Raw genomic sequence first — 109,089 nt, forward strand, 5'->3', positions numbered from 1 at the left:
TCGGGCAGCGGCGGGTCCCCCTCCGCCATCGTCCCTTCCCGCCCGCCCGAGGGGAGGAAACGGGCTGGGCCCCACCACCAGCCCTGTCCTGGGCCGGGGGGCTGGGCACCCAACCCCGCCGTGGGGCCCGGCCCCGTCTCTCGTCGAGGGGCAGGAAACCGAGGGCGAGTCGAGACGAGCCCGGCGCGGGCACGAGCGGGACCCGCGGCCGCGCGCCCGCCCAACCCCAGCGCCGGCGGCAGGTGAGGTTTGGGGGGCTCGGTGGCTTTGGGGGCCCAGGGACTTGGGGCTCGGTGGCTTGGGGGGTTTGGGGATGGGGACGAGGACGGTGGCGGTGACCCCGGGGCTGTTCCCACAGGTTTGGGTGGTTTGTGGAACAGCCTCGTTGGGCTCAGAGGCTCAGTGGGGACCCCGAGGGAGCTGAGCTGGGGGGTCCTCGCACACCCCAGGAGGGGCTGGGTGCTGAGTCACCACTTCCCTGCCCCGTGTCCCGCAGGTGGAGGTGCAGGGAAGGCCATGGAGGCAGCGGTGCCGGCAGAGGAGTCGCTGGTGCTGGTGGAGTACGGCTTCGAGTACCGCGCCAAGGACGGCACCTTGGTCTCCATCAAACCCAACGACGCTACATCCTCCTCAAACGCACCAACCCCCACTGGTGGCACGTCCGGCGGAGCGGGGACGCCCGGCCCTTCTACATCCCGGCCCAGTACGTCAAGGAGCTGCCCCCCATCGCCTCCCCAGCCCCACTCGACCCCCCGCCGTCGGGACATGTCGCGACAGAGCCGGCCACGCTCGTCCCCCAGCACCCACCAACCTACGAGTATCGGTTCGTCAGTGCCACCGAGCCGGGGGAGCCATCGGGGGGGTGCCCGGTGCCCCGGGGGGACTCCGTGCCAAGGAGGGACTCAGTGCCCAGGAGGGACTCAGTGCCCAGGAGGGACTCGGTGCTCCAGAGGGATTCCCCACCGTCACTCAGCTCTTTTCGGGTCCCCTCGGGGCTGACCCCCAACCCTGCCGAGCCCGTGAGACCTTCGCATTCCCTGGATGACCTGGCACGGGTGACACGGGCACAACGCGGTGCCACCACCACGGGGTCTCGCGGGGACTCCCCAGGACACGCTCGCCCGCTCGGGAAGAGCCGCTCCGAGACGCTCTGCGCCCCCGGCAAGGACAGGGATGTGGCCAGGAGGTGGCCTGGGGCCGGCCCTGCACCTCAGGTACGGAGACATCCCCGCTGCTGTCCCCAAAAGCTGCGCGGGGGGGGGGGACTTTGAGTATGTGGGCAGGCAGGACACCTGGGTCCCTCTGCTGATTCAGTGCCCCACTGCCACCCTGTGACCCCCGGCACAGGGTGGGGTGACACCCCGGCACCACAGGCACTGCCAGGCCCCCCCGTGTCCCCCCACCGAGCTGACCCTGGGGGGCAAACCTACAGGTGAGCTCCCCATAGAGGTTTGCCAACATTAACCAACTAGGGGGAGGGATGAGCACGGGGCACCTCCCTGCACCCCCTCCCTGCACCCCCCCGCACACCTTCCTCCCTCAGCCCCCCACTCCGTGCCTCAGTTTCCCCACCCTCATGGGCCCCCGTGGGCTCTCCCAGTCCCCCTACTCTGCAGAGCTCCGTAGTCCCTGGGTGGGGTTCTCGGTGCCACTCGTGGGGGGGCGGGGTTGGGATGTCCCTCCCAGGTCCCGGCAGCGTTCCGGGGTGAGAGAAGGCAGAAAGGGGTTAACAGGGAAGCGCGGCAGCTCCTCCCTGCCGGGGCGGGGGCCTCACCTGGGCGCCTCACCTGGGCGCAGCACCTGGGCACCGAGGTGGGTACTGGGTGCACCCCGGCACAGGCCAGCGCCCGATACCCCCAAACCCACGCCCACCCCACACCAGTAAGTAACGAGGGGCCCTTCCCAGCGGCCCCCAGGCTACACCCCTGCTGGGGGGCATCCAAAGGGTGGGGGTCCCCCACTGGCTGCTCTCCCGCCACCGGCACGGGCTGGGGCACACGGCTGGGACGGTGCCAGCAGAGAGGGGGTTCCACGGCCTTGTCCCCGCCCCCACCCCAGCACCTCACTTTGGGGTAACCCCAGGAACCTGCAGCACCCCACTTGGGTGTCCCCCACGTGGAGGGGGGGATGGAGGGATTGTGCCACCTGGGAGGGGGTGTTGCTTGAGGAAAGGGGGTGTTAGTGGTGGTGGGCTGTGTTTTACACCCCATTTTTACCCCATTTTCCACGCTGTGCCCTCAGCTGTGCCCTTTGCACACCCAAAGCCACCGACCCCGCTCTGGTGGTGACCCAGTGGGGTCCCCAACCCCAGTGCCACCACCAGATCATTCCCCTTCCCTGCCCAAATCCAACTGGTGCCAAAACCATCCGGTATCAACCACGATGGGACCATGGTGGCCTTGGCTCTGCCACCATGTGCTCCCCCACCCCACCCTGACTGCTGGGATGGGGCAATCCCGGTGCGGGGGGACGCAGCAGCCCTGGATCGGCTTCTGATGGTGCAGCACGACACCACAAAGGCTAACCTAAATTTGGGGGGGATCGTCCCGGTGCAATTCCTGCTCGGGTGGCCTTGGCTTTGCCGGAGCGGGTGACGAGTGAGGGTGATGGGTGACAACAGCCCCCAAGAACAGCCAATTGCGCCCCGGGCGTCTCTTCCGCTCCCGAACCCCGGCAGGAAGCGCGGCGGGTGCAGGGCCTGGCTCAGGGTGCCCGTGGTGTTACCGGAGCCTCCCGGTGCCCCCACGGCTGCCTCCCACTCCAGTGCCCCCCACGCTGCACCTCAGCCCAGGGCCCCCCTGCGATGGGTGACCGGGAGTCAGGGGGTCCCGGCGGGCCCGGAGCAGGGTTGTCGAGGCTGCTGCACTTGGGGAAGGTAGGCAGCACCCACGGGTGCACACAGGGGGGCTGGGGGGTGTTTTGGGGTCCTGCTCCTCCAAACTCCTCTTGGGTTTCCCTGGCTGTTTACGGGCACTGGCGGGTGCCACGATGCCCTTTCCAAAGCGGTGAGGGGCACCAGCCCACCCCCCCCCCCCAGGGGACAGGGGGGAGGGGAGGGGGGGAAAACCCCACCAGGGATGCACCTATGGGCAGAGGGAGGTGCTGGGGGGCTCCGTGCCAGGGATCCACCATGGTCAACCCCCATGTCCCCTGTCCCCAAGAGGGGGGTTGCCCCCTGTGCTGGATGGATTCCAGCCTGCTCACCGTGCAGGGGAGGTCGTGGGGGTGGGGGACGGGCGGGAGGGCGAGGGGGTGTCATCGAGTCGCTGTTCCCTCAGATCCAGGGTGTCCCCAGGGGACACTGCGCCCCTGTCCCCCCACCCGTATGAGGGCAGGGCCAGGTTGGGACCTTTGTCCCCCGTGGCCTAGTGAGAGGCTCCGGCTGTAAAATGGGGTAGTTCAAAGGGTTTTGCCAGGGGGGTTTCCCCACTGGCAGCACCCACCTGGTCCCAGGGGACACATCCCCCCACCCTAAGCAGCCCTGTGTGTGGGGGTCAGCCAGGCCAGGCCAGTGCTGGGGCCTTATTTTGGATGTGGTGGGACTGTCAGCAGCATTCGGCCCTGGGGGGGACAGAGGCTGTGGGTGCTGGTGATGGGGGTGCTGGAAATGTCCGGGGTTGCAGGGGAGTGGTACTGGAAATGTCCAGGGGTGCAGGGGATGTGGGTGCTGGTGGTTTTGGGTGTGCTGGTGTGTCAGTGATGTGGTCCGGAGGTGTCCTGGGGTGCTGGTTTGAGGTGCAGATGCTGTGAGTGCTGGTTGCTCTGAGTGCTGCTGGTGGTGATGTGAGTGCTGGTGCTCTGGGTGCTGGTGTTGAGGGCGCTGGAGTGTGGGTGAGGGTGGGGGGTGCTGTGTAGTGTTGGGGTGCTGGTGTCGGGGAGGTGGGTGCAGAGGCTGAGGGTGCAGAGGATGAGCACGTCGGTGGGTGTTGGGTGGCAGATGTTGGTGCAGATGTGCGGGTGTTCGTGGTTTGGGTGCCAGTGATGTGGGCTGATGTGGGTGCTGGATGCAGTGGGTGATGCAGGTGCCAGTGACGTGGGTGCTGACGCAGGGCTGTGTGTGCAGCAGGTGACACAGGTGCCGGTGTGATGTGGTGCAGGTTGATGCAGGTGTTGTTGGTGGCAGGTGATGTGGGTACCAGTGATGCAGGTGGGTGCTGATTGGAGTGCTCACATAGTGGGTGATGAAGGTGCTGGCTATGAGGGTCCTGCCTGCAGCAGGTGACACGGGTACTGCTGACGTGGGTGCTGGCACCGGGGACCACGATGTCTCCCCACGTGCTCAGTCTGGACTCCCATCCCCTCTGCCAGCGAGATGCTCCTCCCGCTGTGGGTGCTGTGGGTGCCCCTCACCTCCACAATCCACACCCCATCGCTGGCACCTCATGCCGCACTCAGTGGGGTGCCCAGGAGGGCGCCCCAGCAGCAAGAGCAGGATCAGTCTCCTTAACTCCCCCACCTGAGCACACTGTGGGGACATCCCAGGAATGCCATCCCCTGCAGCACCCGGTGACCCCCTCGTGTCCCCCCAGGCGCACAAGGAGCCGGAGGAGCCGCCCGATCCCATCTACCTCAACATCCAGGAGCTGCGGGAGGAAGAAGCCGCCGCTGCCAGCTCGGTGCCGGAGGAGCCCGGCGGCTCCGTGTCGGACTGGGGAGACACACACGGACACGGAGAGTGGACATTTGTTTTATTTAACCCCACGACGGGAGAGACCACGTGGGATTGTCCCTTTGGGCAGGCGGCCGACGGAGTGAGTCCCGCCGCCTCTCCCGCCTCTCGCTCGCACACAGCCCGGAGTTTCCGAGTGGGAGCAGCACCTGGGAAGGAAGCGGACAGACTTTTTTCTATAATTCGGTAACAGGTGAGACGTCGTGGGACCCCCCCACTGCGGGAGACGCAGGCAGCCAGGATATGTACATGGGGGACGCGGGGGGGTACACCCCACGGAGCAGAGGGTGAGCACCCGGCGGGGCACAGGGTGGGATTGGGACTGGGGGGAGACAGGGATGGGGATGGAGATGGAGATAGATGGAGATGGAGATTTAGAAAGGATGGGAGATGTGATGGAGATGGAGACAGAGGTGGAGATGGAGACAGAGATGGGAGTGAAGATACAGATATGAAGATGGGAATGAGACAGGGATGAGAATGGAGAGAGAAACATGGATGGGGTGGAGATGGAGACAAAGATGAAGATGAGTGAAGTTGGAGATGGAGACAGAGATGGCATAGCGATGGAGATGGAAATGGGGATGGAGATGGGAATGGATATTGGGATTGATATGGAGATGGAGAAAAGGATGGCAGTAGAGATAGAAACAGGAATGGGAATGGAAATGGAGACAGAGATGGAAATGGAGATGAAGACAGAGATGAAGATAGAGATGGGATGGAGACAGGGATAGGGATGGTGGTTAAGATGGATATGTAGGTGGAGACAGGGATGGAAATGGGGATGGAGATGGAGATGGTTGGAGGTGGGGCAGCCCCACCTGGGTCAGCCACACGGGGATACAGATGCTCTTGGTGGGGCACAAGATCCTGACCTGTCTCTTCTTTCCAGCCGCCCACTCCAGAAACAGACTATCCGACCTGTCTCCAGATGAGCTGGAGGTTATCCGAGGAGGATTACTCGCCCATGGGCTCTATGACCAGGGGTCTGCTCTCTGCTGTCCCCGAGGCGCCTGAAGAGCTGGGCTCAGCCCGGGCTGGTAGGGCACGGCCACCACGAGGGAGTAGTGTTCTACCCTGAGCACTTCTCTGACACGGTACGGGGACAGGGATGGGATGGGATGGGAGGGGATAGGGATGGGGATAGGGATGGGGATAGGGGTAGGGATAGGGTTGAGGATGGAGATGGGGGCAGAGAAAGGGACAGGGAATGGAACAGGGATGGGGACAGGGATAGGAACTGGAATGGGGACAGGGATGGTATATAGACAGGGACGGGCAGGGACAAATATGGGTAAAAGGGGTGTCTATCCAGGGATGAGCATCCTCACAGGGCCTCAACCAGTGTGTAGGGTGAAGACCAGCACCCACCTGGCAGGAGCACCTCAGGCATCACCTGATCCCTCCCTCCCTCCCTGCCCAGGTGCCATCAGGTGGCCGCCACCACCGTGCCAGCAGCGGCTCCAGCCAGGACAGCGGCTCTTCGCCTGGCACGGCACCGTGTCACCGGCACTGGGCATCAAGGAGGAGAAGGTGGTGAGAGCCCAGGGAGGGGCACCCAGCCCTCCCCCACCCCAGAGCGGGCAGGGCAAGGGGCAAACCTGACACCCACCCACCATCCCCCTTTACCTTCCAGTTCAAGAGCCTCGAAAAAGCCGGGGTGCTCAACCGGACCAGGACGGTGGACAGAGGGAAGCGGCTCCGGTGAGACGTCCCCGGTGTCCCCAGCACCCAGGGAGGGAGTCCAGGGGACAGAGGGGACAGGGGCTGTGCTGTCTCCTGTGTGACCTCCCCTCTCTGCTCTCCAGGAAGAACTGGAGCTCCTCCTGGACAGTGCTGGAGGGGGGGATCCTCACCTTCTTCAAGGACTCCAAGCACTCGGCTGCCGGTGGCTTGGTAAGAGCCCTACGGCCTTGGGAGGGGGGCAGCTCCCACAGGATGGGACCAGCACCCATGGGAATGGGGTCAGCACCCATGGGATGGGGTCAGCACCTGCAGGATGAGGGGCAGTATCCATGGGACAGGCCAAGGATGATGGGATAAAGACAGCACCTGTAGGAGAGAGGCAGGAACCCAGGGATGGGACCAGCACTCCTAGGACAGGGCCAGCACCCACGGGATTGGGCCACCATCCATGGGACAGGGGAAACATCCCACAGGATGGGGCTAGAACCTGCAGGATAGAACCAGGCCCCAGGCCAAGCCAATGCCCTGCACAAGGACCCCCAGCATGGGTCCCCACACTGGGGGGTGTGTGCTCACACCCCCAGCACACACACTCCCCACACGGGATCTGGGGGGAGCCAGTGTTGGAGCACCTAAAACAACACCAGATCTGGTCTGAGAGAGCAGCAGGAAAGCAGTGCCAGACCAGCCCCCCGTGCCCAGCCCCCTCTCTGGTGCCCACGGATGCAGAAGCTGCCGTGGCTCTTGCAAACACCCTGTGGTGACGGTGCCAGGGAAGGACAGGGGACACCACAGCCAGGGGGGACACAGTGCTGGCCCTACCTCTGGGGTGGGGCTTCAGTGCTCCGTCTGGGGGGTGCAAGGGGTCTGGGCGAGGGGAAATATGGCCAAAGCACCCCAAAAAACCAGTGTGTGGGGGAAAGCCAGTGAGTCTGATGCTGTGAAAGAAAACTCAGGGGACTGTCCCTCCCTGCAGACAGTCACCCACTCTCTTCCTGCTGTGTCACCAAGAGGGACCCCAAAGGACAAGCCCTCCCCTCCTGGCTCCCCTGGCAGGACTGGGGATGTCCCCCAGGTGATGGCAGCTGTAGGTGACAGCCACAACCCCCACACCACCATGGCAGCTCTGAACCCTGGTCCTGAAGAGACCATGGGAGGGGACAGAGGGGACACCTGCCACCCCTGCCTTTCTGGAGGAGGGCAGCCCACACCCCCCCAGCAGGACCCTGGTGTCCCCCTCCCCTCTGGGCAGGTGCCACCCTCAACCTCTTGTCCCCACAGCGGCAGCCCAGCACCCTGACCACCCCCGAGCACACAGTGGAGCTGCGCGGGGCCACCCTGGCTTGGGCTGGCAGGGACAAGTCCAGCAGAAGAACGTCTGGAGGTGAGTGGGTGACAGTGGGGGACACATATGTCCTGCAAAGATGATGCCACGCCTGCTGGTTCACCCAGCAGTGGTGGCAGTGGGGACAGTGAGTGACATCCCGGGCAGGGAGCACAGGGACACACTGTGCTGTGGACACTGTCCTGTTCTGACATGGAGAGGTCACGGGAGACATCCTGCCTCCCAGAGGGGTTTTTCCACTCGGGCTTTGCACAGGGGGAGGTTTCCAGCCGCTCCAGCCCGCAGCAAACGGCAGCATTGGGGTCATCTCCATAACGAGTTGGGTGCCGTGCTCAGCCACAGCCTGGTTGCCAAATCCGGCGGTCGGTCGTGGCAGCCCCGTGCCTTGCCTGACCTATTTGCTGTTGCTCTGTCAGCTGAGGACGCGCGAGGGCTCGGAGTTCCTCATCCAGCACGACTCGGAGCAGATCATCACCGCCTGGCACAGGGCCATCGCCGACAGCATCGGCCGGCGGGTGAGCAGGCGCCGGCCACCCCCCCGCCAACCACCCTGGGGATGGGCCCCGGGGTCTCACAGTGACCCTTCCCTAGGGCTCGACATCTCCGGAGAGGAGGACGCCGAGAGCGGGGCTGAGTTCGGCTCCGGGAGAAGCTGGGGAGCGGCGAGGAGAGGATGGGCGGCGTGAGCTTGGGGCGCCCTGGGACGGGCATCCGTGGGATATCCGGCTACCGGAGGTGGGACATGGCAGGAGCCCCCTCGGGACGGGGCTGAGCTGTGCCTGTTCCCCAGTGCCGGGCAGGTGCCGGGCAGTGCCAGCGCCGAGAGCGACTCCAACAGAGTTCGGAACAAACTCCGCAAGTTCCTGCAGAGGCGGCCGACGCTGCAGAGCTGAGGGAGAGGGGCTACATCAAGGGTGGGTGTCAGGGGGGAGGGACCGAGGGTGGGGGCTGGGATGGGCTGCTGGGAGCATCAGGCACCAGGATGGAGTGATGGGCTGGGGATACATCAAGGTGCTGGAGAGAGGCTGGATCCAGGGTGACTGCTGGGATGGGGTGCCAGGAAGGGTGCATCAAGAATGGGTGCCTAGAGGGGGCTACATCAAGGGTCGGTGTCAGGGTGGGCTGCATCAAAGGAGGGTGTTGGGAAGGGGCTTGGAACAAGGGTGGGTGCTGAGATAGGGTGCTGGAATGAGGTGCCAGGATGGGGTAATGGGAGGGGTTGCATCAAAGGTGGTGTCAGGATGGGGTGCTGGGAGGGGGCTGAATCACAAGTGGGTTTTGGGATGGGGATGATCACAGGTGGGTGTCAGGATGGGGATTAATCAAGGGTCCTGGGTGCTGGGATGGTGTGTCAGGATGGGGACTGCACCAAGGGGGATGTCAGGATGGAAACAAGTCAAAGATGGGTGCCAGGAACAGGTGCCAGGGTGGGTCTGAATCAAGGATGGTGCTGTAATTGGGCTGAGTCCCCTCGGGATGTCCCCAAGTGGAGGGGAGGTGGGGACAGCTGAGGATAGAGCTGGGACAGTGGGTTGAGAGACCAAGCCCAGCCCTGCCCGACGTCTTGGTGATGGGCTTGGGCATGTCCATCACCTCCAGCCACCCAGTGGCACACCTGTATGGACACAGGACTCTTTGTGATGTCCCAGCCCTGTCCCCCAGCTGCCACCCTCCCAGTGTCCCTGGCCTGTGCTCATGTCCCCGTGTTCCCCAGACCAGGTTTTGGCTGCTCGCTGCTGGCACTGTGCGGAGAGCGGGGACGGTGCCGCGCTTCGTCCTGCAGTGCATCCAGACCGTGGAGAGGAGAGGTACCACCCCGGGGACAGCTGGGGGCACCGGGGTGGGGACAGCTCTGGGGACAGCCTGCAGGGCAGGCTGGGTTTTCCCTGGAATCCTGGTGCTAGCTGTGGGATCGGCCATACCGGTCGCTGTCACCATGTGCCACCCAGCTGTGGGCACCCTCCAGGGACAGCAGGGACACGTGGGGACCAGAGCTCCCTAGAGAGTGGCTGCTGTCCCCATCCTAGTGTGGGTCATGGTTAACTGGAATCTTTCCCCCCTTCCATCTGCCAGGTCGGACATCGATGGGCTATACAGGGTCAGTGGCAACCTGGCCACCATCCAGAAACTGCGCTACAAGGTGGAGCACGGTACGGTGGCACCGGGGGAAAAAAATGGGATATAACCCCCCTCCAGGGGCAGGGAGGGGACACAGGACTCCCGCCCATCCTGGGGCTCTGGACTCACCTGAGGTGCTACCCTGGCCCCCAGACGAGCAGCTGGACCTGGATGACGGGCGCTGGGAGGACATCCACGTTGTCATGGGGCGCTGAAGACTCTTCCTGAGGGAGCTGCCGGAGCCACTGTGCCTTTCAGCCACTTCGACAAGTTCATCGCTGCCATCAGTGAGGGACGAGGGGGGAGAGGGGGCGGGATGGAGTGGATGTGATGTGTGGGATGGGGGATGGGATGGGAGGGTGAGATGGGGACAAGGATGGAGAGGTACAGAATGGGGACAGGTGTGGAATTGATGGGATGGGGACAAGGGGATGGGGACAATGGGATGGGGACGGGTGAGAATGAGATGGAGATGAGGATGGGAACAGGGGACAGGCATAGGGTTGGGATGGAGACAAGGACAGGGATGGGGTTGGGGAAGGCGTGGGGACAAGGATGGGATCAGGATGGAATGGAGATGGGATCGGGAAGGGATAAGGATTGGAATGGAAATGGATGCGCATGGGGATAAGGACTGGAATGGGGACAGGGACAGAGGGATAGGATGGGATGGAAATGGGATGGGGGTGGAGACGGGAACTGGGACAGGCAAGGTGATGAAGATAGGGATGAGGTGGGATTAGGACAGGGATGAAGATAGGGATGGAGGGGGATGGGAATGGGGACAAGGATGGGGGTGGAGACAGAGATGGGGACTGGGACGGATGCTCTGGCTGCTGGAGCCAGCACCCCACTGTGCCTTCCCCAACCACAGAGATCCAGGACCCGGCCATGCGGGGCCAGTGCATCCGGACCTGGTGCTCTCCTCCCGCCCGCCCACCACGACACCATGAAGGTCCTTTTCCGCCACCTCTGCAGGTGACACCCCCTCGCTCCCAAACCCACCCCAGGAGCTGGGAGGGGGAACAACTCGGGGTCGGGACAGGCCCCGGGTTTGGGGATGTACCGGTGACACCCCCCCCCATCCCTGCAGGGTGATCGAGCACAGGGAGGAGAACAGGATGTCGGTGCAGAGCGTCGCCATCGTTTCGGGCCCACCCTGCTGCGGCCGGCGAGCGAGGAGAGCAACATGGCCATGCACATGGTCTTCCAGAACCAGGTGGTGGAGCACATCCTCAACCACTACGGCTACATCTTCCCAGAGGGATAAACCCCCAGGACACACCCTCAGCAGTGGGAACTTGACGGAGCAGCTCCTCCAGGAAGGACTCGGACACGTGTCACTGTGGACAATGGGTGGTGGCCGTGGCTCTATGAAGGACAGAATGGTGGCCCAGCTTGAGGGATGGGCACCCCCAGGGGTCCTCCTCAGCCACCCACTCCCACTGGGGCCAGATCCACCCCAGGGGGGTGTGGGGTTTGTGGGCCTCCACTGGTCAATTGACTATGGAGCCCTGCAGTCCACAGCTCGCCAGGGCCAGCGGCATTCCCGGGATGAGAGGATGGAGGTGCCCAGGCTGGCAGTGCCTGCAGGGACACGGCACCAGCGGAGGGAGGAGGAGGGGAGAAGCCAGGCTGTGCCATGGCCGGAGCCCACCGCCCGATTCCCGAATAAAGAGCCCGTTCAGCTGCCAGGGTCAGGTGGTGTTGGCAGGACATGGGGACGTCCCAGGACCTGGGGGCACATCGATGGACCCTTGGGGACACCGTGTACCCTATGAGGATGAGGGAACCTGAGACTGAAGGCCACCAGGGTGACCAGGGACACCCTTCCCAACTGGAATCACCAAATCCCATGTCACCAGAAGTGTCACCGCAGGCAGTGGGGACAGGTGATGAGAACCATCATGGGACGTGAGTTCCCATCACCCAGAGCCACCCACTTGGAGTGGGAACACTTTGGGTCATGATGGGGACGATTTGGGACACAACCAGGACCATGTGGGATGCAAAAGGGACAGCAAGGGACATGACTGAAGTGCTTTGGGACATGGCAGGGACACAGGGAGGATGATTGAGGACACAGGGGTGACACTTTGGGACACAACAAGGACAGCTGAGCGCATGGCAGGGGTTTGGGACATGGCGGGGTGGCTGGAGCACAGAGGGAACACTTGAGGACACAGCAAGGGCACTTTGGGGTATGGTGGGGATATGTGGGGATGTAATGGGGACAACTATTGGGTGGAGCCACTTTGGGATGCAGTGAGGCCGCTTTGGGGACACGGGGATGATTCAGGGATGCAGTGTGGGAGGTTGGGACACTTTGAAACGTAAGGGATGCAGTAGGGACACTTTGAGACGCTTTGGGATGCCGCAGGGAACTTTTGGGACACTCTGGGTTGCAGCAGGCACACTTTGGGAACTTTGGGAGCCTCACGGGACTCCCCGGGCCCACGCGGGGCGGGCGGGGGCGGTGCCGGGGCAGAGCCCGGCCGGTCCCCGCTCCCATCCCGATCCCACCCGCTCCCTCTGTGCTCCCTCCCCGCTCCCATCCCGATCCCACCCCGCTCCCGGCCCCGCTCCGCGCCCCCCGCCCGGCTCCATCTTGTTCGCGGCCTCCGCGGAGCGGCTCCAGGTGCGGGGTGGGGGCTGGGACGGATTGGGGGGGCCCGGGAGGGTCGCAGGGACCCGCCGAGGGAGGCGGAAGGGGGCCCCCGGTGACCTCCCTCCCGGGACCCCGGCCACCCCCACAGCCCTCCCCCTAAGACCCCTGGCGATATAGGGGACCCCTGGGACTGACCCCCCCATAGAGCCCTGCAGGACCCCCCCCCCTCCCAGAGTTCCCATCACCTCCTCCCCCCGCCTCTGGACCCCCTCAGTGACCCCCCAGGGCCAGGCGGGACCACCAGCCCCCTGCGCCCCGCTCCCTCCCAAACGGGGCTGTGCGGGACCGGGAACCGCTTGGAACCACCAGCAGAGCCCCCCCCAGACCCCCCCTACAGCAGCGACCGCCGCCCAAGACCCTCGCAGGACTCCCTGGACCCCCCCTACACAGCAAATCCCCCCCTCCCAGACCCTCACGTGAACCCCCCAGCATCCTCCCAACAGCTCAACCTCCACCCACCCCCTCGGACCTTCCAGCAGCAACTGCCTCCCCCAGACCCTCAGGGGACCCCCCGGACTCCCCCTGCAGCAAAGCCCCCTTCCCAGATCCTCGCAAGACCCCCCCAGGACCCCCACAACAGCTCACATTTCCCCTCCCCAAACCCTCGCAGAGACCCCCCCAGACCCTCCCAGCAGCCACCACCTGCCCCAGACCCTCACACGGACCCCCAGAATCCCACAGGGACCCCTCAGACCCCTGCAGCAGCAGAGTCCCCTCCCACATCCCCACAGGACCTCCACCGACTGCCACACCCCCTCACAGGGCCCCCAGACCTCCCTTTTCCCCTTGGTGCCACATCCCCCATCCCAGCCAGGGCAGAGACCCCCACCCGGGGCTGGGAGGGGAGGAGGAACTGGGTAACCCACCCGGGGCTGGGGGGGAGCTGGGGACACCCCCAGTGCTGTGCCCCCTCCCCAGGACCAGGCACCAGGGGGTTACAGCAAAAACCAGCTTTGGCATCCAAATCCCTCTTAAGGCTTTAATCTCATGAGAAAGTGTGGGGGGGGAGGGGGCAGTGCCACCGCGTGTGCCCCCCCTGCTGTCCCCAGCCTTGGGGGGGGCACGGGGACAAGTGCAAATTTAAGACAAATTCCTAAACCTGGCTTAAAATTCAATGGGATTTAAGGGGGGGGGGGGAAATGGGCAGGAGGATGCAGTGGGGAGAGGGGCTGGAGGGTTTGGGGAGCCCCCCCTCCCCCCCCGTGGGGGGCCCAGGCGCTGGTCAGGGTGTAAAGGTCGGTGCTGGCGGTGTTTGCACACGGAAGTGGCACCGTCCCCGTGTCCCGTCCCGGCGGGGCCTCCTCCGGCTGGCACAGCAGGTAGGGAGGGCAGGGATCAGGGATGGAGCCCCCCAGCCCGTGGCATGGGTAGGATGGGTGGTGGGGGTGTCCCCCACACAGGGTGGGCCCGACAGGGACCCCAGGTCTGCCTGTGTGGGGACACGGGGTCCCCTGGGCCAGGCACAGCCATGTCCTGTGTCCATGGGGACACAGAGGCCCTGCTGCTGCAGCAGGGGCCCATTGGAATTGGGATCAGGGGGTCCCATAGAGACGGGACTCTGGAGGTCCCCACGGCCCCATAGGAATAGGAATAGAGGGGTCTCCTTAGGGACAAGATGCTGGGGGTCCCCATTGGGATCAGGATTGGAGGGGTCTCCTTAGGGACTAGTCCATGTGGCCCCATAGGGACAAGACTCTGGGGATCCCCATGGCCTCATAGGGACAAGTCTCTGGAGGTTCCCATGATCCCATAGGGGTGAGACTCTGGGGGTCCCCATAGGAATCAGCCTCTGGGGTCTCCATGGCTCATAGGGAAAAGCTCTGGGGGTCTTCGTAGGGGTCAGGCTCTGGGGGGTCCCCATTGCCCATAGGGACTGGGCTCTTGGGATCCCCATGGCCCCAGAGGGGTGGGGCTCTGGGGGTCCCCATAAGGACACTCTCTGGGGGTCCCCACAGCCCCCCATAGCCCAGGCCTTGCTCTCCTGACCCCAGTCCCTGCCCCATGTCCCCATGGCCATGGTGATGGGATGGGGGGCAGCCACCCCACACCCAGCATCGCCCCTGCACCCCCAGGTGACACTGCCTCTGGAAGGACCCCAGGATCCATCAGGGAGTGACACCAGGTCCTAACCGGGCATTTTGGGGTGCAGGGAAGGAAAGGAGAACATCCATGGGGTTCCAACCCTCCCTGTCACCCCTGTCACCGCAGACCTCGCCGTGCTGGGATGGCCCCGGATGCCTGAGCCCCCTGGCCCCTCCCCAGCCATGGAGACCGTGGTCATCGTGGCCATCGGGGTGCTGGCCACCATCTTCCTGGCGTCCTTCGTGGCGCTGGTGGTGGTGTGCAGGCAGCGGTACTGCCACCCCAAGGACCTGCGCCACCACTACGACACCAAGTGAGTGACACTGTCAGGGAGGGACCCCAACGGGCCCCATGGGCTGGGGACAGGGCTGGGGATGTGTCCAGCAACATCAAGGGGACAGTGTGGGGGACAGGTCATCAGGGGGACAATGAAGGGGACACATCCACTGTCATGGGGGGACGATGCAGGGGACATGTCCAGCATCATCCGGGGCACAGTGAAGGGGACACGTCCACTGTCACTGTGGGGATGAAGCTGAGGACACATCCAGCATCATCAGGGGGACAACGAAGGGGACATGCCCAGCATCATCAAAGGGATAAAGCTGGGGACACATCCATAATCATCAGGAGCACAAAGCTGGGGACGTGTTCACCGTCATTACAGGGATGATGAGGAGGAGATGCACAGCATCATCAGGGGGACAAAGATGGGGACGTGTTCACCATCATCAGTGAGGCAAAGATGGGGACACATCCACTGTCATCAGGGGGACAGTGCAGGGGACGTGTCCAGCATCATCAGAGAGAAGAAGTTTGGGACTTGTTCACCATTATCAGGGGGATGAAGCTGGGGACATGTCCAGCATCATCAGGGCCATGGGGCAGCCCAAGGAGGTGGCCTTGTCCCCTGGGATGTCCCCCATGTCCCCAACAGACCCATCGTGGACCTGATGGGGACCTCGGAGACACCGTCGGAGCCCTCGGAGCTGGAGCTGGACGACGTGGTCATCACCAACCCCCACATCGAGGCCATCCTGGAGAACGAGGACTGGGTCGAGGACGCCTCGTGAGTGTGTGTCCCCTGTGTCCCCCCACTGCCAGGGACCCCTGTGCAGTGCCAACCCCCCACCTTGGGATGCAGGTGGCAGCTTTGGGGATCACCAAGGCATAGGGATGGTCCTCAAGGTGGTCTTGGGGTGGGAATGTCCCCACAGGTCTGGGGGACATGGGGGTGTGGGGCTGGAGAGGGGACAAGGATGGAGGGGATGACACACGTGGGTTCACACCCTCCTCCCTCTCCACAGGGGTCTGGTGTCCCACTGCATCGCCATCCTGAAGGTGAGTCAGGTGGCACTGGCAGCAATGGTGGCACTGGTGGTACTGGTGGTGATGGTGGGTGGCACTGGGGTACCAGTGACACTGCTGCTGATGGTGGCACCAATGGTGATGGTGGCAGCAGTGACACCAGAAGCACTGGTGGTGATGGTAGCACTGGTGGTGATGGTGGCACTGGTGGTGATGGTGGCACTGGTGGCAGTGTGGCAGTGGGGTACCAGTGACACTGGGGTGATGGTGACACCAGTGGCACTGGTGGTGATGGTGGCAATGGCGGGTGGCACTGTGGTACTGGTGGTGGAATGGGCCAAGTGACATTGGTGCCAGTGGTGGGTGGCACTGGTGGCACTGGTGGTGCTGGTGGTTGGCACTGATGGTACTGGGGCAGTGGTGGCAATGGTGACCCTGCTGTCCCCAGATCTGTCACACGCTGACAGAGAAGCTGGTGGCCATGACCATGGGCTCGGGTGGCCGCGTGAAGTCCCCTGCCAGCCTGGGTGACATCATCGTGGTGGCCAAGCGCATCAGCCCCAGGTGATGGGGGGCTCTGGGGGGTCCCAGGGTTCTGGGGGTCTCTGGGGTTTTGGGAGGCGAGGGTCGAGGGCTCAAGGGGGAGACTCCAGTGCTCTGGAGGGTCCCCAGGGATTTGGGAGGGGGAGATTCAGGGGCTCTGGAGGAGTCTCTGGGCTCAGGGTGTGTCCCAGGGCTCTGGAGAGGGGTGTTCCAGGTTTCCAGGGCTCTGAGAGGAGGTCCTGGAGCTCAGGAGGGTCCTGGGGCTCTGGGGGCAGTCCTGGGGCTCTGGGGGCACCCTGGGACTCTGGAGAGGCTGTCCCTGGACTCTGGGGTTATTCTGGGGCCTCTGGGGGGAAGTCTTGGGGGTCAGGAGGGTCCCAGGGCTCAAGGGGAGGTCGGTCCCAGGGCTCAAGGGGAGGTCCTGGATATCTGGGAGGGTTCCTGGGGCACAGGGCGGGACTCTGGGACTCTGTGGGTGTCCTTGGACTCTGGGTTACTTTTGGGGCTCTAGGGGTAAGTCCTGGGGGTCAGGAGGGTCTTGAGGCTCTGGGAGAGGTCCTGGAGCTCTGGGAAGGGGTCCTGGGGCTCGCGGGTTGTTTTGAGACTCTGGGAGGAGGTCCTGGGCGTCAGGAGGGTCTTGGGGCTCTGGAATGTTCTTGGGTCCCTGCGGGTTCCTGGGACTCTGAGGAGGGTCCCAGGTCTCCCAGGAGGCTCCAAGGGGGTTCCTGAGAATTGGGAAGGGTGTGGTGGATGCTGTCACCACAGTGTCCCCTGGGGTTAACGCTGTCCCCACCGCGGGTGGACGACGTGGTGAGATCCATGTACCCACGCTGGACCCCAAACTGCTGGACGCCAGGTGACACCGGCAGGAGGGACAGGGGCGTTCCTGGGCTGGGGAGACACCCTGGGTGGTAACACAGATCAGTTCCACCCCATGCCACACCGCTGGGGACACCCACAGGTGGCCCAGCAGGACAGGGAGGGCCTTTGGTATTGAGCCCATAGCACAGGGCACAGAATATCCTGAGCTGGGAGGGACCCACACGAATCATCAAATCCAACCCCTGGCCCTGCACAGACACCCAACAATCCCCCTCTGTCCCTGAGGGCGTCGTCCAAACCCTCCTGGAGCTCTGGCAGCCTTGGGGCTGTGACACTGCCCTGGGGAGCCTGGGCAGTGCCAACCACCCTCTGGGGGAAGAATCTTTCCCTGAGATCCAACCTGACCCTCTACAAAGGCCCTCAGAACCTCCCCTGGCACTTCAGGCCATTCCCACAGTTCTCTCACGGGTCACCAGAGATGGACAAACTGAGGCTGGGGTCACGCACTGGGTGACAAAGCCACCACGGGGCAGGGAGGTGACCAGGGAGTGACATGACAGGTTGATAGAGGTGACCAGGGAGGTGACCAGGGAGGTGAGGAAGGTGGCCAGGGAGGTGACAAGAAAGGTGACCAGGAAGGTGAGGGTGGCGATTAGGGAGGTGACAGAGCTAATGAGGGAGATGACAGAAGTGACCAGGGAGGTGACGGAGGTGACCAGGGAGGTGACACAAGAGGTTGACAGAGGTGATGAGGGAAGTGGCCAGGGAGGTGACAAGAAAGGTGACCAGGAAGGTGAGGGTGGTGACCAGGGAGGTGACAAGGGAGGCAACAGAGGTGACCAGGGAGGTTGACAGAGGTGATCAAGGAGGTGACAGAAGTGACCAAGGAGGTGATCAGGGAGGTGACCAGGGAGGTGACAGAAGTGACTGGGAAAGTGACAGGGGTCACCAGGGCGGTGACCGGGCGGGTGACCATCCCGTGTCCCCGCAGGGCCGCGGCGCTGCTGCTGTCCGTGAGCCACCTGGTGCTGGTGACACGCAGCGCCTGCCGCCAGCCCAGCGCCCGCACCTGGGTCGAGCGGTCGCTGGCGGCGGCCGAGGAGCACATGGCCGTGCTGCGCCAGGCTGCCATGGCCACCGAGACGGAGCGGCCCCCCGGCCCCCCGGAGCACGGCCGGCAGGAGCAGTCGGCCATCTGAGACCCCCGCCCCCAATAAAGGACCTGTGCAACCCCCCAGTGAGGGGGGATCTGGGCATGGGCCGGTGATGTGTGTGGAGGGGCGGGAAGGGGTGTCTGGGAGGGAAGAGGGAGGGGTTGGGAGGGAGGTTGGGGGTGTGGAGGGGTGTTTAGAGGGGATTTGGGGGGTTGAGACGGTCAGAGGTGGTTTGGGGGAGGTTTGAAGGGGGACATTGGGAGTTTAGAGAAGGTTTGGGAGGGCTTGGAAAGGAGTGTGGAGAGGATTTGGGGGGGAGGTTGGGGGTGTGGAGGGGGTTTGGGGGGGAGGTTGGGGGTGTGGAGGGGGTTGGGGGGTTTAGAGGGATTTGGGGGGGTGAGATAGTTGGAGGTGGTTTGGGGGGAGGTTTGAAGGGAGGCATGGGGAGTTTAGGGAAGGTTTGGGAGGGCTTGGAAAGGAGTGTGGAGAGGGTTTGGGGGGGAGGTTGGGGGTGTGGAGGGGGTTTGGGGGAGAGGTTGGGGGTGTGGAGGGGGGTTGGGGGATTTAGAGGGGATTTAGCAGGGGGTCAAGATGGTTGGAGGTGGTTTGAGGGGAGGTTTGATGGGAGACATTGGGAGTTTAGGGGAGGTGTGGGAGGGCTTGGAAAGGAGCATGGAGGGGGTTTGGAGGGGTTGCAGGGGGGGGTTGCAGGGGATTGGGGGGTTGGAGGGGGAGGGAGAGTTTGGGAGGCTTTGTGGAGGGGGATTCAGAGGGATTTGGGTTGGGATGTTGGTTGGTTTGGGATGGTGGAGGTGGTTGGGGAGTTTCAGGGGCCTTTGCAGGAGACTGGGGGGGTTGAAGGGGGATGGGAGTTTAAGGAAGGTTTGGGAGGGGTGTTGGAAGGGAGTGTGGAGAGGGTTTGGGGGTGTAGAGGAAATTTGGGGGGGCCGAGGAAGGTTGAGGGTGGTTTGGGGGAAGTTTTTAGGGGGGTTGCAGGTGCATTTGAAGGGGGACATTGGGAGTTTAGGGAGGGTTTGGGAGGGCTTGGAAGGGAGTGTGGAGGGGGGATTGGGTGGTTGGAGGGGGGTTTTTCCGGGGATTTGAGGGTTGGAGAGAGAGGGAGAGTTTGGGAAGGTGTGTTGGGGGGTCTTAGAGGGGCTTTGGGGGGAGTGGAATGGCTGGAGGGGGTTGTGGAGGATTTGGGGGAGTTGTGGGGGCTGAGGGAAGTTTGAGGGAGTTAGGAAGGATTTGGGGGGGGCCGTGGGAGTGCTGCCAGCCCCAGGAGTGAGCCCCGGAGTCAGGGCTCAGCAGGGGTGAGACCCCATGCCCTGGGCTGGGGGTCCTTGCCCTGGACAGGGGGGGTCTGTGCCCTGGGCAGAGAGGGGTCCATGCCCCAGGTGGGAGCTCTGCGTCCAGACAGAGGGGCCCCGGGCAGAGGGGTCTGTGTCCCGAGCAGGGTGGGGGCTGTGCCCCAGACAGGGGTTCCCGACCCCGGGCAGGGGGGGCCGGTCTCAGGGGGCTCAGGGCCGCGGGCAGAGGAGTCTGTGCCCCCTCACAGAGGGGTCCCTGCCCCAGACAGGGGGGCCGGTTCGGGGGGCTCAGCACAACGGGCAGAGGGGGTTGTGCCCCAGGAGGGGGCTCTGCGCTCGGGGGGCTCGGCACCGCGGGCAGAGGGGCCTGTGTGCTCGCACAGAGGGGTCTCTGCCCCGCACGGGGTCGGTCTCGGCGGTCCAGCCCCCACCCCCCGGGCCGGGGCCGCCCCAACTCATCGCACGAAATGCCCGGGCTGGAGTATGGGGGGCTGCGGTCACGTGATCGCAGCGTCACGTGACAAGGGCGAGGGTCAGCGTGAGGAGGCCGCTTTGCCCCGCCCCCTCACTCGAGTTGGCCAATGGAAGCGGGGTGGGGATACGGTGGCCAATGAGGGGCGAGGGGCGGGGTTTGATGCCTGCTGGGGGTGGGGCTTGCGGCCGGGACCGGGAGCGGGTACGGGCGGGGGGACTGGGAACGCTGGGAGGTACTGGGGGCACTGGGAGGTGCTGGGAGCACTGGGGAGACTGAAGGTCTCGGGGAACACTGAGAGGCACTGGCAGAACTGGGAGGTACTGGGGCGGCAGGGGGTCGCAGGGGCACTGGGAGGTGCTGGGATCACTGGGAGGGGCTGGGATCACTGGGATGTACTGGGAGGAACTAGGATCACCGAGAGGCACTGGGGGTCAGGGGGGCAGCTGGGAGGCACTGGGAGTCTCGGGGGGCAGCTGGGAGGCACTGGGAGTCTCGGGGGCAGTGGGAGGAACTGGGAGCACCCAGCGGTACTGGGAGTCACGGGGTCAGTCGGGAGGCGCTGGGAGGCACTGAAAGGTACTGCGAGGAACTGGGAGTCACGGGAGCCACTGGGAGGTGCCGGGATCCCTGGGAGGTTCTGGGGATACTGGGAGGTTCCTAAGAGTCACGGGGGCCTCTGGGAGGTACTGGCGGTGCTGGGAACGTTGGGAGTCGCTGGAAGTCACGGGAGACTGGGATTCCCCGGGAGTGATGCGGGGGAGGGGAGTGCTGGGAGTCCCGAGGGAGCGCTGGGAGGTACTGGGAACACTGGGAGTCCCTTGGGGCACTGGGAGTCACGGGGTGCTCTGGGGATACTGGGAGATACTGGGAGTCATGGGGGGGCACTGAGAGTCATGGGGGGGGCACTGGGAGTCGGGGGGGGCACTGGGAGTCATGGGGGGGCACTGGGCAGCACTGGTCCGGTGCAGCGGGGGGGTTGGGGACAGCCCAGCCCTGCCCTGGTGGGGTCCAGCGGTGGGGGGAGGGTCAGCGTGACCACCCAGGGGCCCCACAGAGTGGGAGGCATCACCCCCCACCGTGGGGCTCAGGCAGTCCCCCGTGACACAACTGGGGGGGGGGAACGGGTGTGACCGCACGGGGAAAGGGAAATGAAAGGGATTGTGGAAGTGGGAAGGGGGGGGAAAGCGGGGGGGACCATCCTGCACCGCATGGAGATGTTATCGGGGTGCTCCTGCCCGCGGTTGGGGGTGTCAGAAACCGCAGTAGTGACCCTCCCGCTAGCTGTGGGGGGCCCCCCGGCAACCCGAGGTGCCCCCCCCCAGCACCCAAGGTGTCCCCAGGGTGGTGGGGGGCTCTGGGTGAGGTGGCGGGGCTGGGGCTTTTCCTTGCACGTGGCTGCTAAGAAGAAACGAGGAGTTTGGGGGGCAGAGCCGCCCCCCCCCTCCCCTGCTCGATGAGGAGGAGAAACTGAGTCCATGAGGGTGTGGGGGGGACCCACAGGTGCCCCCGGAGACATGAGGACCTCGTGATGCTGTGGGTGGCCCTGGCCGGAACGGGGGCCTCCAGCTGCCATGTTCCTGAGGGGGGGCCATGCCCCGTCACCCGGTGAGTTGTGGCAGGGTTTGGGGGGAGGCACAGGGGGGTCCCCACAAGCAGGGGATAACCCCCCGTGCCCCTCCCCAGCCCCTGCCTGCCCGCAGTGCAGTGGGAATGCCAGGATGGCTCATCCTGCCCTGCCAGCACCAGTCTGCTCCCTGCCCGAGGTGAGACCCCCCTACCAGTGCCTACTTTCCCCTCTCCCTGACATTTTTGGGGATCTCTGACCCCCTCATGTCCCCACAGCATGTCCCCTGTGCCAGGGGCCAGCGCTGCTGTCCCCGAGGGTCCCACTGCGGCACTGACGGGGAGTCCTGCGTCCCAGACCCAGGTATGGGGGGACCACGAGGGATGGGGGGCTACAGGAGGGGACAGGAGGGACATGGGGTTCCTCACCGTGTCCCTGCAGCCCCCCGTGCTGTGCCCTGTCCCGACGGAACGTCCGAGTGTCCCCGATGACGCCACGTGCTGTGTGACGGCCAGCGGCGCCTGGGGGTGCTGCCCCATGCCCCAGGTACAGCTGGGGGGGGACATGGGGGTGCTTTAGGGGAGGACACGGCGAGGCCATCGCCGTGACGAGTGTCCCTGGTACCCCGCAGGCCTCGTGCTGTGCCGACAAGGTGCACTGCTGTCCCCACGCCACCACCTGTGACCTGACCCGCGGGCGCTGCCTGTCCCCCGGCGGTGACAGGGACGTCCCCCTGAGCCGACCTTCCCGCCTGGAAGCGCCAGCCCCCGCCCCAGGTAAGGGGTGTCCCCCTCTCTGGGTGCCCTCGCTGTCCCCATGGAGGGTACACAGGGGTAGGGACGGGGTTTGGTGACATGGTGTGCCCGCCCCTGCAGTGGAGCTGCGCCAGGTGCTGTGTCCTGGCGGCCGCTCGGCGTGTCCCGACGGAGCGACCTGCTGCCAGCTGTCCCCATCCGAGTATGGCTGCTGTCCCCTGCAGAACGTGAGTGCTGGCACCGCCCTGGGCAGTACCCCATGACAGGCAGCCTGTGCCAACCTCCTGTGCCGGGTACCCCAAACCAGGCACCCCGAAACAAGCACCCCGTGCCAGGCACCCAATTCTGGGCACACTCAGCTGGGCACCCCAAACCAGGCAATCTGGGCTAGGCACCCCATACTGGGCAGCCTGTGCCAAACACCCCATGCCAGGCACCCCAAATGAAGAACCATCAGTAGGCACCCCAACAACCACCCCTCACTATGCACCCCATACCAAGCACCCTGTGCTGGGCACCCCACACTGGGCAGCCTGTAACAAACACCCCAAACCAGGCACCCCAAAATAAGGACCCCTCACCAGGCAGCCTGTGCCTGGCACACCAAACCAGGCACCCGACATCCACCAGTCACCCGTCCCTTCCAGACAAGTATCCCAAGCCAGATACCCTAATTCCAGGCGCCCCACTCTGAGCACCCCGTGCCCAGCGCCCTGTACTGACCCCCCCATGCCAGCTGCCCACATTGGGCACCTGTGACTGTCAGCCCATACTGAGCACCCCATGTTGGGCACCCTGTATTGAGCACCCCATGCCGTGTCCCCCATACCTGGCACCCTGTACTGAGCACCCCACACCAGCCACCCCATGCTAAGCACCCCAGACTGGACACATGTATTGGGCACCCCACTCCAGGCACCTCATACCATGTCCACCATATTGGGCACCCTCTGTGCCATGCCCCCCATGCCATGCACCCCCCAGCAGCCCCCCTGTCCCCAGTGTCCCTGTCAGCCCTGTTTCTCTCCCCCCAGGCCGTGTGCTGCAGTGACAGGCAGCACTGCTGTCCCCAGGGCACCACCTGTGACCTGACCCGCTCCACCTGCACCTCCTTGGGGGGCTCCATGCCCTGGCAGCTCTGCCCAGAGGTGAGACACCCCCTCCCGAGGGCACCTGTGCTGTCCTGGGGATGGGGACACCGGCTCTGAGTGTCCCCGTGTCCCCAGCTGGTGAGGTCAAGTGTGACGAGGAGACGAGCTGCCCCGACGGGAACACGTGCTGCAGGCTCAGCTCGGGGCCTGGGGGTGCTGTCCCCTCGAGCAGGTACAGAGGGTGGGGTTCTCCTGTACCCCCTGGGACAGGCAGATTTCCCCTGTCCCCTGGGTATGATGAGAGATGTGCCCTGTTCCCCCCTTGGAGGAACAGGGGTGGGGGTCCACTGTCCCCTGGGTGGGATGAAGACAGATGTCCCCTGTACCTTGGGTGGGATGAGGGCAGATGTCCCCTGTACCCCTGGAAGGGACAAGGGTGGGTATCCCTTCTACACCCCCCCAGGACAAGGTTAGGTGTCCCCTGTTCCCCTGGAGGGACAAGGTGGGGGTCCCTTTTGCCCCTGGGACAGGCAAATGTCCCCTGTCCCCTGGGTTACGATGAGGAGAGATGTCCCCTGTTCCCCCTGGAGGGACAAGGGTTTGGGGGGTCCCCTGTGCCCCCCGAGACAGGCAGATCCTGTCCCCTGGGTGGGATGAGGGCAGATATCCCCTGTCCCTGGGTGGGAATGAAGGCAGATGTCCCCTGTACCTTGGGTAGGATGAGAGCAGATGTTCCCTGTTCCCCCTGGAAGGGACAAGGGTGGGAATCCCTTCTACGCCCCCAGGACAAGGTTAGATGACCCCTGTCCCCCTGGAGGGACAAGGGCGGGGGTCCCCTGCAACCCCTGGGTGAAGCAGATGTCCCCTGTCCCCTGGAAGGACACAGAGGGCTCCCCCCACCAGTGTCCCAAGGGGGGTGGTGGTGACACCGGGGTCCTTTGACACCCCCCAGTCAGACCCCCTGTGCTAACTGGGGCCAGTTTGGGGCTCCAGGGGCAGGACGGTGGACGAAGGGACATGAACCCCCAGGATGCTTCAGGGACCCTTCCCGTGTCCCGCTGAGGGGGAGGGGGGTCAGGAGTGATGACGGGGTCCCCCATAGCTGGGTCAGGAGGGGACTGGGGACTGCAGGAACAGACAGGAGGGGTCACATTTGTCCCCGGGGGTCCCCAGCATGAAACTGGGGGGTGCCTGGGGGCTCCCCTGTGCTCAACCCCCCCCTTTTTGCCCCCCAGGCCGTCTGCTGCCCGAACCACGTGCACTGCTGCCCCCAGGGCTACACCTGCGACCCCTGAGGGGGGCAGCTGCCTGCAGGGGGGGGCACCCGCCTGCCCTGGGTGAGGAAGACCCCGGCGCTGCCCCGGGGGGGACAGGTGACATCGGGAACGATCAAGTGTGATGAGGAGACGAGCTGCCCCGACGGGAGCACGTGCTGCCGGCTCAGCCTGGGCACCTGGGGGTGCTGCCCCCTCGAGCAGGTCCGGGGGGGCTTCTTCCCACCCCTCCATGTGGGGACAAGGACACATTGGGGTCCCCAGTGGGGTGGGGGGCTGAGGTGGTGTGCCCAGGGGGGTGGGGGGACCTGGGCTGTGCAGAGATCCCAGGGGTGACCTTGGATGGGGGGACATGGCTTGCGGGACCCCGAGGGGCTGGGAGCACCTGGATGGGGGATGTGGGGACATTCAGCAGGACATGGCCACTTCCTGTCCCCCCCACAGATCCACCTCTACCCCGTGGGGTGGAGTGGGGCTCCCCTGTGCCCTGGTGGGACAAAGGCCAATGTTTCCTGTCCTCGCTTGAGAGGGACAAGGCCAGATGTCCCTTTGGTCCTTGAAGGATGAGGCAGATGTCCCCTTTCCCCTGGGTGGGGTGAGGACAGATGTCCACTGTCCCCCAGGAGGGATAGGAGGTCTCCCACCCCCCAACATCCCACAGGAAGGGGGTGAAAGCGGGCCCCTTTGCTGGCCCTCCCCAGTCAGACCCTCTGTGCTAACTGGGACCAGTTGGGGCTCCAGTGGCAGGAGGGGATCCAGAGACACAGAGCCACCAGGATGCTGAGGGACACAAGGGTGCTCAGGGACCTCCATGTGTCCCATGGAGAGGGACAAGCATCACGAGGGGGTCCCCCTATCTGCCCCCCCCCTCAAAGTGAGGATGAAGCCAGGCTGGGTCGGGGGGACGGGGGGCGGCAGGAACAGACAGGAGGGGGCACCATTTGTCCCCTGGGGGTCTCCAGCATGAAGCTGGGAGGTGCCTGGGGGGCTCCCCTGTGCTCAGCCCCCCCCTTTTTGCTCCCAGGCCGTCTGCTGCCCCGACCACGTGCACTGCTGCCCCCAGGGCTACACCTGCGACCCCGAGGGGGGCAAGCTGCCTGCAGGGGGGGGGCACCCGCCCTGCCCTGGGTGAGGAAGACCCGGCGCTGCCCCGGGGGGGACAGGTGACATTGAGGAACGTCAAGTGTGATGAGGAGACGAGCTGCCCCGACGGGAGCACGTGCTGCCAGCTCAGCTGGGCACAGGGGGTGCTGCCACCTCGAACAGGTCTGGGGGGTGTCCCTGGAGTGTGGGGGTCCCTGGGGTGAGGTGGGGGTCCCAGGGCATGAGGTGCTGGGATGGATGGGGGGTTCAGACAGAGCATGACTTTGGGGCCAAGCAGGGCTGGGGGAAGCAGTGAATCCCACACTTTGTCACTGCCACATTTGTCACTGCACCCCCCTGCACGGAGGCTCTGTGGGCACCTTGGGGACAGGGTTTGGCACAATCCCTGGGGCTCTGCTGGTACAATGGGACACACGGAGTGGGGGATGAGGATGGCACCCAGATGCCCAACTGCCTGGGTACCCAGACACCTGGATCCCCCAGACATCTGTGTCCCCCACTGCTCCCAACCTGTCCTGTGTCCCCCTCCAGGCCGTCTGCTGTGGGGACCACAAGCACTGCTGCCCCCGGGGCTACACCTGCAACGTGGCCACTGAGAGCTGCGAGAAGCTGCTGGCACCCCACCCCGCTGCTTCCAGCACCTGCAGAGCACCCGTGGGGCACCCTCCCCCCTGCGCTGGGCACCCCCATGCCCCCCGCCCCGCTGCGAGCCGCCGGTGCCCACCCAGGTGCCCCCGTGCCCTGCGGTGCCACCAGCTCCTGCCGTGGCGGGCAGCGGTGCTGCCGGGCCCGGGGGGGCTCCTGGGGGTGCTGCCCCTTCGCCCAGGTTAGTGGGGGGGACGCCAGGGTGGGGGTCTGGGTGGCATCACCCCCCTCCCCTCCTCACCCCGTTGTCTCCGCAGGGCTCCTGCTGCTCCGACGGCCGCCACTGCTGCCCCGCGGGGTCCCGCTGCACGGGGGGGGGCTGGGGGTGCAGCCCCCAGCGCTGGGACCTGCCCTCCCCCCCCACCAGGGAGCTGCTCTGATGGACCCCCCCCACCCCGAGTGCCTCCACCCCAATAAACGGTTTCTAGGAGGAACCCCACCGCTGGTGCTGGTGTGGGGGCTGAAACGGAGGCAGGAGGCAGAGGCTGGGGGGATTTTGTGTGTTTAATATATTAATGCCTCTAAGGAGCAGGCAGGACGTGCAGGCAGGCGCAGGCAGCAGTTCCCTGCCCAGCCTGGCACCTGGGGGGTCCCCATGTCCCCCCCCACTGCCAGCCCGGCCCCCACTGGCCCTTCTTCATCCTCACCACGTAGAAAACGTTTAGAAACACAGTTAAAATCCAAAGGGGGATGAGGTGGGGGGCAGCGACAGGGACCCCCCAGGCTCCTACGGCAGCTTGGAGGCACCGCTGGCTCGGGGGGCAGTGCCAGCCCCCCCTGTCCTGCAGGGACACAACAGGGACATGGCTCAGGACTGGGGGGGGAATATGCAATTCCCACCCCCCAAATGACAGGTGCTGTCATGGGGAGGGACACAGAGGGGACAGGGCAGGGGTCCCAAGCAGATGTGGACAGAGGTGGCCTGGTGGTGATCCCTGTGCCCCCCTCCCCTTGCTGGAGAGTGGGTGGGGGTGGGACAGGGACAGGGCAGGGAGGGGTGGCGGCAGAAAGGGACGGTGGTGGCAGGGTGGTGTGATGGTGGTTGAAGGGGGTTGTGATGGGGTGGGACAGTGATGGGGACAGGATGGTGGCCGGACAGGGTGGTGGGCTGGGATGGCGGTGGGAGAGGACAGTGACAGGACAGGATGGCGTGGAATGGGACGGGATGGGATGGCAGTGGGACGGGGACAGTGACGGGAGAGGACACTGGCGATGGAATGGGTGACAGCAGCAGCGTACCCGCCCTCCCAGCACACCCCCCCCGGGACTTGCCCCCCCTCCTCACACTCACTTGACGTTGAAGACCATCAGAGGTCGCTCCTCCCGCTTCTGCCAGGGGCTCTTGCGGTCGCCGCCCTCGTCCCCCCATCGCCGACCTCCGTCAGCGCCTCCTCCTCGGGGCTGGTCAGGGAGTCTCGGGGGGCTTCGCTGGCGCTGCTGCGCCCACTGCCCCCCCCCCGCCGCCCCCCGCTCCCCGCTTCCAGCAAGGGGGCCAGCGAGCTGTCCTCGGGGGAGGGGGCGGGCAGGGGGGGCCGGGGCCCCCCGTCCTCCCCCCCGCCTGCGGCGGCCCGGGGGAGGCGGGCGGGGGGCGCGGGGCCGGGCCCCCTCTCGCTGCCCTGCAGGTCGATGTAGGAATGCCGGACCTGGGAGGAACGCCCGTCCAGGGACACGAACCAGGCTCGGGGAGGGGGGGGACCCCCCAGTTCCAGGAGCTGTTGCCCCGCCAGCGCCTGCAGCTCCCCGTTGAGCTGGGCCACCGCCGACCCGTCCAGCAGCACCGGGATGGCCACCGAGCCGCTCACCGGTTGGGGGGCGCGGGCACCTCCCCAGTTTTCCCCTTCCTCAAAGGGCTGCCCGGAGGACGGGGGGGCCGGGGGGGCGGCCGTGGCTGCCGAGGAGCTGGACCCCCCCATCGGATTCGGGGGGTCCCTCCGGCTCGCCGGGCGCCAGGCGCATGTACCGGGCGGGGATGAGCAGGGTGGGCATCACCCCCCGGTAAACATCCTCGGGACCCCCGCCCCGGTCCAGGGGCCCGCAGAGGAGGAGGGGGCCGGGGGGCGCCAGGGAGGGCGGGCGGGGGGGGGGCTCAGGCAGCGGGTGCTCGGTGGGCTGCCCCCCGTAGCGGGAGAACCCCGAGGGCGAGGGGGGCCGCGGGGGGAAGGCGGGGGTGCCCCGGGGGTGCTGCTCCTCGGGGGGCTGCAGCCCGTCCACCGAGCGGGCGGCCCTGAGGCGAAGGCATCTCCGGGGCGCCCATAGTCCTCCGTGGCGGGGGGCTGGCGGCGGCGGGGGGCCAGGGTGGCCGCGGGGGTCCCCCGGGGGCCGGCGCGGAGCGGGGCGGGGGCCGGCGGCTGGAAGAAGTCCGGGCGGGCCGGGGTCAGCTCGCGGGTCGAGGGGGGCAGGCTGGGGGTGGGCAGGTCGGTGTCCCCCCCCGAGGAGGCGGTCTCCAGGTGGCTGCCCCCGCACAGAAGGTCCAGCTGGGACACGGATGTCGCCTGGTCCCGGCGCGCCCCGTCCAGCGGCCCCCGGCAGCGGCAGCTTGCGGTGCTGAGCACGGGGCTTCAGGCACCGCCGCCTGCGGGGGGGAGATTTGGGGGGGCACCCGTGGGTGCGGGGGTCCCCCAACACTCCCCCCCCCCTGCTTCCCTCGTCTGCTGGAGGGAGCTGGAGTAGGGGGTGCTGGGGAATGGTGTCCCCTAAATCCAGCTCTAGGGCACCCTGAGTGCTGGGGAGTGGTGTACCCCTTCCCAAATCATCTCTAGGGCACCATGGGGTACTGGGGAGTGGTGTGTGTCCCCCAAATCCGGCTAAAGGGCACCCAGGGGTGTTGGGGATGGTTGTCCCCCCTCCCAATCCTGTTCTAGGGCACCCAGGGGTGTTGGGGTTTGGTGTCCCCCACTCCCAATCCAGCTAGAGGGTATCCAGGGGGTGCTGAGGATTGGTGTCCCTCCTCCCAGTCCAGCTTTAGGGTGCCCAGGGGTTTTGGGGACTGGTGTGTGTCTCCCAAATCCAGTTCTAGGGCACCCAGAGGTGTTGGGGATTGGTGTCCACCTTCCCAATCCAGCTCTAGGGCATCCAGGAGTGCCAAGAGGGCGGTTCCCCTCCACAAATCCAGTTAGAGGGGGCCGGGGGGGTGCCACAGGGTGGTGCCCCCTCCCCATAGCCAGCTATAGGACACCAATGGGTGCTGGGAGGTCGTGCCCCCCATTCCCAAGTGCCATGGGGTGGTGCCCCCTCCCCATAACCAGCCATAGGGCACCCAGGGATGCCAGGGAATGCTCCCCCCAGCTACAGGGCACCCAGGGGTTACAGTGGGTGCTGACCCTCCATTCCCACATGGAATGTCGGGGGGGGTGAGGCAGGGGGGTGTTCTGTTCCCACTCCCTGCCAGGGTCAGGGGGGTGCTGACCTGCAGTAGTAGATGAGGAGGCAGAGGAGGATGAGGACGAGGAGGGCCAGGGCACCCAGGATGGTGAGCAGGAAGATGGTGTGGTAGGTGGTGATGTCCGTCACACCCGCTGCCATCGCCACCAGCCCTGGGGACAGTGGGGTCAGAGGGGCAACAACCCCCTCAGGGGCACCCCAGGGGGCTGCCACTGCCCCCCTGGACAGCCCTGGGGAAAGTGGGGTCGGAGGGGGAACCCCCATCCCACCAAGAGCACCCCAGGGTGGTGCCACTCTCCACAGACAGCTCTGGAACGGGCTCAGGGGGAGAAGCCCCCCACCAGACCCCAGGACGTTGTGACCTCCCCCCAGCCTCAGACAGCCCTGGGACAGGGGGGTTAGAAGGGAACCCCCTTCCACCAGAGCACCTCAGGGTGATGCCAGGCCCCCAGACAGCCCTGGGGACGGTGGGGTCAGAGGGGAACCCCACCCCACTCAGAGACAGTCTGTCCCCAGGGCCAGGAGGAGCCAGGTTGGTGGCACCCACTGGTGTCACCTCACCTGTGCCGGGGGAGGGCAGAGCCGCTGCCCAGTATCCCAACTGGGAGGAGACGAATGTCCAGTACAGCTGCCGGCCTTCCTTGCGGATCAGCCCCGTCCCGTTGCGGACCCACAGCCCTGCAGGGACACCCACGCCGGGCTGAGACCCCCCCAAACTCATCACACGCCCCCCACACCACCCCTGTCACCCCTCTGCCACCTCCCCCCGAAACCCCCAAAACCAGCACTCACCACTCTTGGGGTCAAACCTCCAGGCCGGGACACTGGTGGCCACCACGGCCGCGGCCTCGGGGGCCAAGGGGACGGACAGATGGACGGGGCCGGCCAGCGGCACCTCGGTGCCGTTCCCGGTGAAGAGGTGCACGCTGAGAGCCGCCACCGGCGCCAGCTCCAGCCACGTGCCATTGGCTGCGGGGACAACGAGGGGACATCCAGAGGGGGGGATGCCATGGGGTGTCCCCCCCCCACAAGTCCACAGTGTCCAGAGTGCAAAGATAAAAATATAAAATAAAATAAATCAAAATAAACTAAAAATGAAGTAAAAAAAAATAAAAATAATATTAAAAATTTTAAAATAAAATTTTAAAAAATATCATTAAATAAAAATAATTTTTTAAAGAAGAATTAAAAGTAAAATAAAAAGCAAATGTAAAAGTGAAATAAAATAAAAATGAAATGAAAATTAAAAAATAAAAAAATAAAAAATAAAATTACATAAATGAAAATAAAAATGAGCAAAAAATAAAGTAAAAAAATAAACCTAAAAATAAAATAAAATTTAAAAAATAAAAATCAAATTTAAAAAATATCATTAAATAAAATAATTTTAAAAATAAAAATGTAAAATAAAATAAAAATTAAAAAATAAAAATGAAATTTAAAAATATCACTAAATAAAAATAATTTTTAAAAGAATAATTTAAAAGAAATAAAAATTAAAAAATAAAAATTAAATTTAAAAAATATCACTAAATAAAATAATTTTAAAGAAAAATTTAAAGTAAAATAAAAAGAAAATGTAAAAGTAAGATAAAATAAAAATGAAATTAAAATAAAAATAAAAAATAAATTAAAAAATAAAAATTAAAATTAAATAAAATAAACATAAAAGTATACATAAAATAAAATTTAAAAAAAATAAAAATTCAAAAATTCAAAATAAGTTAAAACTAAAAACAAAAAATGAAATAAAAAATTAAAAGTAAACATAAACATAACCAATAAAAATAAAATCAAAATAAATCAAAGTAAAATCAAAATAGAATAAATTTTAAAATTTTAAAATAAAAAATAAAATAAACCTAGAAATAAAAATAAATAAAATAAACCACAACAGAATAAATAAAAAATTTTTTAAAGAAAATAAAAAAGTAAAAGAAAAAGAAAATATACCGATGCCGTCCTGCTCGGCGCCGAGGAAGGCGGGGAAGGCGCGGGCCAGGCTGGGGCCGGAGGCGGTGGTGAGGGACGCGGCGAGCTGGCTGTAGGTGGAGCTGCGGGGCAGGCGGGCTGCCCGCCGAGGGAACTGCGCCCACGGCTGCCCACGGCCACCTGCGGGGGCACGGCGGGGGTGGCAGCACCTGGGGGAGCCGGTGGTGCCACCCTCTCCCACCCAGGTCCCTTCCCCCGGCTCACCTGGGGATCCAGGGGATCTGGACCAGGTCCTCGTAGAGGATGAGGGTGGCAGGGCGCTCCGGGAGCAGGTACAGGCTGATGGAGGCGTAGACTGCGAGGGGGGCAGGGAGGAGGGTGAGGGGGGACCCCAAATACACACACACACACTCTTAGACCCCCCAGGGCAAGGGGATGGGGGCACTGATGGGGAATGGGGGTGGTGGGTTCCCCAGAGAGGATGAGGAAGGGGGGCCAGGGCAGCAAGAGGTGAGGGGCATGTGGGCACAGGCACAGGGACAGGGACAGGCGGTGGCAAGCTGGGGGCAGGGTGGGGGTACCCCCTGCATACCCCCATCCCTGTACCCCTCCAACCCTGCACCCCCATCCCTGTGCACCCCCATCCCTGTGCCCCCTCATTCCTGTACCCCCCTACACCCATCCCTTTACCCTCCCATCCCTGCAACCCTTCATCCCCATGCCAATGCACCCACATCCCTGCAGCCCCACCACTGTATCCCCATCCCCAACCCCATCCCTGCACACCCCCATCCCCATCCCTGCACACCCCTATCCCCATCCCTGTACACTTCCATCCCTGTATCCCCATTCCCACCCCTCTTGTCCACCCCCACATGTCCCACCCCCCTCCAAGGTGACCCCACTGATGCCACCCCCCACCCTGGGGACAAGGACTGGAGCCCATCCCAAGGGGGCCCTGCAACCCCCCCACCTTGGGAAGGGGGAACTTGGGTCCACCAGGACATGGTTGTCCCCTCCCAAAGGGGCCAGACCCCCCAAACACCCTTGTGTAAAAGACTCCCAACCCAAAGGCTCTTTGGAGTCCCCCATAAGGAAGGGACTGAGGCCTGAGTAAGGGACTGGGCATCCCCAATAAGGGATTGGGATCCCAGAAAAGGATTGGGATCCCCACAAAGGGACTGGGGATCCCCAGGAAGGAATCAGGGACTTAGGAAAGGACTGGGGTACCCCCAGAGGGACTGAGGATCCTCAGGAAGGGGCAGAAGGGATCCAGTAAGGGATCAAGGAACCCCAGTAAGAGACTGGAACCCCTCATACCAGTAAGGGAGGAATGTGAGACCCTGTTTAGGGCTCGGATCCCCCCATGAGGGATTGTGGTCCCCAGTAAGGGACCAGTTCCCCCAGTAAGGGATCAACAACTCCAACAGTGAAGAATCAGAATCAGGGTCCCCCCAACAAGGGCTCAGAACATCCCAGTAAGAAATTCTGAACCCCTTTAGAGGCTCAAAGCCCCCCAGTAAGGAATTTAAAATCCTAAGCAGACTTAAAGTCCCCCAGTAAGGGATTGTATCCCCCCCCACCATGGCTCAGAGCCTCCCAGTAAGAGACTGGGGACCCTCACAGGCACTTGAAGTCCCCCACTAAGGGATTGTGTCCCCCCAGTAAGGAACATTGAACCCCATATGGGAGTCAGAGCCCCCCAGTAAGGGATTGTGTCCCCCCATCAGAGCTCAAAGCCCCCCGCTAAGGGACTGGGGACCCTCGTGGGAACTTAAAGCCTCCCAGTACGGAATTTAACCCCCCAGTCAGACTCAGAGCCCCCCCAGCAAGGCCCCCCTGCCCGGGGTGTCCCGGTGGTGGCTCACGTGGCAGTTTGGTGACGCGCCAGGGCGCGGAGGCGGTGACGTATCCGCGGCGGGCGGCGGTGACGAGCAGCCAGGAGCCCAGGCGGTAGGGCACGGGCAGGACCCCCGTGCCCGTGTGGTCGGTGGTCCCGGCCGCCAGCGCGCTGCGGGCGCCGAACACGTCCAGCACGGCCTGGGCCAGCGGGGCCAGCGTCCCGCTCTCGTACACCTGCACCCGCAGCAGCACCTCTGCGGGCAAACGGGGTGGTTAAGGAGGATGTGGCAACCCCCCACGGTGGGACCACCGGGGGGACACGGTGATGGGGCCAGGGGTGTCCTGGTGGGTCGTGGAGCCTGTGCTGGTGGAGCGTGGGCACCGTCCCAGGGGGTCCAGGGCCACCGTCCAGGGCCTCCATCCCAACGGCTTGGTGGGACCTCTCCCAGTGGGTCATGGCCACCACCCTGATGGGTCATGGCCACCATCTCAGCAAGTCATGGCCACCATCCCAGGGGGTCCCAAGCCACCATCCCAGCAGGTGGTGGGACACATCCTGGCAGGTCATGGCCACCATCCCAATAGGTGGTGGGATCTGTCCTGGTGGGTCATAGGCACCATTCAGGGGGTTCTGGGCCTCCATCCCAATGGGTGCTGGGATGTGTCCTGATGGGTGATGGTCACCACCCTCATGGGGTCACAGGCCACCATCCCAGCAGATGGTGGGACACATCCTGGCAGGTCATGGCCACCATCCCAACAGGTGGTGGGACCTGTCTCGGTGGATCGTGGCAACAACCCTCGTGGGATACGGGCACCGTCCCAGCAGATGGTGGGACACATCCTGGTGGATCATGGCCACCAGCCTGGGGGGTCAGAGGCCACCATCCCAGGAGGTCACAGGCCACCATCACAACAGGTGGTTGGACAAATCCTGGTGGATTATGGCCACCAGCCCAGGGGGTCAGAGGCCAGAATTCCAACAGGTGGTAGGGCCTGTACTGATGGGTCATGGTCACCATCCCAGCAGGCGGTGGCCACCATGTCAGCAAAATGGTGGGCCCCATCCTGGTGGATCATGACCACCACCCCAGCAAATCACAGGCACCATCCCAAAAGGTGTTGGGACCCATCCCAGTGGGTCATGGCCACCACCCTAGTGGTCCACAGTCACTATCCTGGCAGGATGGTGGGACCCACCCTGATGGGGACCATTCCAGAAGGCCATGGGCATCATCCTGGTGAGTCATGGCCACCAACCTGACGGGCCATGGCCACCATCCCAGCAGGTGGTAGGACCCATCTCAGTGACCACCATCCCAGCAGGTCACAGCCACCCCCCAGCTGGGTCACAGGTGCCCCCCAGTAGGCAACAGACACTGCCCTGGGGGATGTGGGCACCACCCCTGTGCCCCTTTCTGTGCCCACCCTGCTCCCCCTTGAGGGGGACTCATGGCCCCAGGGAGCCATGCCCATCTGGGTGGGTGCACTCAGTCACATCCCCCCCCAGGGAAGGCCACCCCCCCAAGGTGCCACTCACACGTGTCACAAGTTCGGGGGGGTCTCGACCCCAGCGGGCCCCACCAGCAGCGCAGGGGGTGGTCCCCCACCCCGATTCCCGCTGCAGGGCAGGGGTGGGCCCGGCTCAAGGGGGGTGTACCCTAAACCCTGGTGTGCCCCCGGCCCCCCCCGAGCCGGCGCCGCTCCCGCGCATGATCCGCAGCCTTTGGCAGCGGTCCCGGCTCCGGCGCCGTCACCCAGGCAACGACCTCCTTCATCCCGCGCCCCGGGGCTCCCGGCACCCCCCGCCTGTCCCCCCGCAGCCCCTGCTCCCCAAAGCCCCCACACCACCCAGCCCACCCCCGCCCCCGCCCACATCTGGCCCAGATGTGGCGATGGGCGAGGGGGAGAATTCGCGGCAGTTGCTTCAGTGATGCACCGGGGGTGGGGGGTCAGGGATGGGGGTCCCGCATAGCAGGGACAGCCGGCACCCAGCGGCAGGAATGTCCCCGCGGCCACAGCCGGCCACCCGCAGCTGCCGGGGGACAGCTGACACCAACGGCCACCCCGCTGTCCTCCGGAGAGGGGGGGTTATGTGGTGCCACCCCCAGCGCGGGGGTACAGCCGTGGCTGCCCCCTTCCCCACTGTCTGTCCCCCCACTTTCTCCAAGGGGTCCCCGGAGGCTGGCACGGCCACCACGGGGTACACTGCCCCCCCGCTGGCTCCCCAGTGCCTCCCAGTCTGACCCCCGTGCCTCCCAGTATGACCCCACGGTCCCACGAAGGATGGGCGGGGGGTGCCAGGCCCCGGGGTGGCAGTGGGGAGCCCCGTCACTGCTGTCACCCCGCGGGGACAGGGACGGGCAGGGGTGATGCCAGTGGGGAGCTGAGCCAGCACAGACAGGACTCCCCTCATCCCCAGACATGCCTCAACTAGGCACAGGGGCATTGCCAGGAGGGTTTGGGATGGGGGTGAGGGATCACAGGGAGCCACAGGGATCCCACAGCAGCGCTGCACCCCAAGGCCCCCCCTGCCTGCCCAATGCACCCCCCACCATCCTGCACCCCCGGGCGCTACTCAAGACCCCCCACACCCACCCACCATCATGCATCACCCGGTCTGGGACCCCCACCCACCCTCCTGCATCCCCAAGCTCTGCCCATCATCCCCACCCAACTTCCTTCACCTCCCCGGTTTGTGACCCCCACCCACCATCACATACCCTTGGCACTGCCCAGGACCAGCCCCCCCCATCCTGTACACCAAGGTGTGGGACCACCCCCACCCCCTCATCTCCCCCAGGCTCTGCCCATGACCCCCACCCACCCAGCCGCACCCCCTGGCACTGCCCAGGCCCCCACCCCACCCCCCACTCATCACCCTCTGCCCGCCAGTGGCCAGAACAGCCCGGGGAGGGGGAGACGGACAGACAGACGGGGGGGGAGCAACAGAGGGGGGGCAGACGGACAGACAGAGCCGGGGGCAGACGGAGGATGGACAGGGTGATGGATGGAAGGGATGGACGGGGGGCGCGGGCGCGGCGGGGTTGGGGCGGGCAGGGCCGGGGGTGTCGGGGCCGGGGAGTGCCGGGGTGGGAGTCGGGCGGAGGGTGGTGCTGGCGGGGTGTCGGTCGGGGGTTGATGTCGGGGCCAAGGGATGCCGGGGGGAGGGATGTCGGTGCGGGGGTCGGTCAGGGGTGGGGGGGTCGGTGCGGGGGTCGGTCAGGGGTGGGGGGGTGGGTGCAGGGGTCGGTCGGGGGTGGGGGAATCGGTGCGGGCATCGGTCGGGGGGTGGTGCCGGGGGGGAGTGGTCGGGTTGAAGGGATGCCGGGGGGATGTCGGCGCGGGGGTCGGTCAGGGATGGGGGGGGTCGGGGCGGGGGTCTGTCTGGGGGATGATCGGGTTGAAGGGATGCCGGGGGGATGTCGGCGCGGGGGGTCGGGCGGGGAGGTCGGCGCGGGGGGGGGGTGTTGCCGGCGGCTCCCCCCCTCGCCCCGCACACAAAGGCCGCTCTCACCGTGCGCTCCCGGCTCCGCCGCGCCCCGCGCCCGCCGCCCGCCCGCGGCCGCCAGCAGCAGCAGCACCGGCAGCGGCGGCAGCGGCGGCAGGAGGCGGCGGGGCCGCATGGTGGCTCCGCGCCGTTACCCCGCCATGCCCGGCCCGCCCGGCCCGTCCGCCCGCCCGCCGCGGGGACCGGGCTCCACCTGCCGGAGCCGCCGGGCACGGCCGCCCCGGTGCCCACCCCCGGACCGGCACCGCCCCGCCGCCGGGACCACCCACCCGGCACCGCCCCGAGACCCCCAGGCCCACCCCCGGTACCGCCCCGAGACCCCCCCAGACCCACCCCCGGTGCCGCCCCCGGCACCGCCCCGAGACGCGGGACCCGTCGCCGGTACCGCAGCGGACACCGGGATTCCTTCCCGGGACCCCTGAGAGACCTGGACCGCGACTCCGTACCGGCACCGGCATCCCGGACTGACCCTGGTGTCGGCAGCGGCAGCCAAGCAGCTACCCCCGACGCCGGCACCGACCCCCGGAGCCACCTCTGACAGTGCCCCGAGCCCTGGCACTAATCGCGGTACGGACCCCGACCCCGGGTACCCACTCCCGGTACCGCCCCGAGGCCGGGACCGGGACCCGGAACCGCAACGTCATCCCAGGACTGACGCCGGTACCGGCACCGGCATCTTTGCACCGACCCTGGTACCGCGCCGGGACCCCCGGGACTCATCCCCGGCACCGCTCCGAGGCCCAGGACGGGGACTCGGTACCGGCACCGGCATCCCAGGACACACTCCCGGTGTTTCCTCGAGCCTGTGTCAACCCCCGGTACCTCACCGGCATTTCGGGACTGACCTCCGGTACTGCCTCGATCCCCCGGACCCACCCCCGGGACTGACCGCGGGACCGACACCCACCCCCGGTCCCGGCCTCCGGTGCCGCACTGGCATCCTGGCAGACATCCCCCCCGTACCGACCCCCCAGCACCGCACCAGCCCCCCGGGACTGACCCCCCCCCCCATCTCCCCCCAGCCCCGGCACCCGGCTCCCCAAACCCCCTGCCCCCCTCCAGCCCCCCAGCACCCCCCCATTTCTGTGGTACCACATGTGCCCCTGGGGCATCCACAGGGCACACGGGGGTCCTCAAAAGCCCCCCCCCCTTGCCTCTGTGCACCCCTGTGTGTTCCCTGTCCCCTCCCCAAACCCCCCCAGTGCAGGTCCTGGGGGGCACCCCCATGTCACCCACGGGCAGCACCCGAGTGCCAGGCAGGGATTTATTGTCTGGAGGGGAGCAGAGGGGGGCTGGGGTCCCACGGGTACTCAGGGGAGTGGGGGACAAGGGGGTTGGGGGGAGGGGCACAGGGGGGCCACGGGGGACCCCACTAGCCCTGGGCACCCCCGGGCTCCTGGGCCTGGCTGGGATCCTGTGTGTCCCCCTCGGTGGGTGGCCGTGTCCTCTTGAAGAAACCCATCTGGAAGGGGACAGAGTGACAGCCAGGCCCTGTGGGACCCCATGGCACTGATCCCAGGGACCTCACAGCATCACCCCCCAGGGATCCCTGTGACACCACCCCCATGGCCCCCATGGCACCACCCCCAGAACCCCACAGCATCACCCCCCAGCTGCCCCCCACCCTGTCCCACAGCCCCCACCCACAGGTCTGTGTCCCCCATTTCATGGTCCCTCCAGTGCCAGTGAGGCCCCACCACCATGGTGGGTGTCCCCGGTGTCCCCAGTGTCCCCCTACACCCACTCACCTTCCACATGAAGAGGCTGAGGAGGGTGAGGAGCAGGAGCCCGGCCAGGACCCCCAGCACCACCCCCCACACCGGCACGGCCCCCTTGACCCCGGGGCTGACACGAACCACCTGGGTGACAGCCTGCGGAGGGACGGCTGGGTGACACTGCTGCCACCACAACCTGTCCCCGTGTCCCCGTGTCCCCAACAGCTCTACCGTGGCGTTGCCGGCGGGCAGGACGCGGGGTTGGACCCGGTAGGGCATGGCCGAGGTGCTGAACCACGCCTGGGACTGGATGAGGAACTGGGACAGGAGGTGCTCCCGCTGGGGACACACGTGGGGACAGACGTGGGGACACACGAGGACACATTGGGGACACGGCATCAGGGGTGCTGGCAGCCACTGGGACACCCATGACGCCTCTCATGTCATCCCCAGTGCTGCTCTCTGCAGGAGGGGACATGGAAGGGACGCCCGAGGGCCACAGTGCCACCCTGTGCCCTCGCTGTCCCCAGGAGGGAACAGTACCTGCTGCAGGGTGTCCATCCAGAGCAGGGCGTGGACACTGACCAGTGCCCGCTGGTCCTTGCCCAGGCTGGGCACGTGGCAGGTGATGTCCACGCACGTGGCATTGTCACAGTCCTGAGGGACACGGCAGGCGTTGGGGACCCCCACCCCGGGGGACACCCCCAGCCCTGCACCCCTTGTGGGCTGCAGGTCCCCGGGGTTATCATGGGGCGGGGTCCTCCACCCAGCTCCACATCCATAACGGGATGCAGGTCCCTGGGTGCACCCACTCACCGCAGGGATGGGGTCCCCCACCCTGGAGGCACCTCCAGCCCCCTCCCCATAATGGGTGCAGGTCCCCAGGGTCACCCACTCAGCACAGACAGGGTCCCTCACCCTGGCACCCCTCAGGCCCCACCCGTCGCGGGGTGCAGGTGCCCCGGGGTCACCCTCTCACCACGGGGACAGGCTCCCCCAGCCCCACCCCCGGGGGCTCCTCCGCCTCCCGGCGCTCCCGCTGGCGGGTGCCGTTCCCGGGCGCTGCTCCCGTGGGACGGGCGACCTCCAGCTGGAAGGAGACAAAGGGGTCACACCCACCCCCTTAACACCCACCAGCGCCCGCGGGCGGGCACTGGCCCCTCAGCCACTACCTGGGCGGGGTTGAGGTCGGGGTGGTGGGTGCAGTTCATGCCCCCCTCGGTGCCCAGCTCCAGCAGGTAGAGAAGGATGCGGCCGCCCAGCCGATGGGGGACAGCGAGGCGCAGGGTGACCCCGCTGACGGTGCTGGGACCCTTGTTGTGGAGCTGCGGGAGGACAGGGGGGTGACACCAGGGAGGGGACAGAGGGGACAGCCCCCCGGGCACGCGGGGGGGGCAGTGCCCTACCTCATAAACGTGCTCCACCTTGATGCCGTGGTCCTCGAGCCGCCGGCTGCCCTCCACCCCCTGCCAGCTCGTGGGCAGCACCGTCGTGTCTGGCAGGGAGTTGCTGGTGGGAGAGGGGGGGTCAGTGTCCCCCTTTGTGTCTCCCCCCGCGTGTCCCTGTGCCCCCCAGACCCTCACCCTCGCAGCTCCATCTCTGCCTGAGCCTCCACGGGCACTGTCACTGTCACCGACGCGTTTGTGGAGCTGGGGCTGTTCTTGCTGCGGGGGGAGGGACAGACACCGAGTTTGGGGACACGCTGAGGACACCGATCCCGAGTGCCAGTGTCCCGACAGTGGGAGGGGACAGGGGGATGGCAGTGTCACCTCTGCAGCTGGAGCTGGAAGGTGATGGCATCCCCCATGTCCTCCAGCCCAGACACGCTCAGCTCCATGTCCACGGTGATCTGGGGGGTAGGAGGGAGGTCGGTGACCACCCCAATGCCAGAGAGGGTGATGGGCACAGCAGAGAGACCCCCCCATCCCCTTACCTGGGCCCCTGCTTTCATGGGGTTGCCCAGCTCACAGAGCACCACGTGGGTCCCGTTCTCCTTCTTGGGGTTGCAGCTCAGCTTCTCCTGCCCCTGTGGGTGGGGGACACAGGGAGGGGACACGTCATGGACCCCTCTGTGCACCCTCCACCCCGGGGACCTGCATGGGCCGAGGGCAGGGCGTGAGGCCCCCACCCTGGACACCCCTCACCACTGGGCAACCCCATGGAGGGTGGCAGCCACCAAGGGCAGGACATGAGCCCCCCACCCCAGACACTGCCAAGGGCAAGGTGTGAGCCCCCCACTCTAGGTCCTCTCTGACATCCCCCACCTCTGGGCACCCCCGGGGAGGGTGATGCCCACAAAGTGCAGGACATGAGCCCCCTATCCCCAGATCCCTGGGCACCCATGAACACTGGGCACCCACATGGAGGATTATGACAAACAAGGACAGTGTGAGCCCCCAGATCTGGGTCACCCCCCCATGCTGGGCACCCCCTGACACCCATCACCACTTGGCACCCCCGTGGATGGTGATGGCCACCAAGGGCAAGGTGTGAGCCCCCCACCCCAGACACCATCAAGGACACGGCGTGAGCCCCTCACCCTGCACACCCCCCAGCACCCATCACCGCTGGGCACCCCCATAGAGTGTGACACCCACCAAGGGCAGGGCATGGTCTGCCCACCCTGCACACCCCCCAAAACCCTCTGGTCACCCATGGAGAGTGTTGGTCACCAAGGACATGGTTTGAGATCCCCACCCTGGACATCCCCAACACCCTTCACCACTGGGCTCTCCCATGGAGGGTGACAGCCACCAAGGGCAGAGTATGAGCCCCCCACCCCAGACACCAACAAGGACCCAATGAGAGACCCCCACCCTGCACACCCCACCACACCCATCACCACTGGGCACCCCCATGGAGGGTGACAGCCGTCAAGGGCATGGTGTGAACCCTCCACCTCACACACCACCATGGGCAGAGGGAGCCCCCCACCCCGGGCACCACTGTCCCCCCCCGTGGGCACCCACCGGGATGGTGCTCCGGGCTGCCTGGTAGTGGGTACCAGGGGGCAGCTGCACCCTCAGCTCGGCCTCGAAGGCGCCTTCTCCCGCGTTGGAGGCGTGGGCACGCAGGCGCAGCGCGGCCTCCGCCCCGATCAGCAGGCGCTGGCTGGGGCTGGGAGACACGGGGACACGGGGACAGGGCTCAGCACCCCACGGGGACACCGGCCACCCCCTTCACCCCCCGTCCCAGGTGCTCACGTGTCAGCGGCCAGGTGGAGGTCAGGGATGCAGAGATTGTCCTCGCCACAGTCCTCCAGGATGATGTGGGTCTGGGAGGGGGACAGGGAGGGGACAGGGGGACCCCCGTCCAAGGTGCAGTGTGGGAGGGGGAGTCACTGGGGACAGCAGGGGATATGAGGGGGGAGTTCCTGGGGAGGGATTGGACTAGTGGAGGAGGCAGAGGGGACATCCCAGGGGGGAAGATTTGGGACAGTGTGGGGTAGAGAGGGGTCATTCCCAGGAGTGATTGAGGATGGTGGAGGGGTGAGAGGTGACACCCTCGGGGAGGAAGAGCAGAGGGGACATCCAGGGGACTGACTCAGGAGAGGGGAGAATACTGTGGGACACCCCAAGGAGGGAGCAGGGACAGCAGGGGGACATGCCGGGGAGAGATTGGGGATGGCAAAGGGGACAGAGGGGACATCCTCGGGGATATGACTGGGGCGAATGGGGGACAGAGGTGACATCCCAGGAGGGACTGGGGACAGTAGGGTGAGCACAGAGGGTTGGGCAGGAGGGACAGTGGCAGGGCACAGTGGGGGGGCACATTCCAGGGGGGACAGGGGACAATGTGAGGGGTAGGAGGCACATCCCAGCATGAAACGGGGACAGCGAGGGGGCGGGGCAAAGTCCCGGGGAGGGGCTGGGGACACTGGGACAGGCCAGGGACCCCGGGGCTGAGCACACCCAGGCTGGGGATACCCACGTGTGCCTGGCCCAACCATGGGGATGAGCCCACTCCGTGTCACCACAGCCATGTCCCCCCACAGCTGCGTCCCCCCTACCTGTGCCTGCACCAGGGTGTTCCCATAGAGCACCAGCCCCGGGGCCTCCTGGGGCAGTGCCAGGGCCACGCTGAGGGCCACCGGGCTCAGCTTGTCCTTGAACTCGGCCTCGTCCTGGGGACACCATGGGTAGAGCGCTCTGGAGGGCACCGCGAGCCCACTCCACCCCAGGACCCCCACCCACCACCGTCCCCATCCCTGTCACCCACCCTCCTGGGACACCGTTGTCCCCAAGCCCTGTCCCAATTCCTGTCCCCATCCCGGCTGAAGATGCCACATCCCCATCCCTGTTCCCCACCCTCCTTGGACTGTGTCCCCCCGCCCCGTACCCGCAGGTAGGCGGTGAGGTTGCGGCACTGGGGGCGTGTCCCCGGTGTCACCACCAGCTCCTCGCGCCAGGACGACTGGTGTCCCTGCAGCAGCAGGACCCTCCGGGACAGCCGGGGCTTCAGCCGGTCCAGCTGCAGCTCAGCCTCCAGGTCTGGCAGGGCACAGGGCGGGGTGGCACTGGTGACACCCCCGGGACACGCCAGCGGTGCCCGTGTCCCCCCCGGGTGGCGCTGGCACTCACGGATGGCCGAGGGGATGTGCTGGCCCGTCACGCTGACACAGAACACCACGTGGAAGCTGCGGGGGAACAGAACCCGGGGGTGCTCAGGGACCTGTCCCGTCCCCACGGCAGTGTCCCCACTGTCCCCACAGCAGTGTCCCCATGGCATTGTCCCCACAGCGGTGTCCCCATAGTGGTGTCCCCGTGGCATTGTTCCCATGTCAGTGTCCCCATTGTCCCCACAGCTGTGTCACCACAGTGGTGTCCCCACAGCGCTGTTCCCATGGCAGTGTCCCCTCATCAGTGTCCCCACACCGGCGTCCCCGGCACACGCCTCACCAGCTGACACGGATACCGGAGTCGGGCAGGACACAGTCCAGGATCTCGGGGTTCAGCCCATCGGGGACGCTCAGCTGGGTGTGGGCCACCACCACGGGCTGTCCCCTGGGGAACGCGGACATTGCTGAGGTGCCAGGGGACCCGGCAGGGACTCCCGGACCACTGCAGGGACGGGCACTCACCGGTACACGGCCACCTTGGCCGCCCCGTAAGCCCCGACCAGCAGATCTGCGGGGACAAGCAGAGTGTCGGTGCCGGGGTGGTGACACCGGGGTGGCAGGGCGATGGTAGGGCGGTGACAGGGTGGTGGCACCCCGGGGCCGTACCCGGGTAGCCGTTGCCGTCCAGGTCGGTGCCCCCTCTCAGGGCGAAGCCGAAGGCGGCGGGGCCGGGGAAGGGGCTGTCGAGGCGCTGGGTGGGCACCGGTTCCAGCCCCTCGCTCTGCCCGCGGAAGATGAAGACCTGCCCTCTGCCATCGTCACTCCCCTGCGGGGCACCCACGGCCACGTCTGGGGACACGGGGGACGTGAGCGCCCACCCAGCGCCACCCACCCAGCACCACCCACCCAGGCGCTCCCGCCTCAGTTTCCCCAAGGTGGGGCACAGGGGGGTCCCCTGGTACAGCCCCCTCGCCACCGCCCGCGCTGTTACCGCCGAAGCCGTCCTTGTCCAGGTCCCCCAGGCTGGCGATGGCGGCGGCGAAGCGGCCGTAGGGGTGGGTGCCCGTCAGGGTCTGGGGGGGCCGGGGGAGGAGCTGGTGCCCCCCGCCCAGGTAGAGGTAGAGCCGCCCCAGTTCGCTGCGCTGCCCGTCGGGGCGCCGGGCCATGTACAGGGGGGCACCCACCAGCAGGTCATCCCGCCTGTGCCCGGCGAGGGGTCAGGGTGAGGGTACTCAGGTTTGGGGGCTGGGGGCACCCAGGGGTGTGCCAGGCGCGGGGCGGCACCTCTGGGTGTCCCCGGGGGGACTGAGGGGGGGGACACAGTCCCGGCTCTCACCCGTCCCCATTGACGTCGGCCACGGCCACCGTGTGCCCGAAGTACGATGCCACCTGGAAAGGGTCCCGGTGGGGGTGGCATCAGGGGAGTGCCAAAGACACCATGGGGTGCACTGGGTGATGGGCAGGGGGGATCGGGGAGCAGCTGGGGGCTGGAGGGGCTGGGGGGCTATGGGGAGGAGTGCAGGGGTGCCATGGAGCCCCGGGGGGTGCTGAGGGTGGCACAGGGTGGAGGTACCTGCTCGCTGTCGATGCCCCGCAGCCGGCGCAGGGTGTTCCCCGCAGTGAAGATCTCCACCTGCCCAGGACAGCGTCAGACCCCAGCCCGGGGGGGGGCGACACAGTGGTGACCCCTCCAGGTGGCACCGGGCACGGGGCACCGGGCACCCCCCAGCACTCACCTCACCCCTCGTGTCTCTCTTGTTGGGGACCCCCACCACGTACTCTGTTGGGGATGAGAGCCATGAATGACCCCCCCGGGGCATCGGGGGGGCATGGGGATGGCACTGGGATGGGCACAGGGATATCCCCAGGACTGGGGTGGGTACGGGGATAACCCCGGCACTGGTGTGGACACAGGGATAACCCTGGCAATGGTATGGGCTCAAGGATAACCCTGGCACTGGGGTGGGCTCAAGGATAACCCTGGCACTGGGGTAGGCACAGGCATATCCCCAGCACAGGGATGGGCAGAGGGATACTCCTGGCAGGGTATGATGGGTGTCGAGGTACAGAGACAGGACAAAGGGTGTGACCTGGCACAACCTCTGTCCAGCATCCCTGGGAGGGGAGGTCTCCCCGGGGTGTCCCGGGCCCATCACCCCCTCTCCCCCCGCAGGTGGCCCTGCCGCCCACGCCCCTCCCAGCCCTACCTTTGGTTCTGGGGTCGCCATCGAACTCGCCCACAGCCACCGAGTACCCTGCAGGGAGAGGAGCACCAGTGAGCCCGGGGAGCCCCGGCAGGAGCCGGCTGTGGGGCGGGGTCCCCGTGCCCGCTGCTCACCCCGGTACCCGTCCTCGTATTCCAGGGACACGGGCACCGTGGGGCGCCCCGGGGTCCCCAGCCAGAGCAGGGACGTGCCGTGGAAGCGGCTGAGGATGGTGTTCACCTCCACGGAGTACAGGAGCCCTGCGGGACACGGGGATGGGCGAACACCAGCGCTGAGGGGGCACCCGCTGCCACACGCCCTGGGTTGTCAGTGCCACTGCGGGTGGCACTGAGGGGGTGGCCCATGGGTGCCCTCCTCCCGCCGTGCCCACCCGAAGGGGGCACTCCGGGAGCACCAGCCCGGCAGGAAGGACTCACCCGTGAAGTAATACCCGCCGGGGGCACCCAGCACCAGCGTGCCGTCCTGCGGGAGGAGCTGGCCTCAGCACCGCCCTGGGGCACCCCCACCCTGGCATCCCGCCCAAACATCCCTTATCCTGGTGTCCTTCACCCCCGCGCTCCCACCTCAGCATTCTTTATCCTGGTATCCCCACCCGGGCAACACCTCAAGGATCCTCACCCAAGTACCCCCCACCCCAGCACCTTCCATGCTGGCACCCCCCCCCCGAGTATCTCCCACTTCAGCATCGCCCACCCCAAAATCTTCCACGCCATCATCCCTTTTCCTGGCATCCGTGACCTTGGCATTCCCACCTTGGTATCCTCCTCAAGCATCCCCATCCAAGTATTCCCCACTCCAGCATTCCTCAAGCATCACTCCCAAGCATCCTCACCCAAGTATCTCCCATCCTGGCATCCCCTCCATCCTGGCATCCTCCACCAGAGCATCCATGACCCTGGCATCCCCACCCAGGCTTCCCGCACCCCAATATTTCCCACTCCAGCATCCTCCACCCCGAAGCCCCCACCCAAGTATCCCATATCCTGGCATCCCCCCATTCAAGCATCCTGCACCCCAGCACCTCCACCCAAACCTCCCCACACCCTCTTCCTCCCTCCTGGCACCCCCACCCCAGCATGCCCCACCCTCTCACCCCCATCCTGAGGCCCCTTCCTCTGGAATTCCCGCTCCAGCATCCCCCACCCTGACACCCCCACTCAGGTACCATTCCGGCCACACCCTCTGCATTCCTGGCAGCATCTCCACGGGAATCTCGGGGGGCACGCCGGGTGCGCTGCTCCCTGAGTCCCCCCGAACCCCTACGAGCCCCCCGAGCCCCCCGAACCCCCCTCACCGGGGTGACGGCGGCGCTGAAGCCGATCTCGCAGTAGCGCTTGTCGTGCTCTGCGGGCACAGGGCAGGGTCAGACCGACACGGGGTGGGGGGCACTCCCCGTTCCTCCCCGAGCCCCTTATCCCCCTCACCGTAGTTGCTCTGGCGGTAGGTGTTGGCCATCGACTGGTCCCGGCAGGGCGAGTACCAGACCACGCGCCGCAGCCCCGGGGTCGCCACGAAGCAGGTGCCCGTCGGGGTCCGGAACGCCTCGTCTGGCCCGTCCACCGCGTTCCAGTGCTGCAGCGGGGCGCAGGCCTGGGCAGGGGCACGGGGATGGCACAGGGTGGGTGCCCACCCCGCCGTCACCACCCACGGGTGCCCAAACCACCCCCCGCCGGCTGCACCCACCACCAGTTTGCCGTCCCAGCCGGTGACGGACGCGCCCAGCCACTGGTGCGACTTGTAGGTGTGGAATTCCAAGGTGCCCTGGGTCTCGGTCTCGTCCCCTGGGGGAGCGGGAGAGGGGGATTTTGCGGCTCCGGCACACGCCCTGTGCCCACCCAGCACCGCACGGCGCCCACGTACCCGCGGTGTCGATGGGGAGGGGGCGGCAGGGGGTCTCGTCGGGGGGCCAGGAGCAGAGGAAGACGGCGCCGGGCTGAGCCACGCCGGGCTGGGAGGTGTTGGCACGGGGGGCCCCCACGGCCACGCTGGGCCTGGGGGGCAGAGCGGGTGTCATCTGGGGGGGCGGGTGCTGTGCCCGACCCCCGCCCCGCGGTGTGTCCCTACCTGCCCTCTGTCATGAGGAAATCCAGGGCGAAGCCGAAATAGCTGCCGGGGGGTCCCGTGTACTCGGTGGGGGGTTCCTGGAGAAGCCCCAGGGTGGGGGGCAGGCGCAGCCCCCCGAGGAGCAGCAGCACCCGTAGCAGCCTCATGGCCACCCCGAAATGTGGCCACAGCCCCGGCACGTCCCGGGGCGGTCCCGGCTTATCTCGGAGGACGCAGTCGGGGCCGGGGACAGCAGTGATGGGGGGCGCAGGAAGGGCCCCCCCGAACGCGCATCCGCTCCTGCGGGAACAGAGGGATGTGGGGGGGACGCGCTGGGTCGGATGTGGCCGGAGCAGGGTGGGTGGGGGGCAGGAGGTGGCAGTGCCACCGGGGGACACTGGGAGGGCTGGGGGGACAGGGGGGCAGCACAGCACCCACTACCAGCCTCCCACCGGGGCCGAATCCAGCCCGCCCTGGGGTGCCTGTCTCGGGGGGTTATTTCGGGGTGCAGGCAGCCCTGGCCAGCGGAAACGCGGCGGGGAGGGGGGTGGACAGCAGGGCACGGGGCCCCTGCATCGTCCCCGGTGTCCCCTCCGCGGCCGGATGGAGCAGACAGCACTGGCCCCACCAGCACTGGGCACTGCCCATAAACTGTCTCCCCCCCTTCCCCAGGGTAGGGACACCCCAAAACCCTCCCAAGGGGTCGAGCAGCACAGGGAAATGGCTCTGGGAAGGGGATGGGTGCCAGGTGGGGGCACAGCCCACAGCCAAGAGAACAAGGGGGGTTCCTGTTCCCCATGGAGGAGCTGGTGCCCCTCAGCCAAGCCAGGTCTGGGGTAGCTGTGGGGGCTCAGCCCCGCCTGGACAGTGGCTGAGCCCCTGAACCCACCAGCACAATTAATTTAAACTCAATTAATTAAGGACCCTCAGGGTGCCTCGGGGCTCCAAGGGCTCCTCATGCTCACCCAGAGCCCACGGCAGGGAGAGGCCCCGGAGCATCTCCCTGTGATCCAGCCCCACCTGTGAAACTTCCTTTCCATCTCTGAAGCTCCAGGTGGGAAGCAGGACGGAGGGGTCAGGGGGTACTGGAGGGCACAGGGAGGCCACCACAGTGCCCAAATGGCACCTTGGCTCCTGAGAGGGGACACAGCCCCAGAGGCCGGACTACTCCAGCCCTTCGGAGCAGCTGCAGTTGGAAAACAGCTGGAGCAGAGCTCCGAGGGGTGGGAAGGGTTTAACTGAGCCCGGCTCAGCTCTGTGCCCCGGCAGAGCAGGACACTGGGCTCAGGGGCAGCTGCTCCTCCTCGGGTGGTCTCATTCCTCGCTGGCAGCAGCATCCAAACCCAGCTGGAGCCCACACCAGGCTCCTTCAAGGCCACTGTGATTCCTTCTCCCGTTGAATTACTTATTTCCCTGTTCCTTGTAGCTCTTCTGCACCATCACTCATCAGCCTCCCCGGCCCAGGGCCACCCAGAGGACAGACAGGCAATGGCAGGTGGCACCCTGTGCCCCCACCCTGGCAGTGTTCAGTGGGGTTTGGATTTTTTTCCTTTAACCAAACCAGGACCTTATTTAGGAAAGGAGAGGTGGGTGATCCTCCTCCTGAGCTCTCACGGCTTCTGACACTCGCCCGGGCTGGATCAGCAGCACAGCCTGGGGCAGAGGGACCCCAGGGATAAAACTCCCAAAATCCCATGGCATGACCTGGGCAACCCCAAGCTCCTCGACCACGGTGGGGACAGTCCTGAGGAGCAGCTGAGGGAGCTGGGGGGGCTCAGCCTGGAGAAAAGGAGGCTCAAGGGGGACCTTCTGGCTCTCTGCAACTCCCTGACAGGAAAAGGGAGTCGGGCTCTGCTCCCAGGGAACAAGGGACAAGAAGAGAGGAAACGAGCTCAAGCGAGATTTAGGTTGGATATTAGGGAAAATTTCTTCCCCAAAATGTTTGTCCAGCCCTGGCACAGCTGCCCAGGGCAGAGGTGGAGTCCCCATCCCTGGAGGGATTTAAAAGCCGTGTGGATGTGGCACTTGGGGACATGGTCAGTGGTGGCCTTGGCAGTGCTGGGGGATGGTTGGACTCCATGACCTCAGGGGGCTTTTCCAATCTGAACAATTCCATGACTGCAGGACAAGGCTGCAGCCCAGGTCAGGAACTGCTGAAGAAGGAGATGGAAAAAAGGGATATGAAGTCTGACAGACCCCCAACACCACAAGGAGCTGCTGGGAGTGTGGAGAAGCAACACCATCCTCAGGGGCAGGAGCTGCTACCTTCCCCACCTTGGCTTCTGGCCGCTGTCAGATGACACAGGAATGGACATTTTCTCTATCTTACAAGCAAAATATTCCCATTAAAATATGACCCAAGCATCCCCTACCATAATTTAAGGAGAAAGTCACCTGATGCAGCAGCTCCATGCCATCACACACCACCACATTTTTTTTTCCACAAATCATTGGTTTATTAGAAAGGTTTTTTTCCCTCATTTTACAGCATATATATATATTTATATATATATCTTATGTGACAAAGTTAAATACAGTCTGTTTATGCTCGTTAAGTAATGACAGGTTAATTATTTTTAGCGCTATCCTGGAAGTCCAAAAACAACCCCAGGATGGGGTCGGGCCCTACAAAGCTCAGCTCTGACAGTAACACTGAATTGTTGGGTATTTACAGGAAATTGAGTCCCTTTTTGTGACCCCTGTGTCACTCTGACCTGCTCCAATTTCTCGTTTACACAGTGAGGAAGTTCGGGGGGTTTGATCCTTTGACTCCACACTCCAGGAGGGGACAGGGAAGAGGATGGAGAAGGGGACAGGGGTGCCACTGCATCCCCTCGGTGCCTGCTCTGAAATCCCACCCTACAGAGCCTCCCTGAGGTGCCCCAACCACCGTGACACGAGGGGACCTGCACCTGCAGTACCCCTGTCAGCAAACCATCCCCTGGGATGGGACAGGGAAGCTCCCACAGGGAAGAACTGGGAAACCCCTCATGGAATAAGTCAGGCAGCCCCAGCTCAGTGTGACCCTGTGTGTGGGATGGGAACGGTCCCAAGGCTCTCCTGCACCAGGAGCCTGTGCACATCACTACTTCAAACAGGGGGAAGGGAAAAGGAAAGAGGGGGAAAAAAAAAAGGATATCTGTACTCTGGGAGACACTCTGAATTCCTGCTGCTCCCCACGCTGCTCCAGTGCCCATTCCTATGGCAGGGAGGAGAGCAGCACCTGCTGGAGTCACCCCTGTCCCCACCCCCTCACTGTGCCCAAGTCTCACCTGTTCGTTTTTTTTTTCTTCTGCAAAATTCTAAATGAAGATTTTTTTATTTTTTTTTACATTTTATAGTACATAAAAACTTCAAAAATACATGAGCTTGATAAAATATACATGCTTAGTTCGTTCTGCATCTAGCTGAAACTATAAATTGAACCTTTACAAGTGTCTTGGGTCACCTACAGCAAACATATTTACACAGAAGCCACCAGAACAAGTACCACTAAGAACTGGCTGTAAAAAATATTATTGCGATATACTACAAATGTAACCTTTGATAGGAGCTACAAAAAGCAGCATCTTTGTTTACAGAGTTCAGTGCAATTCTTTACATTAAAAAAAAAATAATCCTATAAATTAATAAGGAAACAACCATCAGTGTTACAGAGGAAAGAACACGCTTCGCACCCCCGGCTGCGCTCCTCGTCCTCTGTATTGCTTCAATTCCTAACAGGATTTTCCTTCTCTCTCCCATCCCAGTGCCTTTTTCCCAACACCACAGAAGATGGAAGTCAGAGTGATTTCTTTTTTTCCCCCCCCTTCCAGGAGAAGAGTGGTCAAAGCCCAGACTGGAATTCCCAACCCCAACGAGCAGCTCTCTCCAGTCCGGGATATGCAGGCGCGGTCCTGGCACAGGAGAACACGGATGCAGGATGGAGAAGGATGGGAGCTCCGGGCACACACACAGCTCCTTCTCCTCTTTACAGTAAGATCTTACTTCCACCTTTGCTGCTCACACCAAGAAAAAACCCACATGTGCAGTGACAGGAGCCAAGAAGCCTCCTGTAAGGCCTGAAAACTGAGGCCTCCTCGCCGGGATCCGCAGTCGACAGCTCCCGAATGTTCCATCGCCAATTACACACCGGGTTCAATCATGCTGACTATTTTAATTAGATGACCTCATTAAAAGGATTTTGAGAGACCTATTAGTGTGGATGAGACCTCATTTATTATATACAAGGCGGCAGAAGGAAGATGACCAAGTGTAAGAACCCGGGGGGGGAAAAAAAAAGCCTTTCCAAGTGTCTCGCTGGTCTGCAGGTGAAATGGTTCTTGGAACGGTGCCGCTGCGTGCACGAAGTGTGGGAGCGAGACATCCCTGGGAGTGGATATGGACAACGCTGCCGCCCAGCCCTTGAGCCTCCGGCTTCTTCGGCTGCTCAAGAGTGACAGGAAATGCTCAGGCCTCACCCGCCCGCTGGATCAGCTCCAACCCCTTCCCAAAACTCCGAGGTTCCTTCGTTCTGTCCTTCATGTGCCGTGGCTGGGTGGGTGCTGCAAGTCCTGTCCTGAGAAAATGGGGTGCAGCAGGGGGTGGAGGTGCAAGGCCGTGGCGGCGGCGGCGGCCGCGGGCCTCGGGGCCAGGAGGGTCGGGTAGAGAGCGTGCGGGACCGGGTGGAACGTGAAGGGGCCCGGGTGGATGGCTGAGGCCGGAATGATGTGGATGGGGTGGCTGGCCAGGAAGGTGGCGGGGTGCCCTGGAATAATCGAGTGGGTCAGGTGGGATAAGGAGATGGGCGTCAGGTGGGGCTGGGGGATGTGGTGGACCTGAGCGAGGGGCTGCGGGTGGGGGTGCGGGTGGATGCCGATGGCGGCGGCGGCGGCGGCGGCGTGGTGCTGCAGGATGGCGTGCTGCACCGTGGTGATGGACGTGGCCGAGGCCGCCGCCGGCTGCTGGATGTGGATGGGCTGGAGCGCGGGCGCTGCCGGCGCCAGGGCCGCCGAGGCGGGGAAGGCCTTGACCTGCTTGGCCAGGAGCTGCTGCTGGATGTGCTGCTGGGCCGCCTGCTGCAGCTTGCTGTACTTCTCCATCTCCTCGGGGGTGAAGGTGATGGGCTGGCTCTCCAGCGGGGCCAGAGAGGAATCTTCTGCCCCTTCCCGATCCCCTTCCATGCTGGGCTCGCCGCTCTGAGGCACATAGCCAGGAAAGTGCTCGACGTCTGGAACTAAGGGCATCATACTGGTTTCCACTGGGACCGGCTGGCTGCCCCCATCCATAGGTTCCAGCCCATCACCATCGTTCGGATCCGAGAGGAAGTTGTGTGACATGACCAGATCTCCGGAGCCAAAGCACTCGGGGAGCGACGGCGCTTCCAGGGGAATCGACGGCATCTCCACGGTAGGTTCGTCGCGTTTCGGCTCGTCCAGAGGTTTGTCCTGAATGACCATCACTACATCTTCAAGGAGAGACTGCCCGGCCAGCTGACCCTCCTCCATGCCTTGGGAACCGTCCTCAGCATCCGACAGCTCTTGCTCCTCACCCCTCTCCAAGCCAGACTCCTCGTATCGTTTGGAGTTCGGTTTCCGCACCGTCGGCAGCTTCCCGATTAACGGGAGAACCGGTTTGTTGCCCAAGGAAGGAGGAAGTTTCGGGCCAAAGTAGCCCTGGGGAGGATCTTTGAGCTTTATGCCCACCTTGTTTGCCCCCGCCAGCACCTCATCAGCCACACAGGGCTTCTTCTCAACCTTCCTGGACTGAATCTTTTCCAAGAGCAGCTTTGCAGTGACAGAGTTTCTCTCCTCAGGACTGCAGTCCCCTTCCGAGGCCCGCCCCGTGCCAGAGCTGCTGCTGTTCTGGGAGAGAGAGCCAGATCCTTTCAGATCCTCTCCTTTGCCCTCCTCTTTCTTCAGCAGCGATCCTTCACCTCGGCCTGTCCGGAAATAGTGCGGGGATTGGGAGCGATAGATCTTGGACCTGATGAAGTCCCTCCTGCCAGACCTTCTCTCCTCGGGGCTCTCGTGGCCCCGTGAGCCCTTTCGAGACAGGGACCTCTGCGAGTGGCTCCGGGTGCTGCGGCTCCGGTCCCGGCTGTAGCTGCGGCTCCGCTTCCAGCTCCGACCCGTCACACTCCGGCTCCTCCTCTTGCTCCGACTGCGGCTGCAGCTGCTGCTGCGAGTCCTGCCCCGGCTCCTCGATCTTGACCTGCCCCGAGGGTGGGTTCGGCTCCTGCTCCGGCTCCTGGACCTGCTCCTGCTCGAGCTGTAGTCATCCTCCGACGAGGAGTATTTGCGCCGCTTCGAGCGGTGGTTCGAGCTGTTGTAGTCGGAGTCATCCTCCGAGTCCTGGGAGCGTTTGGAGTGGCAGCGGGAGCGGTCGCTGTAGTCGCTGTAGCTGTCGTCGGAGTAGCTCCTGCGGCGGCTGTACCGGCTGTGCTCCGAGGAGGCGTCGGAGCTGCTGGAGTAGGACCTGTGGGAGGAGTGCCCGCGGCCCGAGTGGGAGCGGCTGCGGGAGTGCTCGCTGCCGGAGTCGTAGTCGTCGCTGTACTGGGACGGGGATTTCTGCCGGCAGTGCTTCCCGTGGGAGCCCTCGTCGCTGTCGTAGTCGCCGCTGCTCTGCCGGCTCCGGCGGCCGGGCCGGCCCTGGGACGCAGCCGGGCAGCGCCTCCGCGCAGCGGGGACCTGCTGCAGCTCAGCCTTGTGTTTCTTGCTGCCGTGCTCTTGGCAGGAGTTACCCCCGTCCTCTTTTTTACCGCTGCTTCCCTCCTCGGCAGACAGGGATTTCCTCTGGGACTCCTGGGAGCACCGCTTTTTCTTCTGGAAGTGGCTGCAGTCTTCTGACAGTTCGGGTTTCAGCACCCGGTCCGACTCTGTCGAAAGGGAAGATTTGCCTTTTTTGTGCCTGTGCCTTTTCCGTTTCTTGGGTTTCTCTTCCCCCAGCTCAGCTTTCCGGCCCTTCTCCTCAGCTTCCTCCTTGTGTCTGCGTTTGTGTCTGCTGGACTTTTTGTGCTTCTTTTTCTTTTTGTGTTTATGGGACCTCCCCGATTTACTCTTCCCCGTTATGCTCTTACTGCTGTCCTCCCCCTCCCCCTTACCGACGCTGCCCGGGCCGGACTCCTGCTTGCTCTGGGATTTGTTCTCTGTTTTCACAGCAGAACTGTTGCCTACACTTTCACCCTCCTTGGCTTTGCTCGCCTCACCAGACTCTGTGCTCTGAGTGTTGTCTTTACAAAGTCCCCCTGGATCCTTGGATTTCTCTGCCCCTTTCCCTTTGGCATCTTTGTTGCGGGAGAGCTTGAAGTCGAAGTACAGGGGGTTACAGCTGTAGGACACAGAGGGCTCAGCTTTGGTGAATATGAGCAGCTCTGAAGGCCACTGCAGTGTTGTGCTCTCATCTTTACTCAAAACTGGGAAAAAAGGTCCTGTCGGGTGCTTTGGTCCCTCAGAGCCATCTCTGCAGCCCAAGGCAGGTGGAGCAGCTTCTTTAGCAGTGTCTGGCTCGGGGGGTTTGCTCTCTGGAAGGTGTTTGCTCTCCTCTGTACTTTCATTCTCCTGGATGTCTTTTGGTTCTGTTTTGCCCTGCTGGGATGTGGTTTCAGTAGTACTCTGCTCCTTCTGCTGCGCCGTGCTCTCAGTGGCTTTCTCCGTGTGCTTCCCGGGTTTGGGTTTGGGGGAAGTCCCCTTTTTCACTTCATTTGTGTTTTTTTTGTTCACATTTTCAGCTTCCATTTGTTCAGTTGACTTCATGAAAAGCAGGAATTGAAAATTGGGCTTCACTTTACAGTGGGCTGGGGGGATGTAGTGGTAGTACTCTGGTTCCACAGCCGTTGGTCCATCTTCTCTCCTCATCTTCTTCAGTTTTGATAAGGTGCTGGCCAGGGACCCGCCGTCCTTGTCGTGCTGGTCATCGTCCTCCTTGCCGTCAGAATTGTTGGTGCCTTCTCCCTCCCCGGACTTTTGCAGGCTGCCAGCCTCTGAAGACCCCTTCTCATCCCCTTTTGCCCCATCTGAAGAGCTGGACTCTTCCACATGGTCCTTGAAAACAGAAGCGATGGTCTCCAGCTTCACCGGGGTCTTCTTCGCGAAGGAAAAGGACACCCCGATCTTCTGCAGCGGAGTCCCCAGAGAGCTCTTGATGCCAAAGCTGATGGCTTGCGCTGCCTGGGAGGGCGCCTGGCTTGGCATCACACCCTGTCCAGTGTTCAGGAAGCCTCTGTCCATAGTCATCTCTGCAGCCTGGCCAGAACTCGTCTGGACGAAGGAGCCGCTGTTGGCCGCAGAATCATCGTCGTCTCCACCTTCCTCATCCACGGCCACAGTGGTGGTTCTGAACATGGGCCCACTTCCAGGAGCACTGTGGGAACAGGGGAGAGAGAGAAAACAGCTCACTGGTGTCCATGTACCTCTGGAATGGGATTCATGCCTTAGCTGAGACAGTCCTACACAGTTCAAGTGCTCTTGTACCCACACACACGCAAAAAATAACATTATACAGCCACCTGGAGTTTTTAATAATATTAATTAACTGAAGAAAATATATGGATGGATAAAGCACTTTGAGGATGTTCTGGATTATCAGTTTAGTGAATTCATTCCTACCAAAACTACAGCATGAGCCTAAATGTTAGTGTGAAGCTTCACCTTCAGAATCTGCATAAGATTCTGGAGCAGGAGTGCCAGCACAGCACAGGGCTGCAGCCCACCCCGAGCTCCAAGGGTGCTTGGGACCACCCAAACTCACCACTCAGGCTGCCTCCTCTGCTCAGCCAGCTCGTGCAGGCGCCGGAGGGCCTTCTCCTGCTTCCTCTCATCCTTCCGTGACCTCGAAGAGACATTGCGAGCAAATTCCCTTTGCTTGAGATCTTTCAACCTCTGAGGCAAAAGAAAGCAGGGACAGATCAGATCAAAGCTGTTTGCATCTCGTTGCTGTAGCACTGGAAATTACGGTGTCAAACCCCTCCCCAGGGACATTTATTGAGCCAGGATGGAGCAAGAGCATCTTAGCTCAACAAACCCAACGGAGCACAGTGCCATCCTCCCAGCAGCTAAAGGAAAACACAACCACTGATCACTTTTGGCTATGACTTCACATCTGTGTACATCCCTTTCCAAACAACGTTACTGGTTATCTTTAGCACGGACAACAAAGCTGACTTCGAAGCAACAAGCAAGTTCTGGAAGGAAAAGGGGGAAAAAAAGGAGGATTTTTTATTTGCTGCTCTTGCAGGGTGCTTGACAAACAGTGCATGACACGAGCCTGAGGAGCACGGGCCAAAGGACAGGAGGGTTTAGCTGGTGCCAGAGTTACCTAGGAATGACATCTGACAAAAGCAATGTACCAATTACATTGGAGAAGGAGCCAAAAACCCCATGCAAATGATTCCGTAAGCAAATCAAGGATACAACATACACCACAACCAGTTACTTGCTTTCCTGACAGTAGTTCTGAGATGCTCTCTCAAGAAACAAACTACTCTAAATGCAGGAGGGTCTCTTGGGGTTGAGTACTTTGGGGGGCAGAAGCACTGAGTTCCCCAGAAATCTTATCATGAGGGAATAAACACACTGCCAAGGAATTTCAAACACCCTGACATCACTGAGGAAGTCTAGGTAGCCAATTTTAATAGAACATAAACAGCCAAGACTTCAGAACATTTTGGAAAGTCCTTGTCTTGGAGCACTAGGAAAAGAGGCTGCTGGTTTTCCTTGGAATATATGTGGATATTCACAACACTTTTTTAGGGTGCTCTACAGAAGTTGAAGTAACAGAAAGCAGCAAAGACAGACCTCTACCATCCTGAAGGGACTCACTGTTCTTTTTTAGTGCACAATTCAAAACCCTTTCAAAAGGCCCAATTCCAGAATGCATCCTGTACTCAGCTTTTGAAAGAAGTTTCATGTTTTTCAGGCATTTCATGCAGGGCCTGAGAGATGATGGGACTCGGAGCAGGAGTCACTGTGGAACAATTCTCGTACAGGATGTACATAGCACTGGTGAATTCTAAATACTTCTGGCTGGCTGACTGTGCCTCTTTCCTGGAGCAGAGTCAGCCTGCCACACACAGGAACAGTGGATCTGGAAACCAACCCAAAGCTCAAATTAGAGGAATTAAGCTGGCCCAATGTAAAGAGAACATTGCTTTGTGAAAAAAGGGAAAACTGGACGAGACAGAGGATTCTCTTACCTAATTGTATTTACTAAATGTGGTTGAGGGGCTACCAAAATCAGAGGGGAAGACACACAAAGAAGATACAGCTACAGACACCAGTAGAAAGAAACTCACTCTTGTGATCTGGGCTCCAAAATTAGAAGGGTTTGCTTTCAATACATCAGCTGAAAACGTCACATCACAAAGAAAAAAAGAAAGTAAAAATATAACAAGAGTGGAAGAGAGGAAAAAAATAAAAAAATACAAGCAAGCATTACTAGAGAGCTGTGGGTGTGTGGTGCCAGCTACTCTACAGAGCAGGAGAGGAGCCAGCAGAGCTACAGGACCAGGATGGGGGTCTGGAGAGGGGGGACACAGACACGGACACGCACGGACACAGCAATGATCCCACCTGGAACAGCAGAGCTACTTTCACCAGGACAAGTAAAGGGCTCAAGGGTTTTGTGGTGTATGTTAAACGTTGAAGAGTAAATTTTTTTTCCAAGAGGGAGGAAAAAAAAAAACAACAACCAACTAGATGGGACTAAAGCAACGCCATCGGCTTTTTCAGGCTGATTTCGAAAGCGTGTCCGAAATGCTCCGGGAAGTTACAGCCACCAACAGCTGACAAAACTATTTAATGGGGGCTGGTGCCAAGTCTCGAGATCACTCACCCATTTGGAAAAAAATATGACCCAGCTATTTACACCAGACATGAACTGTGACCTTTTCCTTTCAAGAGGAAGGTGTGATGGTGCACCCAGAACCCTCCCCAGCCCCTGATCACCTCCAGGGACACAAAGTGGGCTCAGAGTTGTTGGGAATAATGCAGCTGCCCCCGAGCTCTCCTGCCTTCACTACATGGCAATTTGAATGCAAACAGAATTAAATACCCTTTTTTAAATGCTGACCTTTACGTGTCTTTGCAGCCCCAGCCTCCCACTCTCAGCACTTAGAAATTAGAGGTGTGAAGCAAATGAACCACCCCAAAGCACTGTAACCCCACAATATCCACCACAGCAACCTCCAGCTGCACCCAAACCTGTGCCCTTCAGGGTGACAAACCACCGACTGTGGTGTTGAGGCTGCTGAGAATCTGTTACTCCTCAAACTGGGGAAAAGTTGGTCTGGCTTTACACAGGACTAAGAGATCTCAAGGCTGAGTTTCTTTTTGTCACACAGGAGCCAGAAGGAAGAAGGGTCTTGCTGGGGGAAATACAGGGTAGAAAAGCTCCACAAATGCACCATGCCAGCTCCTTGGGAATGTAAAATATGGAATGTAACATTGTTCAGTTTATTTGACTGCCCTAAAACAAGGCACCTATCATTGGAAATGACTCCTTGAGTTTGCAAGAGACCTGCCTGGACTGCATTATCTTCCATAAATGCACTCTGGGGTAGGGAAAAGGGGGACAACATGAGCCCAGATTGCTCATCCGTAAAAACAACTCAGGAATGGAACTCTGAAAATAGCCAGAACTTCTCCTGACAGGGGAGAAGCAATTCCAGGCCTGAAGTACAATTTTCCAGCATGAAGGGAGCACATGGAGCACTGAAATGCTTCTCATACACTTCAGGCCTCAGCCTTCCCAGAAAGTCATCTGAACTAAACAGAGACTTAAGCCAGGCTTACATTAAAGAAATTTCCACCTAATCCCAAGGCAAGTGTTCATTATTCCAATCCTCCAAAACCTCTAAATTCCTTTTTGGATTGCACCATGTGTTTGGGTGTGAGGGAGGCTGGACAGCCACAGAACTGCCCCTTCCCCCAGCACAGCAGAGAAATTTCAACAAGGATTTAACACAGCCACTCCATCATCCTTGGGCAGCTTCTCCCCTCCAAAAGGAGCCCTGGGAAACCACCTTCTTAGGGTGAATCCTGCCTTTTTAAAGTCTTCTCATAGTGCTGAGCAAGACTATGATTTTTTCAACAGGATTAGAGCCACCAACCTGTATTAAATCAAACACAAGCTTCATGCTGCTATGAGATTTCAAAATTAGGAGGCATTTTTTGCTCCACAGGCAGTGTGTTTTCTGAGGAAGCAGTAACGTATTTTCAAGCTGTCGGATGATAACGACAATCAAGGCAAGGAATATTACTCTGCTGGTTTATTGCTTCAGCTGTCAGAAGGGCCACACCAGTGAGTGAGTGACCAGCACATTAGGACACAAATCACCAGCACTTATATGAAGTTACTCCAGATTTCCACACTCTGGAAGCAGCACTTCACTACCTCCAGCCTTCCTGTGTTTTATTAATAGCTGCCACCCCCCTCAGCTTTGTAACAAAGAAGAGTATTTTAAGTTTTCAGCCTTGTTTCTAACAAAATCATCATCTCTACATTTCCCCAGGAGTGCAAATGGAGCTCCTGAAGAGCAGGTTTGTTATCAAATCTGCAGCTACGTCCGGACTCCAGCACAAAGAGGCCACAGTGATGGATTATCTCCCGATCCCTGCGTGGCTCAGGAGGGGCCAAATTGGCAAAATCCACCATCACCTTACAATTCCCTGCAAATCAGCTTAAACCAGCTGCCCTGCAGCATCTCTGAAAAGCTCCAGAGCCCAGCACAGGCACAGCAAAGGGGGGGGGGGGCAGGGAGCAGGAACAATTCTAACAGGAAACCCACAGAATCATCACAGAATGTCCTGAGCTGGAAGGGATCATCGAGTCCAACTCCTGGCCCTGTACAGGACACCCTAAAATCACACTCTGTGCCTAAGAGCATTGTCCAAACACTCCCTGAAAGGCTTGGGGCCATGAAACAACTCAGCACACCCCAGATTTTGCTGGTGAGGTGGTCCCAGGTGAGACCTCCCCAGTACCCAGCTGGGGTGTGGAGCTTTATAGGTTCAGAACCAGCAGTAAATGGATCTTCTCAGTTGAGGTGACAGAGCCCTGCAGTACCACTGAACTGAGGCCCTATGGGAGACATTCCTGGGCTAAAACTGCAGAGCAGAAGGAGATCATGTTATTCTCACAATACAAAAGCCTTCTGACAGACCTGAAGATCTGAGACTTTCATGCCAAACCTCAAACTGAGGGGATGGTCAGACCTGATCCACGGACAGGATTTGAGGCAGGACTCCTGTGGCATCAGAGCCAACTCCTCCCCTGCTACTGTTCTCAAGTCTGCAAATCTCCATTAAACAAAATAATAATAACAGTAGTAATAATAATAATAATAATAATAATAATAATAATAATCATGTACTTCTCATTCCATGCCAGTAGATGTCTGGCTTTCTGAAGTTTTGATGTATGCTTGATTCTTTGCCACAACAGCTTCTGGGAGTTAACAACACCATTAGCTAAACACAAGCTCCAAGGATGGTAACCTTTATTGTTTTATCCAAGTGAGAACACAAGCCTGGCTTATCTTTGGTATTTGGTAATCAACATTCTTTGCATGCTCATTAATGAAGTGAAAAGGAGCAGAGAGGAAATGGCCTGCAAATGCTGTTTTATTGCATCTTAATTTCCTCTCTGACATCACATTTTCCACTTAGGAAAAAATATGATAATGTGACAGAGATGGCCCAGTGACCCCAGCTCTGCCCTGCAGGAGGTTGACAACCCTTGGAATCACACTGGAATCACACTCCAGGTCTGGTATGCTGAGGGCTGGTTTTACTGAACATTCTCCATGTCCAAGTGCTCCTCTCCAAATGTGTCTGTCATCAGCAAACGAGCAGCTGAACAACCAGAACTGGGTTAAGAAAAATATCGCAGGATGGTTTGGGTTGGAATGGACCTTAAAGCTCATCCAGTCCCATCCCCTGCCATGGGCAGGGACACCTTCCTCCAGCCCAGGTTGCTCCAAGCCCTGTCCAACCTGGCCTTGGACACTTCCAGGGATTCAGGGGCAGCCACAGCTTCTCTGGGCAACCTGTGCCAGGGCCTCCCCACCCTCAGAGGGAATAATTTCTTCCTAACATCTATCTAATCTAAACCTACTCCCTCCCAGCTTAAATCCATTTCCCCTTGGCCTGTCACTCCAGGCCCTTGTCCAAAGTCCCTCTCCAGCTCTTTTGCAGCCCCTTAAAAGTCAATTGGTGGGATTTTTTGAGGATAAAGCATTTCTGAGGTAGAAGAATCTCCCATGTAACACCAAGTACCTCAGAGATTCTCTCCTCAGCCTTCTCTCCATTTAAGCTGTGCTTGGAGGCCCAAGTTTTTGGAAAGCACAAGTCCAAGTCTCCCCAAACCAGGAGACTCGGGCTCCGGATTTAAGAGTCTTCATCAACCCCAGCAGTGACTGTGTTGGTAATTCTATTGTGCTTTAACAGATCCCTCCCTCTCAGCATTAGAAGCAAAGATGCAGATAATTAGGGCACAAAGAGAGCTGCAGATCTGTAGTTTCAGTTCTTAGCTCCACCCTGTTTCCCAAAGAACTTCTTTATGGAAATACATTCCCTTTGTCCTTTAACAGGGAGAATCTATGCAGAATTAATCATCTACACATCCAAAACAACACACATTTCAGAGGGGGAAAAAGCTGCATAAAAGCCTTCATTTCAGTCCTGGTTATATTCTCCCAGGGAACCTGGCACAGGTTCACACAGGAACACGTTTGTTTTTCACAGGGGAATGTTTTGATTCTGCTGGGTCAGTGACTCAGTAAACAGCTGAACCCCTCAGCAGGGGCACGGGCAGGAAAGGAGTGCCTGGGTGTGAGATTCTGTAAGTTCTTGGCTTGTTAAAAAACCCTCACAGTAAAGGCTGACTGGAAATGGTTCAGAACTGACACCTCAGGTAATTCCAACTGTAACACCTTCTGCAGGCTGCTCCAAGTGCTGGGCCCTGCACATCCAGGTTTACTGGACAGGAATACACACACTGGGTACAGCCCCAGGTAAGGGCACCACCCTCATCTTCACACAAACCTAACGTGGAGTTTCTATCTTGATGTCAAAACCCCAAACTGAATTAAGGGCCCACTTGGATGTAATGCCCTAAGGTCACATTCCCACTGAGCCCAGAGTGCTCCAGGACTGTGGGATCTCCCAAGGATCAGGATAGAAAAGCAGGACAAAAATCACAGAATCAAAGATTGTTTTGGGTTGGAAAAGACCTTAAAGCCCATCTAGTCCCACCCTCTGCCATGGGCAGGGACACCTTCCCTGTCCTCTCCAACCTGGCTTTGGACACTTCCAGGGATATACACTGGGCCCATATTCACCACCCAAGCTCCTCTCTAGCTGCAGAAGTTTTCTTCCAACATTTTCCACCTTTTTTCTGTACACTTTTATTAATTATTACTCTGTTGACAACTGTGACTGGACACCATCCGAGGCAGGACCCTTCATAACCTACCAGGCCTTTAGATCAAGATCTTACAGCTAAAAAAACCACCATTAAAGACATCAGCAGCTTTCCAGGGTACAAGAAGTTAAGAGATCCATGGTTAAAGACTTTTCCAGTTGCTCACTGAAGGATCTGTGAGGGAACTGAGCTTATTGTCCCTCCTGCAGTGCCATCTGCACCCACTCCAGTTGCTTTTAGTCCTCTGACTTCCCCCAAGAGGGACCAGAGGGTGACCAGAAGGTTACAGGTCTTTAAAACAGCTGCACTTCTCATCTCAACTATCAACCTAATTAAAAAAAAAGCTAGGGAACAACACTGCACACCTCCAGCAGGATGGATTAAAATGCGGCAACTGAAACAGGTTTGTGAGAATAAATGGAAGGTTGTTTTCCCAGGTAAGGAAATTCTGCCTTTTGGATAGAAACTTAGTGTTGAGGTTGGTTCAGATGGAGCCAAATGCTCTAAAAAAACAGGATAGCCAGGAAATGATAGAATAAACCTCCCCTTTAATTGTTTGGTGTTGGCACAATTTTGGTGGGTCCAAAATTTATCCGGTTGGGATCAATACACTTACCTATCATCCCTGTTTGGCAATAATCCTGAGTTCCTTCCTGGAATACAAGACAGTGTCTTTATAACTGGGGAGCAGAAAGGGATCTGAGGGTGGAACATCTATTTACAGGGACAGCCTGTGGCTCGCTGCACCACAGAGGGATAAGCAAACACTTCAACGTCAGGGGATGTGGAACTAAAAATACTTAAAAGCAAAAATGATCCTGGGGAAATCAAGCCAAGAAAAAGGGAAAAACGAGCTCTGTTGCCTCAAAAATTACCACTGAGAAGACAAAATACTGCAGATAACATTATACCAAGCCAGGTTGCTGTAACTATCTAAGATACTGTAGCAGCTCATCTTTCCAAGAAAGCCAACTGAGTGGCCTACTTTGAAGAAAACTTTCTGGTTTTCCTCAAAAACTTTGTGCTCCCCTTTCTGTAACCTTGCCTTCTTGTCCAAAAAGGCAAAATGTGAAACATCAACATGCAACATATAAAAAGTACAGCTTTTTTTTTTTTTAATTAAAGTACCTTAAAATTTAGACTGGACACAGCAGTGAGATGATGTTACTTATGCAAATTCACCCTCATTATGTCTCTGGAGTTTCAAGTTCACTCCCTGAACACAGACCCAACAGGGTCACACACATTTCAGCCTGACACAAAGCTGGACAAGCAATTTTTTCCCTAAGCAAAGCATGATTGCTTCTTTGTCTAAATCCCTCTGTAACTGGAAATTAATGCTGGGTGATGCAGCCATAGTTTGGAGGTTCATTTGCTCCAAAGCCTGCCTGAAGTGACTGCAATGGATGGAATTATCCAAGAACATAATTCCTTTCAAAATAATCAGCAACCCCTAAATTCTTCCTGCTGATGAGATGTCCCCACCCTGTGTGTCTATAAGACATTTTTCTCTCAGGTCACTCCTGCTGATCACTCCTTTTATACCAACAAGGGGTGGTTGCTTCCACAGGTTTGTTTCTTCCTTCACAGCATCTCCAGGTGCTAGAACAGCTCTGGGCCTTGCCAGGCTCACGTCAGTCCCCCATTAGTCACCGAGGGTTTGAACAGGAGTTGACATAATTGTGCTGCATCAGCACACTGAGAATGTGACACAAACAGGTCCTTCCACCTCCTAAATAAACGCAGGTCGTTGCACTCGAGTTTCAGCCAAGCTGATGGAAACCTTCAGGTGAAGTTCACAGCTCTCAGGTGTCAGGACTGTGCCAAAACAGCCCTTTGCCCAACACAAAGTGAATGAAGGCATTTCTGCTCTGAATTCCACTAAACCAAACCTGGTCACAGAAAACTGCCCTGCCACGAGAATTCTTGTTAAGACTCCCTTACAGAATCTACTTGGAATACTCTCACATCCTACATTTAATCCACACACAAAAAAAATCACATTCTAATGCCATATTCCTGTTTTTAAGCCGTTCACTGCTATTTTGCAAGCTCTAGTACCCTGCAGCACATCCTCCACGAGGTATCAGCATTTTAATGATTGTGTTGTTAGAATTTATGACTAGGAACATCAAAACCCTCCTCTGAGCCATTCCAGCTCTGGCTGAGCCCAACACTGCTGTCTGCTGTGCAGTTACATCTCATTTAGCAGCTTAAGTGGTCAAACAGACCAGGCTAACACATGAACTTTTTATTATTTACTGTGCAATGTGAAATACCCTGTGAACACATCCCTACCTTGGGAACAAAGCCAGCTCCACACAGACTCTGAATCCGCCTTCTCCTGAGGGTTACAGGATTTGGGAAGTGCTCCTTTGACACAGCCCATTATTTCCTGGTCTGTTTTCAGTAACTCAACAGAACACAGACTGAAGTACTAAAATACTCACACGTGGTGTATCATCACTCCCCAAAGCTGTACTGTGCTAAAAGTGAACTGGGAGCCATCCATATCCACATGTTCTATTCCCAGTTTAACAGCAGCCCATTCTTGCCCCTGGGTCTCTCAGAACTGGGGCTCCTTGATGCCAATTGTGGATTGGGATTTGGGGTTTCTCTGTTGTTTTGGAATTTTAAAGGCATGGTGGGCATGAAAATCTTACCCAGCAACATAAAACACCTATTCCTGGAGCTATAAGGAAAACAGATACACCAGGGAAATTCCAAGTATTAACCACAGACAAGACCACCACGATGAACGTCAGACTGGTGAACTGTGCTATCAGCACTTGGTTACCTGTTTGTGAGCGTGGTCATAAGAGTTTATGTGGTTGTCAAACTCCTGATGCTTCTGATACTGCTTGTCACAGAGTTCACAGTAGAAGTTTGCTCTGAGGTCTTCCAAAGCCTTGGCAATGGCCTTTTCTTTATCAACATAATCCTAAAATATTAACAAAAAATGCTTCTGTTAAACATCCTGTAAAACAGACTGGAAGATGAAGAGTTAGTCCTTCAAGGAAAAGTAGTGTTTCAGAAAAACTTAGAGTATATTGATGGTTATATTTATTACAGAATCAACTGGATTGGAAAAGACTTCCCAAGATCATCGAGTCCAACCTGTGCCCAATTCCCACCTCATCCCCAGCCCAGAGCACTCAGTGCCACGTCCAGTCCTTCCTTGGACACCTCCAGGGATGAGGACTCCACCACTCCCTGGGCAGCCCCTTCCAGTGCCTGACAGCCCTTTCCAGGAAGAAATTCCTCCTGCTGTCCAACCTGACCTTCCCCTGGCACAGCTGGAGGCCGTTCCCTCTCCTCCTGTCCCTTGTTCCCTGGGACCAGAACCTGACCCCCCTCTGGCTCCCCCCTCCTGTCAGGGGGTTGTAGAGCCAGAAGGTCCCTCCTGAGCCTCCTTTTCTCCAGGCTGAGCCCCCCCAGCTCCCTCAGCTGCTCCTGCTGCTCCAGCCCCTTCCCCAGCTCTGTTCCCTTCCCTGGACACACTCCAGCCCCTCAATGTCTTTCTTATCGTGAGGGGCCCAAAACTGAACCAAGGATTTGAGATTCTTTTCCAGCTTTCCAGCCACTCTTCCCTCACCCTGGAGCACTCCATGGGGTTGTTGTGACCCAAGAGCAGGACCTGGCACTTAGCCTTGCTGAGCCCAGCTTATCAAGCTGAGCAGTCTTTGCAAATTCACAGGTGTGATTCCAGAACTTTGCAATGCCACCGACTCCATTTCTTACACAGAATATTACCTTGTCAGAGCACAGGTATCACTAGAACAGACTTAAAACAAGGCCTCCAGCGCTGACAGGAGAAGGCAGCTCTGCCTCAGGAGAGCCTGTGGGACTGTCTGTGCTCCAAGGAGAGGTTCAAAGCCTTGAGCTCACCCACAAACGCACCAGCAGCGTGTAAGATGCACTTTGTGCACACATCAAACCAAGGAGGATTCCTGCCTTTGGAACAGAACTTCAAATGCTGGTGCTTCCTCCATTTTGAGTGCTAACAGCTGCCTGCTTGATCTTGGTTTGTGTGCCTGAATTCAGGAGGGAGGAATGCAGCTCCAGCTGGGAATCACTGCTCAGACACCAAGGAGCCCAACCCACCCCAGCAGATTCCCTGTCAGTGAAACCTTCCCAGGAGCAACACTGTCCATCAGGCTGAGCCCAGACACAGGGATCACACTGGGCACAGGGAGCTGCATCTGATGAACAGGGGGAAGGAGACCACTTTGAAGGCTGCAGACAGGATTTGTTTCCTTATAATTCAGCAGTTTTGTAGGTGGAAAACCAAACCTGCAGGCAGAGGTGGTGTCTGGATTGGCAACAGTCACATCCTGAGCTCTTTAGCTACAGGTTTTGGGGGGGCACAAGCTCTGGGACTCTGGGGCAGTCCCAGGCCCTCAGGTGGCTGTAGTGGCTGGAAATGCAGGTGCTGGAAGGAGCCTGTGCTGCTCCCCAGCCCTGTCCCCAGGGCACAGCCCCAGCTCAGACACACCTGAGCCCCAGACACAGCAACCTGAGGGCAAAGCAGCCCCTCCCCTGGCCAGGCTGGCTCAGTTACAGCCCCACCAGCAGAATTAATAAAACATCACCACTCTGCACAGCCACTGGGGAAGGTTTACTCTGAGGAGGTGGAAGCTTCTGCACTGCTTCTTACTCAAAACCAGCTGCAAACACTACATCCCAAAGCCCACTGTAGCAGCACATCCCAAACAGCCACTTCCCACAGGCAATTCAACTGGAATAAAAAGAACTATACAAAAAAAATAGCCTAACATTAGAGAAAAAGCACTGAAGGGTTTAAGTGTTTCCATCTTCAATACAAACTTCTCATGGGAAGCTTCCTTGCCCAGCAAGAGGAAGCAGCAAACATTTAAGAGAGATAAACCGTGCAAGATTTTTTTTTTCTTTTTCAGTTCAGATCTTGTTCAAGGCAATATGTTTTATCTCCCAGTTACCACATCAAAACTGCATTAAAAGAACACTACTGAGCATGTTTCATATGATGCAAAATTTATGTAAAAAATTTCAGCACCTGAGGAGGGGGAAAAAAATATCTGAAAAATTCCTGTGCTAATGTTTGGGGTTGTTTTCAATTTAAAGCACTGTTCACCTCCTAAATAAAAGAGATGTATTGCAACTTCCTGCTTCCATCTATTACCAGATGCTCTTGTTAAGAAGAAAAAAGACAAAAAAAAATCAACAAATCTGGAGGTTTGAGCCTGAAGCAGGTCCCCAGGAAGACAAGAAAGGAAAACAGAGCAGCGTGAGATCCACAGAACACTGAGGTTTAACGTTCCTCTGAATCCCAGAACAAGCTTCCTGCACCATGGGTAGGTTTTTTTGAGCAAGCATCCCGTGGCTGAACAATGAAACTCAGCCATTTGAATGATCAGAATCCATACAAAAGGAGGGAATTAAAGAACATTTATGGTTTGCTTCTTGGCTGCAGAGTTATCCCGAATTCCTTTGAGGCTCCCTGAATGGCTAATCAGGATGCACAGTTACATAATGGCCTCCCGTGGAGCAACGCAAAAATAAGGACTGCAGAGATTTTGCACAGATTAATACCAAAATGCAAGGGGTAAGGATGAGGCATGATAATAAAAACCCATTGGAGTTGGGAGAGGCTGCTGCTGCTGCTCCAGAGCTCCTGGAATATGCCCGGGCTGGATAAGGGCAGGAAGAGAAAAAGAGTCTCAGAGCAACACAAATTCAGCTGCATTTGAAAAGAGAATTGCAAACCCCAAGAACTTCAGAATCCTGGAATGGACTTTAAAACCAAGGACCTTAAAAGCATCCACTTCCACCCTCTACTATGGGCAGGGACATCTTCCACTATCCCACAAGCCCTGTCCAACCCGGCCTTGAACAATTCCAGGCACGGGGAATTCACAGCCCTTATGGGCACCCAAAAACCTGCAGTTCACTGACTGAGCAAGTCAAGGGCTCAAAAAAAAAAAAAAGAAGAAATGAGGCTATAAATTTTTGTAGCTGAACAAACTGCCTGCAGAATTAACTGTTCAGCTGGGGAAATGGAATTTTAGATTTGCCAAGGTTATGTTTAATTTTAATGGAATTGAAACTACTCTTCCATTATTTCTCAAAGAAATAAAATTTATGCAACTCTGACACTTCATTTGGATGTCTCAGGCTCTTCCTCAACGCTGGTACTTCCCCAGTCTCAGGACAACTGAAGAAGCAGGTTTTCCTAAAACCTGATGGGCTGGGAAGAGGACGAGTGGATTAAAGGACCAGCAAAGACCAGGTCCCCACAGAGAACCTGGTTACAGCTAATCCAAGAATGCTCCAGCACGTCACACTCAACTCCAACACCACAGCTCATTTTTATCAGCCTCTGGCTTACAAAATAACCCTTCAAGTTTTGTAAACCCCATGGAAATACAGAATCATTATTTTTTTTTTTAATGTTGGCAGAGCAATTCTTCCAAAGAACTACAGCCCATCGATTTCTCCAAGCTGGAGCCGTTTCCTACCCTTCCAAATTAAGCAGGATTTATGCAATAATGCACTACTCCCAAGACAACACCTCCTCTCTCCCAGCCCCTCTGCAGGTTTTGCACCAACAACGTGGCAGGTCCACTAGAAAAATCTGGCAGCCCTGGGCACAGGGGAAGAAATGTCCTGCTCACCATAAAACTGGTTTTTTTTTCAGAACAGCAGCAAAGCACACAGAGAAAAGCCCTGCTGGTGTCCTGGAGCTCTTCAGCAGCTAAACAAACACCAAGGTTAATGCCAGGAAGTGAATAACCAGTTTGTTAAAATATAAATCATCTCAACAATGATAGAACCCAATAACACTTAATTCCTGCCACCAACACTGCAGCCTAAGGAGAAGAAATCAGAACAAATCTTTTCCCAGCCAGCCCACGGACACTCTGATGTTGATGCCCCCCTTTCTGTACCTTGTATTTCTGCCTCAGCTCCTCGGTGTCTTCCTTCTCCACCTCCAGCACTCGCCTCCGCTCTGTGGCATCCTCGGCATAGTCAAGCTTTTTTTTAAAAAAAAAAAAAAAAAAAAAAGATAAGAGATGCAATTTGTCCCATAAATACTTTGCACTCCCACTGCCAGAATGCACAGCTTAAAAACCATGAGATTTGAAACAGAACCTCTGCATGCTGTGCTTCGTTTTCTCTGTGCAAAACGGGTCATTAACGCACATGAGGTGCAGGGTCCTGTCCATGCCAATGGCAACCTCAGCTTTGGCGGGGGAGAAAATCACAGAGCTCAGGGATTTTGGGGAGCATCCAGACCCCAGAACTCAGGTCCCCGTGGATAAACAGAGAGGAGAAGCGTTTGAGAAGTGTTTTTTTGAGGAGAAGTGTTTTCTTACTGTGTCGATTTAAGAGCAAGTTGTTCTGCAGCTTTGATGCCAAATTCTCACTTGGAAATTTTTTCATTTTGCCTTCCCCACCCGTTCCCAAGAGCCATGCAGGGCTGAGGGGGTGGGTGGAGGGGACCTTACCTCCATCTCCATGCGGCCCATGCCCATGACATCATACTTGACGACGATAGGGATGGGATCTGTCCTCCCTGGAAGAGGAACACACAGAGGGGCATCAGGAGCAGCCCGGCACCGCAGCTCGGGTACACATTGGGTTTGGGTGGTTAGAGATCTTGCCTTGGAGTGCAGAGACCAGAAAGCTACAGTGAACCAAACACGAGCCATTCTCACAGCTTACAGCCAAACCTGCACCCCCAGCACTCACAAAGGGCTTTTCTCAACAAGAACTGGCCACGTAAAATGTTCTTGTGGTTCATGTTCCCCCGTGTCCCTCACGGCTTCCACATGGGGCCAGACGTGCTCCTCATCCTCCCACAGGAGGGAAGAGGCTGTTAAACACATTTTGTTGCTCTAGCTCATGAATAATCACTTAGGACTTCCCTGTAAAGGGTGTGGAAGCCTCCCTCCCACCAGCTTTTGTCCCTCCCCAGGAGCAAGGAATGCCCAACTTCCTTCAGCCATGGCCAGGTGGGTGACACCTGCCCCCCAGGAGATGCTCTGGCACTCCTGTGTCACCTGTAAGCTGTGAAAAGGACTAGTTGCGAAGAAAATTGACTTTGAACTAATCAAACTATGCTGGAGATTTTTTTTTATTTTTCTTTAAAAAAAAAAAAAACAAACATATCTTTAATCCACTCATAACCAGCCAAACAAAGCAAAATGGGGCAGACAAGCACTTTACTACCACAGCTTTTTTTTTTTTTATTATTTTAAATTATTATTATTATGTTTGATTTTTACATCACAACTGGCACTGTTGGTTGTGATGTAACCCACTGAACAAAGTACTTACCTTCTCCGGTGCATACCTTTAGTGAAAAAACAGAATGTTTACTTCCCTTATTATTGCTCTTGTTTGGTGTAAACAACTGTTTTGTTATACACACATACACAGGTATTATACCTTTGGGCTAAAAGATCCACAGGTTTGAATCGTGCCAAAAAGATTCCATGTGCAAAAGGTCCAAGTCTTTAAAAATGCCTCAGAAAACCTGGTGAGGTGGGAACTCTTTGCCAGCATCAGCTCTAATTCCTGCCAAAGCCACAGCCCCAGAGGGGCTTTTGAACCTTAAAGTACAGAGGCATGGTTTTTATTCAGAAATAAGTCAAATAAATCCATTTAATTAGTTGCTCTATGGATTTGCTGATACACCCAGGAATTTGACAGGCAGGTATCCATCAGGTCCAAAACCAGCGACCATGTTGATCCAAAACACTTTGGATTGAGCCTTGTTTTGGGTACCAAGGTTTGTCAGGGTTTCTCTCATGCCCAATGGTATAATACAGTAAGCAGTGACTGCAATTTTTAGCAAAAGGACCAAATCAAAGACAGGTTATAAAAATGACTTCCTAAGTGCAATATCACTTTCATAACGTCTCAGCCAGGGATTTACTGGTAAGTGGTGAACCCAAATGGAATGGCTGGCACCAGGTGCCAACAATTTATTATTTAAATTGTTTTTCCAAGCTTTTTTTGGTTTGGTTTTATTTTTGTTTGGTTGTTTGGTTGTTTGGTTGTTTGTTTCTTTGTTTCTCCAGCAATGGACATCCTTGGATGCAGCCTCATTGCCCTGGTAAACCCCTGTGTACAAACAATGCATCAGTACTTTTGCCTTCTAAGGCAGTCAAAGTTTTGGTGTTTTTTTGTTTTGTTTTGTTTTTTAATTCAAAAATCTATTTGGAAATTGCAGTAGCAAGTGCTAGTGCCCATCGTGTTGGGGGGAGAAAAAAAAAATCAAGTTTGGACAGTATTAGAAATTTATGTTTAAACTGATTTTGGCAGTTCTAACACAAACAGAAACATCCCTTCTTAGCAATACCCTTTAATGAACAAGGATCAGACAAGTGTGCATAAAGAAAGGAAAGGAAAGGAAAATGAAAGACCAAGCAGAAGGATGATGGCTACAACAGAGAAAGTAAGCCTAACATTGGTGCACTGATGACAAAAGGAGTAATTCAGTCTGAAAATAAAAAATTACCACTGCTAAGTTTACCATCACCACAACAAGTCCAGGATCATAACGCTGTAAAAAAGAAACACCATTTGTTAGGCAGAAACCATGAGGGGCAGAAAATAGGCCGTTTGGCAGGGAGGATGGGTTAAAAAAAATTCAAACCAACAGGAGGTTTCTTGCTCACCCCTCCACCCCACGACCGTGCTCTGGGAACACTCGGAGCGGCTCCTTTTGGGTGTTTTGGGAGAGGCCGAGCTCCTGGTGACAGCCCCGTCCCAGAGGGGCACGAGGCACATGGAATCAGGCAGTTTAAAAAGGAAACAAACTGGGATCTTAAGGAATTGTGAATGTTCTGTGCCCAAAGGAGCTCTGGTTGCAGGTGAGAGGAGGATATTCCATGCGAAAAGCGATGCCTTCGTTTTTAACTGAATCATCCTTTCCTTACAAATGAGACACCATGGGGTGACATCCAGGGGACAAGCACCATGTCCAAACATGGCACAGCAGCAGTGCCAACCCCACACTGACCCCCTGGATCTGGCACCGCTCTGTGTCCAAGGAAAGCCACGGTGGAAGAGGGACAGGGACATGCTCAGGGCCACCTCTCACCCTCCTGGCTGCCAGAGGGAACATGGACAGCAGCCAAAGGGGGAAATGGGACTTTTTCCTTTAGCTCTTTAAGCTCTCCTTTGAAAGAACTTCCTCAAGAAAATTTATCCTACTGCTGGGCATGCCAACAGGGTCTTTCCCAGCACGTAAATGTGGCTCTTGGACGCCAGGGGCCTCCCAGGTTTGGGGTTCCTGCTGACTTGGGTACATCAACACACTCTGAAGGGAAAATAAGCTTTCAAGAAAAGCCCAGAATTCCCACATTTCCTGCCACACCACAGGGCTGCAATCAATGCCACACGGACACCTAATCCCCCATGGGATAAATCCTGCAGAACACACAGTTGTGTCCCAGCCCCCTGCACCCCAAAACATTGATCTTCTTTCTGGAGCAGGTCACAGACTCCTTCACAGACTGGTCACTGTGCACAGACCCCAAACCAGAGAGGGTTATTGCATAAAACACTTCCACACACAGGGAAAACCTCTGGGGAAAGGACAGAGCAGGAACCTCCAGAGGGATGAGAAAAACAAAGAGCTCACACAAGAGTCGCACCTTAGAAAATCCAATCTCAAAGTAAATTAGGTTTGTAATGATTCCCTGGATTCAGAAATGAAATGAGACTCCCAAACTGAGCAGCTGTGTCTCCTTTTGCTTTCCTCTTCCCCAGGAAAAGGGGAAACCTTCCTCCCAGCTTGTGAAAAATTGCTCAGTCCCAAACAGACCCCAAGAACAACCCCCTTCCCAGAGCCCTGCAGGGGCAGGGAGCACCTGCCCGGGCAGGCTTCTCAAAATTCCCACCTTTTTCATTCCACAAAGTGATTGGATATGAGCAAATACTTCACCCTCAGTGCTACAAATTAATAAATCTTGGGAAAAGAGTTAATCCTAACGCTGCAGGGATGTGGTGTCAGACACAAGTCCCACTGCACACAGAGGACTGTGGGTTCAGGGCCACACTCTGGCTCTGGACATGGGCTGGATGCTGCTCTTTGGAATGGGAATGCTGGACCTCCCACCTGAGACCACCCAGAAACACCAGCACTGTCAATATCAGCACACATTTCATCTTGGTTTTAAACAGTCAAAACAGAAAAGAATTTTCATTGACAATCTGCAGATTCAGGAGAACTCCTCCCTCCAGCAGCAGCAGCATGGGGAACAGAATTCTAGAAATGTTTGAGTTGGAAGGGACCTTAAAAACCACCCCGTGCCACCCCCTGCCATGGACAGGGACACCTTCCATCAGCCCAGGTTGCTCCAAGTCCCATCCAGCCTGGCCTTGGACACTTCCAGGGATCCAGGGGCAGCCACAGCTTCTCTGGGCAACCTGTGCCAGGGCCTCCCCACCCTCACAGGGAACAATTTCTTCCCAATATCTAATGTAACTTCATCCTTTTTTTTTAGTTTAAAACCTCTACCCTTGTCCTATCATAACAGATAAGTTTCTCTGTTAAACAGACATTCAGAAATAACAGGATGTTCCCACTAAAAAGAAGATGAATCCCCAAAATTGTTCACATAATTCAGTCAAACCTCTTTCAGTGCATCCCTCATGCACAGTGTGGAAGCACCACTGAGATAAGAGAACAGCCTGAATCCTGCCTGCTGTGTCAACATCTTCATAGAAATTCCCCCCAGGTACAAGCTTTGTGGGATTTAATCCTAGAGGACTGATTGATATCACACTCTTCACTGGAGGAGAATTTCACAATCTAAGCATCTCCAGAGGACACAGACAACAGACAGAGGGACGTGGTCTCGTTGGGCACAGAGGATTTCTCCTTGTTCCTTATCTTTATGCTATAATCAAAACCACAACAAGACACAACCTTCCAGGGGGTTTTAATTGCTCCTGGAAAGGGACTGATACAGTGGAAAGACAGCTTTGTGCAGGCAGCACAGGGCAGTTTTAGGATCACATCACTGGGTTTGCTCTGGTGGGTAAGGGCTGGTTTGTTCAGTCACCACAAACCCCACTGCAGGCTCCGGAAGGGCAACAGGAACCTGGAGTCAGAGATCAACACCAGGAATGGATCCATACATTCTGGGCCCTCACCTTCAGCTACACTGTCTGAGAAGTGTGAGATAGGGACGAGTTTCATTTTCAAAGACGAGGATTTTCCAAGCTCTCAACACTCCTGGGTCTGTTTTGATGCAGCCGGGGGGGTTTGGGCTCTTCTCACAGGGAACAAGTGACAGGATAAGAGGAAACAGCCCCAAGCTGTGCCCAGGGGAGGTTTAGGTTGGGTATCAGGGGAAATTTCTTCACTGAAAGGGTTGTAAAGCATTGGAACAGACTGCTCAGGGTAGTGGTGGAATCATCATCCCTGGAGGGATTTAAAAGCTGTGTGGATGTGGCACTTGGGGACATGGGTTAGTGGCAGCCTTGGTAGTGCTGGGTTCCCTGTGAGTCTGTGACAGCCCAAGAGCTCTCACACTGGAAATTCAAACTCCTCATTCAGTGCATCAATAAGAGAGAGGGGAGAAAATCCCCTCAATTTTCACTGGTGCACAAGCCTGGGGTGCTCAGCACTGGCTAAAAATGACACCACATTATCAAACTCATTCCAACTGCTGCGAGAAGCAAAGAACAAACAAGGGCAACCTTTAATCCTGGTGTCCTTTGGGAATTAGATTTGTGAGCTCATCCTGTTTGTGTCAGATTTCTGGAAGGGGTCAAAACAATCAAGAGATTCAAACAAAGTCTGAAGTGTCCATCATCCTCAGTGACAAACATCGAGTCCCAGAGAAGAGAAAGTGTTTTCCAACAACACAAAAACTGCCCTGTGAATTTAATCCTTACTAAGCAGGGGAGAAAAGAGGAGAGAAAGACAAGTTGTAAACACCCCAATCACATGGAAAACTTCCAATGGGAGCTCCAAACTTCTGAGACACACAAGAGAAGGCACATAGTGGACTCTGGGACAAAAAACATCCCTAATTCAAATACTGAGCAACGGATTGAAGAAAAACACAGAGGATGTTGGAGCAAGAACACAATTCTGGGATGATTTAGACCAGAAATTAGAGATAAGAGTTGCTGTCTGTATTTTCTCAATAAGTGGAGAGGGCTGAAGGGTCTGGGCTGATCTGAGGCTGTGCTGCAGGAGTGAGGCAGGTTGTGCATGGTCACAACCACTCCCCCCACTCATCTCTCACAGTTTAATAAAACTGCTTTGCCATTACCCAGCACAAAGGGCCATAAAGGCTCGTTCTAAGCCAAGAGAAGGTCGTGTGTCACAATAACACGTGTCACTGAAAGCACAAGGATTTCACTGGCTACACCCACTCAAACAACCCATAAACTCACCACCTGCAATCAAAGGAAGGATCTTGCACATTCAAAAGCAGACAAGGGGCAACTGCTTCCCCCAGAGGACACTGAGGCATTAAGCAAACCTCCCTTTAGGTCTGTGGTGCCATGGGTTTTGACAGAGCAATGAAGATGGGCGTGATGATAGCAGCTTTCAAAGCCACAGCACCCAGGTTTTTCAAGCTCACTCACAGGAAAATACCACTCTTACAACCACTGCAATGATTTATGTTGCAAAAACAAGCATGGAAATGTTCACCCATGCCAGATTTGAGGTTCCTGGGAGGACATGTTAAGATACAAGAAGATAAGACTGTATTCAGAGCTATTCCTTGGGTAGGGCTGCCAAGCCCTTCCACACCTCATGAATAAAGGCACTGTTCGATATTTTTTCTGCCTCTTCTGTATTTTCTTGTATTTATTACAAAGCTCCAGAACCCAGAAAGAAACCTAACACCCCTCAGATGCTCATTGTTCCATGTTCACAGGCCTGACACACATCCACCGTCTGCTTCCCGGGATCAGAGGATCCAACAAATGGGAAGCACATTAACACCCGAGTCGGGGCCATTTGGCGAGCGGTGACAGCACCAGGATCCCAGCCTTGCAATTCAAACCCCGAGCTCTTTTCTCCAAGCTGCAGCTGCCAAGGGATCACATTTGTGACTGATCTCAGTTGCCTGAGTGGTCAAAGCTCTGTTTATTGCTCCCCACAGGCTGAGGAACCTGGAAGCAGCAAACACAGCGTGTGGTGCCCGCGGCCACCTGGCACAGGCTTGGAAAGGGACCCGGAGCGCCCTGTCACGGATGAGGATCCCCCAGGGCTGCCAGGGAGCAGATATTTCCTGCCTGAGCCATGGGATCACTGCTTCACCTGCAGCTCTCTGCTCTCTGCAGCTCCCAGCACTTGTCAGACGCTTCTGCTCTTTCACTGTGCTCATCCCTTGGACCAGGAGGGAATGTTTTCCCTTGTCTGAACAGATTTAGTGAAGAATGTGCCAAGGAAGAACTGCACCACAGTGATACTGGAGGGGGGGAGAGCTGACTATATTTATCAGCAGAGAATTTGCAAGTCAGAGCAGAAATCCACTTGTGTGTTGTGGGTTTTTTTTAACTGAAAATCATGCAACAAAAATACAGTTTGATGGAGGAACTGAATTTTGGCATTTTCTAACAGATTTGATAAGCTGTCTTTGCTACCTACCACAAAAGGATAAACTAAACCCGAAACACTTGTAACTGAGGCTCCCTGTGTCACTGGTACACTTAATACAATCAGTTTGCAGCACACCTTGATCAACAGGAACAGCACTGCCCTGATAATCTCTGCAGGGTTACTGCTTTCAGCCTGACTGGAAGGGGACAAGGGTGCAGGAAGGGTTCCCAGCTCCACATGGCTCAGAGAGCTCCCAAGACACAGCCCTGCCCTCTCCTCCCAGCATTACATCAGCAGAGCTGCTCCCCGGGAAGATCCAACCCCTTCCGGAACAGTTATGCTGAAACAACGCCAAAATTTTACTAAAAACACAAGCAAACACGGAGGGAGGTATTACTGAACAGGAAAAGGAATCACAGAAGGCATTTCTTTAGGACCAAAGGCTGCAGGGAAAGCTGCTGCCACCACAAGGACCTGCCCCTGAAGGGATGTCCCTTCTCCAAACACAACCACCTGCTGCTCCTGTTTCCTGAGCACTGCAGACAACCCCAGGCCCAGCACCACCCACCCTCCAACTCAACATTTCCATCATACTCAAGTGCTGAATGAGCTGCCTCAGTCCCTGAGGGACAAACTATCCCAGAGGTTTTAAGGCCCAGTTCCAGTTCTACACTAAATCCCCACGTTACCTGAGTTATTTGATTCACAACAGAAACACTGAAGAGCAGCCCAGCCATGACAAAACCTTTTCATCTGTTGCCACTGCAAAATACCAGATTGTGATTCACCTCTCAGAAATACCACAAAAGATCAGGATAATCTCAGCCTTGGGAATACTGTGGGAATGTGAATTAAATCAATGCTTTTAAATCCATCAAATTAATACAGGACACAGTTTTTGCTATAGGGAAACTTAACTGCTTCCTGTAGAGGTGCTGGAGCTGTTTTTAAAGGAGCTGCAGTGAGGCAAGAACACTTCCTTAAGAGAGAACTTTAAAGAGGTAAATCTACAAAAGTGTGTTGAACAATTACAGTTATTAAAACTGGCTAAGGACGAGCTGGACCTGAACTCCAAAGCTGGGCAATCCTTCCTCTGAGTCCCTTCCACATGGTCAGTAAACATCAAACCTTCCCACTGCCCTCTCTGAACTCCTCAAACCCTCCCCAACCCCTGCTATGACCAAGGAAACAGCAGGGTAACCTATTCAGCTTCCCCACATCTAATTAAATGAGATTAAACTACTAGTTTTAGTCTTCCAGACATATCTCTCAAATACTATTACCTCATATTAAACATAGAAGTCCAAAAGAAAAAAAAAATCCAGAAGTTTTCAGCACAATTATTTTTTTTTAAACAAGACTTGTCAAAAAAAATTGACAGGGAAAAGCTGAAGAGCTTATAAAAATATTTTCAACTGTGTGATTCAAATTATACCACTTCTGCACGTCAGTCTCATGGCTTTTCATAATACTCCTTTAATATATTGGGAAATACTCATTCCAAGAGAAATCATTAGAGTATTTGAATTCAGATTTCACTCAGCCCTCTCATTCCCCTTCCGACTTATGTAACTCCTGATTTATTCACAATCCTCGGGCTCATTTAGCACAGGACTTCACACGAAGGTCAGCCAGTGTTTTTAACCACATCTCTTCTAGTTTCATTTTACCAGCAAACCACAAAATTCTGGATTATCAACTCCACGTGTTCCCCCAAAGATAAAACAGCTACAGTCACCATTTTCTCACTTGTCACAGCACAACCATCACATGTCTCTATGGAAAAGTGGCTCCCCAAGCCACACTTCCCAAAATAAAAAAGATCCCTGTCAACTGGCAACCCCCTCTTCTGCTTTTTCACATTCAGTGCCTGTTAGCGAGTTGAAGCACCATTTCCAAATATAACACAAGTTGTTTGTGGGGAAAAACAACATGAAAAACATCAGGAGGAGAGATGAGCAGAGGAATGACTCTGCTGAATTCGTTATGAGCATGTCTGAACCAGGATCCAGCACTGGTGTGGTCACAGTTGACAGCACTCCCTGCCTGATGCTCCACTCAGCACATCTCCAATTAAATAAAAGATGCAGATGTTTCTTTCTTCCCCAAGTGGCTCAGCTCTTCTCCTTAACAAGAGTTACACCACAAGGCAGCTGCTCCAGTGGGTACAGAACGACTCTGCTTCTGGAATTTTGCTGAGAATGAGCCACTCTGTACCACAACAGCACATTTTTACCACCAGCAATTGGCAAGTGTGAATTTTAGGCTGTTCCAGATCCCACCCAGAGGCAGCTCAGCACCCTCACCACAGGATTCCATCCACAGTGGGAAGTTAGGATGAAGGAAGCCATCCCAGGGGACAGTCCTGCAGTGGGAAGTTCTTGTTGGACAACACCACAACAGCCTGACTACAGGAAACAAACGTTTCTGACTGGCAAGTGTAACGTGGGATAACTTTGGGATTCACAGAACTAAACAGGGAGCCCCAGTTCAGATAAACATCTAGAACCAAAAGTGACATAACAAAACCCAGAAAATTCATCCACTTCCCTTTTAATTAAAGTGCATGGACAAAAGATGAATGCAATATGAATTGTATTTATGTAATCTCAGAAGTTTTGAGGGTCTGATGCAAGGGCTCCACATCCACAGCTCAGGGCTTCTGATTCTGCTGCACCTCCTCACTACAGGCTAATTCAGATTCTAGGCTCAAGCACAGCATGAACCAAGAAGAATTAACAGCATAAACACTCCTACATCTCTTTAGAAACCTCTCCTGGTCTTTTCTCAGCAAGGCAGTGTGGAAGAGGGGAAGAACTTTTGTTCTGCTCCCCCATTCTCAGCACACATCAAGTGACTTCGCTCTTCAAACTCCACGAATAAGATTAAAACTGGATGCAAATGTTTCCTTCCTGACATTTTGTATTTGGATTTTTGGGACAAGTCATGCAAAAAGGTCACTGGATAATGAAATAAATGCTCCCAACACGATCCTCACCAATGCCACAGGCTCTGGCTGCTCAGAACTCAGGGAGAAAAGCTGGAGCAGCAGCACCCCTCCATATCCTCTGCTGCCCAGGACATGGGCTGGAGAAGCTGGATAGGGCACTGCTCCCCTTCCAGAAGGTCAAAGGTACAATGAAATTCCTGCCCATGTTCCAAAGCCTACGTTAGGGAGGTTTCAGCACTGAACTGGGTTTAACTGGATGGGTTATTTTTACTCCTGTGCTCCTATTAACATGCAGGAGGAGCAGGACAGCCCTCCCAGCCCATCCCCACGACTTGGCTGTAGCTCCCAGACAGGTCAAATCACCAGAGCTTCAATAATACGTGAGTAAGAAACGTGGAACAGCTTCAGTGCCGTGAAAGGCACAGTGGGAACATCTAAATGGGGACAAGTATCAAAGTGCAAATTCCTGCTGGGCCCTTGGGACACGGTGACACCACCACGGGCAGCCCTGGTGTGCTTGTTCCTGGGACAAGGTGACACCACCGCCCTCCTGCCCCAACTCCAGACCTCCAGTCCCATCATCTGTGTTCAATCCATCACGTCAGTGCCAGCAGCACCTTGGGAACAGGCCCCTGGGCTGTGCTTTGGGATCCACCTGTGGCTGGGATAAGGCTTTACCTTGGTTCAAGTCTCTGTGTTTCCACACTGGTGACACACGGAGCAACAGGGCACCCAAAAGAGAAAGCACACCCAGTTACATCCCAGGAGCCAAAGGCCAAGAGGTGACAGCTACAACCCCATCCTGAGGCTTGGCCCCAGCAGGGACATGACAGGACTGCAGTGCCATGCATTAACCAGAGGAATTCCAGGGAAACCCTGTTAGAGGAAGCCAGAAGCATTAACCACCAACACAGTCCTGCCTGAGAGGTTACAGAGCCTCAGTCCAGGGGATTAATGTGCATTCCCAGAGTTTGTTACCTCTCCACAGTCCTCCAACTGCACAGACACACCCATCTCTAACAGGTTCATTCGGGGAATTCCAATTACAAGCCTCCAGGTCTTCAGACTACGAGCATGGGAACATGGGACAGTTACTCTGAGCTTCAAACACTTCCAGAGGTTTCTATAGAAACGGGATTTAGTGTCACAGGAAGAATTTAGGGTCGAGACAGCAAGAGGACAAGGTGTTCTGGTTCAATCAGCACTACAGTGTCCCAAGGAGATGGGCTAAATCCCTGACAAACGTGCTGGGAACAGAAATAAGTGAAACCCGTGACATCCCTGTGGAGAAACCAGGAGTGAGCCTCTCCCATCCATGAGAACCTCTGCCACCACTTCCCATCTTCAGGGGGCCCTTTACTCGCCTTCTAACGGCTTCTGACCCCTGAGAACACACACAGATCACCAAACTACCTCCAATCTTTAATTCTTTTAATCCCAAAGCATCCAGCCAGCAGAGTATCATCCCAGTTTGGAAGCTGCACCACTCCCTGTCAGTGTGTAGGAAGTTACTCCTCCTCCCTCCACAGTGACACTCACACCACACACACACCCCACATCTAACCTGCACCAGCAAGTGAGGCAGCAGCTTCCACTTCCAAACTGCTAAATGTGAAACTTAACAGTGCAATTGTTTGGATATATTAATAATGGAAAGAAAATCTAATCTAGGAACAAAAAGCAGAGATCATTTTGTTAAAGACCAAGGCTGGTGTTGAAGGTTTCAGACACAGGAGACTGGACTTACCCTGCAGTGACTTTCCCAATCCCTGGCCCAGCTTCCACCCATGTTTCTGGAGTAAGCGGTGTCCAATATTATCCTGACAGACAGAACAGAGAAAACAAACCAAAAATATTCCAATAATATATTCTTCGCTTCCCGCTGACATTTAAACATGTGATGAGCAAGAGATCTTTCTACATATATATGCATGCAAAAAAAATGCTACTGAAAAGGCAATAGATGCCCAATAAAAGGGAAAGACAAATGTCAAAAATTGCTGGCTAGAATTTTTCCAGGGGGATGGGTATCAGGGACGGTCACTTTCTGATGGTGTGCTGGGCAACTTTTGTGCATCACGTTTAAAATAAATAAAAAAATAATAGTAATAATAATAAAAAAAAAAGCAATGTGGGAGAAAATAAAGTGTACCAATAAAAATTGACAGTAAAAAGCATAAAATCAAGCTATTTATACAATCATATCCATCACCTAGACAGCACCACTTAAGATTTTTTTGGTAAAGAAAATCTACAATGTGTTTAGTCATTTTGTTTGTGTGTCAGGCTTTTATAATACTGAGTAAGTTGTAAGTGCAAGACTGCCCCACCACTAGAAACCAAAACACAATCAGAGCAAAATCCAGGCTAGACTTGATTGGGTTTTTTTTATATATGTGTATATATATATAAACTAGCATGCAGCCAATATTAAACTGAAAAAACAGTGAGGTTAGTAAAACAAAAAAATAAAATCAATTAAATAAAATGAGCTCAAGCACAGACTGGGTGATGCATTTCACATGTAAACTAACAAAAATACTAAGATGTTAGAATGAAACAGGCCTAGCAATAAGTTAACAGCAAGGAACCATTAGTGCATGTAGGGGAAACAATAAGCATAATGTCTCATCTTCCTAAACAAAAAAGCTATTTTGGAATAAGTGGAAAAGTACTGACACAGCAATTAAGTGTCAGTCTTTGGAAATCGGGCTGAGCAAGGCTCAGGGTGGAAATTGTTGTGTTTTTCTGCAAGGTTTGTGCCCCCAGACAAAGACCAGAGCACTCAGGGCACCCTCCAACCATCTGAGCTGACAGCTCTGCCCTTGGTGACCAGTTTACCCAGTTAGAAGCAGTGACCAACTGCCAACTCAGCAAAGGAGGACTCTGGGCTGGGACCACGTTCACCTCCTAATCATCAAAAATAAAAAAGGCACTTGTTGGTTATTAATTCTCATAAGGCAAACAACTTGAGATATACAGAAATATCCTGAACTATAACAGGATCCATAACACTGAGGGTACATGGAACCTTAAAAAAGAATTTTATATATATATATATATATGCTGAAGGTTTCTTTAATTAAATAACCAAGTCATCAACAGAAACCAGAGTACCAGTGGTTTTGTCACTCCACAGGGTTTGCAGAACTTTGGTGAATCAGCTTGAAAGGCACAACCTTTCTAAAGATATTGGCTGCATGGATATATTTTTCCTCAAAAAGATGTTATCAAGGATAAATTCTGGAATTTTTCCTGATATCCCAGTGAAGCACTGTCTGTCTGTATTTCTCAAGGAAATGTCTTTCCCATGGTACTGGCTCTCCCCCAGGACATAATTAGGGCTCTGGGGGGGGGGGGAAATTTGAACCAGGAGAAGTAAAGGAATGTCTTGGGATAAAAGCAATAAACCAAGATGGAATCCCACCAACAAACATCACGGAGAGGACTAGGACTGTCTGTCTGTTGGGAAGAGGAGGAAAACTTACCTGCAGGCACACCTGCCCTGAGCACAGAGTGCCCAGTCCTGGAGCTCGAGGGGCTGGGACAAGGCACTAATTGTCCTACCCTGACAAAGGATCTTTGAATCCCTCTGTGCTGACAAAAATGGCTGCGATTCCCAAAAAAAAAACCCAAAACTAAAACAAAACAAATAAAAAAAAATTAAATAAATCCAAAGGACAAGGAGTACTTTGCATCTTGGCCAAGTGGAGATGAGACATTGTGCTGACTGTGTGTTATGAATGCACTAAAATAAAGACAGATGAAGCAGAACGCTATTCCAAAAGCAGTGCAAGTGGAGTGAAAGCATTTCCATACGAACCTGGCTTTAAAAACTGGGCTGTCAAAAGAACAGTTAAATGTAACACAAAGTAAGAAACTGTCCAATCACTAATGGTAGGTTTTTTTTTTTCTTTTGCTTTGTTTTCAATTCACTGCTTGCAAGTAATGTATTTATTAAAGAAGAGTGAAAGCATAAAATAAATTCAACAAGTCAAGACCAGCTGGGAGATTCAAGAGCGGTGTGTTGTGACTGACACAGTGAAGGGGGAAACAAATGTTAAAGGGAAAAAGAAAAATTTAGAAGGGTTATACACATTAGCACCACTTTTACAGAACCACTCAAGAGGATGGTCGCGAGTTGTTTGACATAAATTGGAATTATGCCTGAACATTGTCCTGTCTCAGTTCCCAGGAAGGGGGTGGTTTTCCCAGCCCAATTTTTTCCATTTGTTTGTTTACACAGTGGAGTTAATTTTAAATCCTGATGAATTGAAATGGAGCATCTTCTGTTTCGCTGAAAAGGGAGGACAACTCCAGTAATTTAATATTAATATTTGAGCTGGGACCTGGTCATTAGTCTGCTCATTTCCAGCCACGTTCAGTCTCCTCCCTCCTTTTCCAATGGCTCTCCCAGCCCTCTGACAGAGGCAGACTGACAGAACTGCCCTTCAGTGCAAATGCTGCCCTAAAAATGAAATGACTGAAGGCCAGGCTTGCTGGGGCCAGTCTGCAGAGCCTGGGGAGTAGCCAGGGGTACTGGGACCAAAATTTGACACGGAGCAGCGAATGCTGCAACAGCCAGCAGCTTTTTTCATTTAAACTGCATTTTTAAGTGACAGTTCTGTAAAAGTACAGCCTCTTTCACATAGAAAAGATGATTTTTTTCACAGAAAACTTCCTGTCTGTGTCAAAGGCTGTCATTCCTTTTGAACAGACTATCCTCAGCTGCAGCAGTTTTCCTACAGAAGAGCTGCACTGATGCACAGAAATGCCACAGCCGAGGAGGGCTGGCACGAGTCTCCTCACTTTCTTCCTCTGCCATCCTGGAGCTCCCTGTGTTACAGCCACAATAAAATTTACTGAGGCAGCCAAAACAGGTGTCCCAATAGGTGTTTGAGTGAGCAAGGGGGCTCTCCTGTACCATCCAAGGGGGTGGGCACCCAGTCGTGGGGGCTGTGGGTGCTCCATGCAGGGAGAGCAGCTCTGGGTGGAACAACTCACACCCCCCAGCATTATCTCACCCCTCTGGAGCTGATCACCAGTGATCATTTCTATTTACAGATGGAGAACTCAGCATTAATGACAGAGCATAACTTTTCCAAAGGGTATAGGAAATGCAAGGTCTTGACTGCACGAAACCCTCATGGAGCTGGGGAAAAACCCCATCCCAAGTGAGAGGCTCCACCAGCTCAAACTGGGCTCCTCAGTTCCCCATCCTGTGTCCTCACAAGATGCCCTTGGTTGCTTTCCACAGGGATCAGTGATTCCTAAGTGGGATATCCCCAGTAGAAATTTCTGACAAAGGTTCTGGCCAACAGGAAAAGAAATTGCTTCAAATCCAAACATCTGTCGACTGCAAAGGTTTTGGGTGATGCCTGTGGGGTGATGCTGCGTTACGGATAAACCACAGCACTCGTTTTGCCTGACAGGTTTTCCATGAGATCCCCAGGGATTGTATCCCCACTGCCCATCCCAGCACGGGCAGGAACCATTCGTCTCTTGAGTGGATTGTAAGCTGTGCTCACTGTGTATGGAGGAATCTATAAGCAAGGATCGGATGCTACTGGGTGAACCCATGCAAACAAGAGGTTGAAAAGATTCCCAAAACAAAACCTAGAGCTCACTACAGATGACACAATGAAGACCAGAGAGAAAAGCCAAATAGTAATGCTACACCATTCAGCTTCCAGAAGCACATTATTTATAGCGCTGTCCACATATGGCTGCTGCTAAATGTCAAATCAGCAGCCTCATCAAATGACACTTTGGAACTAGTGGAGTCCACAGATCCGTACAGATTTCCAGTGCGACACAGCCCGGCCCCGGCTCGGCCAGGCTCCAACAGCCCGTGGTGTCAGACACCACCGACTGCAGCCTGGGACGTGGGGAGCTCAGGGACCTCCTCTGTGCCCCAGCAGCATTAGAGAGAGGGGAAAGGACATTTGTTAGTCAGGACAAGGACAAACTAACAAGCTCCAGGGTGAGTGGGGGTTCCTAGTGTGGCCTCCAACCTGCAGCGGTGCCGGCGTGGGTGGAGCCCTGACACTGCCTGCACGGGGACGGGGCTGCTCCGGGGGGCTCTAGGGGGGTCCCAGTGCTGCCTCCTACTCCATCTGCACTGCTGGGACGAGGCAAACCAGGAATTCACAGCAAAGAGATTCGATAAAAAGTAGAGATAAGGAATTAACGTGAAGAAAATCTGGATTCTGTTCAAGCTGCAATACTTTGTGACTTCCCGTTCGGGTACCTGAACTCAGTGCACTCAAAATACTTCAGAACAAACACATGCAGCTTCTGGGATCTAAAAAAAGGGTGAAGTGCTCTGATTTTTCAAGGACATCAGACAGCAGTGGTTGCACTGACGTGAACAGCCAGTGTAAGTGCAGCATCTTTCAAACCACAACAAGAAAAAACGTTACTTGGGGGGGGAAATTATCAGTATTTGCAGCTCTGAAGAGTCCATTGATATGAAATATTTTCTTCAATTTAGTAATGGAAAATAGCTGGCACTCGTTCAGGTCCATCCCTAGCTCCTGGCAGCTCTGTTTTCCATAAATGTACTCTGGTCAGAGTCGCATGTTTCAGTCCAGACATCTTTGGCCTAAACTCGCTGTACACAGCAGGATTTCCACAGGAACAAAAACACCAGTAGGCTAATTGAGGACACGTTTCAACATTGTAATGATCTGTAGACTCCCAAAACCTATTTTTCCAGCCACCTTTGAGTTGCATGCTGTAGCAGTACAGTCAGCACCTCTCAACAGATAATGCTGCAGAGATGGATCTCACGTCAGCCGGGAATGTCGCTCGGACACGGTACGGGAAACCCTCCACCCCAGGATCTCCAGCCCAGCTCCCCGTGGGCTTTGGAGCATTTCCACGTCACTAACATGTGGGAAGCTGTATATAAGAGAATATATTTAATCCACCCTTCAGTCTGTACTTCTAACTGGGGAGTGCTTTGATCTGCTGTGGCTATAAACACAGGATGGTTCATCATCCAAACTGTTTCCACGCTGTGAAGCAGAGGCTCACTCATGACTCTGAGCAGATTCCTTGGAAAAGGCCAGTTGGATTGCTAACAGAGAACTGGTAAACGATTATCAACCAATTTGTTAATATTGAAATATTATTGAAATAATATTTAGATGTGTGGTAGTTTCAAAATATAGACTCGCCCTTACTCCTTCCCTCTCAATTTCAGCTCTGGGTGAGCAAACAGCTTAAAATACAAGAAAAAAAAATTATTAAAAAGCAGAATGAACATTCCTTTCCTGGTGAAAAATCTTGCAGGAGAAGTGCCCCACTGAACCCTGTCAAGAAAACTGTTCCTTCTGTTAATGTGTGTAATCTGTCAATTCAAAAAGCACATTGGTCATTAATAGTGTGGAAGGAAAAATCACCTCCACAAGTGCCAGGAAACTTGACACTCCCCAGATGGAGAGTTTCTTTTAAGAATCAACAATGTATTCTGCAAAGATCATGTGAGGATGAACTCCAGAAGTGACCAGGTTGTTCCTGACACTGTCCATGAGGCCAAAAAAACACCCCATGCAGCAACCACAGCTTTGAAATCCTGGGACAAGGACATTGGCACAGCTGCCCAGGGCAGGGTGGAGTCACCATCCCTGGAAGTGTTCAAAAAACGCCTGGATGTGGCATTTGGGGACATGGGTTAGTGGTGGCCTTGGCAGTGCTGGGGGAATGCTTGGACTCAATGATCTTAGAGGGTTTTTCCAATCTTAATGACTCTGTGATTCTCTTATTACAAACAAAAGAAGAGTGAAACAAACTGTATTTTGAAGAAAAATTTGAGGTTTTAACTCCTCCTCCTCCCAAAACAAGACAATCTCTTGTACTCTTTACCCAACTGTTTTCAAATATAACCATTAGGCTGAACTGTACCTACCAAAAAGTTGTAAAGATTAATAATGTCCTGACATTTGGATGGTGAGAGAGATATATATGAATAAAATATTACAGTCATAATTTAATTTAATTTTGCTGCTGCAGTTCAACATTAATCAAACTGCACAAAGCATTACTCCTACAGATGATGTGAAGTGCACTGTGAGCCCACATGCCCTCACTGCTGGGCCCAGGCTACCTGGCTCGTGGTTTAGGCATCATTCCCTTTGGAACACCAGAGATGTGATCTGTGACCCCTTCTATTCCTCTCTTTGGGAAAACACTTTTGGAAATCAGGTAACCAGTCTGGTCTGCAAGGCAGCATTTGAATATTCCGAAATTCTAATTTCCGACGTGGCCCAGAGTAGGCCACCAACAAGTACTTCCCATTACATTTACATCAGGAATCCAGCTTGGCATTTTAATTAAAATCACCAGGTAAGTTTGAAGCATTCAGGAGAGCTTTGGGTAGGAATTCCCATCTCTGCAGCATTATCTCATGCGTCATCACTTACTGCCATGCCTAAATCTAGCATCATGCCAGCACATTAAGACAGTAGGTACTATATGCAGTGTTCACTGGACCAGAAGAACAGAAATAAGAAGGGGGAAAGGAAACCCTAGAGAAGAAATTAAAAAAGGCAGACCGTGCAATACAAACCAGATCATGGCTGCTTAGCTAATATGGGCCAACTGCTGCGGAAGAAAAACGTCGAACACCCCAAGTTGTGTAAATTTTTTTGGTAAACATCTAAACACGCACACAAACACACACAACACCGACCTACACACCAACGAGAAATAGAGACTGAGCTGCTGCTAACACTTAGTGCCTCCTGAGTGCTGACTACGGGGTAGAAACTTTCATTATTTAGCGGGGGAAAGAAACACTCGACAAGTAATTTCTTAACAAAAGTCTGGGCTGGGCTTAATCAGAACGCTGCTAAGTGTCCCTGGATTAGTCACTGCAAGTTTTCTTGTTTCTGCAAGAAACTGAAACTGAAACTCAGTGTGCTAAACTTGGGTCCATTTTAGGCTGAACGAGCTCAGTTTAGGCTGAACGAGCTACTGTGCCTAAAACCAGCAGAAGGGGCTTTGCAAAGAGCAAAAGAGTCAAAAAGCTCCTTTTTTTTTTTAGCTCCAAAAAGCTTAAAAAGGTAAAACTAAATAAAACTTAATTCTTCCCCGTCTTATGGGGGGAAATATATTCCACACCTAATTAAAGGTAAAGCAACTTTACAGAAAGGCTCAGGGCAGTTTCAGCTCTGTGGGGAAGGACTGCTGGACTAACACTGATCCCTCTCTCCATGTTCCAGGTGTCATTCTAACACTTTTACACACCAGTAGTTTTCCAAAAATATAAACTAAAAAGGAGCAAAATACATTTAACTACACTATTCCATCAGGTTTGCATATGAATTAAACTGATTCTTCAAAGAAAAGTATAAAAACAAAATAAATACCTACGAATGAATGTATTATTTTAATTAAGTCCTGAAATATCACGTCGAGCTCAAATTTAAACTCACCTATGGTTTTAGAACTACTTCAAGATTAAATCCCAGGCCCACTTAAGCTCAGCATGCAATTTACCACCAAAAATTAACCCTGACTGCCACCAAGGTGCCCACTCCTCTGAGATTTGACTGCATTCACATCAAGTACCATCCGATCACGGCCCAGTTCCGGGTGGGATGGGGGTGCTGATAAGTGGGGGGGTCTTACCGATTCAATAGGCTTGTCTAGAGATGCCTGTTCTATCTCCAGGTGCCCCTCTTCATACTGATCAAAGTGATTGCCCTGCAAGAGAAAACAAGGGTCAGCTCCCACAGCACAGCACACACTGCCAACAGTTTCGTTTGGGGAGTCAGGTTTGGCTACAGTGATATATTTTATATAATTCTGCTAAAAAGTAAACTTGTTAAATGCAAGCTCAACTCAGTGTATCAGCTATAAGGACAAAAAAAACCCCTAAAAATAAGTCAACTTGCTGATAATCATAAATTGTAGAAGTTGGCAAAACATCATACATTTACACTGACAATGCTTCTGGGTTTTTTTTCCTTAAGAAAGTCTGTGAAAACACTGAGCATGAGCAGCAGTGCCAGCCTGGAAACCACACAGGACAAGAAGCAGCAGGAATTGACCCTCCCACCACTACAAAGGGTTTTTGCAAGGCTTTCCCAGCAGCAGGAAATCCAAACTGCTCCAGGGATACATGTGATTTCACACACCTTAAATCAACTAAACCCCACAGTGGTACCAAAGGAAACCTGTCCCTGTGCCCACAGTGCTTGTCCATGGTTTGGAACAGCCCTTCCCACAAATTTAGGTGGCTGCACAGTGATCTGGCAGTGATCTGTCCATGGGAGTGATCCTCCAGCACAGTCTTAGTTTTGATCTCAAACAACCTCCTCCCCCACCAGCTGACCACCAAATGGCAAAATTGGATCTTCCCACTTTTTTGGCTGGACAATGAGCATACAGGATTCCTGAGCTGGGAAGGCAATGGCAGCCCTGTCCTCCAGGATGACTGATGGTGTTGGAACACACCAGGGAAGGGCCATTTCAGGAAAAACAAACATCTCCACTGCAGCTCTGCCATAGCTTTCGAGGTTTCTGAAGTCTCAAATTCCTGAGATTGCAAACATGGTGAACCATTTTTGGCTGTTCAACAGGTCCATGATGTAACAAATCCACATGAGCACAGACCTGGAAAGGGAAAACTCGGACTTCCTAGCTATAAACCCAGAAGGAAAGAGGAGAGATTCCTGCAGCTGGGATGAGCCCAAAAGCCACTGAAGGGAGTTGTTTCAGCAGGCTCCTTACATTCCCAGGCTCTGCTCAGCACCACAGGAACCCCAGGAGGTGCCAATCCTTGGCTGTCACCCTCCACTCCTCCCCCAGGCCCCCCAGTGCCATTGGAGCCTCCAGCTGCTCCATGCACTCCAAAACCCTGGCAGGTTTTATTTGCATCCCAGCTCCACAATCACTTGGAGGAGGAACACACACACCACTGCCAAGAGAAACATGTTGTCACCCTCCTCCTTTCTACCAGCACTAACTTTTCCTTCTGCAGGAATTTTAATGGAAGCCAGCACGTCAAAGAGCAAACTGCTGTTAACGCACCGACAGCTGGAATATCACAAGCCTCCCAAAATCCTCTGGAAGGAGCGTTTGCATCCAGCAATGCAAATCTGCAAGAGACCATCCTGACTGAAACCTGGTGCCAAGAGAACATGCTTTGATGCTGGTGCCCCAACTTCCAGCCCATCCATCATCTGGAGTCCCCGGTGGTAATTCATCCCGGCCACGCTCTGCTCCCAGGCGGCATCTTTCCCACGGCCTCTCCAGAGCAAATTTGGGGCTTAATCTGCAGGCAGAAATCCACTCCCAGCTTGCTTTTTTTTTGTTTTGGACAGCCTTCAAGGAACAAGCTGAAGGCAAACTTACCATGCACGAGCAGTGGCTGGGCTGCTTTAAAAAGCCAAAAACCCCCGGGGTGTGGATGGACAGACTGTGCGTGGCAGTGCTCGGGAGTCCGGGAGCCCAGCACGGAGCAGACACCACAAAACCTGCCCCAATGGCCCAGGGACACGGCCCAGACTCCCAAAAAACAGCGCCCAAGAGAACAAGAGCAGCCAGGAGTGCACATGCTGCTTACACTGGCAACAACACATAGCTAAACTTCATGTATTTAAAAATTAAACCCATGTAACATCAATTAACACTTGAAACCCTCTCAGCACAAAGCAGACACCTCCTTTCACTCGCTGCCTGCAGGTAGCTCAGAACACGTCACTAAATTACCTGGAACAGGCGAAATATTCCTGCCCACTCCCTGGCTCCTGCAGAGCACTGCCTGCCAAGACACTGAGAGCTGTTTTCACCAAGGCAAGGGTCAACCCCAGTTCGAGAGCAGCAGGTCTGGCTGCTCTGAGGCTTCACTACTTGCTTTCTCAGTGCTTAAAACAACATCTCCTCCCAGAAACTGTGCAAAAGGCTGAGCACTCCCTGTGCCACGGCCCGGGCAATGAGAGAGCAAATAAACCATTCTCCCCAAGCTCTGGTGATCCCACCACTACCCACTCCATATATTTTGGGGGTTATTTTACATATTTATATTTTTGGGGAGTTTATTATCTACTTGTTCCTGGTAACAAGTAGGGATGGGTTGCTTGTTTTTACAAAGAGCAGCAACACTAACACCAGAATTTTCCATAGAGGCAGGTGCTGCCTGTCTCCTGGAATTCATGGGCACACAAATGCCAGCAAGCACAGGGGACAGGCCCCATGGGAATGCTGACAACATGCTCCTGGTGCCTGTTCCAGGCTTGGAAATTCCAGGCTTCAGGATAACAAAGTGTCCAAAATGAGCTGAAATCAATAGTCATCGCAGACACTGCTCTTTATTTATCAGTACTTAAAAGAAATGATAAAGGAATTTTTTCTGTCCACCATTAAGTGACTCATCCTGGAAAAAGGCAAGTGGACAATCCAATGGTCACAGTGGGGCTGGATTTTTGGGGGTGTTCAGGCTGGTGGTGCCCAGTGAGGGAGGAGAAAAATGGTTCTATGGCCACAACAAACAGGCAACACTCTCTGCCAGTGTGGGGATCCCAGGCCTTCTGGAGCTGGGATTTGGGGGGCTGGAGGTAGCACAGTCTGTCCCTTTGCCTCCTCATCCCTGGAGCTGGCTAAAGAACAAGTTGGGGGGAATTCCATCTGTTTTCCCTCTTTTGCAATCCTTCAGCCTGGCACATCAAATGGATCCATGTAACATTTCTGTTTTGCTGTACCTTTAGACAATGAATCAGAGAAGACAAAATACTTTAACATTTAAATCTAACAATTAATTAAGCTCTAAACGCTGAATGTTGAGAATAAACTACATTTCTGGCAAACACGAACCACAAGCACAGACCACATTTCAGTATGATTTTGATCTGTGTGTTCTGCAGACTTGAGGGATGATTCCCTCTTCAGAGGAAACCTGTAGGTGAAAAGAAGGATTCAATCCCTACAATGCCCCTCCATTTTACAGCTGCCTGTATCAGGCTCTCTCACTTCTGCTTTGTGAAACAAGATGTGTTGCACTGTCCCCTTCTCACAGACACTCCCTCCATCCACCCCAAAATACCAGAGCAAATTCAATGAGAGGCTTCCATGTAAGCAGCATTTATTGCTCTCACTTTGTGCTACCTCTGCTAGTGCTTCACTACAACCACACTGAAATTCAATATATTTCACTACTTCATGAGGAGCAAGGACAAGCCTCCAACATCTAAACACTCCTCACACACCACCTGGCTCCTTGCTGCACTTGTCTCCAGGAGCCAACATGTTTGTGCCCTGTGATTTTTTGTGTAATATCATCTGAACTTTGGCTCACTACCCACTCTGGTTACTCAGTCACATGTTCTCTGCTCTCTCCCCCACTTTCCCATTGTTTGATCCTTGCCTGAAGCTCTTGGCCAAACCTTAAGTCCTGGAGCCCTCACACGCTGAACCATTGAGTTATGAACACGGCATTTGAAAAATCAACCAACAAAAGCTGCCTCCATGCAGGGTTTCAGACCCCTGTCCTCCCTTATTTGGACTGGAAATACTTCAGAGCCCTGGTCCAATAAATGTAATTTTGTCCCAGATTAAACCCAGTGGAGTCACTGCATTTCCTGGGACAATTCATAGCTCAAATTCAAAGCTGCTGCTTTCCTGCTCACAAGATCCCAAATGTTTTAACAGTGAGACCCAGTTGGTACCATTAAAAAAAGAATTTAGGACCCTAATTACACTTTCATCCCAAAATCATTAGTGGTAAGAATTGCTGCCAATAAATGATTCAGTGAAAGTGAAATGAATTGTTGATTTAAGCCCATTTGTCAAAGTTTAATATCACAGAATTCACTCCCTCCCCAACACAAGGCACCTTTCCAGGAAGGTGGGCAAAGACAAAGCACATAAGGACACACAGAAATTACCGGGAGGGGAAACCCTTCCAAAGAATCTTCATGACAACAAGGCAGAAGAAAATCTGCTCCCTCTCACACCCCAAAGGGTGTATCCAAAACCAGAGCAACTCGTGGGCACTGCCTGCATTCCCAAGTCACCTAAAGCATCACCAGCACAAAGGGGAAGGAATGATGAGTCACTTCAGCAGCTTCAAGGCCATCAGACCGCCCTGGACATTAATCACTGGACTGCTCCCTGCGATCTGCCCGATCACAGAGCACATGAAAATGTCAGCAAGCAGAACACATCCCACACAGTGCTCATTCCTGACAGGAATTAGTGCTTTCCCTAATGAACAGCCCTAAGTTAACTGTGTATTATCCCAAAAGCCTCCAGCCCAGCAGCTGGGAACACCGCGCTCAGCGGAGATGGGAACAGGCTCCAACAAAGGAGCAGGACAGTGGAGATGGGAGTGCAGGGTTTTCCTCTCAGGATGCTTCCCTTCAGCTGTCCTTCAGCTCCACCAGAGCTCAGCCACACCAGCCTGGTGGTTATTAACACCAAAGATGATGATGTGAGTTACAAAACCCAGCAGAAGTCCAGCAGGAAGAGCCCAGAACGGGAAAACCTGTGGAAAGCGCTGCCTGCTCCCCAAACCACAGTGACAGAGCCTTCAATGGAGGGAAATAAAGAAAAGTTCTGGCATAAAACCCCGTGGCTCTGCCTGGGAGCATTAAACCAGGGATGGCTGGAGAGGGAACAGCCAGAATGCAGCTGCTGAGACGTCACAGCAGAAACAATCTATTTATGTCCCTACTGGATTTCAGGACGGGCTCAGGAAGGCACTCCAAGGCTGGTTCGCGTGACCAGGACAATAACAATTGAAATAAAGTAATTTTGCAGAAAAGCCTTGACTATACTCACTGGTATTATTCCTTAAATGCACTGGAAAAGAGCACAGCATGATCGTGATTGCTTAACTGCACTTGAAAAGAGCACAGTGTGCTTCCTTAGATATTCAAAAATTAGTTTTACGCTGGGAGAGTTATCAGAAGAAGACTCGAAAAAATCACATTTATACTGCATTTACTCTAGAAAATGGAATTTTAAAACACAAAAGCAAATCGGCACCACTTCTGCATATCCTATTTATCCATCACTTCAATCAATAAATCTTAAACTCTAAAAATATTAAGTCAAGCAATAAAATTTAGGGTTGTTAACCACAAGTCCCACTTGAAAACATTTAACCAAACCCACTCCCCATTCCCGAAAGTCCTGCAGCCATTAGGCTGTGAACCAGGAATATCCAAAAAGAGAAATGAGTACCCACAAAAAAGGCTGTTTTCTAGTGTGGATAAAGTCAGGGCAGACTGTATGAGCTCCAGATCCCACAGTATTTTGCTCCCGGAGCTGGGAAGCACAGCTGACATTTCCTGCAGCCCTCCCGGGATGGGTCAGCACAGATGCAAGGTCTGAGCTCAGGGAACCGAAGCAGCATCTGAGCACAAGTGAGCAAATGCCAAAACCCTCCCTCCCTGCATGCACATGGCACCTTCCCGAGAGGGGGGGAAAGAAACTCAGGGATTCCAGAAGGAAATATCCTGTTAAACGTACAGTTTTCTTTTCTAAAGGAGAGGGAGCAGTTACAAGACCTTCAGAAGATAAGGCACCTTATCATCCTTTCCCTTTTCCCAAAGCTGGCTCCCGGCACTCCTGCAAACACTGCACAGCCAGGACAGCCGTGAGAACAGTGCCTGTGCCCCACCAGCACCACGGCCAAGCCAGGCTCAGGAATTGCTCTGCTGGACCTGACTTTTCTGAGCAGGAATGTCAGCAAACCATCGACACTCGTCTCGTTTTGTACTTGGTCCTCTTTTTACAAACCTTTCTGGCTGGAGCAGCTGTTTCCAGACCCTCCGGTTTCACTTCCCCACACGCTGCCCAAGGGTGACACAAACCAGCACCTGCAGCTGAGAGGGACACGTGGGACACACTGGAGAATAAAAACCCACTCCAGGCACGGATGAATTGTGAGAGGGAGGAGTGACAAGGTCTGCCAGTGCTCCTCTGATTTTGTTTTTGTGGGGCTCTATCCCTGCCATCACACCGACCTCAGCAGCGAATTTCAGCCAGGAGAGGGAGAGGGACGGTGCTAAACGCAAAGCCGGCTCACCACGACTGATTAAGTGTTTGTCACACACAATCAAAATGTAACGGGTTTGTAACATCTCTGCAAGACCCACACGGCCCTACACACACTGACTACAGATCACAGCAGCAATTCCTGCTGCCCTTTCCAGCTCGGCAGGACCTGATGACTCCATAGGATGGAGGAGCTCCAAAACATAATTGATGCAGACAACCGTGTTGATCTTTAGAAATCCATCCAGAGAATTCAAAAACAACTCCAGGAAAGCGTAGCTTAGATCAGTTCTTGAATATTCATCATGCACTCAGGAGAAAATACATGTTCAAGACCAACATGCTCCTAGAAGGTAGATCCATCCAACCCTGGAAACTTTCTTGGATTAATTTTAAAGGCCACATGGGTTTTCAAAGCTATAAAAAGCAATACAAAAGCAATTTTGTACTGGCACCTGGAAAGCCTTTGTTAATGCTTCCCAGAACAAAACCATCCTTTTTCCTGTTGTTCCCTGCAGTGTCTGTAAAGACACACACAAAAAAATAATCAGTGATCCTTTCCAAACCACACAGAGGTGAAACATTCCCAAACAACACGTTCTCACTGTTAGAAATCTCTTTTCCAGTCCCTTCCCTGTATATAAGCAATACAAGAGGGAAGTAGGGACACAGCACATCTGCACACCCCCCAAACAGCTGAATATTTACAGTCAACATCTTGTGAAAGCTGCAGCAAAACCTCATTTTCGGCAGACACACACATCAATTATTCTGAGAGTACTTAACAGGAAAATCCTCTCAAGTCAATACAACAAAAGCAATCACTTGAGACTGGGAGATGAATTTAAATTGGCACCGTTTGAAAGAAACACCTTGGAATTGCACGCTGAGAAGCTGATGGCACCTTTTGTTTACCAAACTAAAAATTAATTTTGATGGCAAAGCTCTACCTGTTAAGTCCAAAAACACTGAAAAACCACTCACCAGATCTGGTTTAAACCAGGAAAACGTGCCTATGAACACCCACTTAGAGCTGTCCAAATAAAAACACGTTCTACAGATAAACAGCTTGTACCACAAGGAGTGGGAGCCAGAGGCAGGTCCCTGCTTTGCATAATTTGGCACCAAATAAGAACAATTCCATGTCTTCCAGATTCCTTCTGCTGCACCAACGGCAGCTGGGGATCTGTTCCAGCACACAGGGATGCTCTGCAGTCCTTCACAGCTGCACCCAAGAGCATCAGCACTGGCCTCACCCAGTTTTCTCTTTGCCCTTTCTTAACACACCTCGATGCAGAAGGTGTTGCAGCTTCCAGCACCCACATCTTCATGGCTAAGCAGGACTTCCAAACAATCACAGTCATGGAATGGGTTGGGAAGGACCTTAAAAACCACTTCATTCCAACACCCTGCCATGGGCAGAGACACCTTCCACCAGCCCAGGTTGCTCCAAGCCCTGTCCAGCCTGGCCTTGGACACTTCCAGGGATGAGGTAGCCACAGTTTCTCTGGGAAACCTGTGCCAGGGCCTCCCCACCCTCACAGGGGAGAATTCCTTCCCAGTATCCCATCTAACCCTGCCCTCTGGCAGTGGGAAGCCATTCCCTCTTGTCCTGTCCCTCCATCCCTTGTCCCCAGTCCCTCTCCAACTCTCCTGGAGCCCCTTTAGGCCCTGGAAGGGGCTCTCAGGTCTCCCTGGAGTCTTCTCTTCTCCAGCTCTCCCAGCCTGGCTCCAGAGCAGAGGGGCTCCAGCCCTGGAGCATCTCCGGGGCCTCCTCTGGACTCACCCCATCAGCTCCAGGTCCTTCCTCTGCTGGGGGGCAGAGGGGCAGAATCCCCCCCTCCCCTGCTGCCCACGCTGTGGGGTGAGCCCAGGACATGGGGGGTGTCTGGGATGCCAGAGCACATTGCCAGGGCACGTTGAACTTCTCATCAACCAACATCCCAAATCCTTCTCCTCGGGGCTGCTTTCAATCCATTCTCCCAGAGTGCCTGGACTGCCCTGACCAACATGCAAGGCCTTGCACTTGGCCTTGTGGAACTTCGTGCTGTTCCCACAGAACCACCTCTCCAGCCTGTCCAGGTCCCTCTGGAAGTCCCATCCCTTCCCTCCAGTGTGTGACCCCACCAGACAGCACAAGGGAAAGAGAAAAAGCCCTGATGGGACAGGGTGCTAATCATTTCACATTTAGGGTGTAATTTATTCACCACTACAAACTTCCAGCTTCCTGCCTTCTTTTCTTTCTTAGTGTGGTGTCTGACTCGACAAAGGGTTGTTCCTAAACCAAAGCATCGCAGAAAATCTCACTCAGGAGCACGTTAACTGGATTCAAACCCCATTCAGTGCTTTTATCAATGACCAGAGGACACAGAGCCAGCTCAGTCTGCAGATCAGGAAGCCCAACAAAGGGTGAATGCACGATGTGTTTGCACAGAGCAACCTGACCCCGTGTAAAAGTCCCCAACACCAGGTCTGCTTTCCCAGAGCCCTGTACAAACACAGCCACAGCACAGGGCTGCACCCAGCAGGCAGCAGAAATCCCACTTAAAACCTCCTCATGCAACAGAAAGGATAAAAATACAGTCCAAGGGTGTGCAACAGAGGAATAAAGTAGTAAAAAAGATGTTTATCTCTGGATGTTATACAGATAAGAGTCTACTCTAGACTCCTCTGTGTTAGTTTTATAGTCACAAGTGTGGACAATTTAAGATGCAGAAAGCTGTAAGAACACAAAGGGGAAATGCCCTACTATAAGAGAATTCAGAGGTCAGGTTGTTAAGGTTCTCAGAAGAAGCTAAAACTGAGCAGAAATGTTATATATGCCCTCATACAAGAGACAGCATAGTGATGTGTGCTTTGGCAAAGCAGAGAAGGACATAAAAAACAACAATTAAAAGCTGAATATATTAAAATCTACAAGAAGAATTAAGGAAAATGAACGTTTCAGTGACTAAACAACCAGAACAATCTACCAAGGAAAATATTCCCCATCACCAGGTGTCTTCAAGACAGAGATACTGCAGCCAAACATCAACTCCTGGACTCAGAGCGGGATCAAAGGATGGGAATTGAAGGCTAAGTGATACCTGGATGTTTGAATGGCATCCTGATATCAACCTCTGGCTTTAAAACTGTGAATGGTCAGAATCTCAAATTAATTGCCCATAGAGCTGCTTGAAGGGGGAAAGTACCAAGAATCACCACAGATTTTAAACTGTGTGGTAGGAGAGAAGCCTCAGCCGAGGAAGTGCTGCCCAAGAACTGCAGTGGTGCTTCTTATCTGATGAACTCCTGAAGCTCTGCATCCCCAGACAGTGGGTGGCTGGAACCTGGTTAGCAGGGTGGGTTTTGTTTTGCAGGGGGTGACTCAGAAGCAGCTGAGGCAGCTCAGACATGGTTTGTGGGGCTGTAGAAAGTGTTTCCTTTCCCGTTCACTCAGCCTCTGCACTGGAGAACAGACAACACAGAGTGGGGAGAGGCACAACCAAGACAGGAAAGAAGGTCTAAATAAAATTAACTCACTACCTGAGTCCCAGAAATGCACACTGAAGTTCAGACCCTCCTGTGATGTTCTAAAACTGGAACCAATACTTCTTGATCTACTTTATAACACTTTCCCCCAGTCTTCTCCTCCCTTCCTCACTCACACAGGGAGGTAAAAAAACCAGTCACAGTTCTGCTGTTCCAGCTTTGCTCAGCTGAGAGGTCAGAGCGTCCTGCCAAGGAGGTAAGAGCCATATTCCTCCTGTGCCGGGCCCACACCAGAAATATAATCCCAACCTAATGAAAAATGAGCATCTCCAAACAGTATGAACAGATTTTTAAAAATCTCCGATTAATTCTTCAATTAGAAAACAGCCCATGGAAAAGGCTGGCTGACTGCTTGCAGCTACTCCTGCCAAAGGCAAATTCACACTCCAGGATCTTGGATCTGCTGGAAGCTCAGCGTAACACATTTTGCAGAGATTCCAATCCTCGTTCCCCCACATTAAGTTTTTCTTCTCCCAATTAGTCAAGGCGGAGGAGACAAAATGACCCCATTTATCTCCTTGCCGCGCAGAGAGGAGCCATCAGCTGCCTGTGCCACCTCCCCCCGAGCAGCCAGGCCTGCTGAAGGACATGGAAACCAAATGCACTTCCCTCAGGCAGCACCTGGGAAGTGAACTGGAGCTGCAGCCAGAGCACACACTCATTAAAGACGGGTTCAAACCCTCCCAGCTGTCCAGCAAAGTGCTGCCTAAGCTGCTTGGGAACACAACTTATCCCTGACACTCTGCCAATTAAAAAGCATAAAATCCCCCTGCCAGCAGCACTCAGCTCAACCTGCTGGAAGCAGCAGCGGCGATGTGCTGGGTTAGCTGTTCAAATCCCTTGCGGAGGGGAAAAAAAAAATCCCACCTATCCTCTTGGGATAAGCAGGAGGAGCCGAGCTGAGGTTCAGGATGGCTACACTTCCACCCAGTCGGGAAATCCAGGTATTCCTGCTGGGTGGAAGTGTTGTCCTGTTGTGCTGAGCATACAACAGTAAAAAACCCCGAGACAGAACAGCCTGTGTTCCGTCTGGCTAATGATGCCAGTAAGTGCAATGTACGTAGGAAGAGGAAATTATTGTACACACAGACACATATGGCTCGTGATATTTCTGCCTCAACAATGGAACGGAGAGAGAGGCAGCAAGAAAACATTTTCTCAACATCTGGGAGTAAGTGGGAGCTCCACTGGGTTTCAGCAATATAGAGACATCCATAATATTTATTCTTTGAGTTTGCACAGCTAATCTAAAGAATAAAATCATTGCAAGCACAAAAATAGCACTAAAATGTATATTTACTTATCGCAGCAGTCTCATGTGTTCACACAGCTTTCATTAATGTTTCTAAAATATTCTGCTGGTGTAATCTACAGCTATTGTTCGTAATTCCTTGAAGTTAAACTGGTTCCTGTTTGTCTCTGCCAGGGAAGCCTGTCAGTCAAGGGGACAGTGGCACAGACAAGTGACAGAGCCTGTGACAGAACTATGACAAACTCCATGACCCCTTGCCTGAAGGGTTAAGCTTGTCAGCATCCCACTCAAAAATAACCCTTCTTGTACAGAAAATAGAAAAAGACTGGGATTTATTTGGGTGAGCCACTCAGCGATTTCACTTGCCACTGCAGAGCTTGGAGAGAGGCAAGAGAAGGAAGGTCAGGGATATCCTTCCTCCTCCACTAATCCATCTCCCTGCCCAAGGCTCCCAAAGGAAGAGCTGTGCCAGCCTGGCCAGGGAAAGATCCGTATGACAGGCAGAGCACAGCTCAAGGCCTTTCACTGGAGCTGCCCTCAGGTTCAGCACCTTCAAAACACAGCCAGAACCAGGGGCTTTCCCTCGAGTTTCTCTGAGGTTTGAGAGCTTAGGGAAAAAGGGAAGAGGATCTTTGCCTTTAGTGCAGCCTCTAAAGCTACAGAGCACAGCAACAGCGAGACAATCCTGTAAGAAAACCCCCAAAGCCCTTAATCAGCTCACTGCAGTGATATCCTCCCGGGCCATTCCTGCTCCTTTGGTAATTTCAACTTCCAAACCATCCTGAGCTGTTCAAGGTTCCTTCCACCCTACCACAGAGATGGGTCAGAATAACTCCTCCTCTCCCTCCACACCACCATCTTTATCTTTAAGGATATATGACTTCCTTATCCTTACACTAGCCACTCTTTTCCACAGGGTTACCTAACTCCATGAGAGCATCTCCACTCCTTCTGCAGTTCTCTCCATGCCCACCACGTTGGTTTGGTTGCAGTTATGGGAAGGTCCCCCCCTCCCTCTTATCTCTCCAGTTCTCAGCTGATCCCTCTGCCCAACCCTTCTCCCTCAGCACCTTTTCATGCCCTTCAGACCCTTCGTACCTTCTCTTTCTCAGCTGATTTAGGTCCTTCCTTCCTGAACCGATTTCCCTCCAGTGCTGTTTGTTTCCATTCCTGTCTCTCCTGATCGCACTGATCTTCCTTCAGCAAGGCATGGGGGAGGGAGGAACAGCTCCCAGCAGCTCTCTAACCTTTAATCCACTTTTCTCCAGCACATCAGGAGCTCAGAAACCCGAGGATCACCTCTGCTAACCCTGCACTGCCAGCTCTCCCTTGCCCACATCAACACTCATCTTGCCAAACAGATCTTCCCAACACAGAATCTTTTCAGTGGCTGATAACAATAATTAGAACTCTAAAAGGCTTTTTTTTCATCCAGAGACTCTCTTCCATTAGCCACAGCACTAATCCCAAAGCATCTGCCTTTTTCCAAGCAGCTAAAGGGTTCCTTTGACCCACGCTCTTTACTCCTGACCTTTTGTTTCTCTCCCTCTCTCCAGAACATTACACATCCTCTCACTTTGAGATCACAAGTAGAGCACCCCAGAACGAAACCCGAGAGATCCCTCCAGCCTCCCTCCCCCTCCCCACGCCTCCATCCCTCTCCAAGCCGTGTAATTTTAGAGCCCATCTCCCTCTGGCCACACTCCCTGGGTCTCACCAGCCTGGCAGGGACGGGGGGTCACGTCTGGAGTCACATCCCCTCCAAAGACACAAATTTCACCTGCTGAGGAACTGGAACTGAGTGAAAAGGGCATCCCTGCCACTGATAGGAACGCTCCTACAAGGCACCTGCATCCAAACTGATGACTTGCATGAACAGAGTCCTATTTTTGCTGTATTTTGAGGGCAGTATTTTCTAGGGGCACAGGCGGGTGTGTTTGTACCTACAGTCGCAGCAGCCCTGCAAACACTTGGCACAATGAGCATTTCCTTTATCCCACACCCGTGTTCTATCTCAGGGGACCACCATCTAAATAGAAAAAAAAAAAAGTCAGAAAGTCTTCTCTGAAAGCAACTTTGAACCTTATTTTTCCTTCCTTCTCATCAAAAAGCCTTCCTCCATGAACTGAACTACAGTTCAGAAAAATCATTAGACTGCTGACCTGTCCACAGGACCTGGAGCTCCCTCCAATTCAGCGTGACCTTGGCCAATCCCCCTTGGATCTGCTCTTTCCCAGCTCACTGTTTTCACCTTCAATCCCCTGCAAGCCCCAACCGGCTTCAAACTGCTCTTCCCAGGGGACCGATTCCACTTTTCCCTCAAAGGAAGCTTTAACGCACAAAATAAAATGTCTGTCTTCTCACTGGCACATTTTCAGGGAGAGGAGAACAGAGAAGTGACCCTCCCATAAAAACAAGTCCTGCCCTTTTATTTTTCACTGTATCCTATGGGAAAGACAATAAAAGCCTGGCATCTGACACAGATAAATCCCAATTTAAAACAGTGCCCAGGGAACACAGGGCTGTGACCTGGTTATTGTCTCTGGGCACTCCAAGGTTTCGGGATGGGGGAATGGAGCCCTGTTTCCTACCTGACATCACCACACATTCCCTCTGCAAGCCCAGAGCCACGACGCAGTAACAGGTTTTGCCACTACAATTATTTTTCTTACCCCACGAAGGGCAAGGACACGACTGCAGAGCTCACCCATCCCCCGGGTACCCGACTTGGTTCACGTTCCCCATCTCTCATGTGTTCTCAAGCCCTGTTCGCCCCAGTTCCTGAAACACAAACTTCAAAGCCAAATCGGACTATTTCAGTGTTAATTACGGCTCATTACTTCGTTTAAGGAAATACAGGATGCAACCCAGCCCGTGTTTGGGGCTGTGGCAGGAGCCAAACCTCCATCCACACACCAGGCAACACACACAAACACGCTGAAAACATATTTCTTCGTGTTTCTAACACGGTTTAACAACAATCTTTAAAACGTGCATCCCTTAAAACATCCGGAACCACCATAAATTAGTCACTCCTGGATGTCCTGCCTGCTCCCAAGGCTGCACCTTAATGCCAGATTAAGCAGAATTATGCAAGCTCCGCACTATAAAAACCCTCCCAAAGCTTTAGGTGAAAGGCCCGAGCGAGGATGAGCAGCCCCATCCCAACCGCGGGCTCCCGAAACAAGGGATCGCCAACCAGCCCATCCACAGCCCTCCTCGAGCCGCCTTATCCTCGCTCCTTTTGTTTTCCTTCCTAACCCCGAGACTCTCCCGGGATGAAGTCAGAGAACAACATGTCATTGTTCGGGCTTAATGAGTCAACGTTAATTTTCGCATTGTTTATTTAAGCCCCCTTTTAAAAACGGCAGCAGTGGCGTTAATTACGTTGAAACGCCGATGTTCTCGGCTGGGGGGGGGGAGGGATGAAATGAGATGAGAAGGAAGAGGCGTTTTCCACAGAGAAGGGGGTCGCTGGCAGATGTTGGGACAGCGGCGTGCGGGGCTCGGGGGGGGGTGGTCCCGTCCCCGGGGGGATGCCAGCCCTCACCGGGGGGGTTCCGAGCCCTCACCGAGATGGGGGTCGGTCCCGCCACCGGGGGGTGGGGGTTGGTGCCCTCTCGGGGGGGCTGTGATGCGACCCCTCACCGGGGGTGTGTGTTATCCCCTCACCGGGAAGGGTGTGGGTTGTTCCCTCACCGGGTGGTGGTCCGACTCCTCACCGGGGGGGCGGGTCCCCTCATCGGCTGACCCCGCCGGGTCACGGTCGCCGTCACGACACGCCCTCCCGCTGCCCCCCACAGCCCCCGTGTCACCTTGACAGCCACCCCCGGCCCCCCGCGCTCCCCTCCGTGGCGGAGCTCCGGGCCCCGCGCACAAAGCCCCGGTGAGCGGGGGGTGAGGGGGACGGCTCGGGGCGGCGCTGAGGGGCCCGCGGCCCCGCGGGGACAGTACCTGGAAATCCCTGTCCTCGTTGAAGCGGGAGAACCTGTCCGCCATTTCGCGCCGGCCCGACCCGGCCCGGCCCCGCTCCGGCCGCCGCCGCCTCCGCCCTCAGCACCGCCCCCGCCCGCACCGCGCATGCACCGCGCGGTCACGTGCGCCAGCAGCGCGCGCGGTCACGTGACCCGCCGGGCCGCCCCCTCACGGACAGGCGGCACAGAACGGCTCCGGTTCAGCGGGGGCGGCGGCACGGCGGGGAGAGCGGGGACGGGCTCGCACTGCCGGCCGCGCCCCCTAGGGCTTGCCGCGGCGAGTTACGCGTCCCGCCGAGCCTCGCTGCGTCTCCGGAGGCAGCGCGCACGGGGAGGGGCACGGCGCACGCGCTCCGGCGCGCTCTCCCCCTTTCAGCCCAATGAGGGCGCGAGCTGCGGCACGGCGCGCAGCGGCCTCCCCGTCACACACACTCCCCCCCCCCCACACACACACCCCCTCCCCACACACACTCCCCTCCCAGACACCCCTCCCTCAGTACGCGCGTGCGCAAAGCCTTCACACGGGCGAGGGCTCGACCCCGGCGTGAGGGGAAAAGGAGAGCGCGAGCCCCGCTTCGGTCTTCCCGCCTTCCCCGGGTCGAGCCAATAGGAGCTGCCCTAGCCTCTTGAGTGATGGCGGCATCAGCCAGTAGGAACACGAGCTTTCCCGCCCTTCCAACCTTGAGCCAATGGGAGCTGCCTCCACCGCTTGAATAATGGCTGTACCAGCCAATAGGAGAGCAAGCTTGCTGCCGCCCCCTCGTGGCGTGTGCTGCGGGTTGCGCTGCCCGCTGAGAGCGGCGCAGGCGCAGAGGCGGCTCGGAGGGGCCACAGCGGGGGCATAGGGATGGGCTGAGGGGAACTGGGGGGAGAGTGAGGGAAACTGGGATGGGAGGGAGGGCACTGAGAGGGGAGGGAGGGAAACTGAGATGGGAGAGAGGGCACTGGGATGGGAGGGAGAGGAACTGGGATATGCTGAGGGAACTGGGATGGGAGTGAGGGGCACTGGGATGGGACTGAGGGGCACTGGGATGAGGCAGAGCCCTGAGGTGGATGATGGTACCCAGGGCCAACCCTGAGGTGTAATGGGGCCCGGTCCTGCGCTGGCTCATGGTACCCGGGGCCAGTGCTGAGGTGGTGCCCAGCTCCTTGCCCTGAGCAGGGGGGGTGTGCCCGGCTGTGCAACCACAGCCCTGACCCGGTGTGCAGGGGCACGGGGGCAGCACCCTGGACAATGCGGGGGGGCTGGAGCTGGTTCTGGAGTCTGGGATCTGGGGGTGGAGCTGGGGTCAGGGGCTGGGTTTGGGATCTGGGTCTAGGTTGGGATTTGGGGGCTAGGGCTGGATTTGGAGGCTAGGGCTGGGTTTGGGGTTCAGGGCTGGGTTTGGGGTTCAGGGCTGGGATCTGGGTTTGGGGCTGGGACTGGGTTTGGGGCTGGGATCTGGGGGCTGGTTTCGGGGTCTGGTTGTGGGATCAGGGATCTGGGTTTGGGGTCTCAGTTTGGGGGCTGGATCTGGGTGTGCAGGAGCCGCGGCAGACGGGGCCCTGCCCCTCCGCCCTCCAGCACAGCTGTCACCAGCTGTCCCCGAGCGCGGTGCCTGTGTCTCTGTCCTTCCACACGCCCTGACAGCAGGAAAAACGGCTCCCATCTGTCTCTCCATTCATTCATTTCCCCTCTCCCCGCAGCAGCAGCCGCCACCGGGCCCTGCTGCCCTCTGCTGCCTGCCAGGGGAGGAGCTCGGGATCGGGGCTGCCCATGGCGAGTTCTCTGTGCCCCGTGTGCCGCCAGCCCTGCCCTAAAGGCACACCTGTGCCAGCCCTGCCCGAGTCCTGCAGCACTCAGTGGTTTGTGTTCCCGGGGTGGCTCCAGGCTCGGTCTGTTCCTGCACTGAGCCAGAGCTCCTGCATGGAACCTCTGCCTCTCACTTGCTGGGACAAAATGTTGTGCTCATCCCGCTGCCCCACCTCAGCAGCCCTGCAGAAACGTCCCCAGGAAATCCCCTCTGGAAGGAAAAACCTCCCAGGAAAGGGAGGTTGTGGCTGCCCCATCCCTGGAAGTGTCCAAGGCCAGGTTGGATGAGGCCTTGAGTGACCTGGTCTAGTGGGAGATGTTGCTGCCCATGGCAGGGGGTGGGACTGGGTGGGCTTTAAGGTCCATCCCAATCCCTTCATAATCTCTGATTCTCATGCTGTCTCTCTCTCAAACAGTGCTGGGGACCTTGTGGCTGAGGGCTGGGGCCTCTGCACCACAGGGTGGCTGTGAGAGCTTTTGCTGGGCAGAAACCTCCTTGAATTTCCTGGACCTCACTGCCACCGTCCAAGCTTGCTCGGCCCCGGCAGATGAACCTTAGGATTAAAGGGTGGGCTCAGCTCAGCGCACACTGTGTCTCACCTAAAAAATCCACTGCACAGGCTCGAAGGGCAAAGACCCTTCCCAAATCTTCGTTCGCGAAGACTGGCCATACTATACACATAGCCTAAGAAAGTTCTGTTGATTCAGTGCCTGTCTGTGCTTTACGCTGCTCCCCACAAAAACCCCAGTGTCCATCTTGTCCCGTGTCAGGTCAGCGCTCCCACCTGCCTGGGTGAGGGGCTGCTGCCAGCCCAGAGCTGCCAGGGCTCTGCCTCTCCTCCACAGGCCATGGTCTGTCCCTGCTGGTGTCCCCAGTGGGTACCAGGACTGCCCTGGCACTTGGCCCCATGGAGGGAGGTGAAGCTTAAGCAGGGTGGGGAGCAGCCTTTCTCCTTCCAGCGGTGTTTTGCAAGGGACTGTCCACTCCTTGTCCTCCCAAAGCTTCCAGGGCCATCCGACTCCCAGAATTCCATACAGACAAAGATTCCTCCCAGACAAAAGGTGCCTGCACAGAAAGCTCTTGCTGCCCATGGAGTGCCGAGAGCGGTGCAACAGCTGAACCTGAGAGACAGAGGGTCAGGGCTTTCTTTCCTGGGTGGAACAGCAGTCGTTCGCTTGCAGAGGCGAATTTCAGCACAGACACACACACACAGACACACAGACTCACGTGTGTGCAGGACACACACATGTGTGTACAGGCACACAGACAGGTGTGCAGGACACACACACCTGCATGTAAAAGACAAAGACACACACACACACCCAGATACATGTGCAGGACACACACACGTGTGTACAAGACACACACACACACAGACACATGTGCAGGGCACACACACTTGCATGTAAAAGACAAAGACACACACCCCCCCCAGATACATGTGCAGGACAGACACACCCATATACATGGGCATATACAAGACACACAGAAGCATACAGACACATGCATGTGCAGGATGCACACACATGTGTACAGGCACACAGACACGTGTGCAGGACACACACACGTGTACAAGACACACAGACAACGCGTGCAGGACACACACACATGTACAAGACACACACACACACACAGACACATGTGCAGGACACACACAGACCCACATAGTCTCACATGTGTGCAGGACACACACATGTGTACAGGCACACAGACACATGTGCAGGACACACACACGTGTACAAGACACACACACAGATGTGTGCAGGACACACAGACACATACATACAAGACACACA

The 109,089-nt window shown here is 56.2% G+C and overlaps 7 protein-coding genes across 11 annotated transcripts; 4 read left to right on the top strand and 3 right to left on the bottom strand.

The window, feature by feature from the left end:
• Positions 1-502: 502 nt before the first annotated feature.
• On the top strand, positions 503-11,493 carry ARHGAP27 (Rho GTPase activating protein 27). The gene is given in 26 exon segments (XM_032711487.1): positions 503-613; positions 616-1,214; positions 4,530-4,652; positions 4,654-4,690; positions 4,693-4,773; positions 4,776-4,914; positions 5,519-5,701; positions 5,703-5,769; positions 6,096-6,150; positions 6,153-6,205; positions 6,309-6,376; positions 6,481-6,568; positions 7,640-7,756; positions 8,120-8,217; positions 8,293-8,385; positions 8,494-8,588; positions 8,591-8,623; positions 9,423-9,449; positions 9,452-9,514; positions 9,779-9,853; positions 9,975-10,067; positions 10,070-10,108; positions 10,696-10,744; positions 10,746-10,799; positions 10,915-10,964; positions 10,967-11,493. Coding segments are annotated over 26 exon segments (2,601 nt in total). The 5' UTR covers positions 503-516; the 3' UTR covers positions 11,092-11,493.
• Positions 11,494-13,726: 2,233 nt separating this feature from the next.
• Positions 13,727-18,500, top strand: TMEM98 (transmembrane protein 98). The gene is given in 8 exon segments (XM_032711494.1): positions 13,727-13,808; positions 14,639-14,884; positions 15,509-15,640; positions 15,879-15,912; positions 16,328-16,438; positions 17,215-17,248; positions 17,251-17,278; positions 18,236-18,500. Coding segments are annotated over 7 exon segments (708 nt in total). The 5' UTR covers positions 13,727-13,808; positions 14,639-14,723; the 3' UTR covers positions 18,444-18,500.
• A 1,907-nt stretch (positions 18,501-20,407) lies between these two features.
• On the top strand, positions 20,408-27,124 carry GRN (granulin precursor). The gene is given in 19 exon segments (XM_032711031.1): positions 20,408-20,508; positions 21,682-21,784; positions 21,861-21,946; positions 22,026-22,110; positions 22,189-22,229; positions 22,231-22,293; positions 22,379-22,523; positions 22,623-22,729; positions 23,537-23,634; positions 23,712-23,791; positions 23,794-23,825; positions 24,829-25,071; positions 25,892-25,957; positions 25,959-26,101; positions 26,103-26,133; positions 26,503-26,589; positions 26,591-26,797; positions 26,874-26,955; positions 27,045-27,124. Coding segments are annotated over 18 exon segments (1,749 nt in total). The 5' UTR covers positions 20,408-20,508; positions 21,682-21,711.
• Positions 27,125-27,903: 779 nt separating this feature from the next.
• Positions 27,904-37,424, bottom strand: FAM171A2 (family with sequence similarity 171 member A2). The gene is given in 15 exon segments (XM_032711032.1): positions 27,904-27,975; positions 27,978-28,480; positions 28,483-28,527; positions 28,530-28,856; positions 28,859-29,141; positions 29,143-29,188; positions 30,023-30,149; positions 30,559-30,675; positions 30,790-30,966; positions 31,951-32,109; positions 32,194-32,207; positions 32,209-32,284; positions 33,798-34,025; positions 37,289-37,326; positions 37,417-37,424. Coding segments are annotated over 15 exon segments (2,220 nt in total).
• LOC116798536 (proline-rich protein HaeIII subfamily 1-like) lies at positions 37,423-38,170 on the top strand. The gene is made up of 2 exons (XM_032711033.1): positions 37,423-37,620; positions 37,766-38,170. The coding sequence occupies exons 1-2, from the start codon at positions 37,423-37,425 to the stop codon at positions 38,168-38,170; spliced, it is 603 nt and encodes a 200-aa protein (XP_032566924.1).
• Positions 38,171-38,543: 373 nt separating this feature from the next.
• ITGA2B (integrin subunit alpha 2b) lies at positions 38,544-51,941 on the bottom strand. Its single transcript, XM_032711034.1, has 31 exons — positions 51,847-51,941; positions 47,845-48,123; positions 47,641-47,771; positions 47,464-47,561; positions 47,205-47,370; positions 47,075-47,124; positions 46,197-46,242; positions 45,894-46,019; positions 45,763-45,810; positions 45,292-45,335; positions 45,129-45,188; positions 44,892-44,944; positions 44,547-44,755; positions 44,222-44,404; positions 44,078-44,123; positions 43,896-44,000; positions 43,578-43,633; positions 43,336-43,487; positions 43,007-43,120; positions 42,201-42,271; positions 41,967-42,114; positions 40,931-41,023; positions 40,767-40,846; positions 40,581-40,661; positions 40,404-40,506; positions 40,170-40,322; positions 39,977-40,087; positions 39,541-39,654; positions 39,229-39,336; positions 39,031-39,153; positions 38,544-38,744 (listed from the first exon to the last, which is right to left on the bottom strand). Exons 1-31 carry the CDS (start codon positions 51,939-51,941, stop codon positions 38,655-38,657), a joined length of 3,336 nt encoding a protein of 1,111 aa, XP_032566925.1. The 3' UTR covers positions 38,544-38,654.
• On the bottom strand, positions 51,145-105,597 carry GPATCH8 (G-patch domain containing 8). Of its 5 annotated transcripts, none has more exons than XM_032711095.1 (9): positions 90,372-90,452; positions 84,559-84,576; positions 82,483-82,555; positions 72,728-72,772; positions 70,710-70,777; positions 70,149-70,235; positions 66,020-66,163; positions 56,551-56,681; positions 51,145-56,163 (listed from the first exon to the last, which is right to left on the bottom strand). In XM_032711095.1, the coding sequence occupies exons 5-9, from the start codon at positions 70,734-70,736 to the stop codon at positions 52,344-52,346; spliced, it is 4,209 nt and encodes a 1,402-aa protein (XP_032566986.1). In that variant the 5' UTR covers positions 70,737-70,777; positions 72,728-72,772; positions 82,483-82,555; positions 84,559-84,576; positions 90,372-90,452; the 3' UTR covers positions 51,145-52,343. The 5 variants fall into 5 exon arrangements, with proteins under 5 accessions (XP_032566986.1, XP_032566985.1, XP_032566983.1 ...); XM_032711094.1 differs by lacking the exon at positions 72,728-72,772 and adding an exon at positions 89,308-89,342 and having other exon boundaries at positions 90,372-90,446; XM_032711092.1 differs by lacking the exons at positions 72,728-72,772; positions 84,559-84,576 and adding an exon at positions 105,481-105,597 and having other exon boundaries at positions 90,372-90,446.
• Positions 105,598-109,089: the final 3,492 nt, after the last annotated feature.

Source organism: Chiroxiphia lanceolata, chromosome 26 (assembly GCF_009829145.1).
Source record: "Chiroxiphia lanceolata isolate bChiLan1 chromosome 26, bChiLan1.pri, whole genome shotgun sequence".
NCBI classification, from domain to species: domain Eukaryota; kingdom Metazoa; phylum Chordata; class Aves; order Passeriformes; family Pipridae; genus Chiroxiphia; species Chiroxiphia lanceolata.

What these genes read in the sequence shown, in the direction of transcription:
- LOC116798536 (XM_032711033.1), top strand. Translation starts at nt 37,423, where the DNA reads ATGCCCGGCCCGCCCGGCCCGTCCGCCCGCCCGCCGCGGGGACCGGGC. An exon ending in CCCCCCCAGACCCACCCCCG is followed by an intron (nt 37,621 to 37,765) that starts GTGCCGCCCCCG and finishes TGGTGTCGGCAG; the next exon opens with CGGCAGCCAAGCAGCTACCC.
- ITGA2B (XM_032711034.1), bottom strand. Translation starts at nt 51,941, where the DNA reads ATGGAACATTCGGGAGCTGTCGACTGCGGATCCCGGCGAGGAGGCCTC. An exon ending in TTCCTCATGACAGAGGGCAG is followed by an intron (nt 47,772 to 47,844) that starts GTAGGGACACAC and finishes TCTGCCCCCCAG; the next exon opens with GCCCAGCGTGGCCGTGGGGG. An exon ending in TCAGCGCCGCCGTCACCCCG is followed by an intron (nt 46,243 to 47,074) that starts GTGAGGGGGGTT and finishes CTCCTCCCGCAG; the next exon opens with GACGGCACGCTGGTGCTGGG.
- GPATCH8 (XM_032711092.1), bottom strand. Translation starts at nt 105,525, where the DNA reads ATGGCGGACAGGTTCTCCCGCTTCAACGAGGACAGGGATTTCCAG. An exon ending in TAGACAAGCCTATTGAATCG is followed by an intron (nt 82,556 to 90,371) that starts GTAAGACCCCCC and finishes TCTGTCTGTCAG; the next exon opens with GATAATATTGGACACCGCTT. An exon ending in ATGACCACGCTCACAAACAG is followed by an intron (nt 56,682 to 66,019) that starts GTAACCAAGTGC and finishes CTTTTGCCTCAG; the next exon opens with AGGTTGAAAGATCTCAAGCA.